This window comes from Sylvia atricapilla, chromosome 1, assembly GCF_009819655.1.
Source record: "Sylvia atricapilla isolate bSylAtr1 chromosome 1, bSylAtr1.pri, whole genome shotgun sequence".
Classification (NCBI taxonomy): domain Eukaryota; kingdom Metazoa; phylum Chordata; class Aves; order Passeriformes; family Sylviidae; genus Sylvia; species Sylvia atricapilla.
The window spans coordinates 32188934-32317282 of NC_089140.1; the positions used below are offsets into that span (position 1 = coordinate 32188934).

Sequence of the window (128349 nt, forward strand, 5' to 3'; positions counted from 1 at the left end):
TACAGCCTGATGGGTTCTAAATCAGGCATTTCCTCCTAGGAGGGATGCGTAGGAGTAACTTTGAGTCATTCCCTTAAACATTTGCCTTTTACTGCTGCTGTGGATAAGTAATAGAGGTAGGTTCAGCAAATATTACACCATTATATGAACCCACCTTTAGTAACCAGAACCACATACAGTATCCTGTGTGAAAGAGCAGTAACAAAAGGACTATCCAGAAAAGCGCAGTAAGAGTGGGAACAGCTGTGTGAACAGGCTAGGACTCTAGAAAGGTGAAAAAGGTTACTAGTCTGCAAGACAGACAAAAAATGAAAATAACAGAGCAGACAAAAACCAGTAAAATAAACAAATACAGCTGACTTAGCTGCCAAAGCATATTGTGAAAAGGAGTTCTATGAACATCCACTGGTTGCTATTAAACAATCATAACTACCAGCCCAGGGAAAGAACATTCATTTAGAAGAAGCATTTCTAATCTCTGCTGAGCTACTGCAACATCCCAACCACGTTACTTGCCAGCCTTGGTGAGACTAAGGCCTGATAGTCCTAGAAGCTGGGATGTAGGAATTAACCCAGTCTGGATGATCAGTACTATGCAGCACTAAAGCCCTTTTGGAAAGAAAACACTTGGGAATGATTTCAGTTGGATAGATCAGGTGATTTCTGGGTAAAATAAAAACCACCAAACAGCTTGTCCAATGAGCCTGTAGATTCAGCATTCAGTCCTGGACAGGTACCTGTAGGTTTGGCTCTGTGAAGGATCCCTTGATGAGATGAACAGGAGAAGCCACTAAGAGAAACTTGTCATCATTTCTCTGCATCTGAGTAACTTAATTTTCAAGCAATGTTTGTGTCCATCACTTGAGCTAACGTCTCTGTTAGAGCCCAGCTTGAGTGCTTTCTCAACAGTTTTTCATGTTTGAGAATCCTACACCCTAGTGCCATATCAAGCCCAGACTGTCTTGCACAGCACACATGCTCCTTTTAATGGAAACTGATACAAAGAGCGCATGCCTTGGAGATTGCAGCTACAGAATAAAAGCTCTGGAAGGTTAGAAGCAAATAAAAATGTCATGATTAAGCAAATGCTTAAAACAGTCAGGGGTTGAGCTGTCACAAATGGACCAGCAGTACAGAGCAAGGCTTGACTTTTTGTGTTGCTCGAATGATGGGGTGCTGATTCTGAGAAGAAAGGTTGATATTGACATGGAGAAATGAGCTTCGGGTGAAATGTGATACTCTGTGCAGTGCCTTCTACAGACATAATTCTTCAATTCCCTCTTTCTGCTGGTGGGTCCCAGGAAATGGGCTGTGAAGTAGGAAGGTGAATGAGTTTGGAAAACAAGTTGGGCTTCCCAGTTCCCTTTGAAAAGATAGAGGATTGTGTAATTCATGATGCTCCTTCATTCCCCAACTCCTCCCTCTCATGTGTAAGTAGTTAAACAACTGGTCTCATTTCTACTCCAAATAATGTTAACAAGGATCTAAATGAAGAAGTGATACCACCTCACTGGCAAGTGGTGTGTTTGGGTGGTCGTGGTTGGGGTGAGAGGCTGCCAGCACATTTGTTTGCCAGTGTGACTGATTGTGCCTGCCCAAGCTTCTAAGGCCACACTGATGACAAAGCTTCATCACTCCAGGACCATCACAGTAAAGATGGTAAAAAACTGCCTCCCCTCTCCCCCCAGAAAAATTTACTGTATTTCTGATCTCCTTCATGTTTGCCCTGACAAGACTGTCAAGTCCACATTGCTTTCACAGCAGAGGAGCCTAAGTCAATGGTGCAAGGCAAACCATGAACCATAGGTTGTCCTACAGGCTATATGGTATTGTTAGATGGGAGGGACAAGATGAATTACAAGCCACCGAGTCACTGCTTGTTTTGGGAAGTGCAAACATTGTAACCTGGCTGTCCTAGCAGCTGTGGAATTTACCTGTAGGTTACTGCTCATCCAGTTATTATGGACAGAAAACCAACTTGATCAAAGCACTGCAAATACTCGGGACAGTCTGTCCCTATGCCTCATTAATTTAAAAAAACACCACACAACTTTATCTGATGATAGGAGTTAAACTCTTTATTCCATTCAGAGGCATCTGGCAAGTAGAGCTGCATTGGGGGGCACATTACAGATGAAAAATGATCCATACTTTCTGGATATTGAAATCATTTACAGTATTTACTTTCTAGCTATTCCCAAATACTCCAAATTACCAAGTCTCAATTGAAAAGAAAAACATGAGATAGCATATTAAGTCTAGAAATTTAAGAGATGACAGTATTTAAATCAGCAGATGTAAATGCAGCACCTATCTGTAAAGTAATTTTTAATGGAAAATAATGAAGTCAAATCCTTCGCAAATGTTAAGAAAGGAACGTCCAACTGACTTAAGCCTCAACAAAAATTAAAATGCTATGTACTTTCCATACTTCAGTAATTTTAAATTCATTGTAAGAAAAAAAAATTATCCTAAAGGCTAGATGAAGGTCACTGTCAAAAAAGGAAAAGAAACTCATTTTTCTTTGCTAAAACTACAACATAAGTTTGTGGTTTTTAAACCAATTAGTAAAGAAGAGATGCAGGAAAAACACTTCAGACCATTTTCAAAATTATCTAATCTGTACAACAATGATCTTTGGGAAAATTATCTAGTCTATGTAGTAATGCCTCTATTTCAACATGAACCTAAGAGGTAGATAACAAAATGATGAAACAAATGTTTTTGCTCGCTGTGCCCCTCAAATCAGTGCAGCATGGTGATTCTGATCATCTCATGCACAAAAAACATCACAAAAAAAGGTTCAGAGGTAATAGCATGGCTCTGTCGACCACACACACACAGGCGCGCACGCGCACACACACACACAGCAGTCTTTATGCACCATGTGTTGCCACATTTTTTTTTTCTTAAACTGAGGTAGACTGAAGTTTATTGTAGAAACTTGAATGTGTCACTATTACCACAATCATCATTCAAATTACATTTGGAAATTAAAAAATTTGGTAACTTTCCTGTTATCCCTGCCTTTTGACATTTTTTTTTTGTTGTTGTTCTCCTCTAATGGTTGGTTGCAGAACGTGCATAAATCCTGCTGCATCTATTATAAGCCAGGCTAGAGAGGTTGTTGTTTTGTTTTTTTTTTCTTGTAATCATTTTCAAACCTTCAAAGTGGCTTAGTGTGGCCCATAACAGCGGCTGGATATGTAAACTTAGCCTTTCATTATCTTTCAATGTGATCAAACACTGTTTGACCTTCCCCCATCGTGGTAACTGAAAGCAGTATGATGTGATCTGCAGAGAGCAGAGACCCTCCTGGCCTCAAAAATGCTCCAGCAGATCAAGTGTTCTATCAAACTGAAGATGAAGCTTGCTCTTTGAACAAAATGGCAAAGTCCAAATGGGCTGCAAATGGTTAAATGTAGCATTATTAGGTAGTGATGGTCAAAGGCACAAAGGGTTCATGCATTCAATCAAGTAGCACAAAAAAAAAATTCAGCCTCTTGCAGCCTTCTAAATTTTTCCCCCAACCCCAGCCTCTTGCCATCACTTCCTTGTCCTGTTCCCAAAAAAGTACCGTCACAAACTTTTTCATCCCATCTTAAAAGAAAACTAAACGGCATTGCTGCTATCAGAATGTTGGCATCATTCACTATCTTTTGAACATTCATCAATTTTTTTTTAACAAATGATGGTGTTGAAGCCCTCAGGAAATCTGAGGCTGTGTTTTTTTTACCCACCTTACTCCCATCAGCCAGCAGCTAGAAGTGCTCTACTATATTTTTCCCCGATAAGTCTGTAGTACTCCTGGCTGGTGGCTGATCAAATTTTAATTTTTTTTAAAAAAATAAAATGCTCAAGAACTATTAGCTTTATAAAGTATACAAAATACCAAAAAAAAAAGCAAAAAAGGAACAATTTCTCATTGAGGTACTAAATGCCTGAGGTAGTTTAGTAAAATGCATATTTATCTTTTTATGTCCTGGCCAACACCATTCAACACTTCCCTTAGGTTATTCATGGCAGTGTTATGTAAAAATGCAACCAAATTCTTTTTAAAAAATGCCACTTGTTTCAACATTGGGACTAACACTTAAACTCTTGTCAATACCCTTGCTCTAACCATAGCCCACCCACAATCCCACCCTCCAAATGTGTTTCTTCTTTTACAACTGGACCTATAAGAGCAATGCCTTTTCTTTTTTTTTTTTCTTTTTTTTTTCTTTTTTTTGGTTGGTTTTTTCTTTTCTTTTTTTTTAACCAGTGAACTCAGAAGAGAAAGCTTCATTAAACCAAGTTCTAAAGTTGTTGGGGAATAATAAGAACAATAAAAAAGACTAACGAGTTTATGTTAAATTGTGAGAATAGAACAAAAGGGAAGTGAAGGGGTCCTTATTTTAAAGCTGGGTTTCAAAAGTTTGAGAGAGCCTAAAGAATACATTCTCAGAGACAGCGTTCAACGGTTGCCTGGTCCTCGAACAGGTGATTGGCTTGGTGGATCTTCTGCATAAAACTTCAACAGGTGCTCACCACCTGTCTCTCTGTCACACAGTCTGTCTTTGGTCTGGCATCTGTCTCTGATGGGCCATTTCCTAAACCTTTATTTCCGTCTTGGCTGAGGCTGTCCGCTTTGCAATGTTTTTTGCTGTTGCTGCTGCCTTCTTACCTGAGCCAGTATTTCCTGAATTTTCCTCTGAGCAAGCTGAAGGACACAAAGAAGAAGAAACAACCCATCATGATGCCATGCTGCAGTGACTGCTGTTTACAACCAGCAAGAGATGCTACTGGGATTAAGAAAATCCAGAATGACTAAATTTCTAGTACTGACAACACTACTTGTTAATTAAAATACAGTGGAGATTAATCATGATGTACAACCTAAATTTTAATTTTTCTTCTTTTTTCCACCTATCACAACTACTTGCATGGTCAGCCTTCTCATCTGTAATATAGAAAGCATGAGAATAGGAAGATGACTACCAATGCTGAGATTACTGAAGCTACAGCCTTCATTTTACTCCTCTGGAAATAATAATGTTTTGTAAGAACCACTGTTTTAATAAAGAGAGTAGAAAATTTTTATACACTAGGGTAACCAGACGGTCAGGTCAGACTTACAGGATTTCCCAGCCCACCATCTCTTTTCTAAACTACAAGTCACCTGCAGCAAAGTATCAAAAGGAATTAGTCTGAGTTAAGTGAAGGAAGGAATCTTATGATCCTTTTCTTTATGATATTAAATCAACAGATTGGGCAATGTGGATGAATTACATATCTGGGTGCATTCTTTCCAGATTCTATGATATGGCTTGTGTCTCTGCTCCTTCTGAATTTCAGCCCAATCACAACTTTTGATTTGAAAGCTTTAGCAGTGCCAGAGCCTGCATAAATTGACAGAAGAATTTAAAGAGCCTGTTTTGCATATGTAAACGTGCAGTATTGTTATGAATCCCTCTCACAGGCACAAGGAGAGTTTATTGCAGCAACACAAGCAGAGAGGCCTGGCAAGCAGTGCTTTCTGTATCCTGAGCAAAAGTCTTCCATCCCTTGGCTCCTGCACATGGCTATAAAAGACAGACCATGGAAACATCAAGGCAATACACAAAATCATTGCAGTCCTCCTACCTGGCATGCATAGAAGTGACCAGTTATTTTCACAACCACCTGATCATTTTCATCAGGTGTCTGGTCACGAGGGACTACAACTTCTGCACTTGTCAAGTTTTGAAGCTCATTTACCTATAAACAGATAGTAGAAGTCAGGAAACTTTAAACTAATGAATGTTATACAACCACCAAGCCTCAAAGATATCGACCATTGGAACATCATCCTCTAAGCTACGTTTTTTAAAACCCCTCACAAACATCTTTATGCAGCAGTGTGCACTCTGCAAGATGAGCCTCTTGTGTCTCAGCATAAATTAGCATCAAATCCTCTGGGTCTGTAGAAGTGTTTTAAAGACCAAACAACACACAGGTGATGTTAAATACATGACTTAAAAAAAGCAAATAGATGCCACTGTATTTACAGTTGAGTTTAAAAGTGTAGGATCAGAAAAATCATACAGGGAAGAAAAATGCCATAGTATTTATACACATTTCCTTCTAAAACCTACACAAGACTGAGAACTTCAGACTGAACAGTAGAGAAGTTCTGTTTGTTCAAATTATTTTCAGCAGCTTATCAGGCTTCCACAGCATTAAGTAGAGGTAAGGTTAGAGTCTTTGTCTCATTAAAACTTAACTTTATTTTAGAAATGCATTTCATTGTGTAATTAAAGTTTTAGATGAACAGCTACTCAGACATGTTTGTCCTTAAACCTCTTACCACTGCAAGTAATGGAAGAGGCTACATTGCCTCCTGACATTTGACCTAAAGACCCTGTTGCACTCAGGATAGACACCCAAGACTGAATCATGTCTTTGCAAATATCATCTAGCTCCTAACTTAACACCATATGAAAATACCTGAGCACCAGCAAAACACCAGCACCTTTTGAGGACTGAAAAAAATCTCAGTGATGTTATTTTGTACAACAAACTGAGCCTAAGAAACACCATCAATTTAATTGAGACAAAGATAAGTACACTTTTTTAGCAATATTGAGGTCTGAACATGTCTTAAATTCCTACCACTTATTTAGAAATGAAATAAATCATTCTAAGATTGGCTTCAACTTCACAGTAGAAAAAAAGAAAATGTAACAAGTACAGCTAAGAAAATAGCTCCTGCTTTAATGTAACATCAAAGATTTAGTTTAGCCAAAAGTTTAAGCTTTATGTGTAGATACACACTGAATATAAAACATAACTAAGCAGCACTAAGAGTTTTATTTCAGCTACTTACTGTTTTGCCTCCTTTACCAATAACTCTACCAGCAGCATAGGATGGCACCTTTATATGAGCCTCAAGTTTCACTTCTTCTTTAGGTCCAAAGAAATTTTCTTCTTTAAGTTTTCCATAGATTCTCCCTTGAGCCTGCAAAATTGCTTTCAGTTAGAGAAAAGAATGTTCTTCTTGGAATCTAGTTAATGTCAAGAAATTTGACAGAAAGGAGAAATCTTAGTACACAATCCTGACAAAGTATTTTCCCTAATAAATACACTATTTTTCTAAAAGAAGTCTTTGTACGAAACTAGGAAGTACCAGTGTCCAACTTTAAAGATTGCTTGACAAACCAGGGAACCACACAGCAACTTAACAGAGACCATTATTATTCTGCTTTTCAGTAGATATATTGCTTTTAAAAGAAACCATCACATTTCTGTATAGGTAGAGACTGATGGAGAGAAGAACTGTCAGGGAGAAGTTTTTTATTACACCCAGAAGCACAAAATGCAACTAATTGATTCAGAAGCCCATTCTTTTTAGGATGCTAAACTAAAAAACCCACAACACCCCCCAACAAGTCATGGGATAAGGACCCAAATTGGAGCAAAGAGCTTGCTTTCTATAATCCATTACAGCATATTGTTTAAAAATAAATAAATTTGCACATGCTCATATTTCCCAAATAAAGAATCAAACTGCCCAGATCAAAATAGTACCGTGGAACATTATTCCAACTAGCACACAGTTCCTTTTGCTGGGAAACACAGAAGTGCCAGATAACAAGAAGAATGTCCACTGAGACATTTACAAGATTGTAAATTTGCTGATTTTGAAACACATTTATTTCCTTATTCACAGCCATTTATCTGTGAATTCGTGAGAAATGATAACCAAATCTTCTACTCTGTGGCTCCTAGATGCTTCAATGGAACATACATTACCACCAAATTATAAAGAAAGATGGGATGTCGGGTTCTTTAAAAAAGATTGTAGATGGTCTTCAAACACCTCCAAACTTCCAGTTCTTGAAAAGGTCTTTAGGAAAGGAAACAACTTAAATGGGCTGCAAGCCCCTGCACAGTAAACTGGAGGCTGAAATGTATTGTCCACACTAGATTCCACTTCACTTTCCCAGATCCAAGGCAACAGAGCCATGCATGAATAGTTGTGTCACAGGGAAGCCTGAACTCTAGGGAGCACTGTAACAGAGGCTCTGAACAGTGGCATGTTCCCTTCCCATTGTCTTGCTAACAACTAGCCCTACACACAGCAACATCCTCAGGCTGCAGCAGCTGAGGAAGAAAGGGATGCAGCCACTGCAGCTCCCAGCAACATGAATCATAGAGAGCAGAGCACAGTGGAGTAAGGAAAGGATGCTGAAGTCACAGGCTCTGGGAGAACACTGCCTCTCCAAGAGCTCATTACTTATCTGAGCATCAGCTATTGCCTCTTCAAGTTGTTGAGCACCGGTTTACATTCTTGGTGCCCCAGCAACCACTGTCCCAAGAGAGGAGGCCCCTCTTAACCAGAATTTAAGGAGAGCACTAATGAAGTGTGGACCTGGCTGTAAGGCTAGCTTCAGGTTAACACTAGTGATAAAAGGAAGAACTGAGCTCTGCCTCTGTCCATCCCAGTCAAGAGACCATTGCTCAAAGAGCAGCTAAAAGGCTACAAGGTCTGGAGCTGGATAAAGCCCAAAGGGATAATCCTTTTCCTTCATAAAACCAGCATACTCCAGGAGCATCGACTGTGCTGCTAGACTGATGCACCTTTGCAAGCAGAGCTCATATGTAAGGTATGGACTGAGTGATGTGGTTTTAGCCTGTGTATGGGGTGCAGAAAAGGGACACGTTCCTCCTTGCATGAGTCAGGCTGGAGAGCAGAGCTGCCAGAAGAACTCAGAAGAACTCCCAGTTTATCTTGGGGAGGAAATCTGAGGACAAGTTTTGTCTACACAAAACATCAGGATAAAGGATGTCCAAATTTCCTTTGGCATGCTACTCCTTGAGGTTAAGTCCACTGTTATCTGATGAAAAGAAAGAGTAGCCAGTATCTGACCTTGTGGGATCCCAGAATCCCATAGGAATACCCAATATGTGAAACATCCCATGTGGCCATGCCCACATGCGCACAGAAAATATCAAGGAGCCAGAGCTTCCAAGTCATGCTTTGTCTTCAATGGCATCTCAAACGCATATGGTAACTGAGCAACAATCCCAAATGCATCTAAGTTTGTTATTACCACTGCAAAATACCTGCCCTGATAATTTTCCAAAAATCCTAAAGGTATTAATGAAACTGATATTAGTTTGTGCACCTCTTTCTTGCAAGATGCCCTAAAGCAAAAATACAAAGTTAAAAACTGAGAACAGGCAAGAAAACGATGCCAAGAGACAAACTCTCCAGTGACTTTTCTACATGCTCCAGGCCATATCTCTGACGATGCCAGGCTGCTGCGCTGAGCTGCCTGCATCACTCCTAGCAGTCAACTCCTTTTGGGGTAACTAGATTTATCCTCTGACATTTAAGGCAGAAGGCCACTCTGGAACTTAATTTGAACACAGATGAGATAATCAGGTTGATTATCTCCTTGTAGTTGTAGTGGAAATACAATTAGAAATCTTGCATTTATCTGTAGAGCTACCCAAAAAGGACTTTCCATTTGGCACAAAACAGCAACCTGGGAAGACTTAATTTCATCTTGTCAGCTTCGTTATTTTAACTAAGCACAGAAAACTGTTGCACATACCAAGACAGATTAAAAGACTCAACTCAAAGGTGCTTATAGATAGAGGAGACATTTAGGAAAGTAATATGGCCATATTTTTATGCTAGATTCCTACTTTTATACTTGATTTCTACTTTCATGAAATGCCCATGAGTTTTCAGGTGACCAGAATATGACTGCTAATAGTACTGTATTACTCATATTCCTGTGAGAAACCTTTCAGCGAAAGGAAAGCAAAACCCAAATGTTTACTAAAATTCTGAATAAAGAGTGCTTGGAATCAAGAGTTTTGTCCCTTAGGATCCAAAGGCCACTACATACATACTGACAAGTTCTTGTATATTGTACCTTGAACTGAGCTTCTGGAGGTCCAGTGATGATAACCATTCTCAGCTTAGCATCTGGTCCTTCAGCAGGGGCAATCTGGAATGGATAAACATAGCTATTGGTAGCTGTCTTTTGAAGAAATAGTTTAAAGCCACCTCCTCCCCATTTCAGTCTCACATTCTGTTCAGGAGTGAAAAATTATTCGTTACAGCAGCAGCATCACACTTCAGTCATGATGGGTTTGTTCTCTTTAAAGTGCATTAATTAGCTGTAATGAAATATGGAGAAACTGGCTAAACCACCAGCAAATTTACTTCTGACAATTAAAGACACAGCTACTCATCCACACATGGCAGAATCCCACATGGCGTTTTTATGTGGCTATGAGTGATGTAAGACATGTAGCCTTCAAAAAGACAAATCTGGTTAATAAACTGAGATTCTCATCCCTGCCCACTAGCTTGAATAGTCTTTCTAACAAGTTTGGCTCTTTAGCAAAAGCTTGCATCCATTCCCCTGAGAACAGAAGATCACTTTACTGTTGTAACTAATCAGATCCAAAACATTCCTCTATACCGGACAATGTGTGACCCAAATAAAAATTAAGCTCCACCAGAGCTGAGACAGAGATGCCTGTAGGGTCTTTAGCAGCTCATGTCACCACAACAGTAAGATTTCTGTGGGTGTTGTTCTCAGACTCCAGTGGCATTGAATAATTCAAACTAGCCTCTGACATTCCAAATGAATCTTTTGTTTATCACAACTGACATTCCCATTGTTGCATCTAGTATTACATAGCTGCTGTTGAATGAGCAATATATTAAACACTACAGAATTTCATCTCAGCTGTTGGCATAGGGATGTTATTCATATTTAACAGCTGTAGTTTATTTCAGACAAATTTCAGAAAAATTTCAGACAAATTACCAGTCACCAGGCATCATTTTCAAGAAAGAATTTTGCTAAGGAAATTTTATAACATTATTCATATTGTACCCTAAAATGGAGAAGGCATTACATACTAGTTATCTGGTTTGCATATCTATTTTTTTTTTACTTATGAATTCCAATTTGATATATCTAAAAATACATATTAATTTTACAGCAGTACATTTATATGACATGCCGTTGTGGTAAGAACAAGCACAGACTAAATCCATTCATTCTTTGGAACAAGTATTTTACAGGAGCAAAATTTCAGGGCAGTTTAGAGGCAGCTGACCGAAAAGACTTAGCCTGACAATTGTCATTTGTGTGAAGTGGACAGTTTTGTCTCTAAGTCACCTCTAGTGTTCTTAATGAACACCAGCATCTTCATTAAAATTTTAGGAAAAATATTTTCCATCAAGCCTTCATTACATCTTATGTGTCTCTAAATGTTCTGGGATGTATCTCGCTTTGATTTTATCCTAGAATATTCTGTTCTCTGCAGCTGGGGTAAAACATGACTGAGGGCTGCAAAAGAAACATATTTCAAAAGAAACTAACATTTCAATGTCTGAAGGGGTAACCTAAGAGAAAACTGGGTTAACTTTGTCTGTCTGCCCTTGGAAAAAGTAGCGATATACATACAAATAGTACACAAGCAGTGAATTTAACTTTACATTCCTAACCAGAAAACAACCAATCTTCTATATGCCAAGCCACAAACTTTATACACCCAAACCCCACAAGGCTCAGCTTTCATCAGGAAAGGCTGCTCTGGAAGGAATTTATAACCAAGGAGATGACAATTGTTCACAACAGGTCCCAGCAGTATAGCACAGGGTGGGCAACAGACAACTCAACTTTCTGCCTGGCTCTTTTGCTGAATAATTGAGTCTCTGGAGTCCCACATTGAGCCTGCATTTCCAAGCAGTGATCCCCAGCACTGGGACACAACCTGAGCTCAGCAAGAGCCATGTGCACCTCTGAGGTGACAGCCTGAACACTGCAGCCTTGTACAGAACCCCAGTGCATCTGCAGTTTAGTCTCACATCGTGAGTGACAAGTTTCACCAGATCTAAAAAGCTCAGCATGAGCACAGAGAAGATGCAGGAGGATGTAAAACACTTTCTGCTGTAACAAGCTACAGCACAACTCAAAACCAGCATTATGCACAGACTTACTTCCTCCACAAAATACACTTACTGCAGTTTGGCAAGTTAGAAGTTACTCGGGCAGTATTCCCAACTCTCAGCTAAAAGCACCGATTCCTTGATCCACAATTTACTATTTCACTCCGAAGTTATGACAGAGGGCAGGTGGTCAACATGAGGGAAATTTAGAAGTTTTGAATAAGTTACCAGTTACCATATTTAATACTTTCACACAGAAGCAAACCTGATGCTCCACATTGTTCTTCTAGATTACAGGTGAAGTTGCATTATTTTAATAGATAAGTACTAATGCAGCTTCCCCATTTTGCAAGCATATCCTGTATCTGTATACTTTTGTTAAGACTTAATCTTATTTTCACAAAAAGTATCTTTACTTTATTCCTACTGAAAGAACAAAAGACCAGAGCTTAAGAAAACTTTTACCTGAATTTAAATTAATACAGAACTGTTAAATGCATGGGGTAGAGGGGTGCCAGCCAGTAGAGGAAGCCTGAGGCCACTGTTAGCCAGATGCATGAAAAACACTGGAAACTCCCTTTCCACTAAACTCTCTTCCAAGGACCAACTGAAGAACTAGTTTGGACGGGTTCTTGGAGGTCCAGGTTGTTTCACATTTCTCTCTCTCCACCTAGCACTACCTTCCATACACTGCTTAAACTTTAGATACAAGCTGCAGGAATGGAGAGGGGAAGAGGAAATACATGTGATACATCACAGCCCCATGCGAGACAGATTTAATAAAGAAATATTGACATCTCTCACTTTCTTCTGTTTAATTTTTCCCCTAAAAATATGGTTATTAGTGCTTAAGTAATATAAACAGTATGGATAGTATAACTATTTAACGTTCTGCTCAAAAAAGGATGGAGTTGGGCAGAGTGTCATTGGCTGACTGGCCAGTAAATGGATCAGCACTAGGCAAATCACACACAAGACTCATTCATCAGGGTTCCCCAATTATTTTGCTCTGCATACTTAAGATGAACAACTTCCAAGCCAAGCTCAGCTTCACCAAGCTCAACTCAGCATAGCCAGCTCCTGCCCTGTGCCCCAGACTTCTGGCAGATCGCTGCCATAGCATTCACTAAACATATCACTTCTCTGAAACAAGAGTTAAGAGGGCTGAGAAGAAAACATCCGTTTTATCTGTGCAGCAAAATGTCCATCTAACAGCATACTAAAACTATACACTGTACTTTAAATGCAGTGTTCTTTAAGCTTTTTTTTTAATGTAGGCCAAAACATTATCTTTACAGCGTAAAGCAGCCAAAAATATTATTTGTAAGGAAAAAAATGCTCTAGCATCTTGAGAAGATACTCATGGTGACAGGGGCATTAGTGGCCAAAAGCCAAGGCCTTGCTATGACTGCAACTGGTAATAACCCCTGTACACAGCCAAGAAAGATTTCACCAAATTGACTAAAACTCTAGCTTCTATTAGAAGTTAGCTTCTGCAAATCATTTTGTTCTTAGCTACACTGAGGTGGTCAATACACAAACAGCTGGATGTTAAACCTGATCACAAGGTGCTGTTTAAGAACTGACTTGTCCCAGGAGCAGCACATGGGTGAAGTTTACAACACGAACAATTCAGCATGGAGCCATTTGAGCTTGACAGCCAAGACCAATCTATCTGGAACAGAACAAGGGCAGCCACAAGAATGGGTAACTTCAACTGTGCTGCTGTGTTTAGAAGGGGAATTTACCCCACTAATTTTCACTTTACCTAAAGCAAGGAGAAAGCCTTCAAGCACTGCATCATTAATGCACAAGTCTGTTTCTAAGACCACCAAAGTAGTGTTCTTTGCAGCTTATATTTCACACCTCAGGAGACGTTTGAAAACATGCTTCTAATTATCTTGTCTCAAGGAAGATTAAAAGATGATTTATAAACAAATGTACCATTTATCACATCACATTCTAAGCATGGAGTGGGGGAGGATGTTCACGAAAGCACGGCTTGTGCAAACTTGCTGAAAGTGTCACGTAGAATAGGCAGAAAGTTATAGTTGGTGTAATAATACCTTAATAGATGCGCCTGCAAAACGAGAAAGTTGTTTGATGTGCTGTCCCTGCTTGCCAATAATAGCTCCAACTGCCAAGGCTGGGATGAACAGATGAACAGTTTCAGACTCGGGCTGTTGCTGTGGGGAAGAAGGAAAAATGCAGTGAATGTTTTTGAACATTATGAATCAAGACTGACAGGAAAATGGGTACAGAACAGGCATGCATGGAAATGAGGGGGAAATAAGATTTCCCCCTGTGATGTCTGAGTATTAAGGGTCTGGCTTCTTTTAGGAATCACAAAATCCACAGAACAAGAAAACCAGTTTGAGCCAAAAGAGGATTCTTTCATCTTGTATAAAATACTCATTTTGTGTAAAATACAAATTTTAATGCTTAGAGCTTTATAAAACAATTGAGGTGTTGCTTCTTTGTGAGGCTTTCACTCTTACCTGTCGCTGTATGGATTCTCTTCCACATGCAAGACCCTACAGGTGAAGCTACTACAAGCAGAGAGAGGCTACTCCAGCCTGAGCAGGCAAACACTTTCTAGTTTCCTAGTTATATTTTTAATTTTAGATTGTGCTGAGAGCAGTACAAAAAGCCTCAGAGTTACATATATGCTACAGTTTCCTTTGTGTGGGAGTGATCTGGAATGATAGCCAGCTTGAAATCTGCCAGTGATTCCTCCTGTGTAATATTATGCAACAGTTGGAGCCCTGGCAGCAGTCCTCACGCAGGCTAGTAAATTAAACACCGTGTTTCTTAATAGTGAGAGGACCCCAGCATTGCACCCACTGGATATCAGGCATCACTGCATCTTCCTACTGCTTTCAAGTAGACACCCCAGCTGGAGAGCGTGACATAATACTTGAGATCCTCTCTACGTGCTGTGTAGCAATGATCAAACTGCAGGGTTGCACATGCCACAGTAAGTCACAGCTATGTTAGCAGCCTCAGGAGAGCCTGTCTCAGATGAATGTAGCACCATGGAGTACACACTACGCTACTGGACCATTGGTCCATCCAGTTCCATCAGGGTTACCACTAAAAAGCATTTTACACAAGCCTTTCTTTGCACTAGGAGGTATTTAAGACACTACACACTTCTCCCTCTAAAGTTTTTCTTCTTCTCTGTACCCTTCTCATGTATTTTCAAAATTTGTTTTGCTCATCCTCAATAAGACAAGCCAACAAGTCCTTTTTTTGTGCAGAGGTCTTGTGAGACAACGCAGACATCCTCATCCTTGCTTTCACAGTCCCCACCATGCAGACCAGTACCGAGCACCAGCAAGCAGAGCAGGTGAGACCAGCCAAGCTCATTCAGCTTAGCTCAGCTGTATATTTTGGTAGGGATACAGACACATACAGAGGCTCACCAAAACAGCTTTTTCTATGATATTTTCACAAAAATCCCCACACCGCTATCTGCAACACCAAGCAAAAAGCACGTGCAACCCTAAAAACAACATCCCCGCTTATTTTTAAATTTCAGTAAGTTCTTTCAAGGTTAAGTCTTTCAAGGTGAAGTCCCACTGCATTAACCATAAACAAATCAGAACAAAATGCTTGTTTGCAAGTTTTACCACTTCATTTTTGGTAAACACAAGTCAACTGTAACCTCAGGGGATACGAATTCCAGGCACAGCTCCATGTACCATGTGAAGAAACCCCAAAATAGGATATTGGGAAACACTTGAGGCAATTACAACACTTGCACAGTTTACCTGGTGTTTTCGCACATACAAGGCATTGGGATTCATAGGCATTTCATGCTGGTTTAAGTCCACATGAATGCAGCCCTCCACACCCAGCCTTCCTCACTGCCTTGTGTGCTTTGAGGCCAGCAGGTCTGCAGATCCAGCTGATTTTTAAGACAGCCAGTAAGTCCCTGACCCAAATAACCAGAGCAACACACAAGTGGCAGTCTGTGACCAAGGGAGGAAGTAACAACAATTAGGGAATGGGGAAAGGTAAGAGCACCCCTTTTAATCTGCCTACAGATCAGTTTAACATTATTTCAAAACCATGTATTTATAATGAAAATACCAGTTACTTCAGTATATATGTTAAACCCCTTTCCAGAAGATTACTCTCATTCTCCTCCTATTACTGCAAACATCCTGAGTGTTGTCATAGTAAGTCCTTTTACATGTTCACTGTGAATCCAGCAAGATTTCCAGTAATTTGGAAATGCTACTGAAGGTACTCACTTGATCTTAGCACATCAAAAACTGTTTATAAATGGTTACAGGTCCATGAAGCATTTGAGTTTTTCCAGTTTTGTTGCAAAGACCCAATGCACTGGCTGTAGAGGCAACCCCTCATTCCAATCATGACAGCTTTTCCATCCCTTTGCTTACTCCTCTTCTTGACCCCTATATTCAACTATCCACACATGCTCCACCTCCTGCAAAAATCCACTGCTGAAGTTTTCCCTTCCATATGCTTCTGCAGCGAGCCTCTTCCAACTAATTGCTACAACACTGCTGCAAATCAAACTTGACTTGGTTTTCAAGAATTTACACAGTTTCTACCTAAACCCACCTCCAGACACATTTTTGTACCACAGAAACAAATGAAACTTCATTATTCCTGTTTGCATATATTTTCTGCCTTCCCTCTGTTGCCCATCTGCCTGCTGAGCAGTATTCCCCTCTCCTTCCCAAAGCTTGATCTCAAGCCACTTTCTTGGCTGGATTCAATTCACCACTAAAATTCCTTTTTGCTGCCTCACCCTTAAATACAAAACATGGGCAGCAAAGGCAACATAAGAGAAGATGTACATGTGCCTTTCTAACTGTACAATCACTGTAGCACCTTCCTCCAATCTCTCCTCATAGTTTTGACTTTTTGATACACTTCAACTTCCTTTTTCCTAAATGATTCTTCAAAAATTATTTCTTCTGTGACTGAGGTTCTTTAATACTAAACCTGCATTTCAGTGTAATAGTGATACATGTTTATTAAGGAATAGTGGAGAATCTGTCAATAATCAACTCTTCATACACTGGATTTTTTAAAATTCTTGTCTGGAGTAGCACATTGGAGTATACATATAACCAAATTCATCTCCTGTATAACATCACACAATATTTGGAGAAATTATATTATGCACACTGATTTTTAATGACTCAAAAACCACACTGCTCTTTTATAATTCTGGCATAAATCAAGACTAAGTTAAGCTACTGAGAGTATCACAACACCAAGTTCAAATTACTATCTGTCCATCTCCTTACTCACAATTTTTAAATGCTTTTGTATTTACTGGAAACCTAGCCTGCAAAAGAAACACATCAAAACATAATGCAATGACTACAACACCCATCAATCTTATAGATGTTTCTGGAGATCTCAGGATGGAAGAAAATCAGCTATAATTTAATCTTACCCACGCCATGCCACATAAGTCATAGAGCTTTCCAGGAACTCCTAACATGAGTTATATCAGAAATAGATTCCTAGATCTTAAACATATGTTAGAAGCACTAAATTTAGGGAACTGATTTCCCACTGCGTGTAATCTGAGCTTCAGTGTTCACTCCCTTATAGCCAAGTTTGCTTAAGTATATACTTACATATTTTGGCTTTTAAAGCATATGTGTGTATATTTTTTTGACAAGAGTAAGGTCTCCTGGACAACTTTCTCCTCAATTCAGTTTATTTTTTTCCTCACATAAGACAATATTTTATTCAAAGTCAGCCCAGCCCTGAGAACTGACAGGAATGCAGAAAGAAAATCTTTTAAAGTAGCAGCCTAAGTTCACCAAGATTTATAGCCCATACATCCACCCTAATTTGCAAGTAACCTCCTCCAGTATCTGTGATGCACAGACCACCTCTTCTACCCCAGCAATATTTGCAGTATGGGCTCGTGGCTAGTCCACCCCAATAAGAGAAGTTTGTCTTCTGTAGCTGTGGCACAAAGACACCACTGAGACATTCACTTCAATGGAGAATCTAGGTTGTTCTGGGGTTCTGTGTTATTTTTCAGGGGATTTGCGTTTTAAGAAAAGAGCTCCAGAAACCAGGATTTCTTTGATATAAGAAACAGATTCTTCAAAAGCATGGGAACCAGAAACAATTAATTCAGTTCATAAACAGCTGAAAATACTCCCTTTGTTTCTGCAAAACCAGTCTGCTTTAGTCACAAAACAAGGTTGATAAGGAAATTTTGTCTAAATCCAGCACATTGAACTAATGAAAACAATTTTAAATGCTTATTTTGTTCATTAATTGGATTCCAATTTCCATCCAAATGTTGCCTGATGAAAATCAGAAGTTAAAATTAATCAAGCAAATAAGAAGAGCACCATTCATCATTTTTTAACAGAAAATGGAAAAAATACACCACCCAAAGCAAATGGCAAACTGTATCCATGTATAAATAGAAAGATATATTCACTGTAAGCAAACATACACACCATTGTAAGGTAACTAAACTACACATGTCAAATTTGATAAGTCAACTTAAATCAGATTTCCTGCTTGCTCATTTAAATCATGATTGGAAATGGTGATCTAACGGGGAGATGGCAATTAATCTACCCCACTGGATGACACTAAGCAACTGCTGCAGCACACTGTTAGCTCTGGCCTTTCACACTAACACAGCTCTTTCCTGGAGCAGCTTGGATACACCTCCTTCCATACCTCCTGCGAGTTCCTGAGCCCCAGCCATCTGTCCCTAGCCTAACAGTCCATACCAACTATTTCTTTTCTTTTTCTAATAGTTCTCTTTAAAATTCCCACCACTTCCATCCAAGACAAACTCATCTTTTGGTAAATCCTGTAACCCATGGCTGCTTCCCCATTACACTGGGCTCACCTGGAGCCTCTGCACTGCAGGTGGCATCAGGATCATCCCCTTCACTCCAGCCAGACCCTGCAGCCCTACAGGAGATTTTCCCTTCTGTTGCCAACCCTACCATATTAACTCTTAGAAACTGGCTTAGCACAGCCATCATTTCCTGGTTTGCAGAGCCTCAGCAGGAGTGAGGTTCTTCCCCTCCTTGGGATATTGCCACTAGTCCTTCAGCATGAGGGCTACTGCTCCACGCCAGAGCTAGAAGCTGAGGACTCCCAGCCAAGAAAATTTGCAGATTCACTCTTCTTTCTGCAATCCTTGCTCGCAGGGTTAGAAAGATTTGTAGAGAACATCTGCCCTTAGGATAAGGTTGTTATAACTTTTCTTTGCCAACTCCTGGTGCATCAGTCCTACAAACTGCAGTAAGCCACACAGAAGGAAAGCTTTTCCCTTACCTCAAACTGTCAGAAGGAAAAACATTGCTCCTCATCTCACACTTGGTTAACAGCCATAGCAGAGCCAGGTAAGAATGAAAACTCAGAAAAAGAAAGTTATGACCCTCCAGGTAGAGGGTGGTAGGAAAAAAAGCAGGTCCCAAGCCACTACAGCTGGGGGAACAGACTACCTCTTGGAAGAATAGCATTTGAAAAGAACAAAGAACAACACAGAACAACAATACACAGAAAAGAAAAGCCAACAGAGGTTTGCCTCCTCAGTTCTTCCCCAAGAAAACCCCTCCTCTCTTGATGTTAGCTGATGCTGCTGCTAGAACACTCTGCAGCTCCCTCAGTCACCATGAGTGTGGGGTGTGATCTTACTCGTGGCAGGGCTCATAAGGGGGCATGTTTATTGTTTATGTCCCTCAAGTTAATTTGAGCATTAATCTCAGTCTTCTTCTGCAAGCCCATCAACAGCACGAAATTTTTTCCAGTCTTGTGCATAAGTGTCTCCATAGACCCCTTGCTTCATCAAATGCACGTGGTTGGTAAATCCTTGGCAACATTTGGGGTAAGGCTGTAAATCTTTAAAAATATTGTACACACTGAAGTAAATAGGCTTTTAAGCCAGACATGAATGGGAGAAAAAGCAGATCTTTCCTGGTTTCTAAGCTTGTTATGTTTCGTGTCACAAATTAATTACCTTAGCATGAGACATTTATTTTAAGTCACGAAGTTGTGTTATCCATTTTGAGTCAGCATCAGGTTTTTTAGTTGTGAGGGAAATAATTAAGAACTGTTTTAAGACTGCATGGAGCTACCATCTAGCCTAGTGAGATACTGGTTTTGGTGTTTGGTTTGGTGGGTTTTTTTGCATAGTAAATGAATCCACTTCATAAAAGTAAATGAATATGGACAGTAGGTGACTGCATTAAAAAGTTCCTTTTCCTGCCATTCTCCCCCCTTCTCAACAACCATGATTACCAAGACAAGGCAGATTTGCAGACAACTCATTTGGTCTTCAGAATACCCTGAGTTTGTCAGGAAGTGAGGTATCATATTATTCAAACCCTGTACCAGATCCAAAGCCAAAATTTAAACCACGTTTTTGCAATGTACTGTGAAGAATTATCCTGGCCCACAGCTATATTAACTGCTCTTATTTGTTTATTTAGTAATAAAAACTTGCAGCAAGGGGAAATGAACATTAAGCCAAGTATCCTTGAAGACATTCTAGCTGGCTTCAACACACTGAGAAGAAATAAGCTTGAGATGATGGTGAAAGAAAACCTAGTGTATTCATTTTGCAATACTAATGCTAAAAGTTTAAGCCTTCATTGGAAACAAGGGACTCATTAATGAAAACAAAGTTTTAGTAGATACGTCTAACATGATCTTCAGTTTCACAACATCCTTGCAGTATCTTGTGTCACCATTTTATACAATCACTTAGCTGAAATGGTGCTGCCACTGCAAATCAAACTGCAGCCTGAACTCCCTGCACCCTCTAAGGTTTTTCAGTTTACTTCAGACAGATTTGGGTTCATGCTGAGAGTCTAAAGCATTCTGCCATGTTCACTGCCTGAAAAGCCAGGACCATACTCAGAAGAATACTGCACTGCTGAATTCAGTCAGTCAAGAAGCAGCAAAACAATTTAAAAGCAGCAATGCGTATTTTTAACTTTGATCTGCATGCTAAAGTATTGCTCATAATAACGTGCATGAAGTGTACAGCCACCATCCAGCCAGGGTTTCACCTTCCCACGAACCCCAGGTTAATCCAAGACGCTTCTCTTTCATGTAACTGCTGCATTATGTGAGAAACCCTCGTGTCACTAGATGAGCCAAGGGCATGACTCTTTCTGGGACACACAGCCCACAGCAAGGCCATGCAGCTCTATCTCTTTTCCCCACAATCAGCCCCAATAATTATGTGTGGGTGCCCTTTATCCATCTAGCTGAGCTGGTCCTCTCCTCTTTGTTGAAAATCTAAGAATGAACCACCCCATCTACATTTCCATTTTGGGGACTACTGCATTTCAATCAATACCTGAAACTCAAAGACAGCTGGTTCTTGCACAATGGCCAGTACCTTCAGTGAGATGCCACTAAAATCATTTCACTTTGTACTACTCATTCCACTTCTTGGCTCTCAAATTTAGTACTTTTCATCACAATCGTCTTCTAACTGGGAAACTTCTTAGACTACAAGAAGTCACTAAAAGGACCACACATATCAGAAGTTTTTCCAACATGAGAGCCTAGCTGGCAATAAGGGAGTAGAAATCACAGAAACAGAGAAGGAACATTTTCTGGCAGGCTGGTTATAAGGCATTTCACAAGCAGGAACTGGTTTGACATATTTCTGAACATGGCATGAACTTTTTGTTTTTGCAAAATCTGACTGGCCACAATGCCAAAAAAAGCAATCTGCCACCTTTTATTCAGAACAGACAGCCAAAATCAGAAATCAACATAAGGAACAGATTGTAAAACTATGTAAGCAGGAATTTTGCTGGTCATTCACAAGCAGCAAGCATAGGTATTCAGTGTTGCAACACTCTATGACCATCAAAAAGTATATGTATAGGAACACTTCCACTTCAAAAATCACTGCTGTAACACAGCAGCCACATGGGTACTCAAAACCCATAGAAGCTGCCCATGAAATCAGTGACTTTGGAAGATGCAGGTACTCATCAGTTCTGGTTTATAAAGGCACTGCTCTCAGATTCCATGACAGCTGCCAGAAAAACAGGTTGTGTAAACACAAAGATCACTTATTTTTCCATCATGTTTAACTAACAAACAAACCAGAGATGGAGCCAGATACAAAAGAATGAGGACTTGACCTACTTTTGTTTCTGGCCTGAAGAAGCTCAGAACACTCTAGTAACAAAATACTTGGCACCTTAAAGAATTAAATGTCCCATTTAGTTTAGCATTCAAAAGGTATTGAGCCTGGTACTTTAGAGCTTGAGAGTCTAAGACGGTCAAGGGAACTCCAATTAAATCTTTCCATAAGAATCTAAAAGCAGGGAATTAACATATTCTGATTCTCTTGCTCCACAAAACTACAAATAACTCATCAAATATTCAAACCTGCAGAGAAGAAGAAACCATTTTTATTTTAAAAAGCATGAATTACTAGTTAACAAGTGATGCTATTTGCATTATGACAACCTCAGAACTATAAAAGAAGCTAATAAGAATAACTGGAGGCTTCAGCACCTTGACAAACTACCATCGACTTGCCACATCTTTGTACATCATATGGTGCCAATTGCATTTTTTGTTCTCTTACTGAGGGGTTGGTCCATCTCCAGAGGCAGAATAGTTTGACTGCTCTGGACACATATCCTTGCCAACACAGCATGGCTGAAGCAGGAGACTTTCAATGCAGTGGGAAGACCAACTATTTTCTCCACAGGGCAAAACAATCCCACAATGTTACACACCATGAAGTAAATTTTCTAGTTGTCAAAAAATGCATCATTAATGAATGTAAGAAATTGTGCATCAGTAAAGGTGTATTTCAAGGCAGAGATTACCATCTTCAAAAGAAATCTAATTAGCTGCTATATTTTTTCAGACAATGCTGTTGTCCTATAGTGCCCTCCTCAAGACTGTGTGCTGCACAAGTATGGTTCTAATTTCACCGGTATAAAACCATTTTGTAAAAACACTGGCAAATCCTTTTTCAGCCCCCAAAACCACATCCTCTTTTGGCTGCAGGACAGCTTCTCAAAAATCATCTACTGCTTAACAAGCTGGGCAAATTAGGGCAAAGCCACTTGCAACTACACACATTATAGATGTACAGACATTACTACCTCTGGGTAGACCAGACGTAACAGTTGCACGAGCTAATCCTATCAAACCCAGACATCCAAAGGAGCCCAACTTCACCAAGTAAGAGTCAAAGTACCTGGAAACATATGACAGTTTTTCCTCTTCCTTGTCTTTCTCATCTATGCTCAGGGCATCAAATGAAGGCCCTCAATGAAGCAATTTTTCATTTTAAATTACTTTTCTTTCCTGCCAAAAGCACAATACAGTTATTTCTTCTCTTACTTCTATGCAATATAGAAGATGTCTTCTTCGCTATTATTATTTAAGAAAATGACTGGAGAATAAAGAAGGAATCTTTCTCTTGACCACAACATCTTCTAAGGAGAAAGTTTTCCATTGGCATGTTCCTCACCTGCAACAAAAACCTTCAAGAGATGGCAAAAAAGAATAAAGGAATGCAACCTATCAGCCTAACTGTACAAGACTTTTTTTGTAATCAGAAAAATGTGGTTTGATGTCTTGGTTTTGTTTACAGTATGCAACTACCTTTTCTTTGGTTTGTTTCGGTTTTTTGTTTGTTTGGGGAGAAAGTGGGTTTGGTTTTTTTTTTTAAACTTTTCCTTTTTCTCCCCTCTCTATCTTCCTAGAAGCCCATATGCATATCACATAACCTAAAAATTTACTGTGAGGCCTAAAGAAAATATTAGAAAGAGTGTTTTTTTTGAAGGCAAAGCTTCAAGAAGCTACAATGAGCATCCAAAAAGGCCAGCAGAGAAAGCAGTCCCACTGCAAGCAGAGGAGCAGCTCTTCACCTTAGCTACGTTTCTTGGGGCAGAAGTTCATGTATCTCTTCCATGACCTTACAGATGGAGAGCAGCTGGTGTGAACTCCTCTTATGGAGAAAAGCCGTCTACTTTTCACCATACTTTACGTTTGAGTTTACCTGTCACAAGACAGAATTAATTCTACTACCCTGTTTCAGGGCATTCAAGGACAGGATGAGGTCTCCACGGGTTAGCCCTTCTTCCCCCATGCCCTTGGGATGCCAAATTTCAGACCCAGAGGCTGCAAAAGAAATGAAGTTGGATGTAGAATTAAACATGCAAAGTTCCAATTATAAAAGGAAGGGTGCAGCCCACTTAACCCCAGTAGGTGTATTAATTGCATGACTGTACACAGTTGAACTTAAGGATAAGGATTTCTTGTTTGTTTGGAGCTTTAAAACCTTCAGTGTTGCATGAGAACAAACTTCTATTCTTGAGAGACAAGTATGTGCATATTCTCCCCACAGTTCAGAAGACAGAAGCAACAACTCCATCAAAACAGCTTTGAGCAGTACATCTGAAGCAGTTTGGCTGGGATACTTGTTAAAACTTTTTTTTTTCCTCCTTTTTGTGGCAACATATCTTCTGGAAAACATAAGCATGAGTGCTATTCCCTTTTGCAGAACCTTACTCTCCTCCTCAGAGAAATCCCAGCACTTTGTGCAGGTGCTCAGGTAGTGACATTTGTTACAAGTGACAGTGGGCAGACTAACAAAAGCTCTTTGCAATCGTGTCAGAGCTGCAACACACACAAGCATTTAAGTGCACAGCTAAGGAGAAAGATTTAAGGATAAACAGAAAGTGGTGGTTTTTCCAGGCCCAAAAGCAGCTGGACAAGACACTGGGTACAAATAGGCACAGAAAGGCTACTGGTCCTTAATATGGTCACACAAGGGCACAGATCAGTCAAAAAAAAAAAAAAAAAAAAAAAGACCATTACTTTGATCATATCATCAGGATCATAAGAGCAAAACCATGCTCATTTGACAGTAAAAAGAATTTTTAGCTTTTAATACTTTTAAGTATTTGAGACATTTAAGCCCTACTTTTTCCTCAAATGCGAAACATTTCAATGATTCTCGTGTGTTTTGATTTGTTTGTCTTTTAGGAGCCCAGAGAAAAACCAAACAGATCTTGGATTTTTGCAAGAAAAGAGAGGAAAATTCAAGAACTGAAACACAACATGCAATTCCATTGCCTCCCTTTTCAGTGACTTCACAAAATGAGCGCTTTGAACAAACAAACAGAACTCAGACACTGCAAATAAATTATACAATTGCAACATCAAGAATTGTTGCTAGCAGTAGGTACAAATACAAAAAAATGGATGGTTAGCCTGCACTGGTTGTGGTGCTCAGACACTGTTAGCCATGTGCAATGGCCATGTGCCCACGTGCATGTTTGTATCTGTCAGCAGACAAGTACCAAGGACAACTTGTGCCTTCCTGTGGGGGCTCCACTGCCAGGACAAAGAGCAGAGCAGCACCCAGATTATTAGTGAGACACAATCTGCATCTCATTAGATTAAATTAAATGAGGCTTTGTTGTTGTACATCATTGTGAACCATCATGGAGTAAGGTCTCTGAATCACATGGAAATCATTCTCCTGAATGTGACCCAGTCCAAGGAACTAAATGCAAACTAGTGTTTCATAACATCACCACTTCCTAAGTTTGTGATACCAGAGTGTACCTGAAGCAGCGAGAGAACAATGTTTATGCTCTTGTCAAATGTCTTATTAGTTTGCATGAAAAGGGATAGGATGAAGCATCACACACATGTTCACACAGCTAAACCTATTTAACTACTCAGTTCCAAGCTCCTGAGTACAGAATGTTTTAGGAACACTTGGCTCCAACTGTATTTAAGAGCATTCAGACCTGTTGCTAAGCTCTAGCACTGTAACAAAATCCTAGATCTGTCTACTATGCATGTTTTTCATCTTTATACCCACATTAAAAAAAGCAGCAGTAGGAAAGTGACAGATGATGTTTCAATAATTAAGAGGACACTTCAGTTTCTTTGGGAACAAGTCCTACACAAGGTCACAGCCACACCTTGTCACTAGAAATTAGTACCTATGAAGTATCAGCTCTGTATAGAAACTGCTGCAAATGCCCAAACTCACCCACCTAATTCTTCTGACCCAAGGGAGAGACCCCAGGCAAGCCCATCCCCACAACAAGGTGAAGAAAAGGTCCATACAGAAATATTACAAGAGCTTCAAATCCACCCTCAGACACAGCACAGGGGTGTCCCGAGGCTCACTGTATGGCTTGCAAGCACAGACTGCAGACACTTGGATGCCAAGAGGCCCCTTGTGATGGTGTGGCTGAAACTGCTGAGGAACACACCTTGGCTCAGTCAAACAAACAGGAGACAGGGAAGAGCAGCCCTGAGCAGAAGGCAAAATTTGCACTACACAAAAGTAAGCAGGACAGCAGCAGGATACACTTCTTTACACCCTGATGCCAGCAGTGTTTCCAGAAAGGATTTCCAGTTGCTTGAAAGGGATATCCTCAGTGTCCACTAATCCCTGCTCCCAAGCATAAAAGCACATGCTCCGAAAACAAGGTAAAAGGACATGGGTTGCCCAAACACTTTTATCAAAATAGGGAATTTGGTAAAAAATAGCTCATAGGTAAATGGACATAAAGTCTCCCCAGGAGATGATCAATAACTTTTCTTCTGAGGCTTTTCCTCAAAGCCTCTTTTAGTTATAGATTTTATTTTAGGTTAAGTTTTAAATCCCTCATGAGCACTCCTAGACCTTCCCCCGTGGTTACCTTTAGCCTTTTGTATTGTATCAACTTCTCCTTCAAAATATAGTCAGACTTTTTTTTTTTTTTCCTACTTCTGCATGCCCCAATAACCTATTTAATCAGTGTCTAAAAAACTGTTCTACTAGAGGAAAAAAAAAAACAAAAAAACCTACAGGAGAGTAAAACTCAAAAGTTACAAAAGAAAACAAATTCATAAACATGCTTTGAAGTCTTCAAAATGGAAACTAATGAATCCATTAAAGGAATAGACTTGTACTTTTCCTTGTTTTCTCTCCTCAGTGAGCAACAAGCACTCCAAGTAACCTGAGGGGCTGACTCACCTGAAGCCCATAGAAGCACCTGCTCTTTTCCAGACACCGACACATCTAAGTACAAACAGGTGAGATAGTTCCCCCTGGTCATACATTTGTTTTAGAAGCCCTTAGTATCTACCTCAGGGGCTGTATTGGTACCAGTCCCAACCTCCACAAAATCTGTTGGAGTTCACCCTCCAAATCTGTGAGTTTATCCCTTCTTTCTGCATGTTAGCTTGTCACACATCTAGACTGCATGGAATGAGAGGCATTTCAGAGCACTGAGCACAAACAGAAGCAAGAGAGTTCAGACAGTGGTCCCTTCCAGCTGCACAGCTTCTACACTCTTACAAAATTATATTTGTTTCTTGATGCTTTTTTCCAGATGTTGCCATTATCCTATTTCCAGAAACCTGGAAACTGCCAGAGATCATAGCAGGCCAAAAAAGGTGCATTTTTTGGGGTAAAGGTGCACTAGCAACAGAGGGACGGACAAGAGTAACCACCAAATTCAGCACTGTTTAGGTGTATATTTAAAGCAAAAGCAAAAAGAACCACAACAGGGCGGAAAGTGGGGAAGAAATGAAAATAAACCAAGTGATGAACAGAACTGTGGGCTTACAGTATGAATCTCAAGAATAGCAAAGTAGTCTGTAAATCTGGAGTAAAAAGAAAGGAAAAGCCACACTTTTAATTCCCAGTAAATAAAGTTACATACTTCTAACAAACCACATCTAGTATGTCTTAAGAAAAAATTGAGGCAATTCATTACCAGAGATGGCATTTTATATAATACAGTGAGGCAGAAACCTGTATTGTTTAGTTTAGTCTGGCAATCTAATTGAAGTGCAGAAGGACTGTGAGGGAGAGAATTTGTTTGTCATAAATGGAGGCTCTGTTATTGACAGGAAAATAATTGAGTAAACATATTTCTATTGTAGCTTTCATTGAAGCACATTTTTCTGATAAAGCCACTATTATACTTAATATAGTTCATAATACATTCCTAACACAAAAGTTGTTCATTCTCACAAACAATGCTACAAGAGTGGAATTTTTCCTGCTCCTTGCAGTGACTCTCTCTTGGCTTCTTCCTCTGGGAAAAATATTTAGACTACAACTACCCTTTAGTACAATATAACTTGAGTTATTTGATAAAGTTGAGTGTGTTGTGCTGCATTTTCACTTTTCTAGTTCATGAAGAGTAAGCCTGAGTCTCAGCTCTCTAGATGTCACTGTTGGGCAAAGAAGGGGATGAAGTCAAACATAGCAGAGTTTGTAAAGCTCTGTCACCTACTTCTTAAGAGACTTATTAGAATTGTTTAGAAAATTCATCTTGCATTGAGTTGCTAACAACCACCAGCACCAGAAACAGGGAAGAGATGAAAAAAATCACCTTCTCCTTGTAATGAGGCTGTCATTTCTTGAAAGCAAAACACCATCTCAGTTCCAGACAGACTCTGGAGCTTTCTGGTACAACAAATGACCTTCTGCTCCACAGCAAAATATCTCATTTATGTTTACTAGTCAGCACAGAATTTGAGAAAGATTCTTTTAAACTTTTTCAGATATTTTTTTAGAGAGCAAAGTGGCCAGTAAATCACAGCTTTCTGGAGATTAATCCATGCAATTTACATCCCATATATTTAGCAGCATTGCATTTCAACGGGGCATTTATAAAACTGCTACTTTCAAACATTTTAGCTACACATAGATCCCCACTTCATGAAAAGACATAATTTCTTTCCATATCACAAGGAGTAAAATTGCAGACCAACATTGTTAATTGCCAATTCCAGCAATTTTGAAATGCTATTTTATGTGAGATTTCTTTCTGCAATAATTGAAATTCTGTATAAAATAAAACCTAAGAGTTTTCTAAGCAGCTCAATTTCCCAGTTTCACTGAGCATTTCAGTAGAAAAGCAATTAATGCCTGCTCCCAGCTGCAGCCACATGAAATATTTTTCAGTGTGCAAGCAGGAAGACCGACAACATTTAAAAAAATGACAGAACACAGCTAGCAAAACACCCTTCTTAGATTTCCCAGGTAACTTGGCAAAAAATGCATCATTCTTCTTAGCTTTGAGCAGCAGCATTGCACAGATTAATATCACCATCCAAAATCAGAGGTTCCCTTACCCCAAATGGTGGATATGAAGCAGCAGCAGCAGCAGAGGCAACACTCACTGCGGGAGGTGGTATTCCTGAAGAAGAAGGTGGGAACAGACCCAAGGCATTCAGATTTAATCCAGGAATTAAATGTGCTTGAAGCTGCAATGGCAGAAGAGTTAAGATTTAGAGTCCTGGTTATTAATTTTAAGAAAATCCTAGCTGGCATATGCTATTAACCTTTTGGGATGTTATTAAAAAAAATAAAAATTCATCTCCATTACCCACAGGATTCTCCTTCAAACCTGTTTCCTAGACACAGGTACAGACCAGTAACATCAAAAACACATAGTAGGAAAGGCAGATGGGGATCACTTGCTGCAACTGAATCAGCAAAACATATTTCAGATTTTACAACAAGATATTCAGATGATAGTACTATTTACTTTAAAAGTGAACAAACTTATCAAAAATAATATCTTTGTCCTTATATAAACGGACTGTCCTGTTGAAACAGAGAAAGATCATGCACAAAACCCTGCTTTTCTTACTCTGGGGGATATATATGTGACACTGTCACCCCATCTTCCCTCCCTTGCAAAAGATGAAATAAGATACCTCCAGCAATTGCTGGGAAAGGATCAACTATATATATCAAGTTGCATCTTGACCACACCTGAGAAAAGTGACATTGTTATGTGGTAGGAAGCATTTGTGGTCTGATATAAAACTCGTCAAGCACCCTTTTCCAGATTATTACTCAAAAACATGAATATGCTTTAGAAAATACCTCAGCTAGAGAGACAGACACTATCTTGGGCCATTAAGATAAGTCAATCAGAAGACACCAAAAAACCTCAAAACTTCACCGCCTCAGAAACTACCTTAATAATCACTACAACAACTTGAAATCTATACAGTAACAGAGGTAGTTTTTGACTTCCCATACCTTTGTCAAATAGCAATGCAGTCTTTAACTCACCCCATGTTCCTGCTTGTTATATGAAACAAAACTGCACCACTGTTGAATACTTTGTTCCTCATGCATAGCTCCTGTACTGCAATTTGCTTTGGGTGGGGGAGGCAGGGGAGAAGATTGGGGAGAATATTCTCTCCACTCAGTAGGACAAGCATGAAGAACAGACAGTTCTAGAAAGCCAGGACTACTGTAAACTGAAAAAATATTCCCATTCTAACTCTAGACCATAAGATTTGGATACACATACAAAGCTTTTCCTAAGCATCAAAAATCTCAGTCATTTCTCAATATACATTAGTAACACCTTGGCAAACTAATGAGGTGTGTTGTTTTCATTATACAATCACCAATCATCCTCAAATAGCTAAATGCTTTTATCATCTATATGAAGAAAAAAACTTTAATAAAACCTTCTTAAATTAAATAAATAAAACCAAGAGAGATCCTTCTTCCATTATGCTATTTATGTGAAGAGACTGAATCACTACTTTAAAAAACATGCAATCCAGAGCACATAAGCCACAACAGTACAAACACACCCTCCTTCAGGTTCCTGCAACAAGAAAAAAGTTAAATGCTCTGGAATTTTCTCAATCTAAATAAAGTTTTCAGTTCCTCCACTCAAAAATAAACCAGAAAAAGGCTCCATTAAAATAGCACACACAAATAAATAACCAAAATGCTTCCCCACACTCCCACAAATAAATAAGAGAGGCAACAGAAACGCTGCAACAGAAAATTCTGGTGTGATATTAGGGAAAAAAAAAAAGATCATGAGAGCAGTGAAACAGGGCACAGGCTGCCCAGAGACACTATGAGCTTTCTATCCATGGAAATGTTAAGGAGAAGACAGGTCCCTAAACAACCTCTTTTTACTTTGAAGTGGGGCCTACATCGAGCAAATGGGAGCCTACAGCCCCCACTGCTGGGCCAGGTGACCTCCAGGGGTCTCTGACACTCAAAATCCTTCTGTGGTTTCAGTCCCATAAGGAAGTCACACCCTAAGAAAACTCACATTCATAGCAGCAATATCATTTTCATAGGACTCCCTGATTTTCTTCATAATTTCTTCCTCAGCCTTGGCACAAGTTTCAATACTGCCTTTAACTGTAATGGTCCTTTCCGGATTATAGAGTGTCAAATCCTGCAATCTGCAAATGACACAGAAGCACAGTTAATTAGCAAACAAAGAAGATAATCCAGATTTATCATTTGAGTGCGACAACATCCAAGCCTGTTGAGTTTGCCCTCCAAAGACTGTAGTATCAGTAGGGGCTCATTAGCTCATTCATAGCAGGGCTCAGATAGAGCTCTCAGATAATCTGGAAAAACTCTGTCCTCGTAGGAAACACAACAAACGCTCAGTGCGAGGTTTGGCATGGGACGGTTGAGACACCAAGTGGAGCCACCACACTGTGATGAACACAGGGAGCTGCTGCAGGGCAGGGCAGCAATGTCCCACTTCACACCCCACACCAGCACTGCCAGCTGGAGGGGACTTCCTTCACACACAGGTTTTGGACACCCCGGAAGTAAGCTGCAAGAAACATTCTTTCCTTGAGAACTACAGTGTATTCCTTAAGGAACGGGGAGAAAAGCCCAGTCTCAGTGAGACTGCAGGAGAGCCTCCAAACCCTCAAAATGGGAAAAAGAAAATCTGTGTGCAAGTCAACAACTGCTGCTCAACACTAGTAACTCCTCAGGAACATAAAAGGGTGACAGCATTAAACCAGTGCTTTATTTGGCAACAAATGCTAACCTGCTGTGATAACATGGATTAAACACACTGGGAAGCCATGGCATATCCATGTACTGAGAAAAGCTAAAGGAGCGATGACAATGTCCAGAGCAAGATGCAGGAGTGAGGAAGCCCACGGCAGGAAGGAGAGGGGAAGCAGCACCCAAGGCCTTGCCTTCCTGCACAGCAGGCAGTGCGGCGACCTGCACATCTCCGCCAAGCAGTGGCAAAACACATCCAACTAAGCAGTCCTTAACTTTCCAGTGCCTGAGCACTGAAGTACTGCCTCAGGAAGGAAAGTGGTGGAAAACATCCCAGACAAGAGAGAAAACACTTCCCCAAACCAGCTGCCTTACTTTAAATTTATGGACAAGCTTACCAAAAAGCCTGAATGAAGAGCTCATGAAAAAGATTAACTAGGTATAGCAAAATCAATAGGCATCTATGCTCTCATTTATGTATTGATTACACCAGATGAATTCAGGGGGCTATTTTAGGCATAGTATGACAAATACAATCTTGAGGCCAAGATTTTAATGCAAATAAACCATTAACTCGCTAAATTAAAAAATACTCTGTAGCTGTTTACAGACAATGTGTTATTTGTGTCATCATCAATAAAGACAAGTGGATTTCATGGAATGAAGACAATTTTTTCATGTACACTGTACACATTTTCTCCCCTTTTAGCATTAATAGTCTGTGTACTGTTCGCAGACCAAATGTTTATGAGAACACATTTGAGAAAGCATGCTGGCCTTACAAAATCTGTTCGTGAAACACACTTATTTAGGTGCTTTTTCTCTATTTGATTTGTTTCTTCTTCCTTAGACTAATTCCATAAAAACACACCTTTAAGGAAGGCCTCAGATGCTTTCACGCAAAATTGTTTTCCTCTTTTTGAAGAGCCACATTTACTCCCAGCTCCCTTGTCCTCATTTGAGCTATTTCCTGCGGTACTTTTTTTGTCTCCTGCACGTATTCACACTTCTTCATACATCTTCATGTGTCTTCCAAGCCTTTTCCCTTTCCTACAGCCTGTAAGCCTAATTCTCACCCTTCCTGGCTAAAGCCAAATCCAGGATGCCTTCAAATGCTTGAAAGTTCATGCCAGAGCATTCATTATTCAGAACAGGAAGTTCTCTGAAGATATTACTCCAGGGTAAAACTACTATTGACTGCCAAGCTTCTACAGAGATGTTAATCTAATCAGTGATTTACAGATTTCCAGTAAAGGTGAAAACTCCTGTTTAATCCCAGCTAAACTTGAACAGGTCTTGGTTACCCTCACAAACTCAGACCAAAAGCTATTACTTTGCAGGAGATGAGCCAGTTAATTATAATTTGGCTGTTAGTGGTCAAGAGGGACAGAACTTCTATTAAAGATACCCTTTCCAATATTCAGTTGCTCTATTTCTTTCCCTCTAAGTCCAAAAACTTAATATACACCAGAAACTAAAATATCACTAATTTCACTCATTTTCATACATAGCTCAGAACTGATTCAGACTTATAGTTTCAACACTCATCATTACATATGGTGTAATATGTTAAAAACAACTGACACTTAAAATATAGTAGTCTAACACGGGCTCCACACTGCCTATGTTATTTTTAGGCTTGCTCTTGACTGAGTTTACAATGAAGACTCACTGTTTACATAAAAATTAACTGAGCTTAAGTAACAGTTTAATCCATATGATGGAAAGGCCTCTGAAGGGCTGTTATCTCAGCCTTCAACACACAGGGCGTTTTTCTAAGGACTCTGTACCTGTATGTCCTACAGCAGCATCGCTGCCATTTGACATCTCACCGAAAGGGTAGGTCACCAAAAACTTACGGCGATATTGTGATTTTAGTGTCTGTGTCCTGCTCAATTTTCTTCAGGTTTCTTCCTTCTTTGCCAATAAGTCGGCCGACAAAGTTGTTATGTGCCAGTATCTTCAAAGGAATTTCTTCTGTACTGTAATGGAAGTTATACCCAGTGAGACTTTTGGAGACCAGAGTACAAGCTTTTATGCGTGTTATGGACAAATTTTGTTTTCATAGAAATATCCACAACTCCCATTTGCATGTTTTCACTGGGTGCAGAATAAGCCTAGGTGCAATGGGCTTTTTCAGCACTATCACCTATAGCTTAATTGCAACATACCTTGAGCTAAATAAAGCTCAGACTGAAGTAGCAAGAGCTGTTGGGAGGGAAGAAATATATCGCAAAGCTTTTAGTGAGGGCTCACAACTTGTTATGTTCACTCTGACTAAAAGCTGTCAGTTGCTCAAAAGCTTCCATATCTGCTCTAGTTCACCTCAAAATCACAGCCAGACAATAACTGAAATCATAGAAGCACGCTGTGGCTAATTAAACAAGTAGACTGTCCTAAAAAACAAAATGTGTCAGTTCCTTTACCTACTTAGATACAGATAACAGCAAATATTCACTTGTTAACAGCTTTACAGACTACTTCTTTAAATGGAGCCAGTGAGAACTCAGAATTTTTAATGCCTCCACAATGAAATGCTTTTTACTCACAATTTAGTATCTTGAGCTTCCTTTTGCATGATCTCCATAATAATTTTACAAGCTGTTGAGCAGCCTTCAGGAGTTGAGTGGATGGTAATTGGTTTCTCAGCAGCACCTGCATTCTCTTTACGATGAATATCAATTCTTGAAAGAAAGAAAAACACTAACTGTAACCACATACTCTATAGTAAGCCTCATGTATTTCCAACTCTCATAAAACTAATTTATTCTGAGTTAACAGTGACTACTTATTAGTAGTTTAATTTTGAAAAGTTTACGACTAATTAAACATATCCTAAATACAAACTTGTGTGTATGAAAAGCCTCTCCTATCCTGATTTTACCAGCTAAACCCCACCTTTGTGGACACTGGGATCTCCTTTTCTTGGTAAACTCCCATCAAGATATTCAGGGGAGTTGTTAGATAGACAGCATGGTAAACCCCTGAAGATGACGTGTCATCAAGTTTTCCCAGTGTTCCATCTCCATCCCCACTGCTGCACCCAGAATGACTGTGCAGCTATAGGACAGTCAGGTTTTGTCCCATCTTGTTTTAAATACCTCAGCAGCAGAGTTTCCCAGCACTCCCCTGCTAGCAAGTGGCATGGTAGTTCTTTGCATCCATCCACAAGATTAGTTTCTTATCCTTTTCCAGCCTGATTTTGTCCTGATATTACCTTTACTCTGCTCTACCCTCTACCACCCTGAAAGTACTAGTCTTGTTCTAAAACAGACTCATGTAGCTCTAAGAATTTAGCAAAAATGAATTACGACCTGCATAAGGAAAATGCCTTGGATTTTTCCCTGCAGCTCACATATTCTTTCCACCTCTGCTTTTTGTTTTTACCCCCTTTCACATGTAATAGCTGTTTCCTAACTGAAACAATCATGCTGCTTTCGAAGAAGCCCCTTTATTTTTGCAGTTCTTACAAGTATTGAAAACTCATTTTGTTTCACAATGCAGCATTTTCCAAGAAACCCATGGCAATCCTTGGTGGAACTGAAAGTAGATGAAATCTCTTTTTTTTTTTTCATCCCCAAACCAACAAAAACATCATTCTCAATGTCGCGTATCTGCAAAGTTAGCAACCTGCAATTATTTCTGCTCTGCCCATCCTTCTTTTAGATATAAAAGCTTTTCTTATGCCAATCTTCCAGGATTTTTATAGTCCAAGAATCAGGTGTTTTATAAATCACCTTAAAAATTGGTTACCCATAGAAAAATTACAACCAAGTGCTCTCAGGACACTGCAAATCTCTTAAACCGGTGTTGTTAAACACACTAAATAGTCTCCTGGGTTACATCACGTTAATGAGAGGTTGGAAGGAGCATCATGATAATCCTGGGTTTGGGGAGGGGAGAAAACCTGTTTGTTGGGGGTTGGGGTGTAATTAAAGAGGAGTCCCTTATCTTCATTAACTACTCTCAAAACAGAGGCTCCCACCCATCCACCCTCATTCCCCTCACACACAGCTCATTCCCAGCTCCTGCCTGCTGCAAATGCAGAGCTGGGGGCTCCTGCCAGTGGGCTGCTGAAGGCAACATTTTAATTCTCTGCTTTTAGGGGTATCCTTGAAAAATTCTTGGAATGAGAACCCCACCTCCCTCTGCATCTGTGCTGAGCTCTTCCTTGTGGGTAGGGATTTAAAATGCACTGGAAACAATCTCTTCCAGCATCTCTAGACCCCGGTGCTCTAAGCTTCTTAGGTCACTTAGCAGCTTGCTTTTTGCCTCCCATGCATTTCCTTAATCTATGTTTCGGTGTGCTCTGCAACTTGATAGCAACAAATGTATACTCCAGAAACAGAAGGAGGTAAGGTGTAAGAAGTAGTGAGAAAACATAAAGAGGTTCTTTGTTTAGGGTTTTTTGCCCCCTCACATTTTCAATTGACAACATTTACAAATCCTAAAAATGCTCTAATCAAACTAAAACTAGAATAAACACTTGAAGGCTTGGATACATCACCACACCGACTGTGTGTGCCCCAGAACATCATACTACAGCTCTTCTAGTTTCACTTTTTGTGCCAGAACTATATTAGTACATCTGTAAGCAAAACTCTCCCACAGAGTACCATCCTGCTAACACCCCTGCTTTAAAGGGGTTTTAAAAAGTCAGCTAGCATTTGAACATGTGTCAAGGACAGAATCCAGTCCTTAACTAAATCTTGCAGAATATTTCCTGTTCTCCGTTATCTTCATTTGCTCTCTGACCATGCAGATTAGTAACGAGGTTTTACAAATTCCTCTTTACACGAGCAGCAATGGCACAACATTAAACCCATCAGTATTGTAAAATAACTTACTTGGACTGTGTCTGCTTGGTAATGTTTCTGATTGTTGCTCCTTCTTTCCCGATGATGGCTCCCACAAACTGTGTGGGGACCAGCATCCGCAGAGGAACGTCCGACTGCGGTTTCTGCCGCGTGGTTGCGCCGGGCGACCCTTGCCTGGGAGGACCCCTCTGGCCAAATCCACGTCTTCCCTGGGGGTGTTGTTGTGGAGGTTGCTGGGCTGCCATTTCATCAGGGATGTATGCAACTTTCAAGGAGTAGTTTTCAAGCTGAAACCCGTTCAGTTTTTCTATTGCTCTGTTTATTTGGAAGGGGGAGGAGAGAGGAGATTAAAAAAAAACCCGAGGAGCACACGCAGGTTCTCACGAAATGACAAGTTATTCAGATGTAGGCTCCTGTCCTTTCTAACTTGCATGGTGAAACTAAAAACTCATTCCAAGATGAAAAGTTACATTTGAAATCCTTCAGCCAAGATTTTGATTACACAAAGTCACCATATTAAGAACTACAAGTTAGCTCTTGCTTGTTCTGGGCTTCTATGCACTTTAAAGGTTTTGCTGCTCCAACCCTATCAGCAAAACCTCACAGGAGAGAGAGCTTAGACACTCAAAAGCATTCTTTTGCCTGATTTAATTTAAATCAATTTCCCAAATAGAATTAAAGCTGCACCAGAGGGAAAACTTTTTAGCTGCTATCACAGCACCTTCATTAGGGTTTTTGCCAGCACAGCTATTTGGCTGGAGTTTTTGCAATAACTGATATAGCTGTGACAGGAATGTAAAAAAAACTTCCACATTTATATTAAAGAGAGCACCTTCACCTCAGCAGGAAAGGAAGCACTCAAAGCCAGTCAGTGGCATCCGAAATGCCCCTTAGACTGCAACAGCATCTTGGAACTTACTAATTAGTCATGTTGTAGATAGGTTTAAAAGTTAACAAAAAATTAAAGCCCCATGTCTATGTTAAACTCTCCATAAAAGCAAAGTTGTTAGAAGGCAGCTAAAATGCTGATTCAACTTCTCGTATTCTTTTAGTTAAGCATCACAGAGAGATGCTGCCCAAATGTACACAACCCCCTCACAAAACCTCCTGGCCACTCAGCATTCCCTCTGCTCAGTCCTAACACAGCACAACTCTGCAGGCCAACCTGACCTGCTCTTGGGTCTCCTCTTCACAGGAGGAACACAACTCAACTTAGAAATGACAAATTTCCAGAAAGTAGAACACCTTCCACTCACAAACAGGGTGGACTCAATATGACTGAATACCCAGCAAACAGTAGGAATAATTGAGCTACATGCAACACATCAGTAAACCAGTGGTATAAAATAAACACATTTGCTCAAAAGAGGCATTTCAAGTTTTGCTACAGCAAGTATTACTATTCAGATCGTCAGTAACATACTGATCACTGAAATATGCACTGATTTGGGATAGCTTATAAATGCCAGACTTAATATTGAACCAAAGGTTACTAACAGATTTTCTTTAAAAACAAAATTTAAATTAAAGGCAGTAGCGGGATGGAGGGAGTCTCCACTTTTAAATAAAGAACTCAAAAATATTTTCATTAAAATGCTCAAACTATCATATGCTCTGGAGCAAGGCCTCTGAATTGAGAAATTTAACACAGCCTCTCCATTCATGTATATTTGCAGGATACTGCTGCCAGTTTAACCAAACATTAGCCTCAGCAACACTTTTACTCTTGCCTCTACTACACAGATAAAGGATGATAATAGCCAATTCCCTATATTTTCAAGGCCAGTTCAGTGAAAAGTACTATTTGTCCCCTGGGTGTCCCATCTGACAGTCTGGGTCACAAGCAGCTGTTGAAACTCAGATAAGAAGTAGTATTTGGGGACTGAGGATAACAGGTCTCTCATCTCCCAGAGGTTGAGCCAGCATCCTCAAAATACTCCAGTCAGACAGTAAAGAGCTTATGAGAAAACAAGTAATTTGTGTCTTTGGAACAATGTTTAATAAGGGCTGATAATAAATAAGGCCCAAGGCAATGCCAATGAACAAAGAAAGCAAAATATTGAATAACTGATCACTGTTCATTAAATACTTCTGTTAACCAAATGAGACACAGGTCCGTTGGGAATCGGGCAGGAGTGTAATTACTCCATAACAGAAGAATCCTTTACAGCAAGTAAGAAAAGAACTGGATTAAAATTTGGCGAGGTTATTTCAGAGCTGACATTTTTAAACTTTTACTCCATGGACTTTGAAGAGCATTTTATTACACAATAAAACAGTTTTACAAAGCAGTAAGAGCAGTGAGCAGACTAGTGAGACTTGGGTTTCTATGGATTTGTCTCAATTTTCAGCCTCTGCATAGATTTCCAATGTCTGAAAGGCATTTCAGTGAAGTCTCTCTCTCTCTCTCTGGGCATCATATTTGGAAAAGGGATTTGGGACCTTTTTAATACATCCTGAACATGCTAATTTCTTGTTGGTTGCATATCCAAGACCTCTCTTTCTAGGCTGAGTTTCACTGAAATCAACCAGAAAGCTGAATTGCTACCAGGAAGGGAATCAGCACTGTCAGACCATCCAGTTGCACAAGCCCTGTTTCTTTTGGAATCAAACATCAAGATGTTGGAACAATGACCACCAACAATTTTGCAGATTTGCTGATAGGCTCCAGATTAACGTCCATCCCAACTCATTTTCCTCCACACATTTATTTGGCAATTCAGACATTGCTTCTTTCCCAAAATGCACCAGCCTCCTCCGTCTTTAAAGCATCTTGGACCAGAATTCCAGCATTAACCTAAAACCTGACAGTATATCAGTGCACCAGACCTCTCATTCTTCCTTAAAAGTGGTTGGGAAAGGAAAGACTAGGCTTATTGCTTGCAACCAGGCTTCATACCTATCATGGTTTCACAACAAACACTTTACAGCAACAAACATATACATATATATATATGCACTATATTTTCCTGGAAAGGTTGGAATTTTTCTTCTTAATAACAATTTATAAATTGCTAAATGGTTCCGTATACCTATATGTACCTTAAATTCAAAGCAAACTGAGAAAAGTTCATTTGCCATTGTGGAAAATTAATTATGTCAGCAGTGAACAATCTCTGGCCACCAAAGCCATATGATGATATGGAAAAATAACACACTAATTCACCCTGTGAGGCACTGAGTTCTCCATATTTTATAGCCTGACTTGTTTTATAATTTGATTTGTTCAAGGGATGGGAAGCCAGAAGACAAATCAGTAATTAAATGCTGATTTTTCAAGCCTTTTGTGGAACTGGAATTTCCTGGGTACATGGTCCCATACTCTACACTCTTTTGGGTACACACAGTGGAATGCCAACATAAGTGATTTACAGTGGATGTAGCACTTACACGGTTCTAGTGCATTTCTTACAGAGGAAAAAATTCCAGCTTTTGAAAGGTCCCTTTGGCTGTTGATTCTGGCCTCCACATTCCAATATTTGACAATTTTCACTAAGTTTTTTAAGTATTGTCATACCCTTTTCTTCAGCTGTTCTGGACTCATTTTTATCAATTTTGTGGCACAAAACATAGGGCTTGATTTAGGCAATGGGATAACTCAGCAGCCTTTCAGCACCATAACAAGTTCCATTTTAGAGGCATCTAGACACTGCTTTGGGAGCTGGAGAGACAGATGTGTAAGAAAATCCACAAAGAGACAAGTGGTTAAGAACTGTCTTCTAGATGGATGCAAAATTCCTGTAAAACAGCATCTAGGACAGCACTTGCTATTAAGAGAGGCATCCTTGCCCTCGGGGGAAGTCTGAGCCTCAGCTAAAAGCAAGTGCCCAGTTCTCCACAGCACTGGGGACATCAGCTTCAGGCAAAGCTATTGCCATTGCTGCAGTCCAGCAAGCACAGGTTACATGGAGCTGCTTCTGTAAAGCACACACTCTCATTGACTGACCACCAGGAGAACTCCAGGACACAGCAACACCACCTCTGCCTTCCCAAGTCCTGAGGGGGGTCTCCTCCCATGACCACAAGTTAATAAAGGCCATGCACACTGTATCTGTCAGGGAGCACTGCTGAAACAATGCAAAAACCATCTTTTACATGGAGGCTAAAAGCCTAAACAGAGACTAAATGAGGACAAAGATGGAGAAAAATTCAGTCAACTGATCAATTAAGAGGTGCCCTCCTCCCAGAAGTCATCCTTTAAAATTTATATTTAGTAGAAATGGAAAATGTTTCCACTTCACACACCAACGAGAGCTGGTACACTTCTCAGCATAGTTCAGAATTTTTTAATAAAATGAATTCATTAAGAGACTGCAGCAACTACTGTCCATGCATTGATAAGATGGATAGCAGCCTGGCTTATGTTCATGTGACACCTGCTCTGCTGAAGTAAGAGTTCCCACATAAAAATGAGACCTTTAAACAAGTATTCTGTAAACTAGTCACCTGAGTTTTTCCCCATCAAAATGACATCTTACCACCGTCCTCTCATGAGCTCCCTACAAGAAGGTGCTTGCCAAGCCTTCTCCCTTTTGATGCTAGTGGAGGTTAAACACCCTAGATAAATTATTACAGTAAAAGCACCAAATCTTTTTGCTGGAAATCATTCTTCCACTGATAGCATGATGACACTAAGCACTAGAAGGACAACATATTTCACTCCCACATGCAGCTTTTACGTACACCACTTTTCTTTTTTCTTCCGTGAACAAACATAATTGCATGTGAGAAGACAGACATGCATGGCAAATTTTCTTTAGGTTTCATAAGTACTTCTGAAAACAAAACCAAAACAAAATCTAAGCCTATAATACACCAGTGAATTTTCAGTATTATCATTCATATGGCAACATTAGCCCTGACCCACAATGGCATGTATTAGTTACATGAACCTCCATTCATTCAAGGATACATATTGAATGTGTGCTTCATTGAAAGCATAATAAATTTTTTTTGTAAGTATTCTGATTAAGAGGTGATCACTAGTGGACTTACAAAATCCTGGGTAGAGCTAAATCCTGTAGCATGCACTAGACCCCTACATACTGGAACCTTTCGGGGAGGGAAAGAGAAGGTGGTATAACTCTTCAGGACAGCAGCCATAATTTAGGTGACAGCCCATCACAAGTACACAGTCACCATGTCCTGCTGGTTGCAGTCAGGGATTGATATACAGAGAAGAGGGGTTGTCTTTTGGCAAGCATGGCCCAAGCTGCCTCAGCACCTGCATGCAGCTAGTTGGGTTGTGCAGGGCTAACCACAGGCTCCAGACTCTGTCCCTCACCCTCTCCTCTCTTCCAAACACTCTACCACCCACCCACAACATTCAGTAATTGCCTGTGCCACAGCAGTGCACACACTTAGTAAAGCCCTCTGCAGTTTCTGGAAACGAAAGCAGCAGGGGCAGTTTGAGAGGTGGAACAAATCTCTCCTCCTCTACTTGCAGGAGAGGTGTCAGAGCTGGTAGTGCCAGCTTTCTTTCTTTTGAGAACTTGGTGGTTTTCCACGGTGCACACATTGCTCTGCACACCCCTCCACAATGCTCCTGGGCTGCCAAAAAGTACCTGATCTGCCGTGCTGCCTCCCTTGCTCTAGCCACACTGGCCAGAAGTAGCTTCCTGCTTTTTCTGACAAGACAGGCTGTGCTTCTTCAGCTAGGAAAGAGGCACCACTACAACGAGTCAAAGACCGAGACCTCTGTGACTTCCAGCTAGAAGTGTGCACTTCTGTGCACATCTCAGATTTTGGGTGCTCTGTGCTCTACACATTCTTAAAAAGGCTGCAGCAGTCTTCAGTGTTTTCATTTTCCAAGTTAATTTTGGATCCAGACCTGAATTGAACATGCCACAACTGTAGTACCAGCCTAGAGGAAAAAAATTCTACCACAACTGCTTAGATTTGCAAGACAGAAGGCAGCTCAGTTTCCCAGCTGGGTGGAACCACAAGTTTTGTTCAAAAGTACTGTCCTCCAAGCAATGCATACCACACTTGCTTAGAACTGCTTATCGAAAGTATCTCCAGATTGTGTTACAGCACCCTCACCACACACTGCCAGTACACACTCCAACAGTCATGGCAATGCCATATAGATATCCAGCAGGGAAGTAGCTGACTTTGCATGTTCTGTCAGCCAACACTACTGTGAGGTTAGTGTGTGCATTACAGGAAGTACAGAAGAGGTGCAGTTAGAACTAGGGCCCCACTGTATGTGGCAGCACAAAAATTTTCATGTCGCAATGTTTGATCCAAAAGTCATGGTAAAGAGCATCATTTACCCTAAAGAGCTAAATACCAAACTACAAAACTTCTTACCAGCTGCTGACTCTTCACAACCCTAAACAGCTTTCGATAAAGTCAGTTCTTGTTACTGCAGGTCCTGCATAAGATGACCAGCACTGCCTTTATCAGCTATCAGCACTTGCACACTGCTCCCTCTCTCTCCACTGCCACTGCTGTCCCCCACAGCCACTTCCAAGCAGCAAAGCTGGGTCAAGTCTGGGAAAACCACTGCACTGAAACAGCACTGAAGTCACTATGGAAAACCCACACATACGCAGGTCCCGTAGCCTTCATTCCAATTTCCTGTGGCTTTTTTTCCTCAAAAATACCTTGATCTAGCCCATTTTCCTACGGGTTTCTAAATAGTTGCCAGGTCACCTCCCAAACTCAGACAATCTGAGCTAACATTTTTTGTACATGATATGGACTCATCTGCTTAGAAAACCTTTGTCCATGTGAAACCATTCACAAATGCAAATCAATGCTCCTCCACTTGCCCTGCCCATTCCAAGGAGCCAAACTGCCATCATTCAACCTGTATTGCTTCAGCTCCCCACAACATCCACGCTGCATGTCTGTTTGCCTGCTTCAGACTCAAGAGGTTCTCAGTTATTGTCACATGGTTTCTTACGAAAAAGAAAAATTATCTCAGACACTTCTTTACAGTCTTTGCTAATCCCAGCACTTCCTCGGGATTGATCTTAAAATTTAGCAAGTAGAGTTGGGGGAGAAACTGCTGTTTTCATCTTAAGAAGGGAGTGCACAAGTCCAGGAACTCACATCATAGATGACAGCTAAAAAAAAAAAGTCATACTTCTTTCCATGGTAATTTTAGTACTTTCCTCTCATATTTTTGAAAGAGAAACTGGCACATGTAGTGTTAATCTGTAACATTGCACCATAAATTTTTTTAGAACTAGAAATACAGCCTTTCTTAATTGCTGGGCAACAGAATCAAAAGCAACAGAAGAACCTGAAGAACTTGTTAGAACAATTCGGGTTTTGAGGAAAGTTAAATAGTGAATTCAAGGAAAACACCATTTCCTTCAGCTCCAGTGTACACAGGAGATACCACTGACACAAGTTTCCCATCACATTTGTTTACAATACACTTACAAGTAACCTAATGCTTTGAAAGATTAAATACATGTGTTGCATTCAAGTTATGCACAGATCATAATTACTTAATTATATGTACAAATATTATTTCATTTGTAATTTTGAATTAATGCATACCATAAGCACACTCCGCATCTTAACTGCTGGTTTTAGTTCGCCACAAGGTGGCAGAAATTTCAAAGTTAAAATACAAAGATCGTTGTAGGCTGTTTCATGAGTTTGGTTTTGTTAAAACTGCTATGACTAGAAAGAGAAGTATGTTTATGTCGCCAGGTTAAAACTTAAGGACCACACAAGTCCTTTTTTTGTGGTAGAAAAGCAAAATTAAACCTTTAGCACAGTACATAATACAAATTTTTTGGAGGAAAAGTGTGCCCAAACAACGAGTAAGTAAAATGCTTTTAAATTTTAACATCTAGATTTTAAGTTCTCAATTACTGCATAAAATAGGTGGCCTGAAGTTCAAAAATACCAAATAAATTATTTTAGGTATGCAGACTACACCTTTTGCATGTCTGGAAGTAGCATTACATTTTTTTTATTAAAAAACCTGTATTCTGGTTAGCAGCTAGTGGGGTTTCTTTCCTGCTATTTTTGCTATGGTTGCTTGTTAAAAAACAGACATAAAAACAACGCATGTTGCAAGACAGTATCACCAAAACATAATTTTTAAAAAATCATTAAACAGTAAACTCCCATCCTCTCTCACTGGCAAATTAACTTTCTACTCTCCTCAGTAAAATAATTTCCTTCATTTTCTCATTTTTTGAAATTATTAATTTACTTTTGTTCAAAGTGAAAGGAAAGATGATTAAAAAAAAATTCTTAATTAAGGTTAATTACACCAGACTTTCTTAAAAGTCAAGGCTTAATTTAATGTTAAAATGGTGATATGATCAGAAGCAAAGCCGCATATAAAGTCACAACAACATGAATTCCAAAATGCAAGATAGGTGACAGGAACAACTAAATAAGATACTTACTGTCTAGCCTGGTCCTTATTGCCATATGTTACATTTACAACTGCAGTCTCCGTGTCAGTGTTCACTAGAAAAGAAAATTCAGCAGAAGGAGGGTAAATTCTGTGTGCACTCACTTCCCACTACAAACTTATGGGCAAATTGAGAGTGGAAATAGTACCTTGCTCACAGTTCTCCACAGTTCCATACTGAGCTAACAAACTATCCAGCACCTATAAGAGATAAAAGAAATGATAGATTTAAATTTCAAAGCAGATTAACAAAACAAAACAAGCCTCTAAAAAAACACCAGAATTTTAAAAATGATTGTAGGAGAATATAGATCATTTAACGCAGCTATTTCAACAAAAAAGAAATTATTATTCCAGGAAGAACCACCATACATGGTTGTTTTCTCTCTCATATCAGAAAATCTGCATTTAAAATTTCATTAATGTGAAAATCCAAAGTATAACTTCAGGAAGTCACACTGCACTGTATATTCCAAACTTTGAAAATAAACGTCCAAGTCACCTGTTCTCAGAGTGGGCTAAAGGAGAGGCAGAAAGAATTAGAGAAGAGCAAATCCAAAATAAAACTTCTTTTGTGTATTCCAAGAACATATATCTAACTTTGTCCCTGTTTGGAGTTGTCGGGGTTTTTCCCCCCAACACATTTTGGTTGTACATTAAAGTGTTATTCTCCTCCTTAGTGGGGAATTGTCTGTGTAGAGAAGGTAACAAGAACAACCAGCACAAGAAGAGATCTTTCACAATTATTTTAACAGATTTCACAAAGATCACCATTCCAGAAGAACCACTCAACTGTACCTTCACCATTATTTGAAAGTCACAAATAATTTTTCCTCCAGTAGAAAGCTAGGAAGAAACAGGTAAATGTACGTGACAAGGGGCGTAGAAAACAAATCTAAATTAAGTAGTTTTATTTTGCATAGTTTGTTTTATTCTAGTCAAATGGAGGATGAAGAAGGGGGAAGTACACAAAATTCTAGGGAAAAATCAGGGTGTCAGAGTATTCCTGTAAAAGCATTAGCACACCCACAGTTGTACCACATCTAAAATTCACATGGTATAGAGTTTATTTCCTTACTGAAGAGAAATAGTGTTGCAGAAAATGGTGACTCTGGCAGTAACTAGCACAGACACAAATGTATCATTGTGGTGTATTGCATCCTAGTTTTGTCTCAGAAATTTAACTGATGCTGGAAATGTTCACAATATACAACAAGAAGTGAAAAAGTAAGCTTTTTCACTTAAATCCATTAAATCCATTCTGTAGCAAAGTAACATTTTTTCAGCTAGCATCTTAAGGGGAAATGTAAGTAAGAAAGAGAGGAAACCCCTTTGGGAAAGGAAGGAAAGAAGGAAGCAAAGATAGAAGGAAGGCAGTAGGCACAAAAAAGCATCTGTACTGCTTCCCGTTGCAATACACTTCCCTTTGCTATATCGAGTGTGCACAAAACCCCAGTCCCTAAAGATATAAAAATGTAAAATTCAGTTTACATCTTCAAGAGATTAAAATTCCTAAATTATAATCTGTCAATTTGTCACATACTTTTACTGCAATGCAAAAGGCACTTCTAAAAAAGATTGCAGTTTATACCCCTAAACCTGAAGACAACTTAGATCAGTGTAATTTCCACTCTTTACCACCTACTAAAGTTTGAACTGCACACAGAGGTTTCAAAGGCAACATTTCAAACCAGGTATTTAAAAGGCAATGCAGTGCTCGCCAAGTTCAAGCAATGCATTACTACTTCTAACTGCAGAATTTCCCCATCCTTTTTGTAGAGATTCTAGTAAGTTTTCTTGGCAACTGTTTTGTTTTCATAGACAAGTTGTTAATTGTCCTCTCATTCTACAAGTAGAGATTAGCCTAGTCAGAGAGTTTGGCTTTTCAATCTCCTAAAAAATAATTTTTCTGCCACTCCTCAGATCTGACAATTGGAATCTAAGTGAATGTTTGCTCTGAAATTTGCTAAATATTGCTGAAGCAGAGATGCTTCAGGGGATTAAAATAAATTAAAAGTCTGTGGAAGATCCCTTTAAGACAATTGAAACACTGGCACAGATGAGTGGGAGAGTTGTGCAGTCCTGCAGGTCTGCAGCTGTACCTCAGATGAGCCAGGAGAGCCACAGAGGAAAACCTCCTTCCACAAACTCCTTGAGGGATCCACTGAAACCAGTGGGTGAGGTCAGGTGGGTCAGGGGTTTAAAACAAGAAAAGCAAAGCTTTTCCTAGCTTAGAGATCCCTTCTGAGATGTTTAGTTAAAACTGGATACCAAAGAGTTCATTAGTCTGATGAGGCAATTTCTTTGTCCCTACAGTACACAAACACCTATGCTGTTCAGACCATGCCACAATATGAGCAAATGTGTTTAGTTATTACATTTGAACTGTGCAGACCACCAGCTTATGGCCACTCTGCTCCAAAGCTGCATCATTCCAAAACGGAATTTAATCTTCATCCTTATTCATAGAGGAAAAGAGAATGCCAAAGGTACCACAACAGTTTTCTTGGTAATAATCAATATTTTGTAAGGTATTTCTATATTAAATTTATATTCTGGGCTAAGTATACCTGTATATTGAGATCCACATATTGAAGTCACCACCTTCACTAAGAAAATAAATGCTTTAAAGCTGAATCCACGCAACTTTTAAAAGACAAATTTTCTCTAAAAACTACTTTCAACATGTTTGTGATCAGCCATCGGAAACTTCTCAACACACTATCCCTTGCATCTGCTCCCAGGAGCCTAAGAACCCAAAGGCTACTTTGCTGTTAATGCTGAGGAGCAGCCCAGAATGGCATATTCAGCATCACACCCATCTCCACCAGGAGTTCTCCAATTATGCTGCACTTTAATCCTCTTCTGATCCATTTCAGTCAGAGATAGTGCCCATCTGGGCTTTAATTCAAGTGATTTGGGTTCCTATGTTCCTAAAAGAGTTGCTTTACTGAACAGATTTATGAGAAGTTTCCTCAAAGGATTGGAGCTTGCTTTAACCAAACTGAGGAACAATCCTCTTTGGCCAAAGACACTTGGTCTCTATAGCACTGTCTCTTCAGGAGAAACCTGAATTTTCATCACCATCAGCCTCGTGCAGAAGGATTTTAAGTGTGATCAACACTGCAGAGGTACCCTTTAAACTAGACTGCTTAACATGCACTAGTGCAAAAGTGTAAGCAGCTTGTGAGTGAGAAGCAAGCTTCATGGATGAGAACACTTTTAACTGAACCAGCTGATCCAGTTGGGAGAAGTCATTGCAGTCATATTCAAAGCCAGATCCTCTATTTTAACTCACTCTGAAAACACAGAACACAATTCCTGTGTGTTTTTTCCTTCACATGTATTTACTGCAACAGTCAGTTTCTAGTCACATCTTTCATTTCTTCATATGTCTCTCACTATCTTTTCCCTCTCCCCAAATTTTTCTCTCTAGCCCAAAGCCTATAGTTTTGGTGCAAAACAAACATGTTTTGTTTGAGCTGCGCTTCCGTAACACTCTTCGTGTACAGCCTTGTTGGGCAATCAGAACAAAATTCAAAGCCAAGTTGGTGGTGCAGCAGCAATTCTGATGAGCAGCTGAAAAGTTTATTTGTACAAATATTTAATCTAAGCTAGGAAAAAAAGGTCTTTCCTTTTCTTGAGCTCTCCTTCTAGCAGTTGTCTAAATTGGGTCTCCTGCTCTTGTTATAGCACAGATGTCTCTCTCACAAAAAGCTGCAGTCTTATACTGTGGACTTTCATTCATCAGGCTCTAAAAGCCAATTCTGACTTCATTATAAACAGCATTACCCTACACCAAGCCCCACAAACCGAGGCTGCTTTACATGGAAAAAAGAAAGAAGGAAACATTACTCTTCAGTGAAACCAAGAGCCTGATGCACACGTTAAAATACCACAGTTCTCATACAGATTTCACAGGTTTAGAAGTAGCACTTTTGAATAAATCAGACCAGTTGTTTTCTGTACTTTCAGAGCAGACTATTTTATACACATCATCTTATATTGCTATAGGACTTCTGCTGTACACTGTAAGGAAATTAGTCTCAAGACATCTGGTCTGTAAGCACAGTTATCCATATTGTTTCTCTCTCACACATGCACTTAGCGACAGGAATGTCACAGTAGTGCTGTCGAACCCAAAGCTATTTTCTCCACTCATGTAGACCAAATCTATTAGACCACCATCACCCCCTTGTTTCCCTGACACCTGTGTCATGTTGGCAAGGAATTAAAATTATACAACACAACTGAAATCATAAATAGCAGGGTTTAAAAGAAATAGATGTATTAGGGACATTCAGTGGAAAAACCATACAAATTTTTGGCTGCAAATACTTTGAGTGTACAGTGTGATTTAACAAACAATTTTGATTTAACAGAGGAGAGGTAGGGGTGAAGGAAAACAAAAGAGCCAGGTAAGGAAAGGAGAATGCAGGTGGGTAGAGAATAGTGCTGATATCACAGATACTGAGCCTGGCTGAACCACAAATGCCATCTGCACATTTAAAGTCCTTTCTTGATATATCTAAGTCCACACACACCCCAAGAAAAAAAAGTGCACCATAATTTCATTTTTCATTAATTATATGAATTGAGCCTAACTAGTCTGACATGGCCCCCATCAGGCCCTGGTGTACTAGAATTTGCAGTGCAGCAGAAGCAGACCTGGCATTTTGTGACTTGGAGGTGTGACATTATCTTGGCAGAGGTGTTGTTCCTCTCACAGCCCCACCAGCTGCCTACAACTAACCATGGTAAAATGGCTCTTCAAAGAACCTTTGGTTTGGTGTTACTTTTCATTGGTAAAAAGAAACAGCATCCCCAAAAAGGGTCCCCAGTTAGCATGGCTTCACAAGGAAAATTAAACTGAAGAAGCCTCTAATAAATTCCTGAGAGTTATTTTTGAAAGGTGTAATAACTGGATTACACTGCATTGCCTGAATGGAGACTGTGGTGGACAGGTGAACTCAGCTTCAGGTCACCAAGTGCATCTCCCACCAGCCTGGGCAGACTCTCTGAATCACTGCCACCCCTCCACAGCCCAAACATGGCAAGTTTGCCCATTTTCACCAAGAAGGTCAGAGCACCCTGGCTCCTTTTAAAGGCAAAGCAGCATGGACATGGAATACTCAATCCAGTACATGGTCTGCCAGGACACAATTATTTTTCCAAAAACCTCATGAAGGCATTTGAATAGGCAAAGCCAGTCTGCAATGGCTCAATGCACTGCAGCGTGTGGTGATGGTGTTTTTCATCTTGTAGGCCCTCCAAAACCCAGTTTACTGTCTCATGAAACCATGACCATAGTCTTGAAGAATCAGAAAAATAAGCCTGGAAGCTGCTGAAGTCATTGTTTGCACACACCAGAAAGGCAGTGCCTGAAAACAATAACTCTGGCTTATTTACCACATCCCATACAAACCCCGGAGTGAATTCTTCTCCTGGGAACTTACAGTTATATCCAAATGTTCAAAACTAATAATAAGTTTACCCTATAATACAATTCTGTTTAGGTGGCATTACCAGGGTTTTAAGAATGTAATGCTGAACCACAGAGAACAAAGACAAAATTGTCAAAGGAACTACTAATTGAGTGACCAATTTGGACACCAAAGGCTTGATTTTCCATAGTGCTCAGCACGTCTGCGTGTTCAAAGGGCAGCTTCAAAGCCACTTTTGGTAGTAAGGAGAACAGGGCACTTCTGCAAGGAAGACCTCAGGCTCATCACAAGACAAGCTGAAGACACTGTTAGCAACTAATAGCAACTTCTGCTTCGGGAGGTTAGCACAGCACCAGAGACCAGAACATGCAGGATTCAGTTTGCCGTGGCAACACTCAATTCCCCTAACCAAAAGGGTTTGTCTTCCTCAAAGCCCTCGACTTGCTACAAAATTAAGAAAGTCTGTGGTGAGTAACTGGGTCACAACTCTTATGGTCTAGTCATCTCCACTGCACAGGCTGGACTTGTTAGTGACAGCAGAGCCACCCTCTGGCCCCAGCCAATGTCCCTCCCTTCAGTGCTAAGAGCAAACACTGGGTCCCAATTTACCTTGCTGTTACCACGAGACTTCTGAAATGATCAATTAAAAAATTAAGGAGGTAAGAGATGCTGCGGATTATTTCAATTTCAGTGTTTCAAATTAAGCAAAAGAGAGAAAGCAACTGAAAATAGGTCGAAAGGTAGAGCATCACATGCAACTATAACTATTATAACTAACTCCACATACCACATGTGTTTAAGTACTTCCAGATAACATTGCTGGACCATTTAAATTTTTATATATATAGACACACAACCCTGTGTATATTTAAAAAAAGGTAGTAGAAATACAGGACTAAAAGCTTGCAAGCCACATCATTATTAAATAACAACATTTAAAAGGACTTGCCTTGAATCTGCTAAGTCAGAAATTGCTTAAAGAAATCGCATAATTACTGTGCTTTGCCAACAGAAGGTTGGTTGCTATATAAAAAAGAAACCCAACAAAGATAAGCAACATGATAAATCATTACAGATAACATCACATCAAAACTCCCTCCCTCTGCTTTTTTTTTTAAAATAACTCATACAATAGAAAAATTCACTGAAAGAATATTCTAATGAAGCTCTGAAAATAGAAGAAATTTCAAAAGAAATTTTTGGGCTACAAAATTAGCCCAGCTACTGAACACAGGACACAAAAAGTTCTCATGTGCTTTCATGTTCCCACATTACACCCTAAGCTGAAAATAGTCTCTTTAATGTCTGATATAGAAGAAAGATTAGTGTACATTATGCTAAGGATGTATGAGATGGAGAAAAAAAATCATAGTATCAAGGCTGACAAATGGCATTAAATGGTCTGCAAGGCTCAAAAAAGTACCTGAGAAATGTTTAAGAGAAAAGCAAAAAAAACCACTTATTAGATGCATGGGTGGCCTCCTTCACAAAGAGATTAAAGGGAGCAGGATAATTCAGTTTGGAAAAGAGTGAGAGGGAATGTGATACAGGTATTACGAAATAACGAATCATGTAGAGATGGCCAAATTGGCAGCTTCTATCCACCCTTCATCTAAATTAAATGAAAACAAGTATGAAAACAGAGAGAATAAGTATTTATGCAACATTATCTGAATGCAATTAAGCACCTCACAATATCTGCTACAATCCTTCATTAATCTCCCCTCTCTTCACACTGAAGGTGTAACTTCAAGCACAGTTTCAGATATCATTAGAGTTTATGAAGCAGGTTAACACTAATGATAATGCTCCTGATTCAGTACCCATCCTTTTTTCCAGAAAATTAAGAAGCACTGTCACACTGATTGGTCCTTAAGGGCAGAACTGCTGTTTTATGGAGCTAATCCCCATTCCCAGTAGCTCCTCGTGGGCAGTGCAGGGGCCCCCTCCTCCTCAGGCACACGGGCTACCAGGACATTTCTGTGGCTCGGCATGAGGGAAGGATCACATGCCGGGCTGGCAGATGGGTGTTGTGAAACGTAGTAGGATGCAGCAGCAACACTAGCTCATGTTCATCTGCCTGCCCTCGAACCCAGGCGGCCAGCTTAAGTGGAAACACTCTTCACTACTTCTACGATGTCATTTGTAGTTTGCCAAAGGGAAAGAAGAAGAAGAAGAAAAAAAAAGTTATAAAAGCATTACTATCCAATGAACACTCATTACCCAACTCTGATTAAATGACAGACTACACAAAAGCAAGGGAACCAGCACATTTTAAAAGAATGTTTGGAAAAGACACTGGGATAAAGGATGATTATTATGCTTTACTCACAGCACTTTATCAAGACACAATCGCTGCCTCACTGGCAGTTTCAACATTTTACTGTGGAGGCATCAAGCACTGGTCTCCATCAGGAAGGCTGTGGCTCAGGCTGACAGTGCAAGCTGCCATGTCCTGCTCCAGGCCATGAAAACTAGAACAGAAACGTTTATGTTTTTCCTTTTCCCTTCAACCTTTCAGTCCTCTCAATTTTGCTACCTCCATGTCATTACAGAAAATATGTTCTTTTTAATTGCAAGGTTTATCAGGGAAAATTGTATTTCTCCTATACACTTTACTCTCTTTTGTCTGTGTGTGCAAAAATAGCACTTTTAAAAGCTATTTTCTGTAGCTATTTAAAAGTCTTGATGCCACTTCATTACTGCTCTACAAGGCTGGTGCTAGCCTGATATTTTTAGTTTCAGCACAATAATAGTTTGTGCATTCAAAAAAATGCCTTCTGTAAAGCTGGAATCCTGCAATTATAACAAATATCTGCCAGACTAAAAAAAAAAAAAAAAAAAGAATAAAAAAAAAAACAATTTTCAAATCATCTTTTGGAACCTATAAACAATTACAAATTCCAAGAAATCTCTCTACAAGGGCACAGGCCTTTTCAAGAAGGGGACACATACATGAGAAGTGTTCCCTTTGCTACAGATATGACTCTGTTTTGTAGAAACAGAGCCAAGTCAGAGCGTGATACCAGGGATATCTTTCCTGGGAAGATTGTCCCATATTTAAACATTAAGAATTTCTTCCAAAATCTGCTTGTAACTATCAAAAAATAATAGAGGGAATCACAGAGGAAAATCCTGTAAAATGGATTTAGTTCACAGATCAGTGCAGATAAAAAGGAAGTATATTATATATAACTCAGATGGAGATCACATCTGAGACATTCCCTCTATTGTGCACAAGATGCAAAATGACAAGCTTTCAGGAAAAAGATATTCTTAACAAGCACCTCACTAGTATCTCAAATCTCTTTATAACCAGGAAAAACTATAAAAAGATTGCAGCATTTTTCTGGGGTTATAAGATTCCCCTTCTCCCTTTCTAAAATGGTCATCCATAGAAAGCATGCCATGCCTTTGGCTTCCCAGCAGTTCTGCTGTGGACGACACATTTCAGGTCTGGCCTCTATAAACAATGAGGCTCTGAAATACAAGAAACTGCTGAAGAAAGGGAACTGTTATTTGCATTTACAGAGGCTTAGAGACACATGGGGCTGCATTGCTGGATATCCTCATCCAAAACTTTCTCTCAAGCCATCAGTAGACATCATACACTTCCCCTCCGTAGACACGCTGGAATGACAAATCTCCTGCCCCTGAGCACAGACCATCAGCAGCTGTCCTACAACTCACAGGACAGCCCAGTAGTTAACTAGTTGTACTCAGGTAGTTGTAACAGCTATACCTGGAATTTTGCAAGCACTCCTCACAACTAGAGAAGATTTTCTTCCTTTTTTTTAAGCCCAGTTCTCCTCGTTTGTATGGCTATTTCCATGGAGAGGGGAGGAAAGAGGACAACCTTACCTAGTGCCCACTGTGAGGACTGGGCACTGAAAAAAGTAAGTGGAGAGGAGTTGTAGCAAGACTCAAGAACTGAAGCCTGGGATCAAACAAAAGCAAAAATTATATACACTTTATAGCAAGGAGGAGTGATCCTGGTAGAACAAGTACACCACCTTCAAGTGCTTGAGTTACTTGAGCTGCAGAATTAAATTGAAGTAAAATCCACAGTAAAGGTCTCCACAGTGCTAACACAGAGATGAAAGCTTTGCAAACAGCAACAATTACATGCTGTCAAAGCCTTCAGACTCCAAAAACATGAACCTTGGAACAAAGGGGAAAAAGGATTTTTGTGTGCAGAAAATTTGTCTAGTAAAACACATATTCTAGTAGCTACCTAGTCACTCAGTCATAAAAATTGAGGTATACATATTTTAAACATTCAAAACCAAGTTGCTAAACCTCCCTTAAAGAAGTATTAAAATAAAATTCGGTTAAAACAAATTTACCAACATCTGTGATATTTTCAAGTCCACCTTAAAGAATCGCAGTATTAAGACCAACTCATGCATTAATCTGACAGGTAAGGTTTAAGAATATGTTTACAAATAGCCAGAAACTTTTGAATGCAATTATCTAAACTAGAAATTAAGATTTCAAGAGATGCACTATGTTAATACCATTTGACCTATATATACACCAAAACAAAACAATTCAGAGTGTGAATGTTGAGTACTGGCTGACAGCTTATGGACTACAAATTACTTTTAAGAGCCAGTTTTGAAGGAGCAGTCAAATGAAGAGTAAGATGACTGGAACAATTCAAGGAGAAGGGCCACAATTAAATGAGTTAATTACATCTAGGGTGTAAGAGTGATCTTTGCTTCCATCTACTTGCATTCAGGGCCTTCTACAAAGTAGTGAGTTTTCCATTTGCAGCCATGCAGAATGTGTTCAGTCTCCAGCAAGCTCTCAAACATTGAAGTTTATTGTTCAACCACATTATTAATAAAATTAGGATGTTTTCCGTAATTTTAAAGGGAAAACAAAAGAAATGCAATCACAAAAGAGGCAAGTTTACACTGTTGCACTCACTCTGCAGTAATTATTATTCTATAGTTTTACAGCTCTGAAAAAAATCTACCCTCATTCTTCTCAAACATTGGGATTCAGAGGGGAAAGAGGAAATATTAAATAATGTGGAAGATAGATGGTTTTGGAGTGTTTGCTGATATTTTATTCAGCAGAGCTGTCCTTACTAAAAGTCATCCTTGTGCAAGAATCTGAGCCGTTTGATTACACCAGGTGCTAGTCTGATTCACATGGTTTTAAGAAAAACCCAACACAAACCCGCTGTTTTCCAGTAGCCTCGACTCAGTTTTGATGCAACTTCTCTCTTATGCTCTGAACAAGCACTGCAAATATTTGAATAAGTGGCTCAAGTTGTGTTTCGTTGTTGCTCCATAAGTAGCTGTACAAGCCATCCTCTGCTGAAAGTACTATAACTCTCTACATCAACGTTTCCCTGAACATTAATAAAAACAATCTGTAGCAATAAAATTTAAGAGTAAAGGTGAAGAATACTGCAGAGCATGGAGAAGTTGTATGCCATTTACCACTTTCACATTTACTGTACAATAAACTATGTTCCCTTGTCAAAACAACTCCTTCTCTATAAAAAAAAAAACTTTAAATTTAAATTTTTTGACATTTAAAAAGCCAGCACTGTTTAAAATAAGGGAAGTAGGAGTGTAAATCCCAGTATACGCCTGTATGAATGCACACTTCATTCTGATTTTTCACTGATTCATAGCTAAATACTCAGCTCAACAGAAGGGGAATTAGATTCTCAGGCACTGAGGAAAAGAGTACTTCAGTGCTTTGCTATTGACATGGAAAGAAAGTGGAGGCGGTGTAAGAGGAACTCAGAAATCTTGGTTATTCGCCTGTTGAATATTTAGGGAGCCACGGATCTTAAAATCCTTGCTCATGGCATCTGGATAAGAATGAACATTCTATTCATAGCTAAGGATAGCAAGAAGATGCAGAGAGCAGTAGTAGAAGACTGCTAGAACAGGGGAGAACTTTGTTTTGAAGCATAAGCAGCACTCATCTCCAGCATGGGATCAGCAGATGTGCACGACCAGCAGCACCAAAGCAGGGTAGCCCAGAGAGCCTGCAGGTGTAGCCAAGGGCTGCCCAGACAGCAAAATGAAGAACAGGCAGCTGAAGGAAGTGTAGCCTAGCTGGGAGGCTGAGGAGGATGGATGGACACAAGGACCAGTGGCCAGCCATTGCCAGGTCTTCCAGGCATGGAGGTGAAGAGTGAGGCAGGAGGAGTCAGGAGAGATTTCTGAGGGAACTTGATCTGTGCCTTGTAGGAAGAGACATTGATGAAGTCTCCAGCTATCGTGGAAGCAATAAGTTCTAGAGGTGCTTGCAAAATATGGGGCATAAAGAAAGTCATCTAAAAAAATCTCAACAACAGCATTTAGGAACAAGCTGCATCACAACCACGTCAGAGAAGGGAGCAAATAGGAAGATCAGGATCCCAGGTCAGTGGAATCCACACAAAAGCAGCTTCTCAATGCAAGGGAACATAGGATGAACACAAATGAGAAAGATGGAGAAATGCAGTAACAGAAACCTTAGAAGTCACCAAATATATGCTTCCTTATAACCACGTACTCTTACACACAGCACAACTCCTGATGCTTGGTTTCAGGGAGATGGAAATAGCTCAGCATGCTTAAACAGTCATATAACAGAAACCTTAAAGCCAGAAAACACAAGACAACACTGACAACATAATTTTCATCACCCAGATACTTGAAAGCAGGGGAGCAGGGTGAAGAATCAGAAGCATGACAGACTAGACCCTCTAATAAACACAGCAGAGCTGTGCTCAGCACAGAGGTACTCCAAGATGGTCTTCAGATATGAGTCAGCTGAATAAAGGTGGGCCTGGCTGCACATATTCTACTATAAAGACAGGTTCTTAAATCATGAATAAAGACTACAAGACACAGAGCACAGCATCTGAGAGAAGATGAGAAATATTTAAATGCCAAGAAAATAAATGCAAAAGCCCAAACAACCCTCTTCCCCTGTGAAACTAGAAACTTCCCAATAAGCAATGCAAATGTGTCAAAAAGTCTAAATAAAGCATGGACACTGAATGTGGAGAGCAAGTTTCTGCACCAGCACAGCTCCTGGAAGCACTACACGTGGCACCTTTCTGCTGACTTACTGCTCCAAACTGCAAGGCAGGACAAGCCAAGGACATCACAGGGATTCTTACTTTAAAGAGAGAAAATGCTCCACACTTTGGGCACCTTTTACCAACATTTAAGGTCTTTGACTTTAAATGAATCTGAGAGTTTCAGGCTAACAGGCTGCCATATTGTCCTCTCCAGGACATCACAACATCCCTGGCAGCAGGGCTGACACTAGAGGAGCTGCTGCCAGGCACAGAGGCAAGCTTAGAAACCTGAACACCCTTGGCTAGAATTGAAAGTCTAAACACTCCATACCATCCCAAAAATACATGCAAGCAGTTGGCCATTCTGCCACATAGCAACAGTAAAATCACTTTTTCCTCTGCTTACTTGAGAGCATGGTTAACTTTCAAATCAGCACGAATAGTAAGCTCAGTTATGGCAGAGAAAAATTATGGGATGGGGTAACATGGCCGAGTGTGCTGCAGTAGCCTGTGGAAAGCAATACCCCATGAGGTCTGGCAGCAGATCAAGAGCAGTCACTTCAGTTGCTTTTCAGATTATATAGCTTAGTGAAATTATTTTGGTAATATTCAGCCTTCTAAAAACCTCTCTATAGAAAGTGGTCTTTTCCAGTCCCTTATTGTTGAGCTCTTACCCACCAGTGCACATTGTGCTACTGTGGTTGTGCTGGCTACCATGCCAGCAGCACAGTAGTGGTACATGCTGCTGAACCAATGAGACCAGCCCGGAACATGAGGAATGTCTCCCTTTCCAACCTCCTCTTTAATTTTAGTGCACACACAGCTCTGCTGCCAGGGCAGGCCATGCCAGGCAGATATTTGATTTGTAAACAGACACTCCAACACGCTCATCTTAGCTGCGGGCTCCAACTTATCTGCCGTTACTCCCAACTAGCATGCAGGAAAATTTCTGTATGTAACCTTGTCTGCAATAGTGAGCTTTCACAAAAAAAAAAAAAAAAAAAAAAAAAAAAAAAAAAAAAAAAAAAAAGGCAGGTTGTTCAATACATTTTGATGACCATATCAGTTTTTCATTGAAGAAGCAGGGGAAAACCCAACTCAGATTTTCCCCTTGTCACCCTCCAGCCCAGTTCTGGGCTGTTCAGGAACAAAAGCACAATTAAGGCAGACACACTTTGCCTCTGCACACTATAACATGCACAGGGTGTGCCTTCTTTGTGGTTAATAAAGGTTCTCATGCCTTCCAATATGATAAAGGAATCACCTCAGGGGTAACGCTCTTAAAATATGAATAGCTGGTGACAAGGAACCACGCAAGCTTTATTCCTTGTGTTGACACCCACCAGGACAATGCAGGGCACTCCTTAACCTCCATCAGCAATGGCTATCAGAACAGCTCCTGAAGTGCACACCAGGCATTACCCCAGATAGACTTAACTCTGAGAAATTACCTTCGACCCTTCTTTTTCTGGCAGCCATTTCAATACACAGTCTTAGATATCTAATTTCAGTCAACTGGAGTCTTCTAAGGTTAAATTTATAAATGAGTTAATTTAATGTTCATTTCTGCATGCTCAGAGACAGACAAGACAGATTTCACTTTCAGTTTGCCTGGTATTTTTTCCCTTGATCCTTTCTCCTCACAAGAATGAACATTCACAAAAACATCAGCAACCTATTTCTAGATAAGACCAGGCCTTCTGGACTGATGGACCAACTGCTCCACTCCCAATCTTTCCCTTGAAGTCATCTCAATGCTAACTTAAACTGCCCTTTTTTTTTTTTTTTTTTTTCTGTAAATCTTGACTAAAACTAGAAGACAAAATTTCCCCTCGGTACATTGCTAAGAACAGGGCACTGTATGTGAAGGGATCTAATATAAGATAACGAAGCAGTGGGCTTTCCTGGGAATCAGAAATTATTTCCTCCTCTTGTTCTCCACCTCATCCCTACCCATTTTGGGTTTTTTAAGTAGAAAAGCTACCTCAATAAGTAATTTTATTCCCAATATCTAGCTAACAAAGAAATTCTAACATGACACTAATAGAGAACCCAAGTCTTTGAACAAAAATGTCTGTATGAGATAATGTTCCTTACTGTTTTGGCTGCATTAAAACTCCTGCTAAAATCTTCAGTGCTTGTGGTATTTTTATATCTTCAGACAAGAAATGAGGAAATAATAACTCAAGAGATCTCTGTCCAAATTCTGGGAAAAGGAAGCCTGATTTATCTGCACTCTTGACTACATGTTACATAAATACTTGGTCTAATTTTTTAAAAAGCGCCAACAAATAACCATTACCCACTTCCTCTCATCTGTTTCTTGTTATGGTACAGGTAACACCTTCAGCTGGCTTTTCATCATCGGAGAAACGCTAAAAGAAAGCCTTAACAAGAAAAACATGAAGCTAGTGAAGATACTTGTCATATCAACCGTGTTAGTACATTCTCCTAAGTTGGACATATGGAACCTTGTTCTCCCAGATACCTTTTAGAAAAACAATCAAACAGTTTTGGCAGTTGGCAGATGTAAGTCTAAGCAACTCTATCCTTGGGATAACTTAAATTTGTTCACAAAAGTGGTCCAGCCCCACCTTTCTCCCCACACTCCTGCACAGGTCTTCACTGCCACTGGTACAGATGTGGATGGCAGCTGCTTGTGCCTGAATGCATGCAGCTGACTATATACTACTCCTAGAAGTTAAAATAGAGACCTTCTACCGTGTACAAATGCCTATCTATACACACAACATACTATACATATTCATTGATACCCCTCCCACTTGCAGGATAGCAGGACTCAGCATGGAAGAGCAAGCTGACTTGAGAAGATGCTTCAGGCGTAAAAATACAGGTTGTGGGATGTGTTCACAGCACACACATCTCAAAGAACCCTGCAGAGCATTAGCATAGGATGAATATTGGTCACTTCTCACAACTGGTTCATGTAAAAAAGTGACATCTCGAAGTCTGGTAGGACATATGGAATATTATTTAGTGAATTCAGCATCTTATCATAGCATTGTTTTTATTATTATAAATACAGGTCAAGTTGGCCTTCTAACAGTATTCACATAGCTAAATATTCCTCAGGCAATCCAACTACCAGTGTTCATGTCACAGTAGGACTGCAGCTGAGGACCAAATCTAGACCTTGCTCCATGACAACTGCAGCTACCTGGTGTCAGAACCAAGACTAGACTGATGCATTAGACTGAAGCTGGCTTTGACTTTTGCTGGGGCTCCCAAATTTGCAAACAGCTATATGAAACACCATCACTAGAGGTATTCAAGGTCTAAACACCTGGTTATTTCACCCAGCATAAGGCACAATCATTTACACCTCAGTGATTTCAATTCAGCCTTTGAATCTGTACAGCTGAAGTATGGATGACTTTTAGACACTCACCGCTACAGATTATCCTTCCCATATCACCATGGATTGTATACTTACTAGGACTTCTACCATTTCACAACAGGTACTGAAATATTTTACGCACTTGAAGCCTTTCATCTTCTTGAAAGGCAGTGGAAAGACTTAATGGCCTTAAGTGTTTCTTGGTCAGATTTTACTTCTGCTAGAGATAACCTCAAAGTTGTCCACATACATCTTACAGCGGCACGCAAAGAGCAAACCTAGGCCTCCAGAGTGACACTTAGGGAAAGAGACTAACAAGACAGAAGTAGCAGTGTAGAGAGGATGATGTTCATCTCAAAGGAGGTGGCAGTGTAAAGTAAAGAGAAATGCCTACAGCCATTCCACTCAGCAATGGGAAAATATCACCTGTTAAAACTCTTGTCTCTACAAATATAATTTGGTATATCAGTAACTGGTGTGGAATAAGTTGATATTCATCCAATCACTGAATAAATTTCACTTTTAAATAATCCAAGATACTCCAGAAAATGAACACTTAGATTCTGCACTTCATCATTCTCTAGTGCTTTAGAAACAGTACCAAGGTGTTTGCAAGCTCCTTAGTTTTGTTCTCAGTTTGAGCCAACTATGAAGTGCAAGTTATGCAGCATTAAAAGACAGAAATGGGGTCATAAAGCAAAACAATTTGTTAATATAAATCTGTACATGAGTGCATAGGCACAAAACATTATCATCCATCTTTTATACAGTTCACATACTGGGGGAGCAAATAAGCACAGCTGTGTAAACACATTCACCCTTTAAATACAAAATATGTAAGGAAAAAAGCAATATTACAAGGATTTTTTTTTCCTTCCCTTTAGTTTTTCCAAATCTACTTTCTATTGTGTTCTTAAATGGAAATTAAATCATTGTAGAAGTATCAAATAGGTGTGCAATGATTTGAAGAAAAAGAGAAAAAAAAGCTCTAGAGCTGGTGGATGCTAAGGTTACATGATGCTCATTGCAACTGTAAATGGAAAAAGATAGCAAAGGTTTGCTTTAAGGGTTTAGAGGTTGACATTTTTTACATATGATTTTTGCCTTAAAAAAATTCTCTAAATATGGCAATGGGAACTGACCATGAAAAGCAGTTAGAGTAATGCAGAACAACTGACAACATGAGAACTTCTCACCACTTATGGCAGTGCCATGAACACAGCAGGCAACAACCTGAGTTTGTAACAGAAGTGCATCAAGATGCAATAGCACAGACTACAAAATCTCTTAATTCTTAGCCATAATCAGCTTTGGAAAATAAAGTTGCTAATAAATTTCCTTTATAAAAAATTTGAGGAAAAACTTGCAATTCCAGCTTCAAAGCTCGGAAAAGGTTTAACTGCAATATGTAAGTACAGATCACCAGCACATGACCCCCAAGAAGTGCTGTGAGCATACTGGGCAGGAAACTATCTGTATGCCTGTCCTTCATTTGTTACACCACGAAGAAAGAGCAGCCATCAGTCAGTCTAAACCTTTCAATTAAACACTCATTTTCTAACCATTAGGGACAAGGCAAACAGTTCAAGTTCTGGAGTTACCAACTGCAAACTAAACTAGAACCATAATTACAAAATTCCAAGTGGTAAATTATGTATGAAGAGGCTGAAATATTCTGGGGTTTTGTGCAAAATACAATCACCTCTTCACACTGGCCAATAATAATAAGAACTGAATAAATGTTCCATTGTATATACCTCTAAACTACCCCATGCAAATATAAGTTGTGCTGTCACAGTGGTTACAAACCACCAATCAGCTCCAAAAAAGCACACAGTTTTCTAACTTGAATGTCAAAACTGAAATTCCATAATCCAGAACAAGCCAGCCAACAGAAGAGTTCAAACCCCTGCTCCTCCCAGCAGAGATAGCAAATATTAAAGATCCTCAAAAGTGTGTCCAGTCTTACTTTATTTGGCTTTAGAAAATCAAATCCTCACAACAAATATATTGGGCTTTATTTTTCCCCCTGTCAGCTGCTAAGTAAAGAAAGCAGCACGGTTCTCTATCAGGCATCACCAAGAAGAATTGTATCTATGCAAACTTTAAATATGCAGGCAACTCTATGAACAGCACTCACACACAGCTCCAAATCTAATAATGAACATGCAGTTGTAAATCTGGTATGAACCAGACCATGTGAGGATACGGCCATCTGTGTAATGACTGCAACGCACGTTACTGGTGCGGTGTGTAATGTTCCTCCCTCACTAAAAACACCAGCACAAAACCATATATCTGGAGCACATGCCTGCTTACAACAATAACTTCCCAAGAAACGCTCAAAAAGACTGCAAAGCTGGTGACAAGACAGTGCAGTTCAGCCTCACACAGCTGTGTGAAGTACCATGAAAATGAGCTCATGCCCTGCAATGCTCGTCCCTGCTGAGGAGGCTGCGCTCCCAGCACCACGAGCAGAATCAGACCCCAGGGCTTCTCAGGCAGGAATGCCTGGGAGTGGCTGCAGCAGGCAGAACTGCCCTTTGCCCTGCACCTGAGTGGAGCGAGCACATGAGCAGCAAGAACAGAGAGGCTGCCTTGTAACCAAGAGGGAGGAGAGAAAAAGCCTAAGGTGGGAGCCAGATGTGCACCTGCAGATTCACCAGCAGCAGCCCATATTCTCTGAACAACAGCTCCAGCCAAGCCAGGGGCACCAGATGCCAAGAGCCATTGCAGATGGTGACAATAGGGTGAGAGGCTGAAGAGGGTGGCTGGCCACAAATCTCAGCAACTTAGTCCAGGCATTGCTTACAAAGCTATGCAGCCACCCCACCAAGGGTGCCAACCTGTTGGATGCCAACAGAAGAGATCCTTTCATGCCTCTTTTCTTTTTTTCTTTTTTTTTTTTTTTTTTTTTTTTTTGCTGTGTTTCTTCTCCTTTTAGATTGTTGCTTATGAGCTGTGAAAGACTGCAGTGAATTATATATTTTCATGCATCATGAGTCACGTTCCTCCCCTTTTCTTTGTCCCAACCATACGCCGTTTCTGCAACTGATTCAAAAATGCAGGGACATGCATTTCTCTCGTACAACAGGGTTTTCAGAATTATTCATGATTTAGAAATGCACAGCTTAATTTGCACTGCTTTACAGCCTGGTCTCTGTCTTTTAATGCCATGTAACTTGTTCTTTATAGTGGCTCAAGCTGGGAAAGAAACTAAGCGCAGCTTGCAAACTCCTCAGTTCTGCCTCTGAAGCAATAGAGAATGATGAAGTACAGAGACTAAACATTCATTTTCTCAAGGATCTCAGATTATTTTAAAGTGAAAGTCACTCAAGAGTTTCATGGATACAAGCATCAAGGAATTCCATGCAACACTAAGTGTTGGTATAAGGCAGGATACGGTGCAAACCCTAAGAGCTACTCTGCTTGAAAGGGCAATCATTCTGGTATAAGCCAAGTTATTTTGCATAGCCAAGCTCCCTGCAAATGCTGCTTCCCAGCACTCAACCTCTGAGCCTTCCCTCTACCTAGCTAGTCCCATCAGGTATTTCACCAAAGCACCGGTCACACTCCACGTACTGCCACTCAAAAAACCACACAAACTGCATTGAAGGCATCTGCAGCACAGGAGCAAGAGTCCTCCCAAAGCCCACAAAACATGACCTCCAAGGAACAGCTGAAAGACTTGCAGACATACCAGCTACAAAAGAAAGGCCCAAGGGAAGTCTTGAGCCTGTGGATGTATATGAGGGAGTGGAGAGAGAGGGAGCACAGGGAATTCCTCCACCTAGAGCAGATCTGCTGAGTTGGAAGCTGGCTACAACCACACCAAGAGAAGAGGAGGCTGATTAGCAAGGCCACATGAGAAGGCCACAAGATAGACTACTGCTCTCTCATCAGCACCAACCTAGCAAAGCAAAGCCCTGCCCTACCAAAATCAGTGCTTGCTCCCTCCCATCTCTAACACTTTCACAGCCTGTCCCTGGCCCACGGATGCTGCTTGGTCAGCCAGCCCGACTCCCCACACACCACATTTCCGCTGCTGCAAAATTTCCAGGGCTGACACACCAACATGTTTCCACTGCCTGAGCTGGGGGGTGAACAGAGTCCTTGCTCACACAGCAACCACCCCAGTGCTCTCCCCTGCTCAGAGCCTGCTTTGCCTGTGCCATCCTCACACCACTGCCACTCCACATAGCACATGCACACTGGGAGGACAGCCCGGGGCAAACCCACCCATTTCTTTTGGGCAGCACATATAAAGATACACAGTTATTGTATGCTCTTACTGTAAAGGTAAAGCAGGGGGCAAAGGAAGCATGGAAGGAAGGAAGCTACATTAAGCTTTCAGTTAGTTAAAATAAATCTCTCTTCCCCTCCCCTTCCCCCTGGCCTCACATACCAGCTCTAAACATCCCCCTTCCCACTCCCAGCACAAAGAGTAGTCTCTCAGAATCAGGGTCCAAACGCAGGCTTTGTGCTTCAACCAGGCTGTGCTCTGAGGAATTGCTTCCTGAATGACCAGTGGGAAACACCACATGGTGTCACAGCACACAGGTCCAAAGCACAAGTTTTGTGGAACACATCTGAGGGAAGTACAGCAACCTTCATATGGTGCACCCAGTGTCACGCCGGTAAAACAGCATGAAATGCTTTCAGGGGCTTAGCTAGTGCAGCTTTTTTGGAAGAAAGATATGACAAAAGCACAGTCAAAAATAGACCAGCTTTGGCTAATATAACTGATTATTCTTTTAACAAGGTCTCAACCACATCTAAAGTAGTTTCAGTAATGGTGACAACAACCAGGAAAAAAGACAGTAATATTACTTCACAAGTGAAACAAGTGCTTAAAATACTCAATAAAGCACAAATATGATAAAGAGCACAGATGCTTTTAAGAGGCTAAAACTCACCTCTGCTCTCTTTCACTAACCTTATAAAAGGTTACTGAGAGCATTACAGATATGCTACCTAACTTTGCTCGTACACAGAAGAAATAAAATTGGAAGCTCTATGTATTAGATTAGGACACAAAAAACCCCATCCCAGAACACCTCTGAGTGAAAACGTGCCTATTCAAATGACTGCTTGAATAGAGGAGAGACTCTTTAGACCTAGGAAGCCTGTGAGTTTGTAGCGATGTCAAACTGCCCTATTTTTAGCATTGTGTGTCAAGGGCACATGCCTAGAAAGCACTTTCACTGCTTCAGCAGTTTACAGGAAAAACAAGGTAGACAAGCACATGCTCATTTACAGACAGATGAGTCCAAATCTTGTGTGTGAATAATCACATGGGACTGCTTCAGTTTTACAGGGTGACTCACCAGGGCAGCATCAGGGCTCCTGACACAGCCCCAGAGCTCAGCGCCAGCGGAAGGAAATGGCTGCAGAGCGCTCAAAAATCCTGAAGCAGCACAAGAGGGGCTGGGCAGTAAACTGAAAGCTAATGGATTACATTAGGGTTTTTTCAAGTGAAAAGTAAGTCTTTCAGATTGGCAAGAATCATAAAGGGTCTGAAAAAGGAAAAAAAAAAAAAGGAAAAAAAGAAAGTGAACTATTGTCAAAGACCTTACATTCCCCACTGGTATTATATTTTAGGTTCTACATATGACTAATCTTCAAACTTTTCAGTACCTCTAGGATCAGCTGTTCAAAAAAAACCCAGAAAAACATTTCATCACTGGATGAAAGCATATACAGCCATCTCAAGCCTCAATCCTGACCACCATTTCTACTTCCAAAACTCAAACAGAGTGCATAACACCATAAAGTCATGCTTTACCTGGTATCTCTCATTTGTTAATAGAAAAAAATTATCAAACAACAAAGGTTTTGCCAATACTTATAACATTTGACCTTCTGCTTTCAATTAATACTTATACACCCACTACTGTCTCTAGCCACTGTCACAGATAAATCTGCTGCATTTTCCACTATCAAGTGCCCTTTCTTTGAAATATCATCTGAGTAGTTTCAAGCAAATTCTTTACTGCAAGGCACCAGCAGACTCACTGAGCCTCTTTACACTTAGCTAATAAGCTTTGCAGTGAGGAAGACAAGAAGGACTAAAAGATGCACAATTCTGGAAAACGGAATATAAACTCCTTTCTTCACTCCAGTGGCATGGGGGCACCACAAGAGCTGTGCTTAGGCCATCTACAAGCGATTAAACAAATCTTTGGTCAGCAGCAAGGTCAGATCTCCAAACCTTTACTAGCTGTGTCAGAAAGCTAGCACAGCCCTATGTAAACAGACAGAGCAACTATGAAGCACTGCATTGCCTGAAAACATGGCAATAAACAAATAAAATAAGATCTTAATGGGACAAAGTTACAGGCAAGATAAGCATTCTACCTAAGACTACAGAATGGTTTCTGTACCAATCAGTTTTATTCTTTAAAGTTATGTGCATGCCTATCTCACCAAAAATACCTTACAACTTAGTATGTGGTCTGCAGCATCCTCAACAGGTTTGCAAGGAACAGAAATACTAATTAACAGGTACTAATTAACAGCCCATGATATGCTCTGCTCATTCTGAACACAAAGATGAAAATTAGCTGCCACATGCTCTCCAGAGTTCTAGCAGAAGAAGCCATTCGGCTCTTACAGGACTGAAGTCACAAATTGGAAGAAAAACAACCTAAGTCAATTTATATGAGTTTTCTAATTGCTTAGAAAAATCTTCACAACTACGCTGACTTCAACATCCATTTTCACTAGTTTGAGAAACTATTTTAAGTTCTGTTCAAGAAAAGTTAACAGAACTTTCAAGAGTATCTTCCTTTCAAACTCTCATAGATAATGAAGCACTTGCGTGCTGTGTGCTGACCTGCACCATCCACAGAATACAGATACTCCAACAGCAGGTACATGTGAGAGTTATATCTAGTGTTAGCCATATAGAGAGCTCAGGAAAGAAGACAAGGTCAACTAGCAAACAGGTCTGAAGACAGGAGCAGATGGCACAAGATGTGGTCAGACATTGCTCTGAAGGGTTAACAGAATGACAGTGCTGCTTTAACAGCTTCATATGGCCTTGGCTGCTGTGACTGATGTGCAAACTGTGCTGTTCTTAGGACAGTAAATAGGGACAGCACGGGACCACTGTGTAAAATTCCTGTTGGCAGCAAAGCAAGAAAACAAGTACAACTTGGGACTGGGGGGCAGGGAGGGAAACAGTGGAGAGATATTTGCATTTCTTTTTGGCTGCGTTAGTAAATAAGGTGCTGAGAAACAAATCCCACTAATTTTCCATAGGAACAGATGTTTGCTTAACACTACCTCACTTTCAACACTTGCTCATAGAGAATGCATCACACAAAACATGCTGCTAAAAAAATAAAGGAAAACAGAGTAAAACAAAAGACAGTTCCAAGTTCCTGTGTTGGGATAAGCCAAGTAGGACGTGGACCTAATCCCCATATTGTAGCTTTTCTCCTAAATATACGTACTCCTGTGCTACTACTCAGGTGATCTGTAGAAACCACAGTGACATTTTCACAAACTAGCCCAGCATGAGTGCTTTGTAAGCATCCACACTGCTCAAGTTTAGAAAGCTCAACTCTTAAGATTTGCTCTAAGGATGTTCTACTGCTGACAAATTACCCAGCTAAACCCTGCAGCCCAGGGGTGAAGAAGGGTGCAGGTAACCTCCAAGCCCAAGCAATTGCTAACTGGGTTGGTGCATGTCGACCTCAAAACTTTGATCTCAGGTATGGCATGTGGCTACCTTTGTCCTTCCCCCACCCTCCCAGTCACGAAAAGCACAAATTGTGTCACCCCAGGCTACCCTGAACCCTCAGTTCCAAACAAAGTCTGCCTGCACCAGCAGCCCTCCAGCTCTGACCCTCTGGGGCTGCCTCACCCAGACAGGGTTTTGCACATGGGATCCAAGCTGGTCAGTCAGGGCAGCACTCTGTTGAGAAGGGGAGCAGGAAGAGCAGGTGAGACTCGGGGAAAAGAAGCAGCAGCAAAGTAGAAAAGCATCAGGAAAGTTTAAAAAAAACCCCAACCAAACAACAACAAAAAAGGGAAATAGGTATATGATTGCATAAATCTTAAGGCACCAATGTTATATAAGGTTGTTTATCACTTTGCCTCAAACTACTAAGTAAGTGAAATTCTTCATTCTGAATTTATTTGCCTAAAATGAAAGCAAACACTGTTTAAAAAAGACTATCTGAATACAAAATGCAACAACCTTTCACTGACATCTGTTAAAACTGTGTCACTCCAAGTGTCCACCGAGTCAATAGCTTGCTTATAAATCATAGCTCAGTGTTTCTAATCTTACAGCAGTAACATACTACGGTGTTATTCAAGGCAAGTGCTTTATTTTTAAACTTCAGTTAATAATTCTAACTCTTTATTGGAAGTGTTCTCAAAGAGTGGCCGCCTTTTTTTTTTTCCTTTCAGGTAAGCAGGTCTGACAGAAGGATCATCCAAAATCATGTACGTCTTTTAGGTAATGGAAAAGAACTACAGATTTCAAGACCTGATTATATACACATGAAGCAAGGCTGAGAAAAGCAGACTGGTTTAGAACCTCCCACGAGCCACTGAATTTGGAGTTCCCGTTACTTTAAGCCCAGCCTATCTTTAGAATTAAATTCTGCTAATTGGAAGATGTAAAGGCAACAATATTACTAAGAGACACATTGCTCAAGTGCAGAACACACCTCTATCCCTGCAACTCCATGCATAGACAAGTTTTTGTAGTAAAATGGACAGGAAATTACACTTCTCTGAAATTTAAATACATTAACTTTTTATCGGTGTAACTTAGTTCTTCTATTTATGCACATTTTAGGAGGCATGCATACTGTTTTTAAGTCAAATATTCTCAGTTAAGTGCTAAATAAAACACAGTGAATTATATAATGAATCATAAAAAGAAGTCTCACTCTGAAGAACTAGTATATAAGAAAAGATAGAGCTTTAAGTCTTCTAAAACTTAATGACTGCTTATTTTTTCTTCTAAAGATTACTACCAGTGCACAAGAAGAGACATTTTCTTGCATATAATGGAATTGGCCAGCCAAGAATCACTGAGGTGACATACTTGAAAAGTCAGAATTATACTGGGTTTCAATCATAACTTCAATACAGTAAGAGGACACTATCTGGTAGTGTAACAAGTAACAAAATTTACCATCATTTTAACATCACCTTCACTGCAGCCCTTCTTTAAAACTGTACCTTTAGTTAGCTTCCCTGGCACCAACATTTCCCAGTTTGTTGCCACTGTATTAAAGGCAAAACTAAAAGCAGCAAGGTAGGCAATCTCAGTTATACTGTAGAGAACTCCTAGGATCTCACTGAAAGTAACTCCCAAAATAACTAAAAAAAACCCCAACAAACCACACATAGATAAAAATAGCTCTCACACAAACAACCAAGTTTCATTTTTACTATGCTTCTTTTAAACCATTAATGAGTCATCACTTAAATCACCAGCTATGTTTATAAAGAATTATTCACACAGTAAACTAGAATTCATAAAATGAAGCTGTATACATTCCATATACCTTTTTTTTTTCTTCTTTAAACTAATTAGAGACCCAGGAATTCACTGATTTGCAGGAGGGGGTGTTGATTTTTTTTTTTTAGACTAGCATTTTGAAGTGCATTTACCACAGAAGCTGTGTTTCACCTCATGGCAAAAGTTCAATGTCTCCTACTTACTTAGCCTACACAAAATTTTCCTCTTCACCAGAAGGGTTTTCCACCAAAAATGAGACCAAGAAAGATCGTGGTGTAGCTGAACAACATAAAATGCAATTAGTGGTAACGTTCTTGTAGGTTGTGTCATTTCATATTCTTTCCGTGCCTTCATGGGGCAGCAAAGGCTTCATTAGAACACACTCCAAGCAAAAGCTGACTCCTGCAATCACTGCCCACTTTGATTAGTCTTAATCTTAGTGGAAGCCCAGCAATTTTCACTGATTGCTTGTTTGAGGGCCCGGCGATTTGCGCAATGTTTATTTTGGGCCGTCACTGAGGGAGGGGTGCAGCCAAACGGGCAGCCTCCCAACCCGGATCGCACCAAATCCAGCAGTCGCACTCTAGGAACACCGCGGCCTCGCCAAACCCAGGGAGCCCGCCCGTGGCGGGAAGGGCTGCGCTCAGCAGGACCCACCCAGAGGACTCCTGCAAGATGGAAACTGCTTCTCCATGCCCTGCCAAGCCCCACCAGCTGAAGCAGAGCCCAGAGAAAGCAGGAGGGTGGAGTGGGCAAACCTTGTAATCGAGTATCGCATGTTACAAAGTGAGGAGCACAGATAGCTCCCAAGTACCGTAAGAAGCAGCTATGAGGAACTCAACAACACAAACTGGACTCATCGTGAACAAGAGGGAACAGTGCCCAACACACTTCAGGAATATTTTAAAAAAAACCTATGCTCCTCACCTAAACAAAACTAGAAAATCCAAACGACAGATGCCCTTACTTACATTTCCATCCACACACAAACCAAGATTCCACTAAATCAGTGAAGTATGCAGGACATACATTAAAGAGAAAGTGACCTGCTCATTCAAATGCATCTGATGATTGCAAACCAGACTTTAATGTGGAACACACCACTTCCAGTGCAAATGGTATGCATCATGGTACCTGAATCCAACGGAGTGCTGCTGTGGGTTGTGTATTTTGGGTGACAGCACATGTTCCATGTTCTCACGTTACTCAGTAATCAGTTTGATGAAGTAGCTATTAGAAATAAGAAACTTAACATTCAGATATATTCCAAAGTTACTGTATATATCTTATGTCACAAGAAAATAGAAAGGAAGAAGCTATGCCTTTTAGTTTCCCACATTTCTCTCTAGTCTTCTTTTTTCTTGCTTCCTGGAGTAGAGATCTTCTCACTGATAGATCATGAGAGGCTGGGCTGATTAATAAATTTGACAGATACACAACAGAAGAGACAACAGTACAATAGCATGGGACTGCAGGAAAGAGCAAAGACCATGTTAATGACCCCCTCATGACTGCAGCTGGAGTCAAGCAGCAGGATTTCCTTAGACAGCATTGTTACATCTGGACTGTTCTCCAAGGGAAATGAAAAGCAGTGCTTCTGCAAGATATTCTGCCAGATATGCCAAAGCCACAAAAGCATGCAAGAGGCAATGGTGATATGAATTGAAATGCTAGTAAAAATAAAGGAGAGGTTAATGCACCCTAGCACAATAGTTACCTTTGTTTCAGGTGACCATCATAGCTTGGCAAGGAAAAAACACAGGCATCACCTAACAATGATCACTAGAAATTAGTTGCAATCAGACAATGGGCAGTTGAGCAACACAAGCAGTGGGGTGAAAAAAGCAGTTTCACGAACTCAGCAAGGTAAGGAAGACCTTAAAAAGTGAGAACAAGCAAAGTGTTATTCAGACATTTTTGAATAGAAAATCAGTCTGCAGAACTACAAACTAATACCTTCAGAACTCAGTTCCAGAAGTGGTTTGCAGAACAACATAATCCACATTCAGTTGTGTATGAAACATTTGCTGAGCTGATAATGCTTATTTTATATCTGTCTTTCCCAAATTCAACTCACATTTTTCTAAAACCCCAGCAAAGTATGACTTGATAGCAATGGATAGAGAATTATTATGAGATCTAAGCTTATGTATGGTCATTTCCCTCCTGTATATTGCATTTGGTAGATTTTTGCATTCATAATGACCATAAACAATTGACGGAAGCTGAGTATTCTATAGGTTATATACCTTTACACACATGGTAGCTACAACATAAAGTCTTATTTTAGGATCTTGTGTGCAACTGGCACAGGCTGACATTTATCAAAGGTGCAAAGATTCTTCTTATGGGTTACCACAGAATATGAAGGCTTTATATTAAGAATATCTCCTTGAGCTAGGACAATATGAAACTTCCTGGCAGTTCTGTTTATACACATTTTTAATTTTTTTAAATTAAAAAATTAATTTCAATTTTCCTTAAAATTAAATAGAAGCAGAGATTTTAGACAGAATTCATAGACGGCATTCAAGAAGTTGCAAGTCATTAAGTAATCTATTAGTTCTAAAGTAATGTTTGCTACATCACCCACCAGGTATTTCTTAAGCCTACAAACAACTATAGTGTTTCTAGAATTTTAAGCAATTTCCTCACTAGAACTAGAAAAAAAACAAAAGGATCTGAAAACCTACTTATTTTGGCGAAACAAATACTCACAATTATATAATTCCAACTACTTATTCATCATACTCCATAAAAAGAATAGGTTTAAGATTTCCCACTCCTTTGCTCTGCACATCTTCAAGCACTGTTGGAATGCTAACTGTTTCTGTATCCTTCAAATTTTGGCTATCAAATGATTTGGAAAGAATGACATGTTCAGCATCAGAACTACACAAAAACTGAAAAAAAAATCCACACAAAGATTCAAAACTCTTGAGTTCAGGCTCATAGAAGACCTTCTCCATACCAATGTAAACAGGCACTCCTCTCTGGCAATGAGGATAAGATGCCCTCTGTCCCCACCCCGTCCTGATCTTTGAAGGAAGCAAAAGGCCCAGGAAAACTTTGTGTCCTCCAAATCCCAGGAGGCCCTCCAGCACCTGGGGAATACAGCATAAGGATGTTACCATGTAGCTGCTGTGGCTAGAGCATGGAGGACCAGGAGGTGGGAGTCAAGAAAATAAAAGCATCTTCCTCCAACAGTCAGTTGAAATGAAAGAAAAAGGGAATTGCAGAGCACTCTTATTTGCCAAAAAGGACAGGACCCTTGGCTCACAGGCTACGAGTTTCCTTTTGGGGCAGTAAGTCTCCAGGTATGAAGCCTCATTCAATACTTTGCAAGCCTAGAAAGCCATTGGGTAAACTGCCTGCTGAAAAAACACACCCCGGTGTGCACCAGGACAGCTCACAGCACCTACACTCTTCTGCTGACACCAACATCAGACAAGTTACCAAGCAGGTAAGAGAATGGAAACTTGTTATTTAGCTCACTTTTTGCTCAACTCAGAGAAAAAAAAACCAAATTGGTGAAAAGCAAATGTTCTGCAAGGAGAAAGACAGAGACTTCAAATGAGAGAATAATTCACGGACAACCACAGCGGGGTTTTCTTCAGGTAAGGTTATGAAAACGCTTACTAGCGTTACTAGAAAAAGGGTTGGGTTTGTTGTTGGATTACTTGGGATTTATTATTTTAACATTTCTTCTTCACAGACAAAAATTGGGTTTCAGCTCATGGTAAAAATTTTCCTCTGCTGATTTATAGAAATACCCCTGAACTGTTCATCTGGCATCAGAGTAACAGTCTGGGAAGATCTATTTAAAAGCATTTTTTAAAGCCTAAGTAACTGTGCATGAGATGTTAGAACTCAGCTAGAGACTTTAATTTTCAATCTTTTTATAATCTACATTTTTCTTTTGCCAAGTTTAAGATGTCAAAAAGAAAAGCAGAACTAATATTCAGTATCTATAATTAACTTCTTAGACACAAATTGAATGTGATGATATCAATGTCCTGAAACCTAGTATTCAAATGATCCCTCACTTGATTATAGATTTACCATTGCCTGAATGAGAGAAAACTCTCGTGAAAGGAAGTGCGTACCTTTATCTGCCCTAATTAGATGACAAAAGAGAAACACTCTCGAGAAGTATTTCTTTTTCCACATTTTCAAAAGAAAAAGCCACAAAAAACCAAAAAAATCCCACAAAACAAAACACAAAACCCCCAAAAAAACCTTCAAACTCTTAACTTTTACAACTAAGAAGCTTTTGCCATGACCCAAAGAAGTGACAGTGAACTAAGCCAACACGCTGCAGAAGTCAGGGCTTTTTGGGGGCTTCCCCGTGTACACAGATCTCTCTGGCAGAAAAAGTCAGCAGCGCCCGCTCTTATGGTTTAGACACTAGCTTTGTCATCATTCATGGAAAATTTCCCATTGAGACTGAAGGCAACCTTTTTTCTTACTTGCAGAATGGAAATTTCTTCTGTCCCAAATCTGGGGATTGAACTTGATTAGATGTGAGAAGGCAAGAGAGATCATATTTTCTACCACATACGGAGTAGAAAATAGTCAAAGTTCTGCTGGAAAGGCTGTTGATCATTTCTGGTTGTACTTCCTTCCACTAAACTAGAAATCTAAAGAGAAAAACTGCCAAATGCCACTGCACGATGAAGATTTTTCACTTCACTAGTTATAGGGTAGCCTACAACCTGTTTACTCCTCAAAGATGATTTTTTTTTTTTTAGTCAGTACAGTAAACAGCATATTACTTTACTTCCACTCCACCCTTACACACAACCTGTAACACCTGCATCTCTGAAAGGGGCAAATTCTGCTGCAAGTCAGAAGCTCTGTGGTCTTCTCACTTCTGTATTTGATCCAGCGGTGTTCATGTTTATTAAAAATATTTTTAAAGGCCTTAAAAATACGTGCACAACACTGCAGAGTTCCATGTATGTGATCACAGTAGCCAGGTAGAGCATGTGGACACCCTTCCTGGTGCCAAGCACTTCAAGGGATGGGCTTCAGGAGCAGCAGTAGGGATTTCCAACAGACCTGTGCTCTACCACCAAAAACCTGCTGTCCCTCACCCCAGCATAAACACCTCCTGCCTTGCAGAATCCTGAGGTCAGCTCCAAGCAGCTTTGCATCAGCAGCCTGGCATGGCCAGGAACAGATTTTCAAGTTTGCCACCACCCCAGCACAGGAAAGGTCATATGGCCAAACAAACCTGATGAGTTCACTCCTAAACCTCAGGGTCAGGTCTCCCCTGCATTTGTGAGGCTCCCATCAGCTACTAAAACAGCCAATCTCATCGCATCAAAAATGCAAGCAAAAGACAGCATTCTATGTTCTTTGCCAAGCAGAAAGACATCTTAAAAGTTACATGTAGGAGGCAATGCTTTTAATCCCACAAAGCTCAGAAGATATCATCACGCAGAAGAACTAGGAGCAATGCAGAGCAGTCAATGTAATCCAAGGATACTGGAGGCTACAACCATAACACCCCTTACACATTGCAGTCTCAATGGTGAGACTGCATTACTTCACTGTCTAAAGAGCAGAGAAATTAAACATGAACAATGGAACACAAGAGTGGCCACAAAACACGTTGGTTTATGGCAAATTAGTTGGAACTGTTGACACGCATAAGGTCAGAAAATCAAGTATTCCTACTGCAAGAGCTAAATAAGTTGTCTTTGCTTTGCAGAAAGTAACTTTCCATAAGGATGGAGGAGGTGATTGCCTGCAGACTTTAAACAGGAAGGCACAAAGGCCAGTTGCAAGCACATCAATGCCTCATGCATCCCAGGGAAGCTGAAAGACCAGTCTTTGACAAGCTGAAACAAAGCATTGCATAGCTTATATCTATTTTGGAAACAAACCCACACTTCCATGTCGAAGCAGGTTAAGATATTTCATTACTCAGGTGAGGACACCACTTTGAGAGTTCTCCCATTTGTTTTACAAAGGCAGAAGCTACTTTTAGAACAGATGGTGACACAAAACAATCACGAACATGTGTACTTCTATAGGGTCCAGAGGCACCAGCAGACATTGGCTTAGACTAGAAGTTGTCATGTAGTGAAGTGGTGGAAGTCATGGGCACTTGTCTCTAACATTTGTTAGGAACACCTGATTTTTTTTCTTCCTCTCAGCTGCTGAGCTGGCAAAAGTTTATGTTCTCTTCTGATAAATTTTGTAGTCCTTCCACCCTTACCCTAGATCCCACAATGGATTTCACAGCCAGGGAGCTCAGGTATCTGAAGGCTGTTTTTAGTGTGCATACTACAGATGTAAAAAGACATAGCTAAAAGGCTCATAACTTTTATACAGCCATCTACATACACTAAAGGTGTTCAGAGTCCATCACAATTCACAGGAGATGACACAGCTGGGAGAGTCCGAGTCACTGATCTAATCATGAATCCCCTTCTGCACACTCCCACTTCAGTCCCTGACACAAAGCCATGTTTTCAAGTATTCCCATCATTGTTTCTTCTACTACATGTTTGAAAAAAATGGGATGTCACCAGGAACAGATTACCTCCTGGTATGAAACCCAAACCTGCTGATGGATTACAAACATGCTAATTACTGGACATTAGCAAGAGGCTGAAATGAAATGTCAACAAGCAAATCTATAAAGTTGCAGTCACTAAAGTACTTAAGTTGTCCCAGCTTGTGACAGCAACCATTAGGGCTGCAATAACCAATACCCACAAATCATGAAGTTAGGGATAATGACCTGATCCCATACCGCCTGTGAGAATGCTGCAGGTCCACACGAGCCTTGTACCCAAAAAGAAGAACAAAAGAAAACAATTCCTGCAGTTGGGATGTAATACACATCACCTCACTGTAAAATTGCATGGATGGTTCCTGTAAATTTCTATAGATCTGGACAGAAAAGGAGAGATACCAGAAAACAACATGTCAAGAGAAGGAAACAAGTGTTGAGAACGTAGGATGTAAGACTTGCCCAGACCAAAACTTTGCTGAATCTCCACAATGACACTGGCACACGCTAGTGGGCAGCAGATTGATAACCACATCCAAATGGGCAACAGCTACTACATGCAATCCTGAAGGCCACAGGTTTAATTATAAGTCCAGTGCAACAAAGGGCTGAGCAACACCTTCCTAGAAGCCACTAGCACATCATTATAACCCCTCCACTTCAAAGCACATAGTTGAGGTTGGCCTCCTAGCTGCTGCTCACACTGGGTAACAATGAGTTCAGTAAAGGAACTCTGTGAGCAAATAAGTGAAATTGTTGCATGAACAGCTATCTACTACTCACATAACAACAGCCTGATTTTATTACTAAGAGCAACAAAAAAAAAACCCCAGCACCCAATAAAAGGTGTTGATTTGGATTCATTTCTTACACATGCACTCAATCCCCTATTAGGTTTTATAACAAAGCAGCTGTTTGCAAGGATAGTTTTAATCTGTCTTCCCCCTGCAAGTTAATGGTGAGCTACAGTTTTCAGAGTGATTTCCTGTTTGCATTATATTCTAAAAATCCTGCTCATTTGCTTCACTAAAAAGCATGTGCTTGGAAGTGGTTTTGATGGGTTTTAGTCACATCCCCCCTTTCTGATTGCCACAACACTCAATGTCTGAAAATAAGGGAGCTATTTCAAGTTACATTCCCTTCCCTCCCTGCCCACGTGTACTTGGCTAGCAGTTTAGGACACAGGATCAGAGGGAACCTCAGGCTTTAAAATAACACAAAATTAACAGACCTTCACCTCTCTTCCCCCTGCTCAGCAGATTTGGCTCTGTTGGGTTCACCGACATCTTAGAGACCTACCTATTCTTCACGTCCTCATTGCAGGTTTTGAAGGCCTCAGCCCAGCTGCCAGTACTCAAATCCCTGCAGCATGCAGCTCCTGGAGTGAGCACTAGGGATGAAATGGCATTGTGCAGCTGCAGATTGTGTTGGTATCTCTTGCCTTCCCATAAGACTCTGACATTTCACCGTGCTTGACACAACAGCTTCACTGCTTGCCCTCAGTTGTATGTCTCCCTTTTTCTGCAGGAGATTCTGCAGCTGAGCTCCTTTGCTTCCTTTATCCCTCTCATCCAAGAAATAACCCAAGATTTTTCTGTAGCACTGGATGAAAGCAAGTAGGAGCAGCAAAAAAAGGGGACAGGTGGGGCATGAGTCTTGAATGCTCAAGTGCAAGGCTACAACCAAAACAGTGACTGGGGGAGAGCACAGAGGCAATCCAGCAGTGTACTTGTACAAGGAGCAATGAAGTAAAACTGTGTCAGAAGCAGCCCCACAAAAGACTTGTTCATTGGAGAGACAGCCCAAGAGCCAGTTTCTACTTGGCTAGCAAATGAGACAAAAATCCCACATGCCTTAAGCACAACTGTGAGCAGAGATGTGCTGACTACCATTGCATTATAGCATCGATAGGAACTAGCCAGATCCTTGGAAATAATCACATTTTTTTTCCTCCCTCCACAAAAGAGTCAGTTGCATAAAGTTAGGTCAGCATGTGGTACGCATATGCTTCAAATGTAACATTTCCTGGCAACCAGCAACATGCCCAGAGGAGGATCTGCACTACTGATAATGTCAATTTTTGCCTGGCCATCATAAAAAAGAAAAAGTCTGCTAATCTCTTGAGATAGGAGCAAGCCTTATTCCACTTACCAGCTTTCCACTGGTTTTACTGCAGGGCTTTTTTGGTTGGTTGGTGGGTTGGTTGGTGGGTGGGGCTGTTACTTAAAGGAGCAAAGCCTAAGACATACACAGAGGCGTCTGACAGCAGCTACCTTCAGAAAGTGAAACAATAGAAAATGAATCATGCCAGATTTAGTTTCTCAATCCCAAATCAATAAAAATTTCCAAGAATGGACAAAGATAATCAAAGAATGGGAAACAGCTTCCAAAAAGAGCTAAGCAGGTTCTACCTCTTCAGCATGAAAAAGAAAGGGCTGAGGAATAAAGGTCATTAAAACAATAAGGAAAACAGATGTAGAAAAGGGTAACAGAGCTATTTCTATTCACTCTTCCTTCCAATACAGGAGCTGGGAGATAGGTGGAAGCTCAAAGCATGTGAAATGGGACAGTTCTTCCTTCAACATGCCCTAAGACCATGCCACTTCACTGGAGTGTATTGTGGATGTCAGGAGTTTGCATGGTTCAGTAACATGCTTACCAGAAACTCTAGATTAATTTCTCAAACACAAACTCACTGGTGTCAGGTCAGTAGGTTTCTGGGCTGCAAAATGCCAAAAGCCAGTGGAGTGCTCTGGTGAACTAGCACTGTATCCTTGCCCTTATTCCTGAACCCCTCCCAAGGCACAGCAAAGGTGGGTTACATGACTGTACATTAACCTCTCTTTTGACCAGTAATGCTGATTTCATGTTCTTTGTGCACAAACTGAGTAGAGGGGATTAAAAATCATTGAGGCCACATGAAGTTAACATTTTTATATTCCTTTGGCTCCTGTGAACAAGAGTTCTAAGAGTTCTTGTACTGTTGCCTGAGGAACAACTCTTTTATACATTCCCTTCAATTCTTTTTCAATTTATACAGCAGGTAAGTCTGAAGCAACATTCCCTGATAGTGGCCTCTTCTTTCAAGGCAGGTAACTGAAGTTAGTTCAGAACTTCCACAAGAGGAGGACAGTAGTAACTATTTTCTTAATCACACCAATTTTACAACATTTGAAGGACATTTTTGTTTATAAAAGCATGTAGCATTACCAGCAGCTTCATACATGCCAACAGAAAAGTTGTGGATGACTAATTTCTTCAGGAGTTTTTGGGCTGCAATCTCAACACTTCAGCAGAAGACCCAACACCAGTAGGAACCACTGGTTAGTTATTTGACAGAGAGAAACCTAAGTGAGTAAGATTTGGGTATCAGGCAGCATGAACAATTAATCAGGAGACAGTAAATTTCCATGAGAAAGACAAAGAAAAATTTTGTCAATGACTTTGACAGGGATAAGAACATTTTTCTTCTTTAAAAATCATATTACTTTATGGACCAAAAACATACTTTGGGATTTTTGCTATGAAGTTGCAAGCTTCAGAATCTACAATTTTCACCACTTAGGCCTCTGGCACTTTGGGGGTTATGCTACTGGAGTACCAGTGGTAAACAAGCTCATGCGATTACATGTGAAATGAAGCTCTTCCCAGCAGTGTGGTGGTGCTACTTAGTTTCCAGGCTGTCCCACCTAAGGATCGTTTGAACAATGGCTTAATTTATAAGAGTGTTTAAGGAAATTTATCCAGCAATGGCATACAATATCTAAGTTCTATCTGCAGAGATTCAATGCCATTCCCAGGCAGGTTTTCCTGCTATATATCCAGGTGGCAGACTTGCAGAAGTTCCACATCCAGCCTAAGTTCCAGTAATGATGCTGTACTGAATGACATTTGGGCTCAGGCAATGGTACCCTACCTGGCCATTTTCTACTTGGAGAGCAGAAACAAATGTCTGTGAACTGCCAGCAAAGGTCAACAATAATCTGCATTAACAAGAACACAGGCAATGGATGGAGGAAAGTTAATGAATGCTGAGTAAAAGGGGATAAACTATTACATGCAAATAATTCATCCAGTTTTGGGACCTCCAGTACAAGACACCCATGGAGAACTGGAATGAATTCAGTGAATGGCCACCAAGATGACTGGAGACTGGAAGACCTCAACAGTGAGGAAATGCTAAGGAAAATGGGCATGTTGAGCCCAAGAAATGGACAGCTGTGAGGGGAGCATAGCAGCAGCCTGCCCCAGAGGTCACTGAGAAGATAGACTCAAGCTCTTCACAGAGGTGGAGGGTGGGAGAACAATAAACACCAGGCTTATGTTGACACAACTGAAGATGTCCTCACCAGGTATAAGGAAAAAAATTGTCACCAATAGGATAATTAATCCTCAGAACGCATCATCCAGAAAGGTTACATGAACTGCATTTCTAGAGGTATCCTAGATAGGACAAAACCTTAAGCAATGTGCCTTGAATTAATACAGAGTGCTGATCTGAGCAGAAAGGTGGGCTGTAGACATCCTGAGACCCCTTCCAACCTGAATGGTTTTGTAATTCTCAGAACAAACATGTCACAATGCTGGATAAAATGGTTGCATTGTTATTAAAGTGACTCCTTAAGTAGAAATTATAGCTAAGGAGTGCAGCACCTTGACAAAACTGAGTCCTTGCACAAAGGCCTTCACCAACACCTTTCTAGACCTGCAAATAAAAAGTAAGGATTGGTGGCTGATGTGCCAAAAAGTTTTGAACCAAGAAAATTTTGTATGTTTGTTAAGGTTTCTCCAGTTTTGGAGTCACTGTTAGTGACAGGATAAACAAGTAACTATTATTCTAGGCTTGTGAGCAACACATTGTTTTAACAGTGCCAAACAACCCTATGGTGCAATGCCAAAATTCTTGCACACTAACAGCTGTTTTAGGTATTAGAACAATTCTGAAAAGTTAAGAGATTACAGGTTGTGATTTCCTTTATCACAGAAGACTAAAATCCAGTAATGAAAACAGATTTTTTTTTTCTCATTTCAGTCACAGGACAATGGAGCAAATAAGGATGGGGAGAGTTTTTGATCAAACAGTTGCACTGAAACATTTCTTCCTTTTTCTATACCCTTCACTTGGCTATTTCTACCACTGAATTCTGAAAGGGAAGTAAGACACAGGGCTATAAATGCAGTCTCAAAAGACAAATATTATGCACATATTAGCTGGAATGGCCATATTTAACACTTAAAACTCACCATTTTGCTGTGTTTTGACCATTAGAGCCCATCACAGCCAAAAGCAGCTTACAATCTAACACAAACATGTAGACAACTCACTGAATCACAAAGCTGTGTGGCTCAGACAAGGCAACATATTAAAAGTCTCAGGTCCGAGTGGAAACTTTTCTCCACTCCTTGTCCCCTCCACAGCGTCTCACAAACCTTGCCCTGAAGTCGCTGTAACTTACTACTCAGCTTGCTTAAGATCATAGTCAAAAAGCTGAGACACCTCAGTTCAAAACTTGCTCAGCCAAATTTCTTGCCTCTGGCATACAAGTCCTGTGGCTGCCTGAACATCCACCCAACACCACATTTCCTGCAGCACAGCCCAAATCTTCTACTTCCTCTTCTTTTGGCTTAATTACCTGGGACAGCTGGAGTACAAAGAGCAACTTTCACACCTCTGAATTAGGTTAGTCAACCAGCTCTGATCCTGTGAGTATTTTGGTTTCTCTGAAACAGGGTTTTAACACTATGTCTAGTTCCTCTGGTTGGAAGACCACCTTCTTTATCTTCTAGGTGCTTAGTGCAACAGAGCCCTGACCTCACCTCTAATTTCCCCTTACAAGACAAGTTTCCTAGAGAAACCTTTGTGTTAACTAATGCAATGCGACTTTTCTAAGCCTGCAACTATAACAGAAGAACAACCAAATACCTTCATTAGGGACTTCTAGGAAATTAAGTCTTACAGAGGAGCAGATGCTTGATAAAAGTATCACTATCAACTGTTTTTAGTAAGACTCTGATCTAAATGAAAAAATGCTGTAGCCCAAATCTCAAAGAAAATTAACATACTCGATTGGATTTTCCCGTTACCTATAACAATTGTATGACGATTATCAGCAGTGCTGTAACCAACATATTTGTATGAATAAATCAAAGTGAGAAACATGCTTATTGCATATTTATCCAAAGACCTCCACTCCCACATTGTATTTAAACACCTGCAAGTGGTGTTGATTACCTCTCATATACCTGCAAATATCACCCCCTATAATTAAGCCAGGCAATTAAAATCCCAACATAAGCCAGTATGTCATCTGAAGTGCAAAACTGGGTGGCCTGCCATGGTTACTTTTATGTATCAGATTGCCTCACCTGCAGCTAAGCCCAGCCAGATAATGGGAAATATATTCAGAGCAGAAAGAACAGTTCAGAGTGTGTGTCCCAGGTCAGATAACAAAGAAAAGATGATCACACTCTCTTTTCTTTTTTCAGAAGAGGAGCAAAGGCAGCCCCCCATACTCCCCTTGGTATAGATCCGAGCCCAGGAGGAAGCAGTGCCTTTGAGGTTCTGCATTGCCCCAGAAGCTGCTCTGCCCTCTACCCTGTAGTTAGGAACCAAATGAAGCATGTGATCAAGATTCAAATTTTGTTTGGTTTACCTAATTTTTGATAAATCTCTCCAGTTCCTCATTATAGCAGAATTAATTGGGGGAAGGAAGGGAATCTCCCTTCCAAAGGCTTTTGATACTATCCCCTACAACAAACTCCTAAGGCAAACAGTGACAACGGTATAACAGCAGGTGAGAAGCTGACCTTGATCCCTGTCAGGTAACATTGTCATTACCAGCTTACTGCCAAACCAAAAGGCTCAGGTTCACAGGGTTTGCAGGGACTATATCATCTAGTGTTGTATCAGGTTTCTGTTCACTAAATTTGAAGATGGCACAAACCTGAAATGGAATGACAATATACCTGGAGACAAGAGCTCAAAGCAGTCCTAAACTACGGAAATTACTCTGGAGAAGCCTCATGGGACATTCACAACAATCAATAGCCTAGAAATAAGAGTCTTGAGAAGAGATTGAAAGAACTTAAACTCCCTCCTTAACCCTCTCAAAGCACCATAGGTCTTCCAATATGTAAAAGTCTGCAGCAGAGAGCAGAATAACCTGTTCTTCATTCACCTGCTGAATAGGACAAGTAGTAATTGACAAGAAATACAGCTTAGTGCCTGATGTAACACACTGTTTTCCGTTTCCTTCCAGATCCCTACCAGAGATTGCCAGACCTAGCAGCAGCAGCAGATTTGTGCATGCTTAGCCTTCTGCTAACATTTCTACAGCTAAACATTATTTTTATAGTATTACATTAGGTTAGGATTCTTGGAGGAAGCTTGAGGTGAGAGACCATATTTCAATATATCTAACACATCTGTTGAGTCACCTTACTTCTAGAATTGTTTTCCTTGTACTTACAGCTCATTCCTGCATCCCCTCTTTACGTCTTGGTTTTATGAGAAATATCTACTTTGTATAATTGTAACTTATTCTTCATTGCTGTAGTTTCATTGGTTTTCTTTTCCTAAAACCCACAAGATCCCCACATGTCCTCTTCATATCCTTGGTATTCTAAAATGGGCTGCATCTTAAGCAGGTACCATTCATCAAGATTAGTTTTTACACTGCATCTCTGAAGAACCAACAATCCACCCCACAGAGCTTAGCTGCTTTATTCTTATCAGCAATACAAGCTCCTACAAATCCTCAGGACAGCTACTCAGTGCACTATAAGACTTACAAACCTTTGTCCAGTGAGAATCAGTATTTTAATGATACTGAAAGTTGTCTTACAAAATATGCCCATAGGTTTGAGCCATCTCCACCTTCCTTGCACTGTCAAATCTCAGTGTGGAACCCGCACTCACTTTGCAGCTCTAGAAATCCTTTTCCATTACTACTTCTGCTTGGGAAATCTGAAACATTGGAGGTCTCAACGTAGCTATGAGACTTCATTTCCATAAAAAAGTGAGGAAAAGCAAACTCTGTTTAGTAACATTCTTTTCCCTTCAGAAGAGCTAAATTAGACCTTCCTTCCCACACATTTCTGTCCCCGAAAGCAACCTGCAAGTCTCACAGCAAAGCTAGGAATACACATTCACAGCATTTTTCTTGCTTTCTTTGCTCACTCAACAGGTTCACACTTCACAGGCTCGGCTTTTAGTCTACCTTTTTTGTTACCAAGTTCATCAACACTATCTGTTTATCTGCTCCATCCAAACCGATAAGGAAATAAGCCCACAGAAGATAAGTGGGAACTCTTCAACAGCTACCTTCCTGCTGAGCCAGCAAGTGCCATTTCTGGCACCATCTGTGTCCTGAAAGTCTGTTCTCTAGTGTTTTATTCACTAAATATGAAAAAAAAATATTTGGAAAGAAAATCTCTTGAAGCATCTTCTACACCCGTAGATGCTAGTTTTAAAATGTTTTAAAAGAAAGAAATAAAAGAGGTTGGCATTGCACGGTTCCTTCTCAGAATTTTACTCGAATCCCCATTGTGTTACACCAGAAACAAACTCTAGGTACTTCATTTTTAAATCACCATACCTGGATCTCCTTCCACAGGGCCTGTAATTTTGTCTTGCAAATACACCTCCAGTACTGAATACACACAAGCTGAGAGACAGAATACTTGCCATTACAAATTAGGAGTTAAATCAGTGTGCTACAGACTGCAGTTCAGGAAAGAAGAGATATATTTACTTTTCTGCAGCTACCACAGAGCCAGGGTACTTGTTTCCAATGAGTGAGAGATGAGACTAGTATATGTGGAGAATGGGAAACAAGTGTGCTCCAAATCCTTCACTAGTCATGATTCTTAGCATCAGTCTGGGCTTTGTATTTCAAGAGTGAGGACAGAAAAGGGGAAGAGCACTAACACTACATACTACACTACTACTACTCACATACTATCACTAAAAATGATGCACTGAGAGTTTGCTTCACAAAATAGACTTTCTAACAAGATGAAATGATACATTTAAACAATAAAATCTGATCGTGTAGGAGTTCTCAAAATTACAAATAATGAAAACAATAACCTCTATAGGCAAATTATGTATAAGCAGCAGAAAAGAAAGATCATGCATGAGAAGTCAGGATACTTCTATGGAAATTGTCACTGATCCAGAATCCTCAAACACTACTCCAGTGAAGGAGTAGGGGCAAGATAGAAGTGACCTCATGGATGAGTAGAAAGCATGATCCTGGCTAATTCTCTACCAGCCCAGACTCCAGATGCAGTCTGAGGCAACTTCTAAATTTTCTTAGTTCATACAGAGATGCTGCCTTCCCTCCACCTCCAGTTTCTCCTAGCTGGGCAAGGAGCACAACGGTACCCAACCCACGCATACAGAAACCTTCAGAACTTTGCCAAAAATCTTGTGAAGTTCAAATTAATTACCAGACAGGTTTTATACAAACTTAACCTTGAATGCCTTGGAATAAATTAGAATTTTATGGTTTACAGCTGCACTTTTCAAGTGAGCTCTTCAGGATAGCAACCTTACTGTTTTGTTTCAAAGTAATAACTCAGCAGATTGTAGCGGTTCATTATCTGCCTTTTTCTCCACCACTTAGCTCTGAATATGGTCTAAAAGGGTTATCTTCCCTCTTTTGCTTATGCCATGATGGTCTGATAAGTGCATAGTGAGGTCTTAGCACAGAGGAAACAGCTACAAGCCCAATTGCTGTGACTCGTTTTAAGAGCCAATATTTAAATCTATAATGTCAGCCTATGTGAAGGAGAACACTAGTTGGAATATTTTTGTCAAAAGGGGCAACCAGAAAAGCAAACAGTTACTCTGAATTTCTGTACTTGGTTACTGAAGAATCTTGCTAATAAATGCCTGTTACTCTGTGGCCATTTGTACCTACCGTTCCCCAGTCTATACGGAATAACTGTGGCCCACGTTTTCAGGACACCCAGTTATGTCCAAAGGGAAGTTAAAATTTCCTTATGACTAAATTTCAATGTTTTCTCTCTCCTCTTCTATGAAAGGCACTAGATTTTCCTAAATAGACATTCATATCTCTTTAAAAAGATAAGAGGGTACACCAGTGGAACTGTTTCTATGTTTTCACCAGAAACAAATTTACTCCAGCATTCCACAAATCTCAAAATCCAGATTCTACACATGTGGAGAACAAAGGACCTGTATCAACAGTGGGGCACCTTCCTCAGGTAATGGATCTCAAAACATTCACAATTCAAATTAACTCTCAATATTGCCTGAAACTTTTTCTGGTTTTGAAAACCAGGAGGCCAAACTCACCTGTGGTGCTCAGAAGTGACAGCTATTACCAAACCCTGCTGCAGATGTGCTGTATTTGAGAACATTATGGATGCCTTCTTTATAAGAGGGCCCTGTGGGTGTTTTGTTGTAAGCCAAGGGCCATCTCTGTGCAGAGACGCTCTCTGGGTCCCAGTCCCACGTGGCCCAAGGCATACAGGTACCACTGTGTGACAGCCTGGCAACAAGAACAGCTGTGAAGCACTAGAGGCAAGCACACTGACTTCTAGAGACGCTCCCACTGGCTTTATAAAAAGCTTGTTTTAATAAAGAAAAAAAAATACAAAAGTTTCTACAGCTTTTGCAAAGAACAGCACTCTAACCCTCCTAATATTGGCTATACCAGGGAAAAACGGTTCACAAGGACATTAATCTGCTGTTCTTTTCACATATCCTGTGTCACAGTGAAAGGAAAAGTGTTGCAGAGCACAAAGTGTGTTTTGTATTTCAATGTGGAACATCCATGAGGGCTGGTAGACCAACTAACCTGTAGACCTCTTTCATCAGTCATTTTGGTCTGGTTTTAAGGATTTCACACCTATTAGAAGTCAGTCTTGATTCAAGCAATTAACAAAGGGGTGATGAGGCAAGCAAATTGGCACAGTGGGACTATAAGACACAATCTAAGTAAAATCACTGCAGCTGCTACACGTGCACACTCACCATCCGCTCAGAAAATACTCTGCAAGAGCATTGCTTCAATGTAAATCCATCTCTCAATGTATACATTTCTACTCTCCTCACTAAAAAAGAGTTTCTTTTGTTTCTTTCTTCTTCTTTCTTTCAAAAACCTTCTTAGAGAGTTCAAAGGAAATTTTTTCAAGGATTATAACACCAAAAAACGCTATCAGAACCCAAGGTAAACTGACATAAGACAATTCCCTGAAGAATTTAATCACCAGTTGCTGTACTTTATCAGCACTGTTTTAAGGACATACAAAGCTCACCTGCTTAGGTGCAGAAGTGCCAGACTACCAGCACTTACAAAGAACAGCTTTAGGAAGTTAGTGGAAAAACTATGCTTGGTAGGCAACCCTGATGTTGCAAGAGAATGCAAAAAAAGTATTGTAGAAATTTTGGGGTCTATAAATTTTGTGCTCAAAGGGTCAGGTCTGTAAAAGTAGCTTGAGGACACACAGGCAAGGCTGAAATTATTTTAATAGGGACCATTTTAACTCTTCCTTGGGAAGACAAAGTGTTTTTAAAAAGATGGGAAGAGAAAACATCTGAGACCAGATGTCATCACAGAAATTGCAACAGTGGAGAAGAAGGATCATTTAAAAGAAAGCAGAAGAGAAACAAACTAGATACCTGTAATATATAAGCAGTATTAGCTACAGGTGTAAGGATTCATGACTAGGGAAAAGTATTTCTGAGTACTCTGCTCAACAGCATTTCTGTTAAACATCTGTTTATTCAAATCTCTGAGTTGTATTCCTCTGCTCTGATACTTACTATTCTTACACAAAATCCTCATAGGAATTTTGTACCAAAAAATAAGTTTATCTTCAAATTAGTCAGCCTCAACCAGTTCTATTACTATGCTTCTCAGAAGCCTGACATAAAAAAAAAGCAGTTATGAAACTGAAATAAGAGATGTCAAGTGGATACTGTTGAGCTGAGGGGTATGCAAGGCTTGGGAAGTGCAGAGGAAAAGCTGACATGGGCAGCAGGCACCAGAAAGGCAGGCTGGAGCAATGAGAGGTGGTGTGATACCTCACAAGGACCCTGTGGTTAACAGCCTTGATTCAACAGACCAATGCCTCCATTTTCCTTCAAAGCTGGGAGGCAATCAGGCAGTGCAAACAAAGAAGTAGCTACAGATGGAAAGTCAGATGAAGGGGCAGACCAAACCTGCTGGAGAACAATGCTACTGGAACTTTATCCCCAAACCCACCACCCTCTAAATTCCCTCAGGCAAGAGGAGGAGTTACCACTAATGAAAAACCTTTTTAAACATATACAAGGCAGAAAAACAGTAAAGAAAACAGATCTATCTGTTCTCACAGTTTGCCATCTACTACAAAAATTAGAACACTATTTCTGGAGTGTAAACAGCAAGTATGTATTGTACTGGTGAGAGCCAATAACCAGAATACTGTGAACGAAAAATTTGCCATAATGCCACCAATACAGAGGAGCAAGAAAAACAAAGAAGAGCCCCAAAAAACCCCATCACCCACACCAAAAAAAAATAAAGGACCAGAACTAATTTTCTGCTTCTGTAAAGGTTTCTGACCAAGTATTTAAATAAGAACTTTTATTAAGTTTGCTGAACTCATACACCACACATCACCAAGGTCCAAAATGGACGAGCTATCAGTCAAAGAGAGTGACTGCATCAGGAAGTCAGCATTCACCAAGGAATCCATTTCAACATTTTTTATGGTTAACTTGGAAAACAGAAATGAAGGCAGTTATCTGAATTGCTTAGAAGGCTCTATTGTTCCCTCTTCCAAAGGATTTTTCCCCAGAACAGAATGGGTGGTGTGTGCAAAGCAAGTGAAAGGTGGGGGAAGGGGGAAAGTCCTGTGGATAAAGAGAGAAACAGAAACATAGTTTTTAAGTAAAGATATAATTTTTTTAAAGTAACTTCCTACCTCCCACTGCAAGTGAGGCGGGATATTCCTGATCTGAAGCTTCCGACTCCTGCAGATAAATTAAAGAAAATAGTTTTTAAAAAAATAACCCAGAGAAAACATTATTGCAAGATAGACTATACATAGCAGTGTCATACATTTAAGCATCTGTCATACTAAAAGGGGCAAAACCAAATACAGAATTCAAAAAACCAACAGATCGCCGAGGGGGGAATGTCAGGTCAAAACCATTTCAAGTCCAAAGAACTGTTACAGAAATACTCGTTACACATTTGACAGCTGTTACATTTCATGAAGCCTCCACTTTTCTTGAAGAGTATTTCTATTTTAGCTTTAAGGCCTTCAGTGTTTAATTCTCTGTTATAAATGGGTGTGATAGTCCCATGTATTTGTACTGAGTTCTCCTTCACATATTTTAAGAGTTTTGTTGTTGTTATTTTGGTTTTTTCAGTTCATTAAGATGATAAATTCCTTTAAGGTAAGGAACATAAATTTGAATAAATACATTTGGTTTAATAATAAGTTTTCATTAATCTAATGATGGACTATTTTCTAATATTTACACGACTAACATTCTTCATTCTTTATTGGGAGGAGAGGGTAAGAACCACTAAATTCATTGTATTTTCGCCCCAAATTTACATCAGTTTTCACTTATCTAGTAAACAAAACATTCACTTTGAAGTGCTACTGCAAAGCCTGGCAGTGTGCTGGCTGCCTTCACAGCCAAGTCCTTTGTCTCCTCCCTTCCCCCAAAGTGAGAGAACAAATAAATGCCAGAGATGCCACAAACCCCTTGGGATTTACAAGAATGTGTAGATTAACACAGTTTCGGCTAGGCTCAGGTATGTTGAGCTAGTAGGGTCAGCCTGACCATCCTGGGGGGCTCTGGGGAAGGGAGAGGGGACAAGAGAGTGGTTGAGGCTTGGAAGGTCTCAACTGCATTTTGGTACACCAAAGCAGCTAAAGTGTCTTGTGTTCAAATGCTTCGTTCTACCTCGCATCTTAATTGCTCAATAATGGCCTCTTTCAGAAAAAAAATGCTTAACATTTTAAGGACTTTTTATAACAGTTAAATTTATACAAGCCAGTGAAGTCTTGAAGCAAAACAAGTTTTAGAGATGTTCCTGTCTAGCAATAAAATCAAAAGCTTTCCTTTTCGCCCCCAAATCCTTTTAAAATACACTCCTTTCCCTAACACCACCACCTACCCAGGCCTGCAGTGAGTGTTTTACATCTTGAAATGCTTTTTCCAGCAGGCTTTGTTCAGGGCACAAGCACAGGTTACAGCACAAAGCCACCTTGCCCAAACTGCTCCTCATGTGGAGGAGTCACCCCCAACACTCCAGCGACCATGACATCAAGCAACAAACGTGATTTGGCCACAAAATAGAAACAGGTCTTAGTTTTGTAGCATTTCTCAGCTGTTTTCACTCCCTCTCAAGCAAGTAGGAGCAGATTTCAGCATTTGATCATATAAATAGGCAGGGAAGGGAGAACGAAAACCCAAACCGCACAACCTAGTTAAGGTTTCGTTTTCAATAAAACAGGGAAAGTCAGGAGCTCTTTCGCTGTAATAGGGAGGGCAGAAAATGTCCTTGAAGGCTGCAAAGTTTTCCTTAGACTGTCATCTCACCTAGTGATGCTGCTGCAAAACAGTCACCCTAAAATAGTGATATACTGCTCTGAGACACCAAAATAATCTCACACAGCAACCTGAAACTTAGAAGCTGGGTCCTGAAGTAGAACATAAAAAGGGATGTTCATTCATTATTAAAAATACTGGGATTTTTTCATACAGCAAAACCCCAAACCACAAAATTGGCAGCCAATACACTATTCAATGAGCTTCAAATTGTGTTGTGCCATTACCCTCTCACACTTGTAGATTCAAATTAAAATTCACGAGTTTCATAGCAAGGAGTGCCACTCACAGAAGGATCCAAGCCCAACATCCCTGCCTCCATAGCAACAGTAGGTCTCACCCCAGCCCCACACCCAAGTTTGGCCACCAGTGCTCACACTGAGCAGGGAATATCCACTGATGAGAAGGGGGGGGGTGAAGGAAAAGTCCCTTCTAGAAACACTTATACAAGTTTCACAAAACTACCACCTCACATTTAATTTCAGAAGAAAAACCTACACATCTCTACTGCTCAACACCCAAAAGATGAACCAAAAAAAACCCAATCTGTGCTTTTAATCATCTAATGCTGAGGACTAGCACAAGGTTTGTAGTTAGGTTTTTCCCTTCCCTTTATGACTTCAAGGGACTAAAAAAGTTTGATACAATTTAAAACTTTAGCCAGCCAACATTTGTAGCACAGAAGTGACTTAAACCTCCTGAAAAGGAGGAAGAAAGGAGGTGAGCAAGGAAGAAATGCCACCTTAAAATTACTAATTCCCCTGCCACATTCATAAACAGCAAAAGAAAAAGGCAAGCTAAGTACAAAACAGGTACGGTCCTGTTGTGCACCTCAATTTATGGCAATAGTGAGACACCTATTGTACAAAACTGAAAGGTCACTTCAAAAGAACAAGAATAGCTATAAACACACCATTTAATTTGGAACTATTGGTACCTTCATCAGCTTCTTGGCTGCAAGTAATTTTAGCTTGTCACCTAGTGCATAAGTTTGAAGTTTGGTGTTAACTGATACATGAAAAAAAAAAAATGTTTGCATTGTTTCTGTATACCAATTATCCACAAGGAAAAAGTATAATTGGCTAAAGCTTTGAATGGCCAAGAGAGGAATCACACAGAAACAGCACAAGAGATCATGGACACATCTGAGACTTTATCATTTCATTAGCTATTAGTCCTAATATACTCGTTAAGAATGCCTAAAAGGACACAAAGCTTGAACCTTTTTCCCCTTTCTACATGCAGGAAGGATAGCTAGAGATAGAAGGATAGCTAGAGATGACCTAGTTGCTTTTGTGTCTGCGGGAGCAGAAGGAGCAGGGAGCAGACAGGGAGCGACCATCTCCCACGTGCTGCCGGAGGCTGCGGACGCGGCTCCTGCCCGGGGATCGCTCCTCCCGCCGGCTCCGCTCGCCGCACGAGGGAATTCCGCAGGCACTCTCTCTCTCTACCGCGTGCGTGCGAGCCCGCAGAAAACTGGCTCTCAAACTCCTCCAGAAAAATCCCAAACCGAACGCCAAAGTGCAGTAAGGGACAAAGCTGGGTCCTGACTGAATCGAACAGAGCAGCGACAGCTTCCACGAGGATGCGTTCTGACTTCAGCGAGCGCGCTTTTGCACGGGGTCGAAACTCCACACAAAAGGTGGGGAAAGGAAAGAGAAAAGTATAGAGTATCTTCCTGGAAATATACTCCCATCTCAGGCAGTTGGCTCTTTCAGGATGCTTTCCATCTTCCTCATGACCCTGTTTTCTTCAGCAAAGCAGAAATATGCAAAGATCCTATAGTTTTTTTATCCCAAGCGGCAGAACCCCACAGAGGGTTTTGTTATGTCCTGCTTTGAAATAATCTCAAGTTTTGTTACTTTATTACTATTTGCACTCACACAAAGTGGATAAAACAAGAAAAAAAATCCTTTTTCATCCCATGTAGGTATTTTATTACAGTAGTTTCATTTAATATTTTGCCCATCTAGCATCAAATCCTTAGTAAAACACTCCCAGCACCTCTCATCAATGTGACTCACGTAAGCCTTGTGTATGCGCTTTTTTTCAGTTTAAGCAGATTTCTTAGTTCACTTCTCCCATCCTAAATAGGCATTTCTAATAGATATCAACTGAAAAAAAAAAAAAAAAGTCTGGGCAAATGATGTTTGTGCTCTGTATCATACTAAGGAAAGCTACTTATGTTCACAGCCTGTGAACAGGTATTCCCACTCATTTCTCTTCTTCAAAGATACCCAACAAAAAGTGGTTTGGGCCAGAAGAAAAGAGACTTCTCTGGTGCCTGTACAAGGTTAGTCCATAAGCAATTGTTTGGCAACAATTTACTTTTCTTAAGAGGAACTACACACATCCTGGCTCTTCTTTTTTTCAGGTACTACCCAGGTAACAGGATTAAGTTACTTTAAGCCACTGCTGATGACCATATGCCAACATATTAATTTTAGGGATGTTGAGACCCAGAGCCTTGTATTTGGGGCACAAATATATATCTCTGTCACACTGAAAGCAAGTAAACCAAGCAGCCACCATTGTGCCCCTTCACCAGGCAAGCAGCATATTTGTGCTACATGTGCATGCAGAGACAGAAAGGGCAAAGTACCATAAAGATGGATAATTTACTAAAAGCCATTTTAGTGATCTCTGAAGGGGTAAACTCTTAAATCAATACACAGAAAAAACATGCACAGGGCCACCCAGTGCTCCCAACCCACAAGATTCCTCCACACATAGGAAACAGTACTAAACATGTCTTAAGATAAAGGTGGTGGGAGAAAGAAAATGCTGAAATTGTGGCTTTTCTTCTTCATTTCTTTTATGTATACCCTTTCATTCTCTCTCTGCCCTCAATATATACATTAGGATTTTTTTCCTTCAATATATCAAGTTCCCCTTTAGTTAGAGGGGTGTCAAAAATGCCTATTTTTGCATCACTATATTAAGTCTCACTATACGCTTTCACTAATACGATCTCACTAATACTCTATGCTTTATATGACACTTAGCAAAGACAAATCACATCACATTGCACCTCCTCTTAGGGGAAAATAATTTTAAATAAGAGGAGATAGACAATTATAAAGCAAAGAACCATAAAGTATCATGCTTTTGCTCACAGTCGCAATTTTTTTATCTCATGGATATGTCAAAATTTTCCTGTTTCAGAGCGGGAAAAAAATGCAAGTATCAAAGTGGGTGCACTTCCAGACAATTGTACCTGCACTCTTACCAAGACCCTTCTCACCATCCTCCCTCCCCACCCCCAAGACATGCTGCCTCCTACTCCTTAATTCCCGTTTCTCAACAATAACCCCCCTTAACAGTCTCTCATTTCAGCAGCCACATGAACTACACACAACATTAATGCCTTAAACCCACAGAGCACAAACGTACTCCTTTTAAACAAGAGCCTATGGAAAAAGACTTAAACATGTTTGAAAGGAGATCAAGTGAACGTCTACAATGTTAGTCCATTCAACTATTTGAACTCAATACCTATGGGATAGAAAGCAAATGGTCTACACCTTTCCCACTCTTAAGAACATGCAAAGAGCAAACGCTTGTTCATTTCTAGGGCTGTACTGCCATGCTGGTTACCTGGAAAAAGCCTTGGCACACCACACCAAGGTGCAGGGTATGCCAATACTGGTGCCCCCCAGCCCTGCCTCCCAGCTTCTGTTGCCCCAGCTGTGACAACAGCTACACGTGGTGCCACCACAAACCCACCACCAAAACAACCCTTCTTCTCCCTGAGCTCCAAAGAGTAACACCAAGACAAAAATTGTCAGTTCTCAGGCTTACTTCATGACAACCCAAACTGAACATAGACAGCTGGAGATGAAATGTTAAAAAAAAATAAAAAGCACACCACACAGCAAAAAAACCTTCTATGGAGTGTGGGTAATGCCACACGGTAAGAAATGAGTTCTGTATGAAAAAGTCCTGACAGGAAGAGCCATAGGAACAAAGTTAGCAACTCTTACAGCCAAATGGAAAACTGCTGGTAATCAACTGAATTTAGAGGGGAAGGGAAAGAGGTGTCTTATTGTTTACTCTGCAGCCAGCAAAATAAAAACAGGCAAGGAAAATCCCACACAAAAGCTACCCCCACACAGAGTTCATTAGTTTCTCCCCCTCGGATTGCTTCAAGTAGCTGATACTTGGGCACAACAGAGTGAATCAGTGTTTTTAATGCTCTTCTAGTGGGAAGAAAGAAAAAAAAAGAAGCCAAGTTTACAGGACAAAATAAATAATCCTTAGCTCGCAATTCAGATCAGCGTGGTTGGAGGAAAAAGCAGTAGTTTTCTAGTTGCAGGGTGAGGGAGGGGGAATTGTCATTATTTTCTTCATGGTAAATGTAGGTAACGATACAGGCTGAGCCACTGGAGTGGCTTGTCCTGCAAGAGGTTCTGCAGCCTGTGCCCGCCCCCCTCTTCACGCTGAAATTTCATGGGCTTAAGCAATCTTTTCACTCTGAATTGTTCATATTTGATTCCTAGAAGTACCTCACAAACAGCAGTCAGTCCATTCAAATAAAGCTTATTGAATGGACATTCTAAGCCATTCTTTTCTATAAAATTTTGGATGCATATACTCATGCAATTATAGATGCTCGATGTGCTCTACCCTAAAAAGTAGTTCTGATAAATACAAAACCAAAGGGTCTCACTTCCTGCCTAAAATGAAGGTATTCTGAACTTCTTTCAAAAATAAACTCAGTTCACTGACAGAGGTGTTTCTATCACTTACATTAAAAGATATTTAATTTCTAGTATATATTACAAGGCACGCTGATGACATAGTTACTCCATTTTTACAAATCAAGCCATTAGCTTGTGAAACAGCTCATCTTGAACTAGCAGGAGAAAGGAGAAGGATTTATAATACTGACTAGTTAGGAAACATCACCACTTTTTATTTCTACACACTGATCTGGTCAGCACAATACTCATAGAGGAAATGTTATTGCTCCAATTTCAGACCCAATTCTGCAATTCAAGCAGACAAAACTTGGCTAAGCCACAGGCAAACTGCAGCAATACTTCTCTTTGTGTTGACTCATTTAATCCCAGACCCAGATTTAAAAGCAGTCTGTACTACCACTCAGAATAAGGATTTTCCATAAAATTTAGACAAAGAAAATTTTTCCTCAAAGCTCATGCAAGGCACAATAGTTGGCTCCCAACTACACTTTTCCCCCTTTCATCTTGCACACACAACCCAGCAAAGCAGTCTCTTTGGAGAGGTGCATTATCTCGGCATTCAGAGTGAAAATTCCGAGTGAGGTTGGATTACCTCACAGACCCCTCTGTGCTGATGATCGTATTTCCGACCACTGCCTGCAAAGCTGGGGGTTTGCTCCCTGCCTCTCCCTGGGGCCAGCCCAGCCCTGCACCCAAAGCTGCACTCTCCTTGCAGGACTGACTCCAACACCCTGCCAGAACCTGCACCCTTGTGAACAGACTGATAGCTCAACAAGTAGAGCCAGGAGATTTATATGGGCACGTCAAGAGTCACATCGTGCAAAAACAGGCAAATCAAGCAGCATAAGCCCAGCTGTAGTCCTTGTGTTTATGTGGATAACCTGGATAGTAGGCTCTCTCACCTGTTATCATTTGCTTTAGGATTTTAGCCCGACAATTCTGCATGTCACTAATTAGACTAAAAGCTTATATACATTATTTGTGAATTCCCTTGAGTGGGCCATAAAGGCATTTTATGAAAATTCTGCCATTACCATATTAATGTTGAATTTCTCATTTAGAAAACTTCCATTTTTCAGGTGGTGTTAATAGAAAAGGTTGTTAAGATTTTTTTTTTTTTAATAAAGAATTAAACACTGCTTTAAATCTATTGGGAAGTTTTAGTGTCCTTTAGAAAAATGGGCCTATTTTTGTGGCTTATGAAATTTATGGTTGGGTTGGTTTTATCTTTAATTCCTCCCCTCTTTTTGGGGTGGGGACGTATGTTGTTTTTTCTAAATGCCACATTTTCTCTTTCTCTCCTCCTCTGAGCATGGGGTCTATAGTCCTTAAACAACTGTACTATGGAGCTGAATTTGTTGACCAAACTCTTTCAAGCTATGGTCACTTGTCATTTATTCTCACCACACAACTAACTTGCAACTAACTGGGATATGGATAAAAGCAAAAACACTCATGAGGTGCATGAAAGATTGAAAATAGACACCTTTAAAAGCAAAAGGACTTCTAAGCATGCAAAAATACTTTGTTTAGTTAATATCCTTAATGGGACACAGCACTCTGCTTTTATCTTTCTTCTCCCCACCCCTCATTTTAGTCAGCCACCAAAATAGCCAAAGGCAGCTTCTCTCCCATCACCTGTTTTCCTGGTGCCCACAGGGCCCTGCTACTTGGAGCAGTCACTATTTCCATTATGAGCTAGCTATGAAAATCTACATCAGCTGTAAGAAGCAGCTCCAGACAGAAATTTGCATAGGGTTCCCCTGCAGTATGTGGCCATGTAAGGGGCTAGAGAGGAGGAGATTACAAAAAAAAAAAAATATTTTCTCTTTTTTTTTTTCTTACTTTCCAGTGAATTCAGCTCCCTTTAAGAGGCCCAAGCAGCAAAAAGGAATAGTGAAGGATACTTCAGAGGCATTTCTGAAGCAAAAAAGGTACCAGGACTGCAATAATTAAAAAGCCAACAAGATACTCTGTCCTAAGCAGTTCCTGGGTAAAGCCTCAGTTTTTATTTTTCACATCTTCCCTACTGCCATCTCTTACTCGGCAGGAGTTTGCAAACCAGTTAGAAATCCAATGGAAGTAAGTGACACATAGCACGTACTATGCAAAATTTTGGCAACTTTTTTTTGGTATGGGAGGTATGGCACCAGATTAGATCTCTTCTAACAATAACTCAGTGATTCACCCTTCTCAGACTGAAATATCCAAATAAAATTAGCAGCACTCGTAGACGAATTCAGTAGCCACCATGCTGCTGAGACCAACTGCTCAACCACGAGCCTGCGTGTGCAGAGAACATCGGAAATGCTTCCCAGATTCCTTACACCACAGCGATAGACAGGGAGTCCAACCTATTTTGGTCTCTTTCAGGTCACACTCAAGTGAAACTACAGTTGTTCGTACTCAATTTTGAGTTCACTGTAGGCTCCAGATTAAACAAATTCAGTTCTGGTTGGGAGGGGACAGGACTGGAGGGGAAACAACATAGCAAGAGTTGCTCCTCCTATCCATTTATAACATTTAATTGCAATACCTCTGTTACACAATCTCAGCATTTGCTACTTTTTTTTTCCCCCCCTATTAAATAGCAGATTTAAACCATTCAGGCTGAGAACAAGCTACTTCAGAACTTAAACTGAGCGTAGCATTAGGGCAGTTCAGGGGCTCATCCTGCTCCACCACCACCTCGCTCTTCAATCCCACATGCACAATTTTTCAAGAAAACCTGTTTGCTGCTTCTCTCAGGCAAAAACTGACACAAATTTATGTCCAATTCCTAAAAGGATCTCAATAAACAAGGATTCCTGCGGGGTCTAGAAAATGCAAACACTAACACTCATGCTGCTGGAAACATCACTAAATTTCAAAAAGCTTCACCACCAAATTTCAAAAAGTTTATAAGCTATACCCAGAATAAGTGAAATATCTTTTTAGTCTGGTTTTAAGTGCATATGTGAACTTCAGCTACCATACTGGCTCTCTGACATTTTCAGGACTCTTCCACAATATAAAAAGGCAGCAACAGCTACTTCATTTGGGCAACTGTATATATATAATATCTAAAAATATTAATAGTCCTAGTGCTTAAAAGACCAAAAATAAACTAAAAGTAAAATTAACAAATGCGCAGAGCAAAGCAACACTTTCAAATGAACAGCCACAGGTTTAGGGTCTTTCTGTTGCTTAAAGCCACTCAAAGGATTTTGAGTGTGCACATGTGCACACATGGCTTTCACTCTGCATCTGTACTGACTGAAACTTCCACTTTTGTTACTGTTTTTCAAAAATACATATCTTAATCAACTTTGCAAGAGGACAGCTTACACTGGCACAATAATTGAGCATCTGAAAGATACTATGCTCATTATCTGAGTAAAGCCTAAAAATGACCTGCAATTCATTTGCTTACATGATAAAACACTTTTTTTTTAATTAAAAAAAAATTTCTACCTTTCAATCTCAAGACAAATCAAGAAAAAATTTAAAGTACTGGAAAGACAAATTGTTTCTTTTAGATATTCTAGACCACACTAACAGGAAAAAAGTAGAATATTCCAGCAGCTTTACATCAGAAATGTCAAGTTTACTGTACTTTTCCTATTATCTTCGATAACTTTAAAAATAAGTTCTGTCTCAATTGCTTCAGTACAATAAGCCTTAACAACACAAGTTTAAAACAGACTTTTAAAGTATAAACTGATCCATGCTGTAGCCAAGACTGCAGAGATACCAATTCTCACTTGGATGCTCTAGTCATCATTCCAGTAGGACACTTTGTTGAACTAATGGAATGACAGCAAGAAGAGCACTCAAGTGCTGTCCCTTACTAATGGCAATTCCACGTGGCCTTAAACTGATTAAGTGACCTAAATCAGATGAGATATAACACCTTCACCAGAGGAGTGCTAGAACCCGCAGGGCTTGCACTATCACCACCAAACAGCTTCCCTTCCTTGCTCTTGCCCTATCAAACCCCAAAAGTCATCCAAAGTGGCCACTCTGCTGTTTGACTTGTCATTTTTATGCTGAATGTCAACAGATGCAGAAATTTCTCTTTTAAATGCCATTACTTCTTCTTTGTTACTTGTAAAGAGAAACAAATTTGGTCTGTGGTTTTCAAACATTATTTTCACTTTTTTAGTAATTTTCTCTTAAGAATTCTCCTCCACAAATTTAATGCTACTCAATTACACAAAAAAATTGTGGAGAGAGCAGCACCAAATGAAATTATTTCATAGCTGTGCTTTCAGAAAAATGTAGCATGTTATTTACAAGACCTGCACATTCTGTCCTCAAAAAAATTTTGTACCCTTGAAGTACAGAATGCACCATCCTTCAGCTGGTACATAGAACTAAAGAGACATACCTTGCACACATATGCAGTATTTTTTTCATTAAGGTGTGATCTAAAGACTGATTACTGAAATAATTTAGCTTTTTAATTGACATTTTCTAAGAAGTTAAATTTATGCAGAAATAACCTTGGAAATTTCTCTCTTTCCTTTTTTTTTTTTTTCCCCAGCAATAAGTTTGTCCATGCTAAGTATCTACACTAGTAAGTCCCCATGCAAAATAAATAATTTTTACTGCCATAGTTAAAGCATGACAGATTGTGTGTAAAGAGTATTTTGCAATATTTTTATTTACTTAATAGAAATGCTGTTAATTATATCTTGCATTAAACTTCATTTTTAAGAATTACCAAAACAATCTTCTGTGCTTTTGTCATAGCAGCTTTGATTAGTGCACACAGGCTTACATAGTATAATATATGAAAGCAATCCCTGAGCTTTCATACCAGGGCTTGATTAAAGCCTTAGAGTATCATTTCATTCTGTTCAACTGGAAAAGTCAACAACTAAAATTCAATTGTTCACTGACTTTAAATTATGCAACATTTCAATTCTACAATTTCTTTCAAAGGGAAGTTATGCTGAAAAATTGGTTGTATTTAAGAGGTGTAAGTGTATTTTCTTTTAACAACCTTTACAGTAAATATATAATAATTTCCCTTATGTTAGTAATAATCCTAAAAAATCTGTTTTGACTTTAGGTAGTCACCTGTAGGGCAATTATAGGATAAATACTATCATCTTTTAAATAACTTCATTATTTTTAATTTCTTTTTCACAGAAAACAGGATATAGCACAGGTTTTGACCATGAATATCACAGATAGCACTGACTTTTTCCACTGTCATTGTAGATTTGAATACACTGCCATGACCAGAGAACAAAAAAATAGTTTTACATTTCTGCACTGGAAAGTACACTCTTTACATAGCATTTAGCACTGACATTATTTTAGTTCACTTCGTATTAAACTAAGCAAAATTGCAATTTTGAATTAGTTACTTTTAATGAAAAGGCTTATATTGTGCTACAGCTAACCAGTTAAATCATTAGTTAATCATCATTAACTTCAAGATTATTTGCATTTAGTACGTTGCAGTTTTCAAAGACATGGCATTTTGCAGGGTATTTTAAGCAAGATTATGAACAAAGTTCATATGAATGAAAATTATAACTTTGACCACATTTAATAAATTATTTAGCAGATAATTAGTTTGAATTTAGTTTGTATACAGATATGCAAGCTTATTATCACACCAAGACAGTAATTGCCATCTTATTTTTACAATCATATGGTACTGATTTATAAACAGAGATACCTAAATTAGGTGGAACTTGCCTCCACGTATAGATTGAGTTGCTTTTACCTTAGAGCAGAGTTTAGTATAGTTTAAATATGCCTTTCAAAGCTTCTAAATTCAGCCATTCCACCTGCATATAGATATACTCAACAACTGAGGATTTAAGAGCATTCTTTAAAAGACCTGGAGAAAGTTAAAATAGCAAATTAAAAAAAAAAAAAAAAAAAAAAAAAGCAGCAAGCAGCTTAAGGAACACTATGGTGTTGTAAGATATTTAACCACAGATAAAAATCAAGCTTCTTTGGGGGTAACTAACCACTTTCTGCTAACACTACTCCTTGTGTGCCTTCTTTACTCCCCACAATTTTCCCTCAGTTCAGCTTATTTCAAATGATGCTGCTTCATGCCTAGTGCTGGACTATGCAGTGAGACAAAAGTACCAGAAACAACCAGAATTGGAGCTACCAAAAGCCCCAAAACAAAGCAATCACTCCCAACCTCTCCTCCCCCAAACCTCAAAGGCATGCTTTAATACCTCACAACCACATACATGCTATACACAGAAAGCAAGAGAAGTTCACAGGGCTGAATGTTAGAGAGAAAAGAGGTCAGGATACCTCCTCAGCACCCCCAAACCAGGCCAAGCTCTCCTCATCTTGCCCCAGTCTCAACAGGTAGGTGACATACCAGAGCCACCTCCAGAAAACTATCACTGCCCAAATGCCATTTATTCCCCTGGAATTTTCGGGCTTTCATCATGGTAAAACATGACTAAGTTTTGGACAGACTTTTCCATGCTTTGCCCTTTTTCCTTTTCTCCCAAAGGTACCACCCAAAATGATACATCTGGTGACACAAGTGAGAACTATGTCAAAAAGAGGCTTCCTGGAATACAAAATCACGTGTGATTTCCACCAGCAGTCTCTAGCTTAAAAAGTTAAGATTAACTTCAACTTTCATTTGAAAAACTATTTTTTTTTTGAGTGCTCCAGCACAAAACACAGCACTGCTACACTGCAAGAGACAGACACAACCACATGTGTGGTGCTGGATCTGAACTGAAGTCTCAGTTTCATGTTGAGGTGCTGAGCTTAGCGTGGGCAAAACCAGTAACAGTCATACTGGGTGAACTGTGCGGATGAGGTGACATGGCCACAAGGGCCAGGAAGAAAAGCAATATACATAAGCCTATTATTTGCCACAGAGGCAGGCAAAATCCAACCATGGCCAGTGAATGCAATTCTGTGATTTTAGTGAAGCTAGTCAAACACAAAGGTAGAGCAATCTTTATCATTTCAAGACTGTAGCTAATGACAAGTCTTCAAACTGTTTTCCCAAGATCACTTTCAAGAAAAAATGGGTAGCTTCAACTATAAGTAGGTTAAACACAATACTGCTCATGCTTCGAGTTCAATTGAACAACTGCCATAAAGCCCAGTTGTACGAAGGGTGTGTACACCACTCCTATCTAAAGCTTACCATTCTATGTTAAATGCAGCATTTGGGACATATTTACATGTCAACAATCACTTCTTGTTTAAGAGTAGCCAGTGCAAAAGAATGGGTAGAAATTACATTATTTATGAAAATTTTCCCTCAAGTGCATGACAGGAAAAAAAAAAGAAAATTTCTAAATAGAGGTATATAATACACTCTAAATAAATACAATAAGCTGCAACCCAGAGCAAGGCATCAAATAAAAGAGAAACTCACCATTTGCTGTTAGGACTCAGATAATCACTGAGGAAAAAAAACCTTAGTATTTAATTAAAAAAGAATCCTCAACTTTTTGTCTATTACAAGAATGTGGGGTGTTTGGTTGCTTTTGGTGGATTTTTTTTTAAAAAAAGTATTTTAGCAGAATAAGCACTCTGATGCATCTTCAAATGAACTCGTATTAGCAGTACAAGAACAGTTTTACACCACTCCTACTGAGTTCCAGAATTAAACTCTGAAATTTAGTAATAAGTGCACAGTATTTAAAAAACCCCAAACAGTAAGAGCTGTCCATTTCTCATCCTAAGTGAAAAGTTTCTGCGCAGGTGGGAAATTCCTACAATCAGGTAATAAAGTAGTATTGAGGTACTGCAGCCCTTGATTAACAATGGCAGTGCCTCCTGATCAGCAGTGGCAGCTTTTAACACTTTTGGTTAGCATAACACCAAATTATTCTGCTGCCCCACCTAGCACCTAGAACTTGCTTAGATAATCGAGCTCCTGTTAATAAGAACCTCACTGTGAGAGAGCTCTTGCTGCTGATGAGCAGCAGCACCCACTGTAATTGATACAGCCAACAGACACTCAGCAACTCATCCCTCTGCCTTGACCCTGGTGAATAGCTCCCTCTGTACACCACAGCACTGGTTTTCCACCAAGAAAGATGTGGTGCTTTGAGGAATCCTGTTGCCTTGGTGGGAGAGACCTTTGTGCCCTCTGCTACAGCACAGAAGTGCATAACTCTAACAAACCAGGAAGCTCAATGGTGAGGGAACCCTGTGCAAGCTGTTGTACACTTAGCAAAGTAATTTGAAGAAGGATTTCTAAATTAGCAGCAATAGTCCAAGATAGTCCATTCTTTTCCCCAGCTGTTACCTGCATAAGTTTGCCACCAAACTTTCACCAGAAAATCATTTAAAGCATGTATATCAGAATTCACATTTTAAAAATTATTATATTTACATTATATTCTATAAATATATTATTCTATAGTAATGGATTAAACTATTACCTACATTCTTCTAGCATCCTACAAATTATGTTGTTCAGGCACTGTCCCAAAGAAACCCTTTCTTTGACATTTTTATTTAAGATGTAGGAGGAAAAATTGAACTAGTCTTCCATGATGGCTTCCAGGAAGCCACCATCACAAAGAATTTCCCCAATGCATACAAACCAAATAATCCACTCTATCACCAAAAATAAATTTCTGAATTATCTGTTCTGTAACAGTTCTAAAACTACTGTTAAAAACAAACAACCAAACAACTGGCATCTTTTGCCTTTACTAGATATGTGCATTTTCCCTATCAAAGCTAGAGACATTTTGTCAACTGTTTCCCAAGAGTCTCCTGGCAGCACACTGGGGATTCAGGATTCCCTCTGACAGCAGGGGAGAAGGGCCAGGGAGAGAGCAGGATCAGGCCCTAGGATCAAAGTTGTGTGGAGCACCTGCACAGCACAACTCACCCAGGGCTTCCCCCAGCCCTCCCCTTTCCCATAGCCAGCCCTCCTGCCCTGATGATTCCTAGAAAATTAGAGCCCAACCTTGATCAACGCGTGCTAGATATTTAATTAATAATTCCAAATCCAAGCCCAACAAGCCTTTTACTCCATCTCGGACTCTTTAATATGAAATTTCAGGAAAATAAGTAACTGCAAAGCCAACTAATAACTTAAGCTTATTATTTTTTCCAACAGAAATTTTTGTTCACACACACTAGAGTTCCCTTTATTGGGAATTTTTATTTCTGCAGTACATTTTTTAAGGCTCCATTAAGGTGGAGTGACTCCCATTTTTGAGGGAAAACATATAAAACCTGTACATTTAACATTTAAAAACTAAAACACAATTTACCAAAACAATAAAACACTGCTATTTTCAAAGAGGAAAAATGTATTAGACACATGGTGTAGACTACATATTTTAAAATAAAATTCCTAAAGTTCAGCTAAGCATGAAAGTTAATCTTTGAAAAGTGAACATTCAGCTTCAGTTGTGTTCAAGGGTATTGGTACTAGGACAAAAAAATAAAAAAAAAAAATCCAAAAAAAACCCCAACCTTACTATTTTTGTAATTTCTCCAGATATTTTTAGCTGGTTCCTTCTTAAACTGCAAATTATTTTATGGTAATACAATCTTTTAAAATGCATATGTGGATATATATATACACACACACGAGAGACACACATATACATACACATACTCTTTGAAGCTACTGATTGGTGAGAAATAATGTAGAGGCTACAGTCACAAGATAATCAAGGCACCAAAAAATTTAAAATGGAGTAAAGCCCTTCCCAGCTGAAGATCTTCTACTTCAAGACTATTTCATTTCTCTACTTAGTCCCGTACCCAAGAAGGGTCTTTGACTCATTATCTGCGCTCTTATCCAAATTTTACTTAATTAAAAGTGCAGAATTCCTCCTTTTGCACATTAGTGGCAGTTTTCTATTCATTCAGGTTTGCAAAAGGGCAGACTGAATAGATGCTGATTCCCCTGTGCCATGAAGAAGCAGACTATAGGGGAAGCTCACGGCTGCCGAGGCTACATTGAACAGGGGACCTTTTATGCTATAGGTTCTTCTTGTGCCAGCTGTCACAATTAGACAAGTCAGCAAAATAACAATATTATAATTTTCCATTTTGAAATTTCAATGCACTTACAGGAAAAAAAAAAAAAAGATGGAAAACCACCTTTTTTCACACCGCTCTTTTACTGCCATTACACATAGAGCTTTTTAAGGTTTGCTAGGGTTAGTATTAGGGTACTGCACTTCTTTTGCTAAGTATTCCCACGACATATATCAAGATTTTCTTCTCTGTTAAATATATGTATCTTTAATAACACACTCACAAACCAATATTGCAGATCTGGAAAAAAGCAAATCCAGGAGGTCATACAAAACTACAATTTTTCGATACTTACCACAAACACACGGGAGCTTTTGCTCCCACACAGAAATTTTTCAAAGCCAAATTACATATTCCAGTTGATGACAAGGAACAACTGTCACTGGAGTACCCAGATGGACAGACATGCCCAGAGAGGCATGCACTAGGCTAGCTGGTCTCCCCAGCACACCCCCAACACAGACACACAGGGAGGTTTTTGAATGGTGCATTCAAGATATTTTTCCACGTTTGGACAGCAGAGGCAACGCTCACCCAGCAAAGATGCAGGGTGAAAAGGCATTCAAGTGCCTACATTTGACATGTTCAGAAAAAAAAAAAAAAAGGAAAAATTATGGAAGCCTCAGATTAAACTATAAAAAAAATGCTGAAGTATTTTATTCCATCATGTTTCTAGACAAAATAAGGCAAAGTTATGGTTTTATCTTAGCTTTCAACAGTAATTAGCATAGAACTTTCTGTAATTCTATATTCTGTATCGTTAGAGATGAAGAATGGATTGATGTGGAGATAGACTTTTTGCATATGAAAATAAATGCACATGAAAAGAGAATGGTCTTTAAGCACTCCAGAACTACATAAAGCACCTTGATATTGCTAAATGCATCAAACCTATTCAAACTTTCTAATCCATCCCACTCGATATACAAAACATGAAGTTGTCACTTAGATTTCAGAGCATTCAACTTTTGCACATGCTCTCTATCCATTTACTGATTCTGAATAATCAAATTCCAATGATAAATTTTACTTTTAAATTGCAAGAAAAAAGGTCCTACATGAATATTTTCCTGTGCCTATCTCACTGGACTCACATAAGGAGGAAATCACTAGAAGAAAAAGTGTCTTTAGCTGTAGTCCATGCCACTATATGTATTTTTACCAAAATCCCAGGACAATAAAATACTAAAAGATAAGATGACCCTAAGGAGAGGAACAGGTTTAAGGAATGAAGAATCTCTTGTGAGTTCCCTGAAGGAGTAGTCCTGTCCATGGCTAAGTATTAGGTGTATTTTAATTCTGTTCCTCTCTCATAGGCACTATGGGAAGCATCACATCTTCTGTTAGGTGGGTAAATCTCAAGCCATTTAAAATTTTTTCAGGTCAAAACTAAGCATTTGAAGTCCACCCAGTAGCTCGCCAGAAGCCATGAAAGGACTCCAGCACTGTAGAGTCCTATGCTCTGCACTTAAAAGAGTGAGTGAAATGAACACAGCCCCATTTTACAAAAATACCACCTTCAAGGTCTCAAAAATGTGGAAAATGTTATTACCCCAAGCTTGAAGGGAAAAAAAGGGAGAAATAAAAAAAAAACCTTAAACATTTCCTGATCGTATTTTTACTACCCTTAAATTACACTTCCAAAATGTTGTTTTTTATTCCACCTCTTTAAAATTTACCATATCTATGCACAATTTAAAGTCCACTACAAGTATATTTCTCAGGGTACCTTCTGTAAAGTGAAGTTAGCAAAACAAGAACAGGATCAATCTTTCAGGACACATATTTACAGCTGTGTTTCATGCATTCCAGCTGATTTTTAAAAACTGCAGCAAGAAAGGACTTTTTTTTAATTAATAATCAAACAGTATGAGGTACTATAAAAATTAAACTTCCCACAATGTAACAGTTAACATGGTTGGTGAAGATTATCTGGTTTTGTCATAACTCTTTGTCTGTGTAGAAATAGTTACAATTGGTGTTTCCACTCTAGTTGTAAAATTTCAAAGATAAAACAAAAAAAAAAATCTGTTCACATCTGCAAAAACAAACGTGGAAACGGAATAAAAACTTTAAATCACTATGTGAAGTTTTGGCCCTTCACTCTCAAAAACACTAAGTTTGCACAGAGAGAACAGAAAAGAGAACAAATATAGCTAAGAAATGGCATATTTTCTAACATGTCTTCTTTGAGCCCATTTCTACCTACTTGATATTTTCAGAAGCAAAACCAAGAATCAGTGCCACTAATTTTATTTTTTTTTTTTAATAACTATGTCCATTGCACCTACCATGCATACTTGAGCCTCACAAAACCATTTCCCACCATCTTGCGCACACAGGACACAAACCCTCATTATACTGAAAATTAGCAACACAATCCAATTCCTATCTAATGGTTGCCTGTGGAACACAGGTGGCTGCATGAGGGGGACTTGGGGCCTGTTTTCTCCAAATCAGCCTTTGGACACCTCAGCACCAGCAGTGAAGCCCAGCTGGCAGGCCATTGCTCCCCCCATAGAGCACCATCACCTACAGGGTTCAGCTCTGTTACCCACTTCTCCTGCTTCCTTCCCAAATAAATCCCCTAGAAGAGACACAGTGAATTTCTTTTCTCAACAGAGAGCCCTCAAGGTGGGGGGGAAAAAACCACCAAAACAACTAACCTTCCAATTGGAAAAAACACCTTCGTCATTACCACGACTGAGGTGTTTGTGAGCATTTTAGGTAGCTGAGGGCCCCAGGAGCAGGCGGAGAGGATCAGGGCTGGGTGGGAAGCCTACCTGGACACGGAAGGCAGGCTGGGAGGCTGCGCCAGGCACATCCCCAGGTGCCCAGAGTTAGCGCCTGCCCTCCCCCCTCATTACGCACAAGTGACATCAGGGCCATTTGAATAATCAGATTGCAGCCTACATCGCCTTGTGAGATGCCAGCTGCTCTTGGATTGCTGCGAGGTAGTACCCAAAGCCTCGCACCACAAGTTGCACATACGCCATGGGCAGCCACCATCCTCCTCCCTCACTGCTGCTTTGTCAGGAGAAAACTCAGCTCTAAGTAGTGGATGTGACTAACGGTGCCCTGCCTTCCCTCACAGAGCATGACTCGCAGTCAAAATCATTGCAATGCCTCCTCTAACTTTTGCGTAAAGTGACCTAAACCCTTAAATACTGCAATAGCCTTCTTCCACACCAAGGGGTCTGAATGCAGAAATGCTGCATTCCTTTGGCATTCCCTTGAGATTTCAGTAGTAAGTCAGGAATCTACTCCTGAGCTTATTAAATGTTTTGCACCTCCCCCAAAATAATTCCCCACCCTTCCATCAAGAAAACGTTGACCAGGGCTCTTTTTTCAATGACAGCATTTCTCCTCATCTGTTTTTCAAATACTTCCAGGGAAATGGTGGCGAGGGGGGTGGGGGGGAAGCCACACACAGTCTCTCTCCTTACTTCCTTCCACAGCAGGTAGGAAGGCAATTTTGCAAACCTGGGTGTGCCCACTTCAAATCAGAAGATCCAGCAAGGACTGGAATGCAGTGACTACTGGGCCCAAGAATTTTGCCCTGAATAACAAGCCAGGCACACTCCATGTCTTCTAGATTCAGCTCAACTTTATGGCAATGCTAGCTGACACCACCTCTTGACCTTCCTTTATGTGACAAGGATATGGATTACCAAACCCTTACCCTTTCCTCTTGTGCACCTCAGCTGTCTCTGCAGTAAGATACCCACAAACTACATTTCTGAGTGATAATGTACACACTCTGGTTAAAAAAAAACCCAAAAACACACGACCAACAGAAACTCCCATAAAAATCATATTTAAGGAGGCTGTGAGGAGTAGAGCTGGGAGCCTCCATGAAGCAGCCTCAAAGTAGCAGAGGTCAATTCAATAGAGGTATTTGACTAATTTCACTACGCTACAAACCAACTTTTTCTCTTATGAAGTAATAATTTGACTGAACTATTAATTGTACACTCATGCTGAAAGACAGACTTGATGCATCCACTTTTTTTTTTTTTTTTTTTAAATGGCGTCACTTCTCCAGCCATGTCTCGCCCAGTGGAGGGCACAGGGCTCTTGGGAAAGCGCTTCCCGGCCTTACAGCGTGCAAACACACTGGGTGGGCCTGCCGAGCAACCCCCACCACACCCCGGCCCTCCTGCACCTCTCGCTGCTGCAGAAAGATACAAAGACTTCACCTAAGTTACTTTGAAACCACCCCAACCACTCTCGCCAACAATACCCAACATTTGAAAACTGTGCTTTTACACGTAATTAACAACAGTAAATGTGCGCCCAGTAAGCAATGTTCAGAAAAACAAGAAAAAAAAAAATCTTCAACTTTTTGACACCCTCCCCCCCACCAAAAAAAAAAAAAAAAAAAAGCCAAACCCCCGACATCTATAAAAGGAACAAGAGAGTCACTATTACATATGGAAGCCACTGAATGAATTTTAAGTGGCTCTCTATATTAGATTTCGGGAGAGGGGGAGCGGAAACAAAAGGGAAGGAAGTACAGTCATGAGAAATACAATCTAATTTTCTGTTAAACAGTAGTATAAATCTGAACTATATCTAATACATTCCAACATGATAATGCAGGATAAAACAGTGTTTTAACAAATAAGAGCTTTGGGAGAAGCAATAGGGGTCTGCTGATACAATTACATGTGCAATTTTTTCTATATGCCTATATGCAGGCAACGCATGCCTAGAAAAGTGCTTTAAGTCCAGTGCAGAATTCTTTTCAACAAGTTACAGACAGATATATGTTTCTGATAATTGCTAATTCACAAATAGGACACGGTACCCAGTACAAAGAATGGACTTTTACACCATTTCAGCTGGCAGCTGATATAACAGAAAAATACTTTTAAACACGTTAAACAATGATTTAAAAAAAAAAAAAGTTGGGGAAGAACCAGTGATTTTAAATTTACCTTTGTATGAGTGCAGTGAATTTCCTTTCAAAAGCATAAATAGAATGCTCTTTGTGCAAGTTTAATAAGCATAACAGTAAATTAATTTATTAGACTAATAGGGAATCATCTATTTTTATATGTCCCATGGAATTTTCTTCTTAAATCTAAAAGTATGTTCCATCTACAAAAGTATTTTTCTATACAAAATACATGAAATGTAGGCTACTGTAATTCAAAACTATATGCATTGCATATTAAAGGAGAAAAAGTACATACACTATGTTAATTTTCAATGAACAGTATCAAATAAATATAACCATAAAGATACACATGCAATGAATTTGTCCAGAGAGGAATAACTAGAGCAAAAAACCTCCATACTTTTTCTCAAGTAAAGCTTTCTTCTAACACTAAACAGATGATCAAACTTCTACTTCTCAAAATACCATGATACAATGCCCACCGAGACAGATAAACCATCTTTTCCAATCAACTATCTTAAAAATACTGTAATTTAAAAAATAATCCTAAAAGAGTAGAAGCCCCTTGTAATAAAGTTTCACACACAGACATACTTCCCAGATTGAATAATGGAGTGCAGGAACAAGCACGTGGAAAGTTTGATCTTTTTTTTTTTTTTTTACTCTCTAGTGCATGCCAGGTTTTCTATCATATAAATATTTGTAAAAGAAGCAGGCTGAATTGCTATAGGTAGTGTAAAAATACTACTGCTTTATTCTAAATATTGCTTCTTTACATGAGGCCCAACAAAATTACTGCCTTGCAAAAATTAAGCGTATGTTTAGAAATTAAGGATGCATAAACCCTGTCCTTACTGGGAAGGAGTCCTTCTCCTGCTGCTTCTATAGACCAGCTCAAAATAGCGATGATAAAATCCTCTCAAATACAAATGAGACTTCTACTATGTGCCCGTAAAATGCTGCAGACTCCAACATGGCAGGATAAAAAAAATACAACCACCAGTATATTTACAAGGTGCTTTTTGTTGCTGAAGCAGAGCTCACGTGCTTGCCCGTTATACAGTGCACAACACCACATTTCATTTCCTGCTAACACACGTATCTTAACTCTTCTCACGGAACTTTAAATTTTAAAATCTACACAAATCATTTGCCATCAGACCATAATAATTTGCTTCTCCTATAGAAAAGTGGCTTTTTTTAAAAAAATTAAATAGTAATTAATTGCTGCTGCTTGGCCAAGACATTATTAGAAATACATGGGGTGATTCTAGAAAACCTCTCGGACTGCACTGAGTGCACGCCTATGGGTTTAAGAAAGCGGTCCATTTATCTACAGGGAAGAGAAACACAAACCTAAGCATTTTTCAAATTGCTTCTCACTGGATAACTAAGGGCAAGGGGCGGTGCGGTGCGGGGGGGAGGGGGGCTAGGGGGGGCTGGGGGATGTGGATAAAAATAAATTACCTTTGTCTTTTCGGGACCGAATGTTCAACTTCTATGAGTTTCCCATGCAGCTCCACTTTACCTGCCGAGATAAACAGAAAGGGGAAAATATTCGAGCGCGGCTGTGCGTCCCCGTCTCCAGGAGCGGGCTCGCAGGGGTGCGAAGCAGGAAACAGGAGCGCAACACGTTAGCCCATTCATCGGCGGCCCGGCAGCGGCGGAGCGGGGCCGCGGCGCCCGGGAAGGCGGCACAGCCCGGCGCCGCGCCGCTGCCGCGGGGGAGCCGCGCTGCCCTCGGCGGGGACCCTTCCCCCGCCCCGCGCTGCCAACAGCCCGCGAAACGTCGTGTGCGGGAGCCGGGCTCGGCCCCGTCTCGGAGAGGGGGAGCGGGGGTTCCGCCACCCCCCGCGCCGCCAACTTCGGGCGATTTTCTGCGCGGAAGCGGGCGGCAAGGGAGCCGAAGGGAGGCGCGGAGAGCAGCCCGAGCCCATCTCCTCCGAGGCAGCCTCTCTCGACAGACCTAAGCCCATCTCCTCCGAGGCAGTCTCTCCCAGCAGACCTCCGCAAAATCGCTTCACGCGAATTTTTTTTTTTTTTAAAGCACGCAAAAACAGGATGTCGGGGCCGGGAGCCGGCGCTGCTGGAGGCGGTGATGGGTGCGTGAGAGCAGCGAAGAGAAACCGAAATAAATAACAGGGCAGCGCGGGGCGGGGGGGCAGGCAGGGCTCCCCCCTCCCAAGTTTGGAGAGATTCGGCGGCTCGCCCCCAGCCCCGCGGCCTAAGCCAAGCCGAAGGGAGCCTCTCCCCGCTCCGGGGGAAGGCGGCCCCTGCGAGGGGCTGCGGGGGAGTCCAGCTGTGCCCGGGGTGGGTGTGTGCAGCCGCTGCCCCGCGCAGGGCTCCGCGCCCGCAGCCCGCCTCCGCCTCACTGCACTCACCGCCCCCCCCGCCCCCAGCCCCCAATGCAGCGAGGGCCCCCGGCCGGGCAGGGCTGGCTGTGGGGCTTGGAAAAACATGGGAGCCGCCGCGCCGCGGGTCCCCGGGCCCAGGCTCCCGCCCCTCCCCGGCCACTCCCGGGGGGCCGCCGCCGCGTAAGCCCCGCGCAAAGGCTCCACGGGAAGGCCGGGCGGCTCCGGCCGCGCTCGGAAAACAACAGTTCCCACCTCACCTGGGGGCAGAGTGAACAGGGACCCCCCCGGCCCCCCTCAGCACCCCCCAGACCAGCGGCGAGGCCCAGGCCGGCGCCGCAGCCGCTCCGCGGCCGCGGAAGAGGGCGAGCGGCGGGAGCCGTCGGGGCTGCGGGGAGAGGGCGGGGGTGGTGGAAGGGGCCGCTCACCTGAAAGTGCCTCGATGGCCTTCATGGCCCAGCTCTCGTCGGGGCAGTCCACGAAGGCGTACCCCGTCTTCACCAGGAACTGGCCCGAGAAGGGTATCTTGGAGTCCTTAAAGAGACTTTCCAGGTCGAGAGGGCTGACGTTCTCGCCGAGGTTGCCGATGTAGAGCTTGTTCATCTTCCTGGCGGCTCGGGGAGGCGCGCACCGCGGGCTGCAACCCTCGTCTTGTGAGAGGAGGTGGGGAGGAAGGGGGAAATAAAACAAAATGCGATGGAGGAAGGAGAGAGCGAGAGAGAGAGAGGACAGGGAGAGGGAAAAAAAAAATCAGATCTGCAGCTTGTGTCCCTCCCTCTCTCTCTCTCTCTCAAGGGGTAAAAAAAAAAAAAAAAAAAAAAAAAAAAAAAAAAAAAAAAAAAAAAAAAGAGAGAGAGAGAGAGAAAGAAAGAAGGAAAAAAAGCGTGGCCAAACGGGAGCCCTAAGTGCCTGCCGTGCTACCCGGGCGCATGGGGGGCACGGGGGAAACACCCAGCGCCGGGGCCGCGGATGGCGGGCTGAGAAGAGGAAAAGGAGGAGGGGAGGGGAAAAAAAAAACTACTTTTTTTGTCTTGCCCCCAAGCCCCTTTGGCAGCAGCAGGCGGACTATGAAAATGTCACACTACGTGCATGCAGGCACCGCCTCTCCGTATTAAAAAAAAAAAAAAAAAAAAAAAAAAAAAAAAAAAAAAAAAAAAAGAGAGAGAGAGAGAGAGAGCGAGAAGGGGAGGGGGAGGGAAGGATGGAGAGAGAGAAAAAAAAAATTACTTGAATATTCCGGCTTTTTGAATGAGCCACGTGTTCAAACTACAAATCAACTTCTCACGTGAGGAATCCCAGCTCTTCAATTAGCGAGTGGATGGGGCGCACACACACTCACAGAGGAGGAGGAGGAGGAGGAGGATGGCCGGGGTGAAGGACGGGGAGAGGGGTGGGGGGAGGCTGGACAGGACAGGACAAGTTTAGAGAGGGCCGGAGGGCGGGGGAAATGGAAACCGGAGTTGGGTGGGCTCCGGTCTGCGCCGCCTCTGCCCTTCCGCCGGGGGAGTCCGCTCTGCGCGCCCCCTCCGCCCAAAAACGGCTGGGCGGCCGCACCTCCCCCCGTGTGAGCGGGGTGTGATCCTGGGGAGGGAGGGGAAAAGGCACCGCAATGCCCGCCCCCCCCGCCCCGCTCCTCCCCCGCCGTGCCAGGCGGTGGGGATTATTCATCGGGGTCGTGCCTGGGCGATCCCGCTCCCCGGCAGTATGGGTTGGGGGGAGGAGGAAAAGGGAGAGGAAAAAAGAGGGGGTGCGATGGCGGGGGGAGGCGGCCGGGGAGAGAGCGGGATCCGCTCCCGCGCAGCGCCGCCGCGGCTGCGTGCTGGGGGGCTGCGGGCGGGGGCGGGGGGTCCCTCTAGCCCCGGAGGAGCCCCATATGGTAATGATCCCGCATTACTCGCGGTGCCTCTTGCGCTGAGTCTTACGGAAAGGAGAAAGAGGGGGAGAGGGGAAAAAAAAAAAAAAAAAAAAAAAAAAAAAAAAAAAGACAAAGGGGTGGAGGAGAGTTGGGGGATGATGAAGAAGAGAGTCCTGGGGCGAGGGAGCTGCCCGGCCCGGGGAGGGGCGGGGGGCCGCGCTCCCTGCCCATCTGGGCAATGGTGGACGGCGTGGGGGGAAACGCGAAGGCACCGTTGCCCTCGGCTGGTAACGGCACACAAAGGGATTTGGCGACCCCCCTCTTTTCCTCCCCCCCTCCCCCTGCCCGGTCTAAGGAACCATTCATAATTCTCCACATTCGTACAGATACAATGGTGGGCTTGTGGGGGAGGGGTTTGGGGGTGTGGAGCCTTTCCAGTGCAAACAAAACGTTGCCTGAAGATGAAGAAAGGATACGGAAATGAAAGCCAGCACTGTGTTTAATATAGCGATCTACTAGGTTTTGTTTAATAATTCAACGCACTTTAGCCGAAGGTTTCATTTATTCCGTGGTAGGCTTCTTGTGGTACGTTTTAATAGGTATATCCATGGAAAATGGTTAAATACTTTTATTAGTGAGCAGTGACTGGATTTCCACATGTCCTGTAGTATGTCTGGAAATCTGTAGTAAAGAGGAACGCTTCCTAGCTTTGTGCCTAACTTCTAATAAGTATACAATTGAGAGGGGTGATTTAAATCTCCTTGGAAGCCGTGCTGGGGTCAGGCTTTTGTTACGCACGCTGCGGCCGCCGCAGCTCGGCGATGGTGGTGGTGGTACCCAGCGCTCAGGGGGTGAGTCAGCCGCTGAAGGTTTCTCTTGTGGTGGTATGATGATGCAAGGAGACATGGCTCACCATGAGGCTGGAGCCCCAGACCATTGTGAAATTGGCAGGGGCTGGGGGAATGCTGCAGTAAGTTGGAAACACGGCCCTTTTGTTGTGTGCATCCAAGCGGTTGGCTGACCAAAACCCTAATATTTGTAATTTCAACCCATTGTTTAATCTCAGGGTTTTTTTAAATGAACTTTTAATTGTCAGGTTGTGATTGAGAAAATCGAGTGTTTTGTGTTCCACTAATCAGAATTTAATCACAACTTCCATTTTGTAGAAAATTAGCAAATAATTATCTTGGAGTTAGAAAGAATTTTTTTTTCTAGAGATTTAACCTGTTTATGACTTTTTGATGTTGGATGTGGAATTCTTTCCAAAATGAATTTGTATTTCCTAACCTCATTCTGTGTAGTCTGCTTAAAATAAATAAATGCTTATCTAAGTTAAAAACAGCCCCCTCCAAACAGCTGAATTCTTAGTTAAACTTGTGAAAGGAATTAGTCACTGTTCCTGCAGATTAATTGCATTCTTCATAAATTTGATTTGTACTGCATCTATAAGGCAGTCTGCATGTGATCATTTCTACATGGTTGGTCTATAGCTTTATCTGGTATTTCCTCTTAAATTGCTAAAACAGGGTGCATATATTTCATTTAATATTCTAGTCTAAAAAATCTGTTTTGTGAGATTTCTTTAAGAAATGAAGATTGAATGTTCATGATAACACTATGCATCAGTTGTCCAACAACATCATAAACCGCTTTATAATCTAGTGGGGGGGGAAACTCCTTACTTATTAACAATCCCCTACTTTTTTTTTTTTTATACTCTGAAAACCTCTTGCTAATAAGCTGAAATATTTCCTGTAAATCTAAATAACGTATAGCTTTGTTTGTTAAGAAGTGTAGGTTGGTTAGTGGTTTCAAGAGTAATTCCAAATCTTGAATGCCAAAAAAGGCAATTCAACAACAAAAACTGGTTCATGTTGCCTGACAAATCTCCACTTCCCTGCACAGATGAATATAGTTCATACCAGTTGGGCACTCCCAAATGTTAACGTTATTGAGAATATAGCTTTAAAATTTTTTGATGTAATTTATTTTGGCAGTCACAAATCAAATGCGTGAGTACACAACAGAGCATTCCAACATATTAATGTATTTTTCGATTTACCTCCCTGAGAAAAGGCATTATTAAAAAATTAAAATTTTTTTTCTATATTTCATTTGTTTGTGTTTATTGCCCACAGAAGCCAAGAAGAAGTTTAAATACTTACATAAATATTGCACACAAGGAAGCACAGCCAATCTTTAATTAGCAAGGGCTTTTACGACATTCTGCCGTTTAGAATTAAAACTCAACCATGTGCTTCTCCCCACCTCCGGGTGAGAATCCAAGAGCCTCCGCCGTGTCCGTCCCCCCCTCTGGCTCGGTCAGGGGCGGGCAGGGCGCTCCCCCTGTGCCCCCTCCCGAGGCCCGAAGCCCCCCCGCCCGCCGGGCTCGGCGCACGGTGGGTGGGTAGCACGTCGGACCGCCCGCAGCCCAAATATTTCCCAACAAATTTCTCCTTTTGGGCTCAGTTGGGTTTTGGTTTTGTGGGTTCTTTTGGGTTTTTGTTTTTGACTACAGCGGCCCACGGAAGGCTCCCGCGTGGGCTGCTGGCTGAGGCGCGGTGGGCAGCGGGGGCCGGGCAGCCGTGGCGGGGCGCGGCGGCGGCGAGCGCTCCCCGCGGGCTCCGGGCGGCCGCCGCCACGACGGCGGGGACGCCGCCGCCCCTGCCTCCGCCACGGCGGCGCGGGCGCGGAGCCGCCGGTCCTCTCGGGGCGGACATCCTCGCCGACGGGACGGGACCGGACAACCGCGCTGACCCGCCCGGCCCCCGGCCCGGCCCCGCCGCGCCCCCTGCCTCGTCCGTCCATCTGTCCGTCCGTCCGTCAGGCCCCCTGCCCGCCCTCGCCTCGCCGCCGTCCCCGGGGCGCGCAGCCCCCGCGGGCGGCCATAGCCGCTCGTAGTAAAGCGGCGCGGCGGCGCCGCCTCCCATTGGCTGCGCCCTGCGCCTACCAGCGCCGCCCGCCGCCGCGGCGCGGCCGCCCATTGGCTCCCGCGCCGGCCCCCGGGGCGCGTGGCGCGAAAGCGGCGGCGGGGGCGGGGAGGGGAGACGAGACGAGACGGGCGGGGGGCGCGGCGCCGCCGGCCGGGGCAGGGCAGGGCCGGGATGGGACGGGAGAGCCAGCCCGCTCCCTCCCTCCTTCCCTCCCGGCGGTGGGCCGGGGCTTTGTAAGGCGGTAAGTGGGTGCCACGCCGCAGAGGTGCCGGTTCCGGGGGCCGCCCTGCCGCAGCCGCGCCGGGAGGGCCGGCGAACAAAGGACCGGCGGTGCGCGGCTTCGTGTGGGCGCGGGGAGCGCGGCCGGCGCCGGGGGATGCCCGCACCGCGGAGCCGCGGGATGTCCGTACCGGGAGCGGCGGGATGCCGGCACCGGGAGCGGCGCGGTCTCCCCGGCCCGGGCGGTGGCCCCTCGCCGCCGGAGCGGTGTGCGCTCCCGGGCGTGGAGCGGAGCTCCCGGGGGTCCAGCCGCCCTTCCCGAGGCGCGCATCGCCAGCCCGCCCGGGCGGCTCCTGGAGGCGGCGGCGGCTCGGTACCGGCGGCTGGTTCCGCTGGCGGAGCTGCGGGCGGTTCGGCTCGGCTCGGCTCCCCCGACACCGGGGCGGGCCGGGGCTCGGCGCGGCGCCTGCGGCAGCACCGGGGTCTGCCCCGCTCCGCTCCGGCTTGGAAGTTTTGATCATAAAATGCTACAAAACTCGATGAATCGGCAACGGAGAGCGCGGCGGTGCCGACGTGGAATGAAACAAATAAACCGCACGATGCATCCGAAATTTTAGAGCTTGAGATAAAACAATGTAGCCAGCTGTGTTCGAGTTTCCTTCCAATAAAAAAGAATTACAAAGGGGTTAGCTGTCTGTGCTCTTTTGCTGACCGGAAAGTTGCAGGAGTTCTTGATTTTGTAATGCAATGAGATCTCAGTGGTACTGGACTAAAATAATACAAACAAATTCTAAATAAGTAGTCCGGTATGTGAAAGGTGGTGGCTGTGGCTTAGAACGAATCTCTACATGCTGATTTGAAAGTAAGTAATTTTTTTTCCCATTTTGTCCAGGAATCTCTTTATTCAAATACTGAATGCTTAGTGTATCTTGTTTTCATCTCTAAAACGTTTGCAAACAGATCTTGCAAAACAAAAATCTCATCACCTACATTTTGATTACATTAAAATAATAAACAGTCTTTTTTTAAAAAAAATATATATATAAAAATAAACTTTTCATCAGTGTTCACTTCACTTGGCACAGCTGGATTTAAAATGGGACTTTCAAAGGAGAGCTTAACCATATTTCAGGTCCATATCTGAAATCTGAGATCTTTGCTATTGTGTTGGAAAGAGCATGTAGAAAAAAATATAAATATATCATATATATTAGGGCCAGGCAAAATCAGAACTTTATTTGATCAAGTGACAGGAATAATTGCCAATATGGCTTCCTCTAGCTAAAGAATATTTTGTGGGGCTTTTACAAGGAGTGAAAAACTGAAAATGAAGGCGTTATTTAAGAAGTAAAAATGTTTCTCACTAGTAAATTGTGTTTTAACTGGTTTCAGACAGGGTTTTGTTCTGGTTTTGTTTTCTTACAATTTGGAGAAATCCAAATACATTTCTTGTTCGCTCCTCCTTTCATCAAGGAGATCTTTTGCCAAGAGGGAAAAAATATCAAGTAAGGGAGTAAAATGGGGCAGCAACCCAAGCATGAAATCCCTTTGGCGAGAACAATGAGACCCTCCTCTCCAGAATCTGTTTTGCCTTACTGGTATGATAACGGTGTTTTCAGCTAACATTATCGTGGATCTATTGTGAATTCAGCCCCAGGACCTTCCATATCTTAAAATTATAGAGAAGGAGTGTTAAATTTGCTTTTTAATACCTGGGATTGGTTAGATTTTGATGCCCAGATTCCCTTCCAAGTAGCCATTATTTATTAATAAGGATATATCCCCTCCCTTTCTCTAAAAAAATGCTAGTGTAACGTTGGCCTTTGAAGATACTGCAACAATTTGGTTTTAATATTTTTTAAAAATCCTAATTTGGATACAGATTAGTTATTTTGTTATATTTAGGCAAAATTTAAGATAGTAGCTGCTGAAGTTTCATACCTAACTTTTTATTTTGTTTTAATTTGTTTGAATAACTTAAAATACATTTATTCTGCTGCTGGATCCAGTTCAGGCAATCGTTTGGTCTTTTACAAATTTCATCAGGAATAAGCATTCCAATTTCAATGTAACATTCATGAAAAGAGCTGTTTAAATTGGCCATTAATATGTATATCCTTTGAAGAATGTGGTCATGAATGTTTGTATTTAAAGTGTGTTTTCCCACTACAATATATGTTCTGTCATTTGCTATGTATTATTTTTCTCAAGATCAGAAACCATCCTAATGCTAATTATAGTCATGTTTTTGTTTCCGGTCTGTTTCTTAAGAAGACTGAATAGTTGAGTCTGTGAATTATAGATTATATGGCAATTTAAAACTACCTGTGAAGCTGAAGGCTGAGTTTGTGGGATTGTTGCCCCCTCCTGCAGACCTTAGTGCTTATATATGAATAATTTCGTTAGGTCATTTCAGTTATTATTTGTCTGGTGTAAAATAAATTAGGTTCAGTCTTTTGTGTTTCTCATGAAAGCTATACCATATAACTACCTCCTTTGCATTGGATGACCTGAGTATGTTGTGCATGGGTTTGGTATTAAATGCTAGGGAACTTTGATTGCAAGAGATCTATTTGGTTAGGTATTGTCAGTATAAAATGGCTGGCACAATCTTTTTATGTAAGGAAATCTCCATATTTTTCCCCCAAAGTTATCGTTTTCTGACCGTTGAATAGTCAATGAAGCTTGACTGTATTATTTCTAAAACATTTTGTGTAGAGTCTAGTTATTTCCCAGAGTAAGGTGGAGTAAATAAAAGTTCTACAAAAATAAGTATTTAAGTAGTAGAAGAGAGACCTGTAAAACAAAAATCCCCTGCAACTCCATAAGGCAAAAGCTGTGAAAATAAATAGAAGCCTTAGTCTGATAAAATTAAAGTGCATACATATAGCATTAGTTTCATGCTAATTAATTCCTGTTTTAAAGCTCAATTTACATTTCAATTGGGCAATCCTTGATACAACAGGAGGCACACAAACATATCTTAGACTAAGTAGTCGTTTCTACAAATTTCAGATTCAAGTTTTTCTTCTAGAAATCTTTTGGGCTTCTTTAAAGTTTTGCAACAGCAAACAGTTTATCTGGGTTTTCAAATGCTCTTAAAATACTACTCAAACCAAAGTTAGAAAATCAAGTAGGAAAACATGAAACAAGTGATATATTTAGGTAAACCTAAGCCTGTAAGGCTAGTTTGAGGCTATTTTTTGCAAGCCTGTTTTGAGTCCATTGTTTGAACGTATAGTCATGCTGTAGGAGTGGGGCTGAGCTCACAGAATGCACACTAACAAAGTACCGTAATGGGGTCACAGAGGCCAGAGAAAAAATTCAGCTTTCTTGCATCAGACCTGTGATAAAGCCCCAGCCTGTATGTAAACAGTGAAACATTCTCACAGGCAACAGCTAGAGGCAAGGCTAATACCTGCCTTATTTGCCTTAAGTTAACAATGTAAAAAATACAGTCAAAGCTGCATTACCAAAAAAATGCCAAAATGCATTTCTTTTCGTTCTTTGGGTGGAAAAAAACCACTAAATGTCAATTGCATGCTTCAGTCTACTTTCTTACATTGAATGATGGCTGCAGGAAAATTCAAGTGTTTGTGCCCCTTTGTTTTAGTCATGTGTGGATTTCTAATGTTAATACTCAATGCTGAAATGCTAATTTTGAACTGAAACATGGTCCTAGTCAAAATACGATCTTAATTTCATTCAAAACAAAAACTCCAAATATCTGTTTTAATATCAATGAGACATAGAAACAAAGTAATTTAATTGACTTCAGTGTTCAAGTTGCTTAAGTAAACCCTGAAATTTACACTATTTTTAGTTAAATCTCCTGCAGTTTTGACAAATTCATAAAAATTGTTTTGTCGCCTGGAGTAAAAACAAAAATAATCAAAATAATTAATTCACTGTTTCTAAAAAGTTAACAATAAATGAGGATGTTTCATATCAGTCATATAATGTAATTATTCAATTAAATAAAACTTTTTTATATCTTCACTTTTCAATTTTAATTGCACCCTTTTAATACCTCCTTAAGCTTTAAGAGTCTAAAGCTCACCCGAGAACTTCTAGTTTTGGAAGCACATGTTTTAACAAGTTGTGGTTATTTACTTAGAGAAAAAGTGTGGGCAGGGGGAGTTCAGCAGTGGAAATAACAAGACAAGAGTGTTTCCTGGCTCCACCAAGTCAAAAGCCAACAGGTGCCCCCTCAGTTCCTTAGGAAATCTCCCTGGCCTGGCTAAAGGTTACACTCCTGAGCTGCAAAGGGGATTTTCAGTTGCTGGCTTTTGAAGAAAGAGGACAAACCAGATCAGCTTTCTGGATGCAAAAGCTGTCAACCTAATTTATGGTTTTCCCCCTGTCCTGTAAATAACTTGCAGAGGTTCAAAACAAACTTCAAAGTAGTTCATGGGTGTATTCCAATGAGAAGCAGCAAAACGTCAAGTTTCAAAGTCCAATTGTCTTAATAATTAGAAAAGAGGGAGCAACCCTTTCTTTTCCCATAGAAGAATAAAGTTTACCCCATATATACCTCCAGACAGCTTGGAAACTCTTTTGAACAAAAAGAAGAAAAAAACCCTAAAAAAACTTGGCAAACTGTACCCTGAGGGAATATTTTGTTTTATCAACAAATTATGTCTGAAAAAAATGAGTGAAAAAGATATGAGATTTTTATACCTGAAATCCCTATAACAACCCTATTGTACAGACAGCCACTGTTTCCATCTGCTGCAGACAAAGTTGCAATTGATTTAGTTTTGATCTTGTACAAAATGTTGGGTGAGGGTTTTTTTTTTTGTTGGTTTGAGGGGTTTTTCTTCCATGTTGGACATCTTGTTGCAAACCTATAGCATGAGACATATCTGTGCACGCATAGTCTCATCCTAAATTTCTGTGGAGGCTGGTGAAAACAAGCCAGGACATGCTTTGCAGTTCTGAAGTTGTAGGTCAAGCAGCGGAAAGCTCTGAACACCTTTGAGATCTGGTTATCAAATTACTATTTCTGGTTGTAAACATCATGCTTGAAAAACTCATATTCAGATTTTAAAAACATACTAAAAAATTTAGAATTTTATTTCAAAACTGTTGAATTTCTAAGTTAATAATCCTACAAATTTTTTGTATCTGCATTATATTTCAGAGATATATATTTTTTCTTCTGTATTAATGTTCTTGCTAAAGTGTTAATTTACTGACCTTTTAAACAAATGGATCTTCTGATAAGTTGGGGTTTTTAAAAGATTTTGTAATGGCCAAACCAACTTAATTTATTATATCTTTATTATTATTAATTATTTTCTTTTTATACATTTTAGGGATACAAACAATTTTAAGCCCTGAAGGAGTGTATCCTAGATTAGGAAATAATCTTAAAAAAAAAAATCAAGAAATACAAACAATATATTAAAATAAAAACAAGTGTTTGATTGTTTTGGTGTGAGAGGTGAAGACTTCCTTGCAGTTAAATACTGAACACAACATTTAGTTTTTCCAGCATATCTATTATTTTTCATAACTCTTTTTACATGATTCCTGAAATAACTTGGGGAAAAGCTTTAGATATGGCAAAACACAATATTCCTCTCTGCATCAGAAATCCCTATCAATGACTAACCAAGTAACAGATGAAAACCTTTCCTTGTCTTGGAATGAGGACCTGCATTATGGTCAGTTGCTGTTTTAAACTCTGATCTAGGTGTGACTGAACTAAACAGAAAACAACAATGGGAGAGAATTTTTAAACACAAATTTTTAAACTCATTTCAGCTGCGGCCAACATCATCTCTTAACAGTAAAGAGTTGTCCTAAAATAAGAATGGGTTCCTTTCTAGCAAACTTCTTCTCTGAAAAAGTTCAACAATTCTCAAGGAAAAAACCAGCAGGGTAATGTGGTGAGAAATATCCTGGAGGGAAGTGGTGGGGCTGCCTTTGACTGCAGCCACCAAGTCCTAAAGGAAAAGCAGAGCAATAGGGGCCAGTGGAGCTCATTAGCATCACAGATTAAATGCTCCCTTTTCTTTGACACATCCTAAGACACTTTCATATGGGCACAGAGAACTGTCCTTTGGGAATGGGGGAAATTATCATTTCTCCACCCATCATGTAGTATTTCTTCAAAAAGGACATCCATGCCCCACCAAAGGAGTCAAATCTACACACTGGTGTTGTGGGTACTAGGCTTCTCCAGATACACTATTTTAACTTCAAAATGTCATTTTTTTTTCTATAAGGTTTACACTGGAATTCCCTGATTGGATGCTAGGTGGGAACATGCACTACTTGCTGAAACCCAGCAGATTTCATGGCATTTACAGGATCATAAAACAGGTTCTGCAAACACATGGCCAAACAAAGAGATAATGTAGGGACAGTAGTAAACTTGGGTTCACATGGACATTGGCCCCTTACAGCTGAGTGCTTGAATAGAAAACTCCGAGGTGCATTGAGTTCACCTACGTCCTGTGGGGCGTTGACAGCAAGGACACTGTGATGCACCCAAAACAAGAGTGGGGATGCTTATAAAATTAATAGAAGATGCTCTCCCCTCTCTTTTTTTCCTTTGCAACAGTTGCTGCCTAACGATGAAATAAGGAGCCTGTCAACGCGTGGAGGACAGGCTCCTCTGGGCGGGCATGTGCCTGGGGAAGGGGCTTGAGCTGGTGGGGCAGGGCTGAGCGAGGCGGGGAAGGGGCAGGGCTGAGCCGGCCGGTGCCGGGGCTTGACGCCGCTCTGCACGCCTCGGGAATGCGGGAGCGGTGGGCGGGCAGCAGCAGAGAGCGGGACTGCGGCCGCAAAGGTGGCCTGATGGCTTCGGGGTGTCGGGCACTTGGCGGGCTCACCTCCCAGCTGCATTCCCTCCGACAGCCGCTTCCGTCGGCTGCTTTCTTTGGGTGGGGTTCACGCACTGGAAGAACGCGTGAGGCTCGGCCGGCGGGCGGGGATGCGCGGCGGAGCCGGGGAAGCTCGGCCGCCCCCGCCGCCCTCAGCCCCGGACCCCGCTCGGCCCGCACCGAACCGGGGAGCCCCCGCTTCAAACCTGGGCGGGGCGGCTGCGGGGGGCCCGGGGCCGCCTCCGCCCGAGGGGCAGCGGCGAGAGACGGCATCGGCACCGGGAGTCCCCCCGGAGGCGCCGGCGCGGCCCCCGCCGCCTCTCCCTCCCCGCCGCCTGCCGCTGCTCTCCCAGCCCCCCTCGCCCGCCCCGGGTCCCTTCACAGCCCGCAGAAATCCCTCCCCAGCCCCGTCCGCCCCCGCCCCCAGCCCCTGCCCGCCCCGGGGTCGTGGAGTTGCCGGCAGATTGCGGCGGGGGGCCCCCGGCTGGAAAAGGGCCGGGAGGGCATCAGCCGCTGGAGGACAAGCACACGGTGCCTTCTGGAAGATGCTCCTTCGCAGTAGCCACAAAAGACGGGGGATAAAGGCAACAGAGATCCCGGTTTCCAAGCAGTGGGAGAAGGGAAGACACCGATATTTGCTTTTGCACTGACCTCGCTAAAGATGCCCCAACCTCACCGCCAAGGAAAAGCCAAACCGCCCCAAAATGTTTGAGCATGTGCGGGCTTTTGCATTAACAATTCACACTTGGCTCTATACATATTTAAATTGGGACATTATTAAGCTTGTGCCTATTCAGACATATGCCCCTAGCAGGGATGCTGGCTCCTCACACTTTCTTTGTGGTGTTGAAGATAGTGCAGACAGAGGAAGAAGAGGGTGTACATGTGTGGTTCCCAAGAAAGCGGATTTCACATCCCTGCATAGATAAAACACACCGTTCTTCCCAAGTGCTGTACGTAAAATTGATCTCAGAAAGACTGATGTCCTACGCAATGATTTTCAGAATGTTTCCTTTTCTGCCAGCAAAAGCCAGAGAGAAAAGGGTAGCAAGCTCTAAACCAGCAAGCAAGTCACCGTTGAGAGCTGTATTCCACAAACAGGATGGATTCAGCCCTACCAGGGTACTGGTACAGTCCCCGCAGACCTGTTGAGAATCGCTTATTTTAATTAAATATAGTCCTATCCTTCCTGGTGCCTTCACACTCTCATTTTCAGGGCAACAGAATCCTTGCTGTTCAACAGAGGCAGCTAGTCGTGAAGTTTGATGTGTATTTACTCAGGAAAAGCGTGACAAACCTCTGGTGCTCCTCATTTTCCTACTCAGTCTCTACTCTTCTTTGCCCAACTTGTAACCATGCTTTTCTGATTTATCTGGGTTTCTTTTCTACCTCCTCCTTCCCTTTACAACTCCTGACCCTAATCTTCCACTCAATTTTCTTTCCCCAGCTGTTATTCTCCGTCTCTCTGTCTCTCTACCTGCCTCCCTCCCCTCTTCTCCTTACCGAGCAGTATTTGGTGCCTCTATCCCTCTGGAAGCCCATTTAGGCAATGAACTACTGAATTATAAACTCCTCGTGTGGGTTTCCCCATTTGCAGGGTTCCCACTTGCCTCTGAGAACAGATTTGGTGAGTGTCAGGCTTTGCTGGAGCTTTACTGCTGCTTCAGGGAATACCTGTGAGTCCAAACTGAGTTTTGGAGGAGGGCAGAGAAGAAGCAGCCCCAAGGGGCAGTGAAAGACTGTTTCAATATAAATGCTTGAGCAGTTCCTTCACAGGATTGTTCTTGAAAAACAGTGCTCAGATACCTTACAACTCTATTTTGATGACTGATCTCACACAAGTAGGACTTTGGTGGTGGAAACATCTCACCAGAGGTTTGGGTGGAGCAGCTGTGGACTCCGGAAGCTGCTGCTGCTGGAAATGCTGGGGTCAGCATGCTCTGCTGCTCAGGCAGCTCTGAAGCACTGGCTACAGCAGAGGCAAGAAATTGGCACTAAGCTGGAGAAGAAGCAGTGCAGACCCTGAGCTGAGAGGAGGAAGTTAACAGCAGATGAGATCTTTGTGGGTTTGCAGTAACCGATGTCTGACAGGAAGAGCAAATTCATGCCAGCATAAAGGAAAGCAAAAAAAGGAGGAGAGTGGTAGTCAAAAATCCATATTGTTCACTCAGTAACTAAAGGGTTGTCTGACTCCAGAAGAAAAACATTGTGTTAGCTGCAAGAAGGAAAAAAAAACCCTCTTTCTGTAGCTCACTCTGAAACTGAAGTTTTGCTTCTTTATTAATGACTTAAAGGACTGTAAACATCACCTTCTCCTCCCTGCAAATCTGTCTGCTGTTTATGTAATTTTACAAGTTCCATGGTTATTGATTCAAATGTTAATAGTTTGTACTCAGCAATATACCATACAAATGGATTTATCACAAATCAACTTTTTGTAATAAGAACCTTCACTGCAGCTGGAAGTGAGGAGGTGACAGTGCTGCAGAGAGATGAGGTAACAGAGTGGGGTTGGCAGGAGGGAAAGGCTTGCACTGGTTGTAGAAAGTGAATAAAACACAAAGCTCCAGGTAGTGTCATCCATTGCCAGAAGTGGCTTCTTGGACAAGCATAATTTCTTCTTCATTTTCATCTTCATCTTGTTCCCACTCTTCCCATCAGTCCCACTCTTCTCCACAAGCAGAGATTACAAAATTTCCACAGCCACCTGCTTCACAGTGTGTTTGTTCCATGGAGTGCCCCAGAATGTCCTCTTTCCACAAATTGTTTCTCTCCAAATTCTTGATTCCAGTAACCCCTTCCCTTCCCTTCCCTTCCCTTCCCTTCCCTTCCCTTCCCTTCCCTTCCCTTCCCTTCCCTTCCCTTCCCTTCCCTTCCCTTCCCTTCCCTTCCCTTCCCTTCCCTTCCCTTCCCTTCCCATTTGTAATTTCCTAAACAATTTCTGAATTTTCCGGTTTGCACTTCTGTCCTCAGCCTTGTACCTTGCTTTCCCCTCTCCTTGCCCACATTCCAGTGTGGTTCAGCAAAGCAACAGGAAATTCCTTCCTTACACCTCCTTTCTCTCTTCACTTCCTGAGCATTCATTATTCCTGCTGCTGAAGCTCACAAATGCCATTTAGCTTTTGCCACACACCCAAATGACTGGCAAACCCTTCCTA

At 41.0% G+C, this 128349-nt stretch overlaps 1 protein-coding gene across 2 annotated transcripts; it reads right to left on the reverse strand.

The window, feature by feature from the left end:
- Positions 1 to 2051: 2051 nt before the first annotated feature.
- IGF2BP3 (insulin like growth factor 2 mRNA binding protein 3) lies at positions 2052 to 114900 on the reverse strand. 2 transcript variants are annotated; one of them, XM_066318729.1, is made up of 16 exons: positions 114579 to 114900; positions 113780 to 114001; positions 112468 to 112528; positions 89742 to 89790; positions 45095 to 45146; positions 44938 to 45001; positions 36587 to 36871; positions 34289 to 34423; positions 33599 to 33721; positions 31036 to 31171; positions 29072 to 29203; positions 14011 to 14130; positions 9909 to 9983; positions 6848 to 6979; positions 5626 to 5739; positions 2052 to 4702 (listed from the first exon to the last, which is right to left on the reverse strand). In XM_066318729.1, the coding sequence occupies exons 2-16, from the start codon at positions 113952 to 113954 to the stop codon at positions 4601 to 4603; spliced, it is 1755 nt and encodes a 584-aa protein (XP_066174826.1). In that variant the 5' UTR covers positions 113955 to 114001; positions 114579 to 114900; the 3' UTR covers positions 2052 to 4600. The 2 variants fall into 2 exon arrangements, with proteins under 2 accessions (XP_066174826.1, XP_066174836.1); XM_066318739.1 differs by lacking the exon at positions 114579 to 114900 and having other exon boundaries at positions 113780 to 114130.
- Positions 114901 to 128349: the final 13449 nt, after the last annotated feature.

Excerpts from the sequence above, each read along its gene's own strand:
- IGF2BP3 (XM_066318729.1), bottom strand. The coding sequence starts at position 113,954 with ATGAACAAGCTCTACATCGGCAACCTCGGCGAGAACGTCAGCCCTCTC. Across the intron at positions 45,002-45,094 it reads TGTGGAGAACTGTGAGCAAG|TGAACACTGACACGGAGACT; the intron begins GTACTATTTCCA and ends TTTCTTTTCTAG. Across the intron at positions 36,872-44,937 it reads AATAAGGACCAGGCTAGACA|AGCAATAGAAAAACTGAACG; the intron begins GTAAGTATCTTA and ends CCAAATAAACAG.